This window comes from Eulemur rufifrons, chromosome 15, assembly GCF_041146395.1.
Source record: "Eulemur rufifrons isolate Redbay chromosome 15, OSU_ERuf_1, whole genome shotgun sequence".
Taxonomy (NCBI): domain Eukaryota; kingdom Metazoa; phylum Chordata; class Mammalia; order Primates; family Lemuridae; genus Eulemur; species Eulemur rufifrons.
Window position 1 is genome coordinate 59,034,012 of NC_090997.1, and position 126,222 is coordinate 59,160,233.

At 34.6% G+C, this 126,222-nt stretch overlaps 1 protein-coding gene across 4 annotated transcripts; it reads right to left on the reverse strand.

Annotated features, from left to right (window-relative positions):
* Window positions 1-28,067: 28,067 nt before the first annotated feature.
* HACE1 (HECT domain and ankyrin repeat containing E3 ubiquitin protein ligase 1) lies at window positions 28,068-120,630 on the reverse strand. 4 transcript variants are annotated; one of them, XM_069489189.1, is made up of 24 exons: window positions 120,322-120,630; window positions 112,351-112,405; window positions 109,608-109,697; window positions 108,725-108,829; window positions 103,947-104,022; window positions 97,353-97,484; window positions 85,802-85,884; window positions 78,429-78,525; window positions 78,161-78,262; window positions 77,044-77,150; window positions 72,398-72,548; window positions 66,595-66,929; window positions 66,000-66,068; window positions 65,676-65,763; window positions 58,864-58,975; window positions 58,671-58,768; window positions 58,404-58,491; window positions 54,612-54,761; window positions 53,902-54,098; window positions 40,995-41,126; window positions 36,235-36,333; window positions 35,891-35,961; window positions 29,161-29,274; window positions 28,068-28,632 (listed from the first exon to the last, which is right to left on the reverse strand). In XM_069489189.1, the coding sequence occupies exons 1-24, from the start codon at window positions 120,395-120,397 to the stop codon at window positions 28,530-28,532; spliced, it is 2,730 nt and encodes a 909-aa protein (XP_069345290.1). In that variant the 5' UTR covers window positions 120,398-120,630; the 3' UTR covers window positions 28,068-28,529. The 4 variants fall into 4 exon arrangements, with proteins under 4 accessions (XP_069345290.1, XP_069345288.1, XP_069345291.1 ...); XM_069489187.1 differs by having other exon boundaries at window positions 72,302-72,548; XM_069489190.1 differs by lacking the exon at window positions 97,353-97,484.
* Between the last annotated feature and the right edge of the window lie 5,592 nt (window positions 120,631-126,222).

Below are 126,222 nucleotides of genomic sequence, written 5' to 3' on the forward strand. Positions count from 1 at the left end.
CTCTAGATTACTTCCAATACCCAAAACAATGTAAATGCTATGTAAGTAGTTGCCATACTTTATTATCATTTGTATTATTTTTATTATTGAATTGTTTTTTTTTTAAATTTATTTTCCAAATATTTTCAATCTGCAGTTGGTTGCATCCAAGGATGCGGAACCCACAGATGCGGAGGGCTGACTGCATAAGGAAAGGATAAGCCACATGGAGCAAGAATTTAAGTAAAATAGAGATTGATCAGCAGAATATAGAAAAGTAGAAGAAAGGAGGAGTCACAAGAAACTGGGTCTTTGATCCAGCAAATTCTTTGATACTCCTGTCATCAAAAGGTGAGTTCTACATCCCCTCCCCTGAATCTGGGTTGAGCTTAGTGACCGGTGGACCAATAGAGTATGGTGACAGTCACACTATGTGACTTTCATAGGCATGGGACCTATGAAGTCATAGAGGGCCCCATGCTCGGAAGAGCCCCATACTTGGTTTAATGGTCTGCTGGTGCAGTCTTGAAATTCTTGATAATTTTTGAACAAGAGACCCACATTTTCACTTGGCATGGGGCCCACAATGTACGTAGTCAATCCTACTTCTGAGGCTGGGTCATAAAAGTCAATGCAGCTTCTTCCTGGTTCTCTGGCATACCCATGCCAGAGCTCTAAGCTACCACGTTGAACACTCTGAATTACCCAGAGGCCACCATGCTGTGAGGAAATTAAACTATCCACCGAAAGAGAGCACATGGAGAAGTGCTGACACTACATGAAGAGATGTCCAGCCAGCCCCCAGCTGCCCTGGCCCCTGCTGTTCCAGTTCCAGCCATTGTCTGACTGCAGGAGAGAAACCCAGAGGCAGCCCCGCCCAGCTGGGCCCTTCCCAAATTCCTGATCAAAAAGATAATAAAATGGTTGTTGATGTTCTAAGCCTTTTAAGTTTTAGGCTAATTGTTTTACAAAACAATAGTTAATTGGAACACTGGATTATGCCAGACCAGATTTTATTCCTAAACCATGAGTTCTTAATCTTTTTTGTACAAGAACGGAGAGAGGAGTAGATAAGAAAGGGTAGAGATGCTTTCTTTGGACCATTTTCTCTAGCGATTACCTATTAAGCTAGGTAATAGCTTCAGAGTAGAGCAACTCGGCGTGGAACCCAGGAAGCAAGGCACATACTGACAAGTCACTTCTTGGAATGGAGCCTCAACCTGGAGCTAGATGAACCAGGAGTGCCTCAACTCCAAGAGCCTATCTGAATGACGGGAAGAGAATAAAGAGGGACCATGCTTGTTAACCTAATTCATTTCCATTCAGTTTGTGTGTCTCTGGGGATCAACCCTCAGGATGCTGAACTTACGCATTTCCAACCTCTGAGGGGGTTTGTAGGGCTGAGGGATAGTGGCCACCATTCATGAAGGGCTCAGCCTGAGCCTGGCCTCTGCCTATACAGCTCCATTTCCACAGACAGCTCCATCAAGAGGGTTTATGATGCCCATTTCAGGAGTTAGGAAGGGAAGCTTAGAGAAATGAAGTAAACTTTCTAAAGTTAACATCTGTCGAGTGCTGACTGTGCAGGCTCTGCTGCATGTTCCTCCTGCATTGTCTCACTGAGTGCTCCCAGCATGCTCCGAAGGAGGGACTAGCACCACGCCTGTTTAGCAACAGATGATACCTACTTTCAGGGAAGTTGGGTAACTTGCCCAAGGTCACAGACTAGCAGAGCAGAGACATTGGTCCAAAACCCTGCACAGAGCCTCTCTACTAGGCCAACTCTAAAGCCCGGGCTCAGCCCATAGGATACCCTGCTGCCTCCTTGAAAAGCTCCCTCTGCAGAAGAGGGAAAGGTAAGCAGCACCCCCAAAATCAAGAGTACGGTCTTTGAAGGGGTTAGAGGGACATCTCCCTCAACTCCCATCACCCTGTCATTACCCTATTATTGAAATACATGGACTTTACAAGCTGGGGCACACATGAAGTCTATTTTATAACAGATGTCATCACAAAAGTTCAGTGAGTTTATTTCGTGCCCCCAAAAGGGCTCCCATCAAGGAAGTGCTCCATTCAGATTAACGGTAGAAAATAGCATAAGATGTGGCAATGATCTGGCAAAAGCTCTCTGTAAATATACAGGCTCACCTTGTCCCTACTTGCATAAAATATTTTTATGTGTCTGTAGACCCGGCCATTGCTTGGTCCTACTTCAAGCAGACAAGCAAGGCAGAACCTCGTGAAACAAATGCAGTTAGCTGTGCAGTCCGGGCTGGGCCCCGTCTCCATTATGAGGGTGATATGGATCAAAACACAGCCTAAGCTTTTCCTGTTTCTTTGGCTTATATTCACAAGTTTGTTTGGGTTTTTTTGTTTTTTTTTTAACAACTTTCAGAGCTGATTTTGCTGGCAGTTCCTAAGGTTAGGAACATCACCCCCATCAGACACTTCTTTCTCATCTCCCAGATAGGATCTTACACCATCTATTGCCAATCATGTTTTCTTGCTTATTGTGTAAATTGCATTCATCACTCTAAAAGGACTTGAAACACCTTGACTGCTTTCTCTTATGTGGAACTTGAAATGCATTGATTTCTGTTGCTACAGCCCTAGCTGTATGTTTATTATCTGTCAGTTCTAGTTTACTTAGAGGTTGCCTATACAGAACCCAGCAGCCTAAAACGAGCTCACAGAAAAAGGGAATCAAAAGCCATAGTTCATCCACATCTTGACACTCCCCATCCACCCTTGTAGTTCTACTCAATGTTTTCCTACCGTAAGGCCCCCGGCATCTGGGGGCTCTCTCTCCTTCAGTGGCCAGCAGAAAAGCCCTCAATGCTTTTCTGCTAGGAGAGAACAAAGTTGTCACTTCTTGTGATCAAATTCAGAACATCCTGTTATTGCGGCCACCATCATGAATGTATGTCACAAAGCCAAGTTATGTGAGCCTGAATTCTCAGGAATCCCATCAAGTCAGGAACATGTCTATCCCTAAGTTAGGTCCTAGGGAACCAGCTCAGAGAAATACAGGCTAGTCTAGAGGGCAAAGAGTAGACTTTAGAGCCAGATGGATGTGGTGTTGCAAAACTCATTTCACTTCTCTTAGGGGTACTTTGTTTCTCTATAAATGTTGATGATAATAACTCACTTGCAGGATCATAAAAAATGGAGAAATAATGTCTGAAAAAAGCTCATCTTCATACTTAACAGGTAGAAGGTCCTCAGTAGACAGCAACTATTATTGTTACAAACATTTGTACCCCTGTAATATACTAAAATAAAAATAAATAAATAAAAATTAAAAAATAAAAAATAAGGAAACTGGTATAATAGCGTTCTTTAAAACACTTTATTTTTTAACGAAGTTACTTACACATGCATATATTTTAAACGGTCAAATGAAGCTATTAGTCTTGTTATGAAAATACTGTCCCCCTTATTTTATGGCTACTTTCCACCCTACAGGCAATGAAAAACTATTTTCCAAATTGATTGGATCTATTTACACTCTCATGGGTCCGTGGGCCCTTGGATTCTGAAAACTCTTGACCTTAAAATCTGGGATATTTTAAAAATAATTTTTCGGCTGATTTCATCAACTTTGTCTTCCTTTGTTGAAACTAAATCTGAATATTGTTCTCAGCTAACATTAAATTTAGATTCTTCCCCAAACCAGCAATAGATTCATGAATTAATGGTGTACTTGAAAGAAGGAGGTGGAAGAGGAGGAAGAGCAGCAGCAGCACGACCACCATATGTGAATGTTGCAAATAAGTATCCTAAGGAATGACATCAGAATGACTGGGTCAGGTCCATGGCTTCCCCAGCTTAGAATTGCTTCTGATGGTGACATCACCAGAACTATGTTTTGGAAGGCAGCAGTTATGCCCCTTGACCTCTGTTTTTCAAGGTTAGAGATTAACGCACCTCAACATCCTATTTTCCCATAGCCTATTACAGAACAGCAATTAGTGGGCTTATCTAACATGTTTTTGAGTAATTCTCTTTTTTCAGCAGGTGTGAACTCTTGGAAAACATAAGCTCCAAGTTTCCAGTTGAATTACGTCTTGTTTATTTTTCCACAACTTCATGTCTTCAATTTTCAGGAAATGGTCCTAGTGGTATTACTTAGATTTAATTCAACAAACATTTATCATTCACTTCCTAGACACATAATACTGTGTTATTGTGCTGGGAGGAGTATAAAAAAATCCATATATTTATGGTCTAAAATATAATAAAATACAAATAACTCTAAAATATTTTTTCAGTGATTCAGAGGGCACCTTAGGATCTTGCAACATCCCAGAGCAATCGTTGTGAACATCAGTTACTTTCTATATGGGTGTGCTGGTTACAGAAAGGCTGGATAAAGTCTCTAAGACATGAAATATTGGCAAAAGAGTTGCTCTCTTTCTCTGTGCTCCACAGCACTCTGTTCCTTCTGGAACTTGCAGATTTGTGATGTAGTGACCCACGTGCAGACAGATCACCCTCTGGATTCTGAAGCACTCTGGGGCCGATCTGCTTCCTGTCTACTTTCGCACCCTCAGTATCTAAAATCAGGAGAGGCATGCAATGTACACTCAAATGTGGAGAGTTGAATAGTTGGATGAATGGCTAGATGGATGGATATCTGTTTCAGCCTTTTCCCTTCCATGTATTGCCCTTGAAAACATACGGGGGTAAATACTGATATTAAAGACACTCTACTCGCACATCAAAACTGAGCATTAGATTGCACATGGCGATGCCACCATTTCTATCGCAGTATGTGCGAGTGTGAATAAAGGGTTAACATCAGGCCTTGGCTGAGGCAGGCCTGCTTGAGAATGACCTCAGTGCCCCGTGGCCCTGTTTCCTTGGAAACAGTAGAGAGTCGAGATAAATGGGGAACAGCTGTCTCTCCCTCCTTATTGTGTGAAACAAAAACCTGGGTTGGGGGGATCTGGGAGCTGGCATGCAGACCTCCGGCTTGATGAAAACCATAAACGAGATTGGTGGGGGAAAGGGACTGGCCTCTCTGTGACAAGGTTACCCACACACCTGGGCTCTCACACCTCGGCCATGTGTGGGTGAGAGGGGCAAAAAAATCTGTCACCAGGGTAGCTGCTGGGCCTCCCCATGACTTGAGGATCCTGTATCTTTATGCTGTGTTTCCTGCCTTATTTCCTTGCAGAAAGCTAAGCAAAAGCAGTATTACCTTAAAGCCTGCTGTGTCTCCTGAGTCTGATTTGCCAACTTGAACTCATAACTGCTGCTGAGTTGTCGCAGTTGGTAACATTCATACCTGGTTCTCTTGCTCCCAGATGTCACTCTCAGCACAGAAAAGGAGGAGTTAAAAAAGAAAAACAAAAGAGAAGTAAAATCTTCAACACAGCATTGCCAAGGATGGCAAATGAAACATTTGTGAGTACTTGGGGATGCTGTGAACCTCTGGCAAAACCCAGAATTGCTCCCAAGAGAGCAGTGCACTTGATAGTCATGTCCCAGCAAAGTCAGAAAGGGGGGATTAAAACTAATCCAAGTGGCAATGTCTGAAGTAGGCACTGCACAATTTAAACTGCATCACCAAAGAAAGGCCATTTGGGAAAGGAAGTGCAAAAGAGAAAAAGCAGGATGAGGGTAATTGCATGACTAGGAAAAGGTCAAAGGGGCATATTCGCTGAGGGTCCCTCTGGATTAGTAAAACACGAGGGAAGCAAAGCATATGCATGTTCATTGAAATTAAAAACCCTTTTAGGTTGTCCTCTGCTAAATTCTATGGCTTGAAATGATTTTAAACTCCTGAAAGTAACTCCTTCCCTTCTAAGTGTATGTGTAGCCACTTTAATACGTACCTGGGAGTTTAGTATGTGCCTTCAAGCCAGGAAAACAGTTTTATCACGGCCTAATATTCCCTGCAGGCTTATGTGTCTTATCAAGCACCAAATAAATAAACAGAGTGGACAAGCTAATGAAGCCTAAAGAGGCCACATGGCTGGTATCAGACAGAGCACTACCCAAAGCACCTGGCTCGGAGTCCTTAGAACCCATGTCAGCTAGGCTGGTCATCTTCACTATCATTTGGTCATTACCATTCTTTTCTTTCTTGTATTGGGAACCCACAACAAGCAAATCAAACTGTCCCTACATATCTCTTATTTCAATTATTCCATGTGTTTAGTTCCAAAGAGAAATGCCCTACACCATATATTTTTAAAAATGTAAACAAACTTTGGTGGACCAATTCCAAGAAATACTGATGGTCTCAGTACATCAACATAAAATTAAGGTAGATGTCTGTGAAATTATGCATCTTTCTCCCAAGAAAATCCTAAATGCAGTATACTTAAAGGAATCTATACATGCTCATATTATTTTAAGTAAAATTGCTTATATTTCCGCAGCCCTTTACACGTCTAAACATTTTGCAACATCATCTCACTTGATGTTCTCAAAACCCTGTGAAATGATAAAACAGATATTATTATTATTATTATTACTATTCAGCTCTCTTGGAAACAGAAAGTGGTTTAAAAGTGACCCAAAGAACACAGAAAGTTGTCAAGTGACCTTGAATGACAACCCAAATATTTTCACTTCTGGCAAAATACTGTTATAAAACGTAATAAAATTAATGCAAAATATTTTTTTCAGCTCATTTCTACAAAATTTCAAAGTCAGTAAAAACAAGTAAAGTTGTTATACATATCTCTTTTCCTCAGTAATAAGGTAACTAAGTAATTTGTCTCTAAGCTACTGCTTTAAAATTTCAAGGTTCTGAAAAACACATAGCCATTATTGTGAAGCCCCTGGGTGAGGAACACGTTCTATTTCTTTTTTATTTTCCAGGATGAATTTCTTAGACAAAACTAAAGTTTAAAAATTCACATAGTTCAAGAGCAAGTTCAAAAATGTAATTCTAGCAATATGAATAATTTCCTGGGAATCAGAATCAAAATTTGGACCCACTTTCTTTAGCATTTATTTCTAACAGTTCACTAAGCTCCGTATCTTGTTTCAGAACATATATAGTGGGCATTTCAACCTACAGAGGTAATCTTCAGATTTTCTTTAAGTTCTTCTGGAAGATTCACACTTTTATAGTTGAGAAAGGAAATTAATGACTTCTGTAAAGGATAGAAAAAAAACTTATAATGGGATTTAGGGGCAGGAGCTTCGCAATTAAAAATACCATTTGAACATTTTACCTAAATCCAACGAAACTAGAGTGTCAGCGCAATTCCATTCGTTAATTTTGCCATGATTTACTGAATATAATCCCCTTAAGTCAGAAGCTGACCTCCACAGCATTCAAGCTTCCTGTGGGATCAAAAAGAATAATAAGAAACATGTTACTACTGTAAAATAAGCAAGACTGCTGTTGTGTGCCGGTTTGTTCCAATGTTGTCAAATAGACAAGTGTGCAGCAAATACTCAGCAATAACAAAATAAATGTCCAGAGACCTTTTTCCAACCGACAAGCAGACAACTCAGCAACTTCAAACAGATTTTTTCCTTTTGGAGCCAATTCACTTGCACTGTAGGCTGATAAAGCAGCATTAATCTCCTGCTTTAAATCAAGTTTCTGTCACTGGGCTCCATTAATCTCCCCCCTGTTATCAAGTGTCTCCATGGCAGGAAATTATATTTCTAAATTGAATTTTGTTCTGTTTCGATGTAGTAGGAAATATTTTCCAGACTACTAATAGGATGCATAAAGATTGTGACTCTGACAATACAGTTAGATAAATAAAAGCTATAAATTAAAAGCACCTTCATTCACTGGCTAGCATAACAGCAAAATAGAAAACATTGATTACCTGGAAAGAGTAATCAAATAAAAGATTTTAAATGAAAAGTGAGGTAGCAGATGGTTAACTTTTTAATTTACCTTTTTATAGCAATTGCCCATAAATGTAAAAAGAAAAAAAAAATCAATCCAATGAGTCTCTTGGTGCTAATAAAACACATATTGATTCTTAGTGCATATGCTTACTCTACAAAATGCTCAAACTTGGTTCTACCACAGGTAATGGAAGCAGATACTGTTTACGAGCACTTCAGTGGAGACAAATTTACAGTATAGAAATGTCTTTGGGCTAGATTTATTATGAAAGGACAAAATCTTATAACCACAGGCAACAAAGAGATTTCATTTCATGGGCAGAGATCCACTCACAGTGAGGCCAGGACAATTCGGCCAAGTGGCTGTTCAGTCTCTAAAGAAGCTTTCAAAACAATAGTCTACCTTTTCATTGGTGAATAATACTGTGATTTCAATAAAGTTTAGATTGTTTTTCATTGATATAAATTGCTTTGTCCTCCCTTCTTTAACATAAGGTTCTCTTTAACAGCAGCAATTTGGGGAAAGTTTCTTCAAAATGTTATTGAAAGTGTGGTCCCAAGTGTCCATTTAAAAAGTTCCCATATTTAAAGAAACATTGAATGAAAGAAGCTTTTCATTGTGCATCAATGTAAGGAGGTTGTAGAACATATGATTAATGCTACCAATGTACCAAGATGCTTGAAGGATAAGTAGGATTTGACAAATGTACAAAGGAATAGGGTGGAAGTTTTCCAGACAGAAGAGGCGTGAATAAACACCTGTACCCCTTTCCCACTCTAACATATAGATTTGGGCCTGAAGAGTAAGATATATGGATGAAATCATGACATTTTATTTAACTTCACATTCAGAACATCTTAAACTTAGAATTACCATGGTAGACAAAAACTACTGTTACCCATACTGTTTTCATCAATTTAAGTATTTGAAAACCCCAGTAAACACTTAAAAGATATTAATAATGGATAAATGAATACTAATAATTTAAAGTCACAGATCTTAAAGTTTATAAAAATAAAACTAAGGATCTGATGGGTAATTATAAAAAAGACCTTCAAAATAATATAATAAATAAATATTAACCAGAACTGCAAAGCAAAATGAAATGGAATAAGATTTTCATTGTCACCATTAAATGGCCTCTTTTCAAGTGTATCTCTTCACTTGTCAAAACATATTTACACACCCAGTTGTGCTGGTTGAAAGGCTTCTAGTTCTAAATGTCTACAGGAAAAAAAGAAGTTTTAGGAGCTGACTTCACCTCACCTTTTCCTGAGATCTGAAAAAGGCTGCTCAACCACACCCAAGAACATCAGGATGTGGTCAGAGGCTTCATTGCTCCCCTGTAAGACAAAGTTTCCTCAGGAAGGAAATCTTAAGTAAGAAAAGTATCAGGAAACTAAGGCCTATGCTAGTCATCTGTAAAGAGCTCAAATACTTCAGAGAGCAAAATGTTCAACCAAGTTCTTTATTTGAATAGAGAAATCAAATCCTGAGATTAGCCAAGGAGAAAGAGAGAAAGATCACAAGGGATACTCTATCTTATCTCCAAAACAAATAGCACTCATTCCCAATTTTTAAAATGTGAGTATCTTTAGTCACTTCCATGTATGGCTTTAAATATGTTGAGAGCTTGGCTTTGAATAATGGTGCTGGATTCAGCATGGGTATGTTTCCCAGGCCATTCTCCCTGAATGTCAAATGCCCAGGATGCTTCTTTATGAGAACCGCACTTCCAGAAGACACCAATCTTTAAAACTTGAGCTGAATAGAGAAGAGATGCTTGATTTTAAAGTATCTCCTCAATTTCTAGCTACTCGAGTAGAAGAGACAACTCCCAGGGCTAAAATAGTGTCTTTGAAGATCCAACTTTATAAATCAGGTGTAAAAGCTTAAGGAAGTTAGAAAGTTCACCAACATGGCTTCTTAATACCCACCTGGTTCCAAATAGTCAGTATTTATATTTAAAAAGCTGAAGCTAATAACTTTTTTCTTATCTATGTCAGCCTTAAGCCCTAGCAAGACCTACAATCTCCCAGAATTCCTTCAATGAAGCTCTTCGGCACCATCGATCCCCAATCCACAGCAGGCTGAGGACAAGTCAGGATATAAATAAACTAAAAGAACAGAGTCCTTGACCTTTACAGAGTTTTAAAAGTTTTGAATTCATTGCTGTCATTTAAAAATTTGGAGCTTTCCCACAAATACACAGATTCGTGTTTGTTTGTTTCTAGTTGGAAGATCCAGCCACACTGGGTCCCATCTGGCAACAGCTGATTGGCACTGAGTGGCTGCTGCTTAATCCTGGGTCAGATAATCGCCAAAATCCTTCCAGGAACGAAATTCTGAGTGTTAAAATATGACTGTAGGAAGTTTGCTGTTAAACTCCGAATTCAAACAGAATTAACAAGATAGACTTCCTAAGCGTGAAGCTCAGAACACTTCTTTGAAGTAAAGTGAATTTTCTGAATTGTGATTATTTAAGATGATAAAACTGGAGCCGGTAGTGCTACAATTGATGGGGCAAAGATACCAAAGGAACACACACAGACTCTGAGAAGTGTTTCTTCTCTGGACCCCTGGATTAGATTTTAGAATGAGAGATAGAAATCGTTCCTGAAGGACAAAAAAGAGGATGGGCGTAAGTGAAGGATAAAAGGAAGGAGGGAACAATTCTTATAAGCATGGTTAGAGAAAGAAAGGAGAAATTACATCCTGGAAGGCCAAGAAATAAGAAGAAAGCACTTTCAGGAATCTTTGTTTAATTTCTATATTTAAGCAAGCTCTACACATAGAATTCCTGTAGATAAAATACTATTGTATTAATAACCTATATGTAGACTGGCCAATAAAAAAATAAGAAAGACTCAAATTACAAAAATCAGGAATAAAAAGAGAACATCACCACCAATCTTACAGAAATAAAAAGGATCATAAAGGAATACTATGAATGACTGTATGCCAATACATTAGATAACAGATGAAATGGACAAATTCCTGGAAAAACACAAACTATCAAAACTGATTCAAAAAGAAAAGAATATTTGAAAAGGTCTATAATAGGTAAAGATCTTAAATTACTAATTAAAAACTTCCTACAAAGAAATCCCAGGACCAGACAGCTGCTCTGGGTGACTTGTAACAATCATTTAAACAATGAATACCAACTCTTTATACTATTCTAAAAATAGAATAAGAGAGAACACTTCCCAACTCATTCTATGAGGCCAGTATTATCATGATCCCAAAACCAAGCAAAAGCATCACAAAAAAGAAAACTATAAACCAATATTCCATACAGATTTGAAAATCTTCATCAAAATACTAGCAAACCAAATCCAGCAACAAATAAAAAGGATTGTATGCCATGACCAATTGTGATTTATCCTAGGAATGCAAGGTTAGTTTTGCATACAAAAATTAGCGTATTTAATTCACAATTGCAAAGATGTGGAAACAACCAAAGTGCCCTTCTATACATGAGTGGATTAACAAAATGTGGTATCTATATACCATGGAGTTCTCAGCCACAGAAAACAATGATTATCTAGCACCTCTTATATTATCCTGGATAGAGCTGGAAACTATTCCACTAAGTGAAGTATCCCAAGAATTGAAAAACAAGCACCACATGTACTCACCATCAAATTGGTATTAACTGATCAACACTTAAATGCACATACAGTAGTAACTTTCATCGGTGTCAGGCAGGTGGGAGGGGGAAGGAAAGGACGGGTGTATACAAACCTAATGAGTGTAGTGCCCACCATCTGGGGGATGGACATGCTTGAAGCTCTGACTCAGGTGGGGCAAAGGCAATATACATAACCTAAACATTTGTACGCTCGTAATATGCTGAAATTAAAAAAGAATTTTTAAATTAGTGTATTATAAAAAACCATATAAATAAAGAATAAAGACCTCATGATCATTTCAATAGACACAGAAAAAGCATTTAACAAAGTCTAATACTTCTTCATGATAAAACCACTTAGCAAACTAGGTTCAATTTACTTTTTTTTTGAGACAGAGTCTCACTCTGTTGTCCTGAGTAGAATACAGTGACGTCATCGTAACTCACTGCAACCTCAAAGTCCTGGGCTCAAGCGATCCTCCTGCCTCAGCCTCCCAAGTAACAGGGACTACAGGTGCGTGTCACGAGGCCCAGATAATATTTCTATTTTTAGTAGAGACGGGAGTCTCATTCTTGCTCAGGCTGGTCTCGAACTCCTGAGCTCAAGCAATCCTCCCACATCGGCTTCCCAGAGGGCTAGGATTACAGGCGTGAGCCACTGCCCCGGTCCCACTTAACAAACTAGGAATAAAAGATGTCTCTGTTCATTTGTGATGCTATAACAAAATATCACAGACTGGGCAATTTATAAACAATAGAAATTTATTTCTCACAGTTCTGGAGGCTGGGAACGCCAATGAAGGCCTTCTTGCTGCATCCTGGCACAGCAAAAGGGATGAATGCTTTATCCTCACATGGCAGAAGGTTAGGCTAAAAAGGCCAAAGGTAGCTGCCCCCAGTCCTTTTATAAGGCACTAATCCATTCATAAAGGCAGAGCCCTCATGACTTAATCACCTTCCTAAAGGCTTCACCTCTTGATACCATTATAATGGGGATTAAGTTTCAACATGAATTTTGGAGGGCACACATTCAACCCATAGCAGAAAGTAACTTCCTCAACTTGAAAAAGAGCATCAGTGAAAAACCTACAGTTAATATCATACTTAATGATGAAAGACTGAATGCTTCCCCACTAAGGACAAGAACAAGATGAGGATGTCCACTCTCACCATTTCTATTAAATATTATAATGCAGATTCCAGCCAGGGCAATTAGGCAAGAAAAATAAATAACACATTCACATTGGAAAGAAAAAAGCAAAACTCTCTCTTCACAGATAATATGATTGTATATATCTAAAATCCTAAGGAATTCACAAGAAGCTATTAGAAATAACAAACAAATTCAACAAGTTTGCAGGATTCAGGATCAATATACAAAAACCAGTTGTATTTCTATATACTAGCAATGAACATTTTGAAAATAAAATTAAGGAAAATTTCCATTTAAAATAGCACCAAAAAGAATAAAATACTTATAAGAATAAATTTAACAATGTATAAGTATAAAACTTATACACTGAGAACTACAAAACATTGTTAAAATAAAGAAACTCTAAATAAAATGGAAAGACATCCCATGTTTGTGGATCCCTAGAAGATTGTTATTGTTAAGACAGCAATACTCCTCAAACTGACCTACAAATTCAATGCAATCTCCATCAAAATCCCAACTGGATTTTTGGCAAAAATTGACAAGATGATTTTCAAATTCATATGGAAATGCAAGAGACTTAGTATAGCCAAAACAAAGTTCACAAAGAAAAGCAAGTTTGGTGGACTCACGCTTCCTGATTTCAAAATTTTTCACAAAACCACAGTAATAGAGCATAGGATAAGCATATAGATCAATGGAATAGAATTAAGAGTCCAGAAATAAACACATATATCTATAGCCAAATGATTTTCAACAGGGTGGCAAGATGATTCTATGGGGAAAGAATAGTCTTTTCAATAAATGGTGTCAGGACAAGTGGATATCCACATGAGAAAGGAAAGAAGTTGTACTCCTTCCTTATACCATACCCAAAAATTAACTTAAAATGAATTATAGGCCTAAATATAAGAGCCAAAACTATAAAACTCAGAGGAACACATAGATATAAATCTCTGTGATTTTGAATTTGACAATGGTTTCTTAGATATAACACCAAAATCAATAAAAGAAAATATCACTGAATTGGACTACACCAAATTTTAAAACTTTTATCCTGAAACTGACATATCATGATAGTGAAAAGACAACTAGAGAATGATAGAAATTATTTTCAAATCATGTATCTCATAAAAGGACTGGTATTTAAGATATAGAAAGAACTCTTTCAACTCAATAATAAAAAAGACAAACAACCCGGTTTTTAAATGAGCAAAAGGTTTGAATAGAAATTTCTCCACAGAAGATATAAAATGGCCACTAAGTACATGAAAAGATGCTTAACCAAAGTCATCAGCCACTAGGGAAATGCAAATCAAAACCACAATGAGATAACATTTCACACCCACTAGGATGGCTATAATCAAAAAGAGAGATAATAATAAGTGCTAGCAAAAATGTGAAGAAATTGGAATACTCATACATTTCTGTTAGGAATGTAAAATGGTCAGCCCTTTGGAAAAGTCTGGCAGTTGCTCAAGAAGTTAAACATAGAATGACCATATGACCAGCAATTACATTCTTTGGTATATACCCAAGAGAAATAAAAACTTGTATATGAACATTCATTGCACCATTATTCATAATAGCCAAAGAGTGAAAACAACATATATCTCCATCAGCTGATGAATAAAGAAAATGTGCTATATCCATACAGTGAATATATAATTATTCAGCAACAAAAAGGAATAAAGTACTGCTACATACTACAACATGAATGAATCATGAACACATTAGGTCAAGTAAAAAAAAGATATCAAAAGATCACGTATGATTCCATTCATATGAAATCTATGGAATAAGCAAATCTATAGAGGCAGAAAGTAGATTGGTGGTTGCCTGGGACCGGGGGAAGGGAGATGGGAGCGGCTGCTAATGGGTAGCTGGGTTTCTTTTGAGTGATGAAAATTTTCTAAACTTAGATCATCATGATGGCTGCATAACTCCATGAACACACCAAGAGATGGGCATGGTAACAATGCTCTTTGTCATGAGGGTAATGGACACCAAATTCACTACAACTGGAATTCTGTATAACCAATGCTTTCTGCAGCCTGGGTCCATGCAAGGATTATACTCTCAGGGGATCACACTCCCAAGAGAGGAGAGGAGCCTATCAAGTCAGGTTTCTCCTCTTCTCCAAGTTTGAACATAACAGTCAGCCTCCATATTCAAAGAGATCGAGGAACCTAAATATAAAAGAAAGCTGTGACAAAAGTAAGGCTGTGTACAAAACCATCCTCATGCTCACACTAGTCTCGAAACTCTCTTTATTTGCTGATCCACCATAGATAGACTGAATGTCAGCTTAATGTCATCTCAGCTTCCATTTCATCTACGGCTCGTGCAGGCTAGCAATGTAATTTCTATGCCTTCAATGAAATTGAGGCATTAGGCTTCAATTTCACTTAAATCAGATGTTCCACTCAGTTTTTTAAGACAGGATTTAGATTTTAGCATGCTGTTGTTTCATTCCTTTTGATGTTATTGTTTCTTCTATTAAATTTCTGGGTCCATTCAGAAAGGGGTAAGAAGGAGATGCCTATATCCCAAAACACCTTTCATTTTTCAACCCAGAAGACAAATCTTTTCTATGCCAGTTCTACTGGTGGTCAATGTTTTATGAATGTAGAGCAGAGTGTTGCTTCAAACATTGTTATTGACTTAACAGTACACGGGGCACAGATAAAGTTGCTATTAAAAGCAATGTACTCCTGCCTCCCTCACATATGCCTGGGGTCACTTTTGTTTGGCATTTACGCTCCTTCACATTATTACAAAACCATACCCTGGAGTCTTGCTAACTCAGTTTTCTCTTTACTACATTCGATGTAATTTTCACATCAAGGTGTTTCTATAGACTAGACAGAGTTAAGAGTTCAGCTTCTTCTAGCCAAAGTGTTTAAATTTGACTAGACAGCAGCAATTGCTTTTTAATCTAAGCAAACTGATCTGTCAAAGACAATCAACTCAGGGAAGTTATTCCAGGAGGATCCTAATACTCCTGATGAATCACACTGCCCTACGTGAAACTTAGCCACTGAACTCCTGACACAGCGTGTCACAAGTACTTAGAGGAATAGGTACATACAGCTGACCTCTGTGTTGACACACACACTCTAGCCTCTCGTGCATAAGTTAATCATCACCGCATTTAGTCTGGTGGAGGAGCACACTGCTGTGTGTGGTGATGTCAATTCATGTTTGAGGATGTTACGGCAATGAGGATTCATGTTGCCTAACTCACTGTCCTCAAAAGCACTGATCAACGGTATGTTTGATTCCTCTAGATGTAAATGAAGGGTTTTTTTTTTTAATCACCTCTTTTCTTTTAAACAAGAGTCTCCAACATCTTAATGATACCTGTACCGATTTTGAGCTTAATAGAAACCAAGAACTTTTAAGAAATTTACCTTGCTTAATTATCACGACATTGAGAGGTCAGTAGATAGTAATGTCATTTACATCATTAAGTCACAGAACTGGGACTCAAACCTAGATCTGATGGTTTCAGGTTTTAAGGTCTTCCTGATGCTTTAAATCATGTTATTGGAGCTTTTGTTCTGTTGGTAGGGTTATTGGGTGCTATGGTTTGAATGTCCCCTCCTAAGACACGTGTTGGAAACTTAATCATCAATGCAACAGTGTTGAGAGGTGGGGCATAATGGGGCGTGTTTAAGTCATGAGAGCTCCGCCTTCATGAATGGATTAATGCCACAATAAAAAGGCTTTTAAGAGTGGGCTCGCTCTTCTGCCACGTGAGGAACAGCTTCCCGGCCCACCCCACCCCAGAGGATGCACATTCAAGACGCCACAGTAGAAGCTGAGACTAGGACCTTACCAGACACCAAAGCAACTGGCACCTTCACCTAGGACTTCCCAGCCTCCAGGGCTGTGAGAAATAAATTTCTGTTCTTTTTAAATTACCCAGTCTCAGTTATTCTGTTATAGCATCACAAAAGAGACTAAGACAATGAGGTAGGCGACAGGGGTAGGGGGACATAGGGTGGGACTGCAGTGTTGAGAGCCCTGTGGCTGAGTGGAGTCATGCTGCTGGGGTCCCTCTGCTCCCACAGGGAACACTACAAACTTTAGATAAGGAAATTAAGAAAGTGGGTGAGGAGGCAGCTGTAAGGAGCGGGGTCTTACTGGGGCAGGTGTGAAAATTCTGCCTACATGATGGGCCAGGTGTCCTTTGGGAATGACATCCTCTCATTAACAGTTGGAGGATAGTTTTAAGAGAAATAATGACACGCACTCAGTTCAATCAAAGGGCAATGAAAGAGTAGATTGGTTAGAAGGTAAGTTGGAAGGAAGAAGAAGAATAGTAATTATAATAGCTAATGTATATTGAGCATTTAATATTTTCCACTAGTCTAAGTGCTTATGTATATTAATTTATTAAATTCTCATCACAACCCTATGAAGTGAGTACTATTATTCTGATGAAAAAGCTGAGGCAATGGGAGCTTCATTAACTTACCTGTGACCCAGACAGCTAGTAAATGTTAGAATCAAGATTCTAACCTAGGCAAACTAATTCTCCAACTTGGGCTCTGATTATGATATGATGGTAATGATGCATTTGGGAGGGCTTCCTGAATTATGAGGAATTTCATTAGTTTTCTGATTTAAAAGGTATAATGAATATTTTCATTCCAGGCAGTATGACAACCTAGATTGTCTATATCAACCTAGGTTGTCTACAACCTAGTTGTCAACGTCAAGATGGAATCACTTGTGTCAAACCCAAACAAAATAGTCAGGAAGTTAAGAGGAAGGGCTGTCACGCACAAAGCTTATTATAAGAACTATTACAAAGACTCTCAGAAGGGCTCTTATGTATATATGCCTGAAACAAAAACTTTTGCCAAGGACTTTCAAAATTGCAGCTCGCTATGTGAGTCACTAGGATAGCTAGCCGCATACACAAGAACACTTGCCTGACACATTGTCTCCACTAGTGAACTGACTTCACCTCCTGAGATAAGCCCCTATAACCAATGTTCTCTTTGTTTCAAAACAAATTATGTGTACTTCTCTTTTTTGCCTTTAAAAGCTTCCCCTTGCCTTAACTGCTTTGGATATGCCTGTGGTCCCCATAGTCTGCATATGCTGAATTTGCAAATCTCCTGTCACTCTGGAATAAACTCACTATCTTTGGAGAATCTATCTGTTATTTAGGTTGATAGATGCCTGGCAGAATAGTCCTACAGATAAACTACCAAAGAATAAAAGCTCAGAGTAGAATATCACCAAACACACAAATAAACAAAGCACTATGAGTGTAGAGCTGATAGAAATTATAGTTACAAGAATCAGACCCCAAAAGACATCAGGTAATGCAATTATACAATAGAGTATGACACCCATAACCTGGTAGTGCTTTGTACTTATTTCTTGCTCTGTCCCTGGGCTCCTCTGGTATAAGGAGGCCTTCGGAAATCAAGGAGGCACTCATACACACGTAATGTGGAAGACGGGAAGCTGTCATCCTTAGGGCAAACTTTGACCAATGAGGTATGAAAGCTAATGGATAAGTGCTCCCATCTTTCACCCGTTTGGTGGACAAATTCTGAGACTTCAGCTCTCCAAGAGGTCCTGACGGAATTAAGCCCCTGGTTGCCCACAGCGGAGATCAATTTATAAGGCACCTCTTGTATTGCCTTTGTCTTCCTCCTTGTTTCACTTTCTCCCATCCCCCACTTTTGTAACCTGAGGGTTACTTTCCACTGTTACCTGCGAGGGATCTTCAGTCCTTGTATCCGGTGACAAAGAATTGAAACCAAACACTAAAGTAGCAAGGCATAAGAAAATTTTATTTAGCAAATCCACTCCCAAAAGCAAGCAGGGGATAGTACACTCCAGAGATTGGAGCAGTCACGTGTTCAAGCAGACAGTGGCCTGGGGGTCCTGTTAGCTTTCCCCTTTTCTTCTCACTTTCCTGCACTGTTGTCCCCCAGGCCAATGAGAATGTTATCTGCTCCCATGCATTAATCAGGGGGACGAGTTTTTCACTGTATCTGTTCAGACTCGGAAGTGTCATAGCTTCTAAAGCCCATTGAGGCAGGCAAGCTGCAATGCTAACCCATGGTAATGATGGTATAATAAAGTCAGGGTCACCTGAGGACACTCTCGCCCAGCATCTGTGCAGGCACCTCCTGCGGGGCTTCCCCCAAACCGGAGCAAGCAAGGTGTTTCTACAATGGTTACAATCCCAGCTTGACCACAGCTTTTGTTGTCACAACCGTAACCCTAATTTCGTTCCTCACCTGTGTTCCCCATTCTGCTCTCCTGCCTCACCACAATAAACTACTTGCCTGAGAATTTAAAATATGAAAAGGAACAAAAGCCTACAAAACATGAACAGAAAGATTTGGTAAAAAAGAACCAAACAGAACTTCTAGAAATAAAAAATAATTTTAATTTAAAATTTAAATGATGGTTAAACAAAAGAACAGATACAGTATAAGAATAACCTAGTAGATGAATCAGAATATCATACATAATCCAGAGACACAAACATACAAAAAATATGAATGAGAGCAGAATGGAAGCATCTACAAAAGTCAAATTGGAATTCCTGAAGGAGAGAACAGGGAGACTGAGGAGATAATATTCAAAGGGGTAATCACTGAATTTTCCAGATTGAATGACTCAAATATTCAGATTCATTAAGTCCTAAACTGCGAAAGAGAAAAACACAGAAAAGCTGGACAAATAAAAAATATAAATTAAGATATGGAAATAAATCTAAATATATGAATAAGTGCATAAATATAAAAGGAAAAATAAACCTATCTAAAAGTTAAGATTATCAGACTGGGTAAAAATTTTAAAATCCTCCTATTAGATGTTTTAAAAAGCAGCCCGTGACGTAAGGATAACAAATGGTTGAAATTAGAAGGATGAAAATATATACATACAATACAAATTAGCAAAATAAAGCTAATGTTACTTTACTAATACTAGACAAAACAGACTTTAAGGCAAAAGGCATTGAAACAAACTACAAAATGAAAAAAGGTTAAATTCATCAATCAGATATAAAAATTCTAAAAAAATAATATAGCTTGAAACTATATAAAATAAAATGTAAAAGAATTACAGGGAAAAATAGCATTTCTAATTTAAAAAAATGGTGCGAAACAATTGAATATCCTAGGCAAAAAAATGAGCCTTTATGCTTCGTGCTCACCATGTATAAAAATTTGCTCAAAATAGATCATACAGACTTAAACAGAAAAGCTAAAATTATAAAACTTCTAAAACAAAATGCAAGAAGAAAAATCTTTGTGACCTTGAGTTAGGCAAAGATTTCTTAGGAAACAAAAAGCATAAAACATTAAAAAAACTGATAAATTGACCTTCATGAAAAATTAAAAACATATTTCAAGAAATACTTCAAAAAAATGAATAGACAATCCACAGATTATGGGAAAATATCTGTCAAACACATATTTGATAAAGAATTTTTCCATATATATATATACACAACTCTTATCACTCAATAATAAAACAAGCAACCCAATTTTTTTTTAAGTGTGTCCATTTTCTAGACAGTGCACATTGCACTCATGCAACCCAATTTTTAAAAGGGCAAAATACTTGAACTGACACTTCAAAAAAGATATACAAACGGCCAATAAGCCCATGAAAAGATGGTAAACATCATTACTCATTAGAAAAATGAAAATTAAAACTATAATCAGATACCACCACACACCCACTCATCAGAAAAGCAAAAATTAAAAAGACAAATAATAACATTGGTGAGGATATAGAGCAACTGGAACTCTCATGCATTTCCAGTGCAAATGTAAAATGGCAAAGTCCCTTTGGAAAACAGCATAGCAGTTTATTACAAAGTTGAAACAAATATTTACCATGTGCTCCAGCGAGTTCAATTCCAGGAATCTACTTAAGAGAAATTAAAATATATGTCCACACAAATATTTGTATTCCGGAGTTCACAGCAGCTTTATTTCTAAGCCAAAACAACTCAAAAATCCATCATAGGTAATTGGATAAACAAATAGTGGTACATCCACACACAGTTGAACAACACAAGTTTGAACTGCATGGATCCACTTATACGCAGATTTTTTTCAACAAACACGGTTGGCCCTCCACATCAGTGGGTTCTGCAAACGCAAACACATGCAGCTCAAAAATACAGTAGTCCTGGACACCTGTGTTTAATAACGAGGACCCACTTTCCGTACCCACATGTTCAACAGAGCCCGCTACAAGACTTGAGTATTCATAGATTTTGGTACACTCGGGAATGCTGTAAGCGATCCCACGCGGATACTGAGGGACAACTATGATAGAATACTACGATTACAAAGATACAGGCAACAACACAACAGAATCTTAAACTACGATTACAAAGATACAGGCAACAACACAACAGAATCTTAAAAGCAAGGCACAAATGAGTACATACGACATTTTAGAAAAGGCAAAATTATTGGAACAAAAATCAGATTAGTTGTTGGCAGGGGCTCAGGGTGAGGGAGTACTTGAACTACAAAAAGAAAAAAAACCACAGGGGACTTTTTAGAGTGATTAAAAATGCTCTTGATTGTAGTATTGGTCACATGGCTATGTGCATTTGTAAAAAAACATCAAGCTAAACATTAAAAAGGTAAACTTTATTTATATAAATTATACTTGAAACAAAAAAAGAAAAACAGAAAAATCTATCAGCTCAGTTCACAGAAAAAAATTCACAGGAAAATCCTGGACGTTCTGGAAGTATACATACCTAATTATTAAATAATGGCTGATTTAAGGAATGGAATAATTGCTGTCTTGCTCTATTCAACAACTTTCTTTCAAGAATACCAAAGTTTCCATGGCATCTTTATTTTTATTGTGTTTTTAAAAAATCATTGTCTAAAACACATTTAAGATCAAAGTGTAACATTTTATTCAAAAGTGTGTGGCATGGGTCATTAATTATTAATGTAATAAAAAGTGGCTGCTCATGAAGATGAATTACCTTAAGAAGCAAATACTGCCTTTATTAATATTTGTATCTCTTATGATATATAACATAATCAGATTATTAACATATTGAAAGGTAGCCTAGCATAGTGGTTTAGTGAGGACTCTGAAGCCAGATTGTCTAGGTTCCAATTTTAGGTCTGGCTGTTTTCCCCCCACGCCCAAGATGGCAGACTAGGGTATTCATTAGCTAGCCTCATCCACTTGGAAATAGCCAAATCATGTAGAGGTTAACACTGGGAACTTTTATTTAAGATATACAGGAATTCACTGAAAAAGCAAAGGACACACCAAATCCCAAGGAAGAGAAGATGGTGGCAGTTGGCTGAGAAAAGGAGTGCAACTCCAGTACGTGAGAGGTGCAGAGTCTCCCTCCGTGATTCGTCTTTCCATGGGCGATCCTTGCAACCCAGGCCACAGAAGAGAACTGCGTTTCTCCTAAGCCCTGGGGCTAACTTGGGGAGAGGCTGGGAGACTTTGACTGAACTACACACCGGGAAAAGCTGCAGCCATTTTCCTAGACCCGCGACCAAGAGGAGGATGCCATTCTCAACTGGGTCAGTGTTTGGCGACTTGGTAGCTGCAGCTGTTGAAATCATTTGAGTGTTGGGCCAGAGAGTCAAACACCCGATCTGGAGGAGGGGAAGGCCCCCCACAACCAGAATAAAGTGGCAAGTGTGGAGTGCGTTCCAACCATAGTGCTAGAACTGGGCTCTTTCTCCTGGATTGGGAGGACATTTGCAGAAGCCACAGTTTCTCCTCGGCAGCGAGACCTGCAAACAGGGGTGGCTTTGTGACCTGGAGCTGGTTTGCCTGTGACATTGCTGGGCACTCCAGCTGGCTCCCTTGCCAGTCAGGGGAGTGAGCCCCCAGGGAGTGGTGCTCCTAAAGGAAAGCAGAGTACAGCACACCACCTGGGTAGCCCTTGGGACAAGAGCCCAGCTCAGCAAGGGGGGAGGATGGTCTATCCCAGTGGCCAGGTGACCTAAGCGCTCCAGGACGGATGTGGAGAGTGGGACTTCTTCTGCCCATTGTCGTGGACACAGCCAAGATTGCAGTGGGTTGTAACGGTGCCCTCCACACACGCACACTTGTCCACATCCTAACCCCTGGAACCTGTGAATATGTGACATTACATGGCAAAGGGGAATTAAGGTTGGAGATAGAATTAAGGCTGTAATCAACTGACCTTGAGATGAGAGGATTTTACTGAGTTACCTAAGGTGGACCCAATCTAATCACAAGGCTCCTTAAATGTGGAAGAGAGAGTCACAGGAGTCAGTGTCAAGAGTAATGTGATGTGACACTCAACTGGCCATTGTCAGCTTCGAAGACGTAAAAGGGCCATGAGCCAAGGAATGCAGAAAGTCTCTGGAAGCTACTAAAGGAATAGATTCTCCCTCTAGAAAGAACAGTCTGCTAATACTTTCACTTTAGCCCACTGACACCCGTTTGGTACTTCTAACCTCCAAAACTGTTAAATGTGTGTTGTTTCAAGTCACTAAGTTTGTGGCAATTTGTTGTATCAGCAATAGGAAACTAATATAATATATAATTATTTTACATCTCCATTATAAATTGTGGCAGAGAGGTTAAGAAATTGACCCAAGATCACAAAGCTGAAGAGTCTGACACTGAGTTTACATCAAACTCTTCTTCACCTGCAATAATACAGTTCTGTATCAGGTTTTTACTTAAACGTACGCCATACCACACAATTTTAGACCCTGTTTCAAATGTGCCTTTCATCTGCCCAACTGAGTTTTATTTCCTTTGAGAGTAGGTAGTGGGTTATAGTCCCTAAACCAGGGTTGAGTACACAGGAGGCATTTAGTGGACTTTGTTGATTTGATTTGGAAAGTTTCTCCATTAACTATATATCCAACCCCCACTTAGGACTGCTTTCCCTCCATTTCAGTCAACTAGACTCAACTGACTCACAAAGCACTGTATATAGTAATAGTCATTAGATTCTGTTTATAGCTTTAATGGTTTTGCAACATTGGAGGCACAACATATTTCGAAGCACCAAGTATGCTTGAAATTGAACATTTTTATAAAGATAATAAAAGTTAATGACTACCCATGATCTATGGTCTGACAGTACATCTGTTCTTTCTCATTTTGAGATGATAAAATATCCACCCTAGCTTGTTGTGGCACAGTGGGAGAGAGGAAATATAGTCCTATTAATCACTCTTAACTATCATCTTATTAAGTTATAGTTTCTCAACAGGCTTGTCATACATGACTATTAATAGGCTGCAGGTGTTTTTCTAAAAGTCTTTTTATAAGGCAGTTATGTCATAAAGAGACAGCATGGAGTAACAGAAAATATAGTGGACTAAGCATTAGAAAACATAGGTTTTAAATTCTAGTTTGGTTAATAAGTAGCCCTGAAACCTTGAACAAGTCACTAACTGTCTGGTCTGCAACTCTCTCACCCGTAAAATGAAGGGATTAATTATAAATTAAATAAATGTGTGCCAATTTGCACCATACTAGTAAACAGGTAGCAACTCAGAACCTAAGAATTTCACAAAAGACATTCTAACAGAAATCTTCCCACATTAAAATAGCTTAAACCAAACCACAAAATTAGTATTTGTGTTGCTATTCTTAACATTAAAAGTGAATTTTGTGGCCTAACAGCTGTAGAAATGTACAGGGACAGAGGATGTTTCACATGAAAAAATCTTGGCTAATGAAACACACTGATATACCTTAAATTGTAGTGAGAATAACCAAAATGTTAATATTAGCTAAGTACCTACTGATAAAGACAGCTGTTATTTACTCTGACAAAAGAGTTGCACTCCAAAAGCCTGTAAGTCTAATTTTTGGAAACATTATAAATGGAAACTAGGTTTCTAGTTTAGCTCACAAGAGCATGAGACCCTTGACACAACTGAACTATACAATTTAATAGCAAGTGCTCGAGTTCTGGGTCCTGAGAATTGGGCTTGTGTCATATAGAAGATGAGTTTCTTCCCCTGTTCTTGGGAAGAAGACTGAAGTTAGCAATTTTGTCACACACATCTACCTTCCTTTCTAACCCTTTTACCCCACCTGTGCTGCTACAGCAATCCCACTTGGTCCTACCTACCAAAGGGCTCTATGTTCCAACAGCCCTTTCTTGAGCCTTCAAGCAGTAATTCTATGACCATAGAAACGGCCATTTCAGTAACCCAGATAACATTACCGTTCCTAGACTATAAGCAGTTTTTAAAGAAACTATCTGTTATTTATATAATAAAAGCCAAAGTATTAGAAATCTAAATGTTAATTTTAGAAATGGTCAAGAAAATTATGATACATCCATACAACAGATATTTGTAAGCAAGTTTAAAATAAAATGCTCAGTAAATAAAGAAGATACTAAGTGCCACATTCTTTATGAACTCATGTAAAAAATGCACTGCAAAAGATTAGAGTGAAGTACAATTGTTGGGTAGTGGGATTATAATTTATTGCTTTTTATCAGTTTGTATACTAATGTATGCTCTCCAGATTTGCCCACATTAAGCACCAATTTTGTTATTAAAAAAAAGAAAAATTAGGGGAAAAAACTGTTAATTCAAATAAATCTCTAATTGGTAGAATTTTAGGGCACTAAAAATTACAGCTGTAATTATCAGGCAATGTGGAAATAGAGCTTTGTAGGCAAGAGAACATTCCTTTTTTTTGCCTGTTTACAAAAGAGTTTAATTAGGAGACTTAAACACATTAATTTAATTAAACTTGAAAAATTATAAGTTTTGTGATGAAAATATTATCACTACTGCTATGGCATTTTACAAATTCAGCAAAACCTGTTACTACTGACACCTCTTTTCTGGATTAAAGACAGCAGATGTTTTTATATATATATAAATGACGGGGCTAGAGAGAGGAAATAACACAGGTATATGATTTAGAGAAACAGGAAAAAAAAACTATACAGTAAAAAAGTCCATCCCATCATACAACTCTTTCCCAGATACAGCAATAGTCTCTTACCCACCTCCCAGAAATTTTTCTTGCACATAACCCCATGTACATTGTAGCTCACACTAATCACTCTTCTGCATACCTTATTTCACTTAACATACCTTAGAAACATTTACATATCAATATGTATTGATCCATTTCCTTCTTTGTAAATACTAATTAATATTCTATGGTTGTAACACATTATTAGTCAGCCCCCTACTGATAATACATTGAAATTATTCCCAGTTTTTCTCTATCACAAACTTCAGTGAACATTCTTCTACAAATATCTTTACGTACTTGAACAAGTGGATCTGTAAAATAGATTCTAAGAAATAGAACTGTTGGGTCAAAGGCTATGTGTATATTTTGAAAATTTGGTGCCACCAAATTGCCTTCCAAAGAATTTGTACCAATTTATACTCCAGGGGAACATTGCTGATGAACAAAGATTCTTTAAAGCAGACTCCTATGCTTTCAAAGGCCAAGGAGGTAATGTAAATTACTGAAGTAGGCTGGGATAATAAAATGGCAAAATGGAGAGCACATTCAGTCATTCAAAGAAGCAGCTTTTACTCAATTCCAACATACTAATAATGCTTTGTAGGAAAATGTAGTCAATATTGTCAAGTTGTCTTATTTCTCAAAAAGAAGCCAAAACTCCAGAACTTCTGCATGAAATCTCCAGATTTTTTAAATGTTGATAACTCATTCAAAATTCCATAATTAGCATGACAAACAAAACACACATATGAGTAAGAATCATCTCTTGGGCCCCCAACTTGTGACCTATCCTTTAAAGCTTGCGTTTCCCCCCAACCCCCAAACACCAAACAGACTGCCACAATAGTAGGAGTTGTGTTCAGCAGAATGTTTCAAAGCTGGGATTTCCTTACATTACATTTTGTTTTGGGATTAACCACAAAATGGATTTTATTAACTACATGGTCACTATTCCCTCAAACTCTTTGGATAACTTAATCTACTCTTGCCCAGATCTTTTCATTAATCAGCTTCCTACAATATGTTTCCTTGCCTTATACTTTTATTCCTTTAAAGCACCATATTTTTGTTTTCTTCTTTATATGAAACTACCACATTTTAAGAGCTGAATCATTTTCCTACTAATATAATCTTCTTTTACCCAAAGGGAAAGAAAATCTTTCGAATCACTTTTCTATACTACCTTGCATTCAACATATTCATCTACTTACAGAAGAAATTGTGGGAATGGAGTAAATTAAAAAGACTTGCTGCCTCAAGTTTAAATAGTATTTTTAATCCATGTAAAAATCTTCTTACATTAACTATATTCTTATAAAAATAAAGACTATGAAAGAATAAATTTTGAAATTGCCAGATCTATATTAAAAAACATTCAAATTCATGGCTAAAATACCATGAAATATGTAATATTATCAACTATTTTACATAAATACTTGCAGAAAAACCAAGGTGACAAAGCCAATGATTTGTATGATTATAAACAGAAATAGATATCTGTAAACATTAAAATTATAAGCAATGTAATATGAAATTAGTCAATTACCTATCTGAAAATTCAAAAGGCAATGACTTTTTCTACAATTAAGTTTCAAAAAATCAAAACTTAGAACATTATTAGCTTCAGTTATTGTAAATAAAACACTTAAATCTTCATTTTAGAGCTACAGTAATTTTTAAAGAATTCCTAAATTTCATGTAATCTGTTTATATATACTTTCTTAATATTGAGAAAAAAAAACCAACAGTAACAAGAAAGAACCAAAAACAAGGCATTAAAACAGCTTTATAACTTAAAGCTTTCAATGTATATGTCTCTCAATTAAATATCACTGACAAATATACTGGCTGCTCATGAGAAAATCTGCATATGTCATTTTACCAACAGTAATGTCACTGCATATTCTATTTTTAGTTTCCAGAGGCAAGGCCCTAATCATTACAAATTCCGTTAGCATTTCTACAAGTGTTCCCACTTCCCATTCAAATGTATGCTGAAACTACTCCAGTATATCTTTTCAAAAGAAAATTGATCAGACCACCCAAAACTTCAAAAACCCTGTATTAGGCATGTATCACTTGAACTGGACATTTTAATCACAAAAGCAAGTTTAAGAAGTAAAACATTACATATTTAAATGGTAATCTGCATATCAGATTACTTCTTCAGATGTATCCTCAGCACTCACAAGGTAATGAAAAAATATGGCAAAATATTATATTTTAATTTTACCTTAGAAAACCTTTGAGATCACAATATATACATATGGAAAACTGACCACTGAAAAGATGCAAATAATTCACACAATATAGTGTAAGCTTTAATATATACATTAGATGTCATTTTATCAGCTATTAGTCACACCAGTCTAAATTCTGTATTATATATTAAAATATTACAAAGCTAAAAAAAATCATTGCAATATAGAATACAATGTGGGAAAATACATATTTGTGGCTTTATACACAATCTAAATTAATCCATCCTATACAATAGTTTTCCAAATATAAATGGCACTTTACATGCAATAAAACAACATACCAGCAGCTGGATGTCCTTATATAATTTACTATATAGAAAAATAAAGACAAAATACCCTTTTAACAAGACAGTTACAAGTTACAAGCAGAGGTGGAACGTAGAACAAGATTTTCCTTAACACAATGTTAGATAAAATTAAGTATGAAAAAAGGAAGTGTTTCTACTACTTTCAATTAGCATTTTAAAAAAGTCTACTGTGATTTTATATTTTCTAATTGTATCACAGAGAAAACATAAAAGAGAAAAGAGAGAGAAAAAAACAGAAAACCTGATCCTTTATGAATTTTAAACATTAGCCCTGCCTATGGGTTGCATTTAGACTGCTTTTCTGTTGACAGTTTCCTAAATTACTTCTGCCACTCTGAATTGTGCATCAGTAGTCAGATGAGTTTTCTAGACTTCATTATGCCATTGTGTAACCATAGCTGCCACAATGTAGTGCCACAAGAAGTCTGTCCTTGAGTATTTCTTTACTTGGGTATTCAGGTAACTTGAGCATGTTGATGCTTTAAAAGAAAAATACACCACCATTAAACAGGAAATCTATGCAATTTCTGATTGTTTTGTCTAGCAGAGAAAACACTACTCATAATTAACATAAAACCATACTCTCAAATTTGCATTCAAATTGAAAAACCCTGAAGTAGTATTTAAAAAGAAGAAAAAAACTGCTGCACTGCAGTTTCTTTTAGCATGCAAATGTAGAAGAAAATAAGTTCCCTTCAGCTTAAAATACATGAGCAATAGGGCAATTTAGTTTAAAACAATGGTGTAACTTAGTGATACTCATAACAGTGTAACTTTAGTGATACTTGAATCATATTCAATTAAATTATAGGTATTTGGGTTTCCCCAAACATTTCCCCTACCAAAAAAGGGAAGCAAAGGACTAAGGATAAGTGATTTCAAATCCTGAGTAGAAATCACAGATGAGGTCTTCCTCTCAATGCAGCAATACAGTAATAAGATCTCTGATCATTCAAAACTAATCAAAACAATTTGTAATACAAGTAAAGAAAACCAATTTAACATACCATGTGCTTGAAGTCGGTAAAAGATTTGGAGTATATGGCACAGCAGCAATTGTAAAGTTTTGCAATCCACTTCCACCCATGATATTAGCAAACCCACCATGCGGGACCCTGGAACTAAGAGTTTCCATTTTAACATGATGTAATTAATCATGAAAGAAAAATATTTGCGACAGATATAGTTCAAGTTCTAAGTTACCGTAAAGAATATATTCAACTCTAGGACAATGACAACATGACATTTTGAATCTAAAAAAACTCCAACTCATTACTATGAATTACTTTGTGATCATTTAGCAAGCTTTCATAGAGACACCCCTCCACACTTTCCTAAGATACACTATGCTTTCAATTGGCCATAGCACATACCTCTACTATTATATTTAGCATGCTGCATTTATAATTATTTGCTTTTATGTGTCTCTCTACTAAACTGGGACTAAGTTGAGGATCCAAACATGTCATACTTACCTCTATATCACCGGTGTTAGCAAAGTGCCTGGCATTTAACAGATATTCATTAAATATTTGCTAAATAAATAACTGTTTGATTAATTCAAGCAATAAAGGCTCTAACATGTAATTCAAATGACTTCCCTATTTGTGAAAAATATCTACACCCAAAGGTGTTTTTGTTCTGTTTTGATTTTCATAGCGGGAAAACTAAAAAATTCTTTACATTACTCTTTCCAGACATATTTTTTAAAATGTCACCTAACATAATGAGACCACAAGAAGGCTAACATTTAATGCCTAACACATCACTAAAAAATTTAATCTTAGGTGTATGACTGTAGAGAATGTAATGACAACTTCTCAAGTTCTATCCATTTGAAAGAAAATTAATATTTCAAATTAGCCTGTATATGTATCATGATTAAACAAACTGATCCTGGAAAAAAATTTTGTTGCTTTTAAAATGAAAATGCTGTAGTGCTTTTTGGATAAATTAGAATGAAGACAAAGAAACATTCAGTGTGTAAGTATTAAATGCATACTCAAAGACTAAAATTAAAAACGTTTTCTAACTTACGACTCACAGTACAAAGCATAATTCAGTTCACATAAAGAAACGATGAACTTCACACAGCCAAAACAATCTTGAAAAAGAAGAAAAAAGGTGGAGGCTCAAACATCCTGATTTTGTAATTTATTACAAAGCTATGGTAATCAAAACACCATGGTACTGGAATAAAGACAGACACATCTACCAATGGAATAGAATACAGAGGCCAAAAATAACCCTTCACATATATAGCCAAATGATTTTTGACAAGAGTGCCAACATTATTCAATGGGGAAAGGATAGTCATTTCAACAAAGTATGTTGGGAAAGCTGGATATCCACTACAACAAAAATGAAGTTGAACCCTTACTTTACACCACATACAAAAATTAACTCAAATGGATAAAAGACCTAAATGTAAGAGCTAAAACTATAAAACTCTTAAAATAAAATATAGGGGAAAAGTTTCATGGCATTGAATTTGGCAATGATTTCTTAGATATGACACCAAAAGCATACACAACAAAAGAAAAAATAGATAAGTTGGACTTCATCAAAATTAAAAACTTTAGGACAGATGTAGTGGTTCACACTTATAATTGTAGCACTTTAGGAGGCCAAGGCAGGAGGATCGCTTGAAGGCAGGAGTTCAAGACCAGCCTGAGCAACACAGGGAGACCTTGCCTCTATAAAAAAATTAAAAAATTAGCTGGGCATGGTGGTGCACACCTGTAGTTCCAGCTACTCGGGAGGCTGAGACAGGAGGATTGCTTAGGAGTTTGAGGCTGCAATGAGCCATAAAGACACCACTGCACTCCAGCCTGGGTGACAGAGCAGACTCTGTCTCAAAAAAGAGAATAATAATAATTAACACTTTTATACATCAAGGGACACTATCAACAGAATGAAACGGCAACCTATGAAATGAGAGAATATATTTGCAAATCATAAATCTGATAAGGGATTGATATACAGAATATATAAAGAATTCCTACATTGAAAAAACAAACAGCCTGACTAAAAAACAGATAAAGGACTGGAAAAGACAGTTCTCCAAAAAAGATACACAGCCAGAAAGCCCATGAAAATATGCTCAACATCACTGATCACTATGGAAATGCAAATCAAAACCATGATACCACTTTAAACTCATTAAGATGACCTTTAACAAAGAAAACCCAAACAGAAAATCCTAAGTACGAGCAAGGATCTGGAGAAACTGCTGATGGGGATGTAAAATGGTACAAGCTCTGTAGAAAACAGGGGTATGGCGAGTTCCTCAAAACATTAAAAATAGAATTACAATATAGAATTGCCATGTGATCCAGCAATTCTACTTCTAGGTTGATATCCAGAGGAACTACAGGGACCCAATGAAATATCTGTACATCCCTGTTCATTGCAGCATTTATTCACAATAGCCAACAGGCAGAAGCAACTCAGGGGTCCATCAACAGATAAATGGATAAGCAAAGTGTGTGTACATATACAAGGGATATTATTCAGCCTGAAAAAGGAAGGAAATTTTGACATATGCTACAACATGGATGCACCTTGAAGACATTATGCTAAGTGAAATAAGGCAATCATAAAAGGACAAACATTGTATGATTCCACTTATATGAGGTTCCTAGAGTAGTCAAATTCATAGAGACATCAAGTAAAATGGTGGTTGCCAGGGGCTAGGGAGAAGGAAGATGGGAAGTTAGTTTTTAATAGGTACAGAGTGTCAGTTGGGGCAGATGAAAAAATCTGGGAGACAGATGGTGATGATAGTTGCATAACAATGAGAATGTACTTAATACCACAAACTACACTGAAAAATTGTTAAGATGGTAAACTTTATGATATCCATTTTTACCTCCCCACACAGTCAAAAAAATGCACCAGGATTTTCTATTTGAAATCACTGACATGCATACATTCACAGGGAAAAATCATTTAACAAGCCAACATAAAAGAATCGCTAAAAACAGCAATTTTCTCCTCTAGCTGGGAAGTAGTTCGGTTGCTATTAAATGGTTTATTCATAAAATTCCTGAGCTTATCTTAGTAATCCAAGTGAGTGTTAAAAGTATGCCTGAATCATGATAATATGCACTTGCTAATATCCACTAATGCATGAACAATTCCTACTTAGGGCAAGAGAATATCTAAAGACCTGGATATGTCTGTCTGTAAACTGAAATAAAATTCAATATTAATTAATCCATGTATTTTAACTTTTGCTTAAATAATTAAAAAGGGACAAAAGTCAGACTGTTTTGAGTTTCCTACAGAGGTAGAATTTAAAAATAAATATGACCACTTTATCAGGACAAGATGAGAAAATAAAGCTTGACATTGACTCACACAAGTTATAGCACAGTATTTCAGTTCAGGAGAATCAGTCTAATGTCCTTCACATAACTAAATTTTGAAATATAAGTTTAAAAATTGGAAGATCCTCCAATGTTAACATCTAAATTGAAATTATTCTATAACCTAATATTCACAAACCATCTCTGAAAGCTTTCTCCTCTTCTACACTATAAACAAATATGGCTGGGCTCCACACTTATGTAATCAGTTTTTCTTATGCTAAGATCATGATTCATCAGGCATAATCATGTATGAGAAAAATAAGTGAAAACAGCTATATCAGACAGTATAAAATTACGTAAATAAAAATGGAATAATTCTATTTTATTCACAAGAAATTATCAAGTCTGATTCTTAAGGGGTAATGAAACATCAAGACATTTAAGATAGTTTTATAGACCAACAAAATATTAAGAGTTGGTGGTCACCATTGGAACACATTTGGTTTTTGAGTTAGGTTGCACTAAATTATGCTATAGAGATGAAGAAAGATATCTCGGTATCTAAATAAAAACAAGTAGATAATCTGAATTTTCCTAAAATTCCTAAAGAAAAAAAATATACACTTTCAGTTTAGAATGGGAAATACTATACCTATACTAATGACTGGGAGTCTAATGTAAAAAGAAAATTAAAGTTTAAAAAAACTTAAGATTTTCTGAATTTGAACTCTTAATTAGACTAAATATTGAAAGGTGGATTCTTCAGCCTGAGGGTGAAACTTAAATTTCCGTAGTTTTCCTTCAGCTTCCTTGGCTATTCTTTACCCACATCCCTCACCTCCATTCAAGTGAATGTGGCACACTTCATGACCAGTTCAATAATAAACATTGCAGTTCTTTTCAGCATTGCTGACAAGGACTATACTATTTAAATGGGAGGGACATTGTATATTACTAATTCTAGTGTTTTTTTTACTCTATGAGAGCAGCAATTTAACAGACTTAATGAAGTACTAAAGAACCTGAGTAACTTTTCTGTATCTTAAAAGACTCATACCAACCAAATCATGGGGAAAATATAATAATTCATTAAATAGTGTTGAGGAATAAACCATTTAGAAAAATAATAAAAGTTATTATTTTAAAAATGGAAATCTATAGATTTAACTTAATAAAGTTAAAAAGCAAATGATAAACTGGGAAAAATATTTGCAGAGTTAATATCCCTAATATACAAAGAACACTTAAAGCTGAATTTTTTTTTTTTTTTTTTGAGACAGAGTCTCACTCTGTTGCCCAGGCTAGAGTGAGTGCCATGGCGTCAGCCTAGCTCACAGCAACCTCAAACTCCTGGGCTTAAGCGATCCTCCTGTCTCAGCCTCCCGAGTAGCTGGGACTACAGGCATGCGCCACCATGCCCGGCTAATTTTTTCTATATATATTTTTAGCTGTCCATATAATTTCTTTCTATTTTTGGTAGAGGTGGGGTCTCGCTCTTGCTCAGGCTGGTCTCGAACTCCTGAGCTCAAACGATCCGCCCACCTCGGCCTCCCAGAGTGCTAGGATTACAGGCGTGAGCCACCGCGCCCGGCCTAAAGCTGAATTTTTAAAAAAGACTATGGTATACCAGACAAAGAATAAAGACAGGCAATTCATACCACACAAAAAAATGACATACATGATAAAAAATTACATGAAAATAAAAATCATTATACCCTGCGTGATACAAATAAAAGGATTAAGTCCTCTCATTCCTTGCTGATGTCAATATTGATACCTTTCTGGAAAGTCAATGAGCAATATGTATCAAGGTTGTAAAAATTCACATACTCTTCTATCCAAAAATTTCCCTTCTAACAATTTATCCTATATAACCAGACTGCCCCCACAAGGATATAAGCACAAGAATTCCTTATTTATTCAGCATTATTCACAAACGGGAAAACTTTGCAATAAAGGACCAATTAAAGGAGGTCCATAAATGGAAAATAAAAAAAGAATTTTAATTACATAGATCTATAAATGGAAAAACTTTTAATAACATAGTGCTAAATTCAAAAAGTTACAAAATAATAACAGTGGTTTTAAAAAGTGAAAATTTATATATGTGAGAAAAGTTCTAGGAGAATAACCCAAATGTTATCGGTGATTATTTTTAGGAATTGAGAGCCGAGGTGACTTTTTTCCCCTTATTTGAAATGTTTAACCTTCCTACATAGAAAATATAATTATTGCTTAATTCTTTTTATTAAATTGCTCAAATCTCTGAGTATTTCTTGGCACTCAGAGGCAAGATAACAAACAAGAAAAATCTATCAACAAGGTTTTCTTTCATATCTTTAGCCTATAATTTGTTAACAGTCAAGTTTTATTCTTTAAAATTAGATTTAGAGTGTGACTCCAACTATTTTCCTAATTATATAATTAAAAAACTTTTTAAAAAAAGCAAAATGCTAATTGTGGTTATCTCTGAATAGTAGGATTATTTAATGGGATTTTCATTTCCCTTTATTTTCTCCAGTTTCCAAATTGTTATATACTACAACAAACAATGGTTATGCACTACTTTTAAAATAAAAATCTTAAACAATTATATATATGTACAGTTTACACAGATACACATTCACAATTCTGTTTTTAAATATGCAGAAAAAATAGTGAAATAAATACAACAGATTGTTTATAGTGGTAATTTCTGACAGGCTGTGGTTTTCCTTATTCTAATTTTCTGTGTTTTCCAACTTTCGTAGACGAAACGTGTACATTCATAATGAAAAAACTGAACTACATTTTCATAAATAGAAACAGATGAAATTCTAAGTTACCAAAAATGAAAATCAGACTTTTTTTTTTTTACATCTCTCAGAAATATAAGTTAAAAGAGAGTTAAATCGTTGAGTTTTCTAATATCTATTATGTTTAATTGGCTCCAAAAGTAGACTTTTCAAAGAAATGTGGTATCAAAAATTGTTTCTTAGGCCATGAATCTTGACACTTTAAAGTGTGATAAGAATTACAGAAAAAATGCTGTGTATGGGTAATAGTATATAGTGTGTGTATGTGTTATCCAGAGCAAACTGAATAGCCTCACTATTAAACCAAACCAACAGCAAATATTAAAAATTTGGCTACTATCACCAACCTACCTGCAGAATGAAAAGACTACTACCAAATTATAAAGTACAATACAACGATAGCCCTGATTGGAACTGTTTTTTTTAATACATTATATAAACATTTATGGAGCATTACTACAAATGTTTTTTGAATACCTAAAGGAATCTTTGTTTAATGCCTAAAACAGTGGAAAGGGAAATAAGATACCAACCACTCAGAGTAATAATTCTTCATTTTGGTTATCTCTAAGCCATTAAAAAAGGAATACATTAAATTCTTTCCATATTGTCGTAAAAACACTTCTTACCTGCCAGTAACAAACTGCAAGAGAAGAACTCTCTCCTCTTGAGTAATATCTTCCACAACTTCCCAGAACCACTAACAACAAGAAGAACAAAAAACTTAGCTCAAGCAACTGCAGATTTAATATCAGAAAAATACGCAATATTCACAAAGCATATTTTATTCCATGAAATTCATTTATCAAAAATGATTTCATACAGAGCTTTCATATGCAATATTCCCACAAGAATAATTTAGGGAAATACTTTGCTTTGTTAATTAATGTAGGTTTTCATCCAACAGTGCTGAAAAGCTTACAAAATTAAATGGCAAACCTTAACTTCATTCTAAGCTCTAGAGAAATTTTACCTGAATAACTGGATCTTCTCTTTCATAGCCACTTGTGTATTCTGTATTTTTTATCCAATCACTCACATCAATTTCTGGCATGCCAGAAAGCAGTAGCTCCTTTGGGGAAGAAGGAAAATGTTTCAATAATCTTCTTTGGGAAAAAAAGTTATTACATTTAAATGGTAAATTTGCCTTAATTGGAAACTAATCCCATGTAAAACTGATATATTTTTGTGACAGTTCCTGCATGTCATCAATAACAAGCACTACTTGAGAGAGAATCCTTGACACTGATAATCTCAAATATTGTGAGATGTGGAGACATTTACATATTGATACAATTTAGTTAAAACATAAGAAGAGATCATAGTCTACATGTTTAAATATAAATATATGCAACAACAGTTTATATGTACAACAATTTTATGAACATTATCTTTGGTTTACTTTACGTTTATTTTTATTTTATGATTTTTTGCAAATGTGTTAAATTCTATATGGAGACAGTATTCTCAACATGAAAGTGACAAAGACCTAAATAAATACTGGATTAAACAAAAGGAAAGATAATCAAGAAATTCTTATCAATAAGAAAAAGGAGGTAATATAAAATGTTACTATTTTAAAAAAAGGATTTAGGCGTTTTAGAAATTCTATTCTGGAATAATTTGGATCCTTTAAAGTCAACTTTCCCCAAAGTCAGAAAAAAATGCAAGTTTCCTAATGACTCTTGATAGGTTTCTTTGTTCCAGGAAGATTATCAAATGCATAAAATCTCCATCATATAACTAAAAACAAAATTAAGAATGGCAAAGTATTTACCATTGTGCTTTCCAAGGGAACAAGAGAACACAAAAAGAGCTTGTCCACAGCTCTGAATTAGTTTGTATTTCACAGCTGGATATGCTTACATAGTTGGGTGAGACAATGATTGGCCTACCCTTACTTACACTGACAAGCTAGAGCAGCACGGTTATTACAGGGATGTACATACACATGATTGAAAATCGTGTCTCCTATAGTAACTACTCATAACATTTACCTGACCCTGTGCCTCGAACAAGACTTATATAAAAGCCAATGTCTGAAAACTATTGGGGAGTTCTGAGATCTATTCAGTGGGTCTTTGAGGTTCTCCCTTTTCCAACTTATCCACGTGAGGTTGGATTTTCTTCGCATACTCCAATCAAACAATGCATCACAACAGATTATATGCAGAGGCAGTTATGAGTACCCACTTGTCTTCTATTAAGCCGGATATTAAAACAACTTGCAAAAATGCAGAACAATGCCAATCATCCCACTATTTTTGTTTTGTTCTGGGAAATGCAGTTTTCATTTTTTAAATGTTATTTTTATATGAATAAAACATTTTACATTTGTGTTTTAATTTCAAGTACAGTAAATACCCATTGATGTAACCCACATAAACTCATGAGCAGCACAGTATGAAAGAACAGTCCATAATCATCTCTTGACTTAGGACTGCCTTCTATCTATGATGGATGAATATACTTCCAGTTTAGAACACTGGAGATACTAGATATCACCTCCTCACTAAAACTCTAGAATTTAACCTGAATCCTTTAACTCAGATGCACAACCAGCTATTTCCAATAATTTTTTTAAAAGTTTCCTCTATTAGTATAGTGTTGCCCTTTCCTATGAAAGAGACAAAGTCACAGGAAAGGTTCTCAAACCACATCTCACTTATTACTCATGCTATCAAGAGGAAGTTTGGCAATACGGATGAAGATATTGAGCTCTGAGGTCAGAGAACATGGGTTCACAGACTGGCTCTAACACATATTCTACGACCATGAGCACATTCCATACCTTCTTTGGCATCTATAAACTGAGGATAATAATATTTACCTCAGAGGTTTGTTGTGAAGATTTTAAAAGTTAATAAATACATATAAATTGCCTGACAAATACTAAATGCTTAATAATAATTATTATCATCATATAAATCAGAGCCACGCCTATAATATTGCTCTTCCCAAAATAATCCCACCATATGAATCAGCTCAATCTAGTAAAGCCAGAGTACAAGACAAGCTAGGAATCCTGACCAAACTTCTAATATAAGAACCACAATTAAAAACTTACCAGTAGCAGAAGTGAATTAGAAAGATAAAGGAATAAAGCTTTTAGAAGAAAACATAGGAAAATACTTTCATGATCTTGGAATAAGAAATAGTTCCTTAAGCAGGACACAAAAATCTCTATCCATTTAAAAAAGAAAAAACTGATAAACTGAACTGTGTTAAAACTAAAAACTTTCATTTACTGAAAGACACCAGAGTAGAACGTATTCACAATATATGTATCTGACAAAAGACTCATATAAACAATAAAGAATCCTACAAATCAGTAACAAAAACATAGAAAAGACAATAGAGAAGTGGACAAATTAGTAAGACACTTCAAAAACAAGAGTACACAGAATGGCCATAAACATAAAAGGTGTGCAACTTCATTAGTCATCAGGGAAACACAAATTAAAATCACAAGGAAAGACCACTACTGATCTACCAGAATGGTAAAAATGAAGAAGACAGGAAATATCAAATGCTGATGAGAACATGGAACACTCAGAACTCTAATACCTGCTGGTGGGAGTGTAAATTGACACACCATTTTGGAAAACTATTTGCTAGTATCTACTAAAATGGAATACATGCACATCCTATGTCCCAACAATCCTATCCCAAGGTACATAAACTACAGAATGCATACATATGTTCTCCTAAAGATAAACACTATATTTGTAACAGCAGTACTTGACACAGCTCAAAACTGAAAAGTACCCACTAAATGTTCATCAAGAGTAGAAAAGACAAAAGGAAACTGATACAATGAAATACTACACAGCAATTAAAATGAATAAATTACAACTGCATGCAGTAATGAGTCTCACAAACAAAAAGTTGAGCTATTAATAAAAAAGCCAGATATGTTCTATTTACATAGTTCTTTTTTTTTTTTTTTTTTTGAGACAGAGTCTCACTTTGTTGCCCAGGCTAGGGTGAGTGCCGTGGCGTCAGCCTAGCTCACAGCAATCTCAAACTCCTGGGCTCAAGCGATCCTACTGCCTCAGCCTCCCGAGTAGCTGGGACTACAGGCACACGCCACCATGCCTGGCAATTTTTTTCTATATATATATATTTTAGCTGTCCATATAATTTCTTTCTACTTTTTTTTTTAGTAGAGACGGGGTCTCGCTCTTGCTCAGGCTGGTCTCGAACTCCTGACCTTGAGCGATCCACCCGCCTCGGCCTCCGAGTGCTAGGATTACAGGCGTGAGCTACCGCGCCCGGCCTACATAGTTCTAAAATAGGCAAACCTAATGTATAATTTTAGAAGTCAGGAGAGTGGTTACCCTTGAGGAGGGATAGGGATCAGAAAGGGATGTGAGTGTGACATATAAAGTGCTCTGTTTCTTAATCTGGGTGCAGCTTTCATAGGTGTGTTCAGTTTGTTAAAACTCATCAAGCGGTACATTTATGATGTGTGTACTTTTCTGTGTGTATATTATAATTCAATAAAAAGTTTTACAAACTTACTATCAGTAAATCATAAGGCAGAGTTTTCATCAATTATTTTTGTTGTTGTTATGTGTTTTTTACATACACATAGGTCCAGAAAATAATGTAATCCTCTGTTTTTCAAAAGGCTAATTTAATCTAAGTATAGTACAGAAAAAGTCAGCTTTCAGTCATGTCTAATTATAGCTAATAAGAGTTCTTCATTTTTAAATGCTAAAAATAACTTCTATTGTTACATAAAAACTAGATGAATCTATGCTAATTGAAGCCATTACTCTTACAGATAAAAACACAACAAAAAAATCTCAAAATTTATGTTTAATGAAACTAAGTCACAATGAACTTCAAAATTAATTAGCAAACTTTGCTGCCTACTATACTAAGATATAATATGAGTGAAACATTAAAAATACTGATACATGTGTAACATTAAAGGTATATATCGGTATCCTTATTCATATATTAAAATAAAAGGCATAGGGTAAAACTAATTTTATAAGACAGATAAAAACCAAAGAATACTTTTCTACTAATCTGGAATTTACTATTCCAAATTATACTTTTTAAATATAATGAGAAAACATTTATACTTTATTTAAAAAACTGTGCTTTATTAAGGTTTTAAACAACTCAAAGAGTTTGAAAATCATTTATTATCAAAAATAAAAGAGAAAAAGAAAATGGAGAAAAACACAGACATAAATCATAAAATTAGAAATCCTGTTCGATTACAAAAGAAGCAAAACAAAACATTCATTAGGGACTAGAAGATAGTAAAACAGTGGACTATAGATAGGTTTGAAATATAGAATTATAAAATTACACATATGGCAAAGTAAGATGCTGGAGAAGATAACATATATACAATAAGAAAAACTCTCAAACTCTTTGAAAGTACAAGGAGCTAGTATCAGCACTCTTTACTTCATGTGGTCAAACAAAAATTCAGAAATAATGTGGAATACTGCTTATGGAAAGACTAGCCTTCAACATTTCCCACGTAGAAGATATAGAAATATATTCCATTTTTGTTTATTACCATCTCACCCTATTTCACATTAAGGAATTGCTAATCTGGTTATTGAGCTTAAGAGAACTACAACCACAAGCAAATCTCTAAAAGTGAACATTAAACCATAATGTCTCATTATGCATTATTCCATTCATTATAGTATTCCAAAATTATTTCTGAATTACATCAATTAAAAAACTGATGTTTTTCCTTACCAATTCATATTCATCAAAAAGCTGTATGAGGGAAGGTGGAATGAACATATGAAAGCCTTGTAAAAAAGCATTGATCTGAGGTTGAATGGCTCTTGTCATTCGAAGTTCAGTAACAAGCTGGACATACTCTGCCTATAAGAAAAACAAGTTTTTGTGATTTCTTTTTTAAATTTCATGTACTTAAGATAATGTTGATATAATCATTTCTCATTTAAGAGGTAAAGATTTAGAATAAATTTGGTAACAATATTCATAAATCTGAGCAAACCAGTAAACAAACCATCATTCACTAAGCCGTTTAGGCCAAAATCTTAACAATCTATCACTCATGACTGCTCTCAAACCCTACATCAGCTGGTGCTATCAGATCTACCTTTAAAAAATATTCTCAATCTCACCTTGTCTTAGTACCTCCACTTCTAGCACCCTTGCCCAAGCCATCATCCTCTCTCACCTACATTACCACAACGTCTGGTGTCCCTGTTTCCATTTTTGCACCTGTACTGCTTCTTTTCCATCCCACAGCTGGAGTGATTTTTTATAATAAATAAATAAGTACATTGGTATGTATGTATAAAATTCAAATCAGGTAAAATGCAAATTTGGCGCTAAAGATCTGGCCTCTGCCTTGCTCTCTGATCTCATTTCCTTTCATTCTTCCCCTAGCTCACTCACTCAATTCTAGTTTCACTGGCCTTCTGGCTATTGCCCAAACACAAGCTTGTTCAGGCTTGTGCCTTTATACTTCCAAGTCTCTCTCACTGAACTGTTTCATTAGAATATAATCTGCAGGCAGGGGCTTTGTTTTGTTCACCAGTATATATCCCCAGCTCCTAAAAAAATGGCTGCCACTTTCTAAGTGTTCAACAAATATGTGATGAATGAATGCATACGTTCATCAAATTCACTTAATACATACTTAGAACTTGATAAAATGGCTCATTTTAGGATAGCCAATTCAATTCTGAGTTAAGGTGAGCTATTTCACAATTTTATTTTAAAATACATCATCATCATAGAAAATACTGTCACTTAAAATTTAACTGGTAATTTAAAAAATGTATTTTGGCTTAGATCAGAATGAATTACTATACACACACACAGAGTGTGTATATACACACACACATATATATAGAGTGAGACAGAAACTTTATCAGATGTTATCATTTATATATTTTTAAATTACTTCTCATGAAAATTTATGAGTTAAGAGCAATATGCTGTATAGGTATATAGTTCCCACCTACTGGGAATGAATACTCTAAACACAGAGGGGAGAAAACCTGTTTTAGCTCCCTTCCTTTAATCTTTTTTTTTTGGCACTAATTTGATGCTCAGTTAAAAAAAAAAAAAGACAAAAACAAAAAAACAGGCACTAAGGCAGAAAGTTCTATATAACTGCTGGCTATGAATTCTCCATACCATTCAGAGCTACAAAAGTGTCATAGTGGATTTCTCACATCTCTCCCCAAACACCATGTGGCTCCTTGTGCAATTTGGCACAAAGAAAGCTACCATATCTGCTATTCAATCTACTCCCACTCCCAAATCCCATGTCCCACCAACCAATGGTGGAAAGGTTTTTCTCCACCATATAGGAATTAATCAGGTACTGAAAGTTACATACAGGTAGTTCCTACAGAGAGGGAGACAGAATTGTATACCAAGAAATCAAACAGAAACATATACTAAATTACCAGAGTCCAAGCCAAGAAATAACATATTATAAAACGCTTCCAAGTGATGACACCAGTATTTTCAGCATTAGTCATGTGATTATCTTTTACTTTATGTCTATTCTCATTAAAACTGTTTACTACATGTACCGAAATTTTTCTGTCCCATTCATTCATTAATTATACACCTGTATGTTTAAGGTGCTATATGAGACCCTATCTTCCCTAAACAAGAATGACTATTTCCCAAGGGGTTTTGGCTTTATAATCTTAAAGTGCTATTCAATAACCACTATTCAAGACCTTAACAAATTATGAAGCATGAAAATAAAAGATTTCTGAATTGCTCAAGTGAACTTTACCTATTTTAATTGCATTCCATATCTATCAAAATAGTATATAATCTTTTTATCAATTAATTTCTATTATTTACTCCTACATTCTATTTCTATAAATTAATTTTCAAATATAGTACTCTACCCTCACACTTTTTCTTCTATTTCTTTAATAGTAATTATGTTCCACATTTAAGTCAGTAACCCAGTCCAGTTACTGGATATCAATTTGTGAAAATCAGCTCATTCAAATCCTAGTCTTCATAATAATTAATTTAAATGTGGATGGCTGTTGAAATAAATTATTTTTCTTTAAAATAATAAAATCCTAGTCATCACAAACCCCGCTGAGTTGTTCAATAATTTAAGAGTTTTCCAGAGAGATGAAAGATAGCTATGTTCAAAAGAAAAATCTAAATCAAACTGCTTCTACAATATGTTTTCCTTTCTCCATAAACAGTACACCTTCAAACACAGTAACACAAATTAACATTTTCTTGACAATACTATTATTTCTTATGGCTGGAAAGTATTCCATTTTGTCTCTGTGTGTGTATATACATATATGTGTGTGTGTGTGTATATATATATCACATTTTCTTTATCTAATTATCCTCTGATGAACACTTAGGTTGATTCTAAATCTTTACTATTGTGAATAGCATGGCAATAAACATATGGATGTAGTTATCTTTTTGACATCATGATTTCCTTTCCTTTGGTAGTGGGATTCCTTTCCTCTCTAGTAGTGGGATTGCTGGATCGAATGGTAGTTCTATCTTTAGTTCTTTGAGAAATCTCCATACTGTTTTCCATAGAGGTTGTATAATTTACACTCCCACCAACAGTGTAAGAGTTCCATTTTCTCCACATCTTCACCAACTGCTGTTATTTTTTGTCTTTTTAGTAATAGCCTTCTAACTGGGATAAGCTGATACCTTATTGTGGTTTTAATTTGCATTTCTCTGATTAGTGATGTTGAAAATTTTTTCATGTGCCTATTGGCCATTTGTATGCCTTCATTTGAAGAATTCATGTCCTTTGCCTACTTTTGAGTGGGATTATATGGTTTTTTTTGTTGTTGTTGAGTTGTTTGAGTTCCTCATAAATTCTGGATATTAGTCTCCTGCTGGATGCACAATTTGTAAATATTTTCTCCCATTCTGCAGATTGTTCACTCTGTTGATTATTTATTTTGCTGTGCATAAGGTTTTTAGTTTAATTAAGTCCTATTTGTTTTTGTTGCCTGTGCTTTTGAAGTCTTAATCATGAATTCTTTGCGTAGAACAAAGCCTAGAAAACTTTTCTCTAGGTTTCCTTCTAGTATTTTTATACTTTTAAGTCTTACATTTGACTTTTGTATATGGTGAGAGATAGGGGTCTAGTTTCATTCTTCTGCATCTGGAAATCCAATTTTCTCAGCACCATTTATTGAAAAGGTTGTACTTTCCTCAGTTTACATTCTTGTCAACTTTGTCAACGATCAGTTGGCTGTAAATATGTGGCTTTATTTCTGTGTTCTCTATTCTGTTCTATTGATTTATGTGTCTACTTTTGTATCAGTACAATGCTGTTCTGGTTATCACAACCTTGTAGTATAATTCGAAGTCAGGTAATCTGATGTTTCCAGCTTTGCTCTTTTTGCTCAAGATTGCTTTGGCTATTCAGGCTTTTTTGATTGCATAAGAATTTTAGGACTTTTTTTTAATACTGTGAAAAATGAAGTTGGTATTTTTGATAGAAATTGCATCGAATCTACAGATTGCTTTGGGTAGTATGGTCATTTCAACAGTATCAATTCTTCTGATCCATGAGCAGGGGACGTTTTTCCATTTGTTTGTGTCATCTACGATTTCTTTCATCAGTGTTTGTAGTTTTCCTTGTGGAGATCTTTCACTTCCTTTGGTAAATATAATCATACATATTTTTTTGTAGTTATTGTACATGAGATTGCCTTCTTGATTTGGTTTCAGGTGAATCATTACTGATGTATAGAAATGCTACTGATTTTTATATGTTCATTTTGTATCCTGAAACTTTACTGAATTTATTTATCAAATCTAAGATTTGGTGAAGTCTTCAGGGTTTTCTAAATATAAGACCACATCATCAGCAAACAGGTATAAATTGACTTCCTCTTTTCTAATTTGGATGACTTTTATTTCTTTCTCTTGCCTGATTGTTCTGGCTAGGACTTCCAGCACTATGTTGAATAGTAGTGGTGAAACTGGGCATCCTTGTCTTGTTCCAGTACTTAGAGGAAATGCTTTCAACTTTTTTTCCATTCAGTATGATGTTGGCTGTGGGTTTGTTGTATTAATATGTGACCTTTATTGTTTTATTTATTTTCCCAAGGCAGGGGTCTTGCTCTGTCACCCAGGCTAGAGTGCAGTGGCTTCATCACAACTCACTGCAACCTCAAACTCCTGGGCTCAAGCGATTCTTCTGCCTCAGCCTCCTTGAGTAGCTGAGACTACAGACACATGCCACCACACCTGGCTAATTTTTCTATTTTTTGTAGAGATAGGGTCTTGCTCTTGCTCAGGCTGGTCTCAAACTCCTGGCCTCAAGCAATCCTCCCACCTGACCTTTATATTTTGAGGTTATGTTCTTTTTATACCTAGTTTGTTGAGGGTTTTTACCATGAAGGGATGCTGAATTTTACCAAATGCTTTTTCTGCATCTATTGAGATGATATGGTTTTTGTCCTTAATTTGATTTATGTGATGTATCATATTTACTGATTTGTGTATGTTGAACCATCCTTGCATCCCTGGTAGAAAGTCCACTTGATCATGGTATATTATCTTTTTGATGTGCTGTTGGATTCAGTTTGCTAGTATTTTGTTGAGGATTTTTTTTTTTTTATCTATGTTCCTCAAGGATATTGGTCTGTAGTTTCCCTTTCTTCTTGGGTCATTGTCTCGTTTTGATATTACGGTGATACTGGCCTAGTAGAATGAGTTAGGGAAGATTCTTTCCTTCTCAAATTTTTGGAACAGTTTCAGTAGGATTGGTACCAATTCTTCTCTGTATGTTTGGTAGAATTTGGCTGCAAATCTGTCTGATTCTGGGTTTTTCTTTTTGTGGAGATTGTTTTATCACTGACTCAATTTGGTATTCATTACTAGTCTGTTCAGTTTTCTATTTCTTTCTAGTTCAATCTTGGGAGGTTATATATTTCCAGAAATTTACCCATTTCCTTTAGGCTTTCTAGTTTGTTAGCATAGAGATGTTCACAGTAGTCTCTAATGATCTTTTGTATTTCTGTGGTTATCAGTTGTAATGTCTCCTTTTTCATTTCTGATTTTATTTGGATCTTCTGTCTTCTTTTCTTGGTTAGTCTAGCTAGTGGTTTATCAATTTTGTTTACCTTTTCAAAGAACCAACTTTTTGTTTCATTGATCCTATTTTTGGGGGTCTCTATTTCATTTTAGTTCTGCTCTGATCTTTGCTATTTCTTTTCTTCCACTAACTCTGGGTTTGGTTTGTGTTTGCTTTTCTAGCTCCGTGAGGTATGATGTTAGGTTGTTAGTATGGAAGTCATAACATCACTTTGTACTCCATAAATACATAGTTATAATTTGTCAATTTACAATTAAAACAAAAATTTAAAAAATAAAAAGAACTGATGTAAGCTGGCAGTAGGAAATCTTTTATTCCCAACGAATGGCATATCCTAGGAAAGCTATATCTGCTCTCACCAGAGTTTTGTTGTCAATTCTTTGAGGGCATAAAAAATCAGATGCTATTGAATCAAATTAGGGAATTCACCATATTAAGCAATATATGAAATGCTAAGTTAATATATGTAAAGTTTTCAACCTAGAAAGCCTCAGTATAGATGAAAAAAAAAAAAAAAAAACCAGCCTGAACAACTTTTTTCCAGCTCAACCACTGAGCATGACAACTGACATAAAATAGATAAGTGAAAAGTAATTGCAAAGGGAAAAGATAAAAACACTAAGACTAAGGAGATTCAACTTTCAGACATTGTGTATCAGTTGAATTACATCTCTAGTTACAGAAATGTTTTAAGAATCTCCTAATCTTCTGAATATGTGGAATGAATAGCATCAATCCTTAATGATCTTCCTTAATATTTTAACTTCTTTCCAGGCTTTGAACCTAAATTATGTCTTCTTATTCAGGATGTTGGTGAGGCTAAAAATTGGCACATTTTTGGAAGCTATTTTCATTCTTGAAAATCTTTTTTCACTGTTTCTTGAAGAAGATCTTAATAAAACATATTTATTTGAACAATAAACAACTTTCAATAGTGAAAATAAGATACTCTTTTCTCCCCCCCCCAAGTAGACTGATAATTAGCCACATTTATAAAACTGTTTGGATTTTTTTTTTTTTTTTAGCAATTAACAATTTAAATGTCATTATTATTGGCATAACTGGATTCACTGTTTGACTATAAACCCTTTGGTAATAAAAGCTTCCTTCATGGGTTAATGTACTTGATTAGTACTCTCCGGTATGTTAAGAGTTCTTATTGAAAATTCCTCCAATGAGAACTCAAAAGAGATCACGTTTCTTTTATAGAAATAAGTAGAGAGAAAAAGAAGAGAGGTGTTCTTACGATGTACCATTTTCAATAATTTATTCTGTATCAGGAGACCTTTTTTTTTTTCCCCCCTGACACAGGGTCTCACTCCGCTGCCCAGGCTAAAGTGCAGTGTTCCAAGCATTGGCAACAGCATATATAGCATCTTTCATATAAAGGATGCTAAACTCATTTTGAAAACCTTCCACCCCACAAATCTGTTCACTGCTGCAACCATGCTGTGTAAGACAGTGTTTTTACATTTACTATTGATTGATCTGAGGATACCCAGGTCACATGGCTGAATTAAAGAAGTCACATTTAGGGGAAAGTACATGGCATAAACATAATTTCTGATGAGAATTTCAGCTGGACAATGAGCAGAACAGTTGTCAAGGAGTAACAAAATCTTGCAGTCGTCATCCAGCCCATCTTCCCTGAAGTGAGCATGAGCCACTGGTACAAATGTTTGTGAAACCAATCAGAAAAGATATACTTGGTGACACATGTCTTTTTGTTAGAATAATGGACTGGTAAGAAATTTACTCCTTGAAAAGAACCGAGGATGCACGCTTTTGCCTATCAGAGCAAGTTTACACTTATGTCTGCCTGCTGCATTAGCATATCCCAGCACAGTTATTCTGTCCTTGGCATCCTTACTTCTTATAGTGGCTATCTCATCAGCTGTAGTCAGTGTCTTTCTGGGGCAATAATGACAAAACAGTGATGTTTCATTAGTATTATAAATTTGTTCTAGCACCAGATTTTCATTAGCAGTAACCTTGGCAAATTCATCAATGAATTTCTCCCCTGCTTTGTGAGCAGCAGATGTTTTATCACCACAAATCTTTAAAAACTTAATGCCAGGTCATCTATTAAATTTCTGCCACCAGCCTGTTGAGTATTTAGTTTCCTTCAATATTCAGTCCATTGTGATAGATCTTTGCATGTTTCATGATCAGCCTACCATTAAGTGACATGTGGTTCATTGCTATGCTGACAAATCCACTCTTTGCATACACAACTGAGAGCTTAATTTTTAGTTTTATAAAGTTTCATAAAGTGCTTTTTTATTTTTCATTAACTTCTGTTCATCACTTTCTGCAGAAAACTTGAAAAATTTATCCTCCTATTTCTTTAGGTCATACAGGGTAGTCATTAAACACCATAAAATTCTATAAGACATTTCACACTTACATACCACTGTCCAGTTTCTCTAACAGCTTGATTTCTGTGCTACAGATAAACATAAATGCTTCCTCTTTTTCTTATCACTGCTATCCACAGGGGTATCTTCAGGCCTTTTTGACATTCCCATCAATTATCTTTATACCCCAGTACAGACAATAAGCTAATAGACACAGTGAGGTTGGGTGCAGTCTGACGTTGGAAGGCCAAGGTGAGAAGATCCCTTAAGGTCAGGAGTTCAAGACCACCCTGGGCAACATAGGAAGACTCAGTCTCTACAAAATTTTTTTTTGAGACAGAGTCTCTCTCTGTTGCCCAGACTAGAGTGAGTGCCGTGGCGTCAGCCTAGCTCACAGCAACCTCAAACTCCTGAGCTCAAGGGATCCTCCTGTCTCAGCCTCCCGAGTAGCTGGGACTACAGGCATGCGCCACCATGCCCGGCTAATTTTTTCTATATATAGTTTTAGCTGTCCATATAATTTCTTTCTATTTTTTTAGTAGAGATGGGGTCTCGCTCTTGCTCAGGCTGGTCTCGAACTCCTGAGCTCAAACGATCCGCCCACCTTGGCCTCCCAGAGTGCTAGGATTACAGGCGTGAGCCACCGCGCCCGGCCAGTCTCTACAAAATTTTAAAAATTAGCCAGGTGCAGTGGCGCATGCTGTATTCCTAGCTACTCAGGAGGCTGAGGCAGGAGGATCGCTTGAGCCCAGGAGTCGAAGGCTGCAAGGCTATGATCATACCACTACACTCCAGCCTGGGCAACGGAGCAAGACCCTATCTCAAAAAATAAATAAATAAATAAAATGAATAAACAAAAAAATATATATATAAAAATTTGAAAAAAAAAGACAGTGAGTAATCCACGTAGGTCTTGGCCCCTTGTGTGGCACTGTGGGAAACCTGCTGTTGACATATCAGACCTGCACATGTACCATCTTATTATCCTTCATGGGCATGCCTGTGGGGGGAAATCTGGGCTTGTGTGGGAAATGACATACTGCAGGTGAAGGGGACTGAGAAGGTATTTTTTCCCTCGGGGATGCTGAATAAACTGTGTGTTGAAAGCCTGTGTTTTGACTGCAACCCATCACATAAATTCAGGTGTGGAATTTGCCACTTGTGGCATCATGTTAGTGCTTCAAAAGTTCCAGACTTTGGAGCATTTTGGATTTTTCAATTAGGGATGCTCAACCTATAGACTTTTCTGAAAATGCAAATAAGGAATTTACTTTAAGTCAATAATCTATAGCTATAAACCTATATTTTGTGCTTATATGCTCATCAAAAATGTATTTTATTATGTGAAATAATCAACTGAAACTATCAATAAACATTTAACCATATCAAAATGAAGTGAAGAAAACATTCTTACCTTGTAAGAACCTAATAAATGTCAGATGTTTTAATAATAAGGCTGTTTCCACACTGAATAAAGAGAAATAACTATCTCAAAATGCTGATATAGTAAATGAGAAATGCACAAAGAACATGGTTCAAATACATGAAGCACACACAAAGTACTCAACAGGCGGTAGTTGTTATTATCACTAGAAAACAGAACTAATGGTAATGAGGTCAACAAAGAGGAGGGTGACAACACTACTAGTCATTAGGTGGCTCAATACACTCAGGCAGTCATCCTGAGTCCTTTTCTTTCTCATCTCCCTTGACAATTATTTACCAAGTTCTATAAATTCTACATCCTCCAAAGCTTAAAAGCTACCCCACTTTTTTCATCCTCACTACATTGCCTTACATAATTCCTCATGTGTGCTCCCCAAGACCAATGCCACAGCCTATCAGTTGCCCTGACTCCAGTATTGCCCTATTTCAACCCATTCTTCATTCTCCAAGCTGAGTTTGTTTCTTTGGTTTTTTTTAAAAACAGAAATTTGATCAAGTCACTCCTCTTTTTAACATATGCAATCACCCCTACAACCTTCAGATAATTTTCAAATTCCTAACTATAGATGCAAAGTTTTTCAGGATTTGGCTCCTGTCTACCTCCCCTATTTCATCTTTTTCTACTTGCTTACTTTGCAATCTAAGCTAAGCTCTACAGCTCTGCTCTACTTGTGGTTTCCCATACATGCCATGCTGTGTCACCTCTGTGCCTTACTGTGAGCCCAGAACAATTCCTTCTTCCCTTCCTTATTCCTATATCTCACTACTTAATACATCTCTATAATTCAAATTTCATGCCACCTCCTCCATTCCCTGATATCCTGCCCCATCCCACTCCTATTTTTTTTTTTTTCTCCCAGGCTGGATGAACTTTATGATTAGTATTTAAATGTAATGCTAACATTTAAAATCCATGTAGCTTACCATTCAATGCTAAAAGCTAGAACTAAGGATATGAGCAAAAAAGGCCACATCTAACACAAGAATTTATGATTCTACAATTTCAGCTTTTGGTCAAGAATAAATAGTGAAAGCAGAACTTTAAAAAGATGAAAAACACTTTAAATGTTAAATTTTCAGGTCTTGGTAATTCAGCCATTTTTAAAACTGAAATCATGATGTTTTTCTCCTAGGTTTTAGAACAAATCACTGACAGATATAAAATTAAATTTAAAAGAGCACTATATTTCAAATGTGGAACTAATTTATATTCTGCCTATATTACTCGTATTTATTTAACATACTGCTTTTTAAACAAAAGTTGTTTTAATCTGTTTAGCTTCACTACATATACTAAAGTCTTTTTTAATAAAACTTAGAAATAAATGACTCCCCCATGTGGAGATCAGCTTACATAGACGCTCTCTAACAAGTCATTTAAGTTTCAATATGCTTAAAATCATAAAGATGAACTCTAAACATGACAATTACAACTCTATGCCTATAAAGATAAATACGTAAAAGGCTGACTCTAAAGTAACAGAAAGTTCACGACAAAATGTGTAAGTTAAAAAAAAATTTCTAAGAAATATTTTAAATTAACATTCTACAAATTGAATACTTCAACAGTTTTAAGGCAAGTGATCAATTTAAAATGTGACACATTTCTAAAATTTTTTTAAAGTTTTATATGAATCAGGTTGCTTATTAAATATTAAATATTTAAACATCAATAATTTGATCTATAATTACCACACCTGACTCTTATTGGTAACATTAGAAGGTGAAGAGGGTCAATTTATTGTGAGAAATGTTTACATCAAAAAATGAAAGCTGAGAACTGTTAATATATTTATAAGATCCTGATATTATCAATCATAATCATTTAAAAAAGTTAGCCTGTAATCAACCAAGCAATTAGCTAAATAAAAATGTATTAAGCTTAGAAACAAAAGTTTCAAGTTCTTTAATAGCACAATATTCTTCTAGTCTCAGATGAGACTCACAACGAAGGGCATATACTCAATGTGAGCATATTCTTATTTTTTATTATTATTTTCTTTCTTTCTAGATTTCAATAAAAAACACAAATGCAAAAAAAACTAGTAAGTATTTTAAAAATCTAAGCAAAAATCATGTCATAGCAAGAGGGGGGCTGCTAGGAAATAGAAGTATAAATATAGCTATATTTTATACAAGTGTTAATGGATCCTTCCACACTGACATATAAAATATATCTCAGAGGAGTGACAAATCTATTCACCAGATATAGCATTCACACATAAGAATCATGTTATAGTTTTCTCACCAAAAGCAATCATTTGCTTAACAAAGATTCTATGACTTCATTACCCTTAACTGAGGGTAGGTCTCCAGTGTAAAATAAAATAATAACTGCACTACAAGGAGGACAATCTAACAATTAAAGGTTTAAAAATATTTCATCCACTGGCAAGTTCATATAGATTTAAAAATTAATTTATGCATTTTACTATTTTAACCTAGTCTACAACTTAACATGACTCATTAAAGATCTAGTAAGTTCTTCCTTGACATAATTAATTTTGCATGTAGTATGAAGAATATTAGACTTGAAATTAGGTAACTTGGGTTTTGGCCCCAGCTCGCCATTAAGTTTTTGACTTCAGTGTCCTCGTGTAAAATGAGAGGGTAGAATAAAAAATTTCTAAGTATAAATGTGTAAAAACTTAGTTCCTGATTTTATTCCTGATAATCAAATTTCTTGTTTTGTATACATATAGTATCTATTAAGTTTCAAAAAGTAAAATTATGTAGCTTAATATAGGTTTCCAATTCTCTTTATGTATATGAAACAAAGGGCCTATTTTTATAGAATACCATCCAATAACAACTAACTTTTGTGCTGTGTTTTTCATTTTACAAATGCTAATAACAATTAATTCTGTATAGGAGGTATTATTATCCCAATTCTACATAATAGAAAAGTGAGTTCAAAGAGTTGCTAAAACAATGACTCTTTTTAAAATAATTCATATTTTACTAAATCTGTAGTCTACAAAATGGTTCAATGGACAGTGTTTCTTACATTAATAGTTAGTTGATTCTGAAGGTGCTTTGGAATTATAATCCAACTAAAGGAAGGGAAAAAGGTTTTAGTCTTGTTTAACCAGAAGTTGCTACTCAAAAGCAAAGCTAGAATTCATACCAGATTTTCTGAATCCAAATATCCTACATATCAAAACATAAAACTGTATTATATAGTAAAGTCACACTATGACTTTCAACAGTAAAATTTAAAACATATGCCAAGATCTAAAAATAATATTTACAAACATGGCAGATATAATAGCAAATAAAAGTAATCAAGTCATAAAGATTAAAAAAAATAATGAAAAGGTCCGATAGATTTACTGGATCCTAAAAGCATGTACAAAGCTTAAACATTAGCATTTCTTCTTTTCTGTATTAGAACTCTTTAATGTCACGCTTTTAAAGCATGAAATAGCAATTTTCACTAACATTACCTTGATTTAAGCTTATATTTCTAATCAAATTTTTCAAAATGCAGATGCCAAATTTACACAATCAACTGAACTATGCTTCAGACTTTTTCAGGAACTGCCTCAGGATAGCTAGCACAATATTGAATGATCTTTTCTAATCAAAGTTGGATTTTTGATGGTCTTGTTAATTTAAATGTTTTATCTGTTATGAAACTACAATAGTAAAGGTTTTTCTAGCAAATGCCAGAAGAACTTAAGAGTAATGAGCAAACTATTAAAGCCAAGTTACAAACAATGGCTAAGGTAAAAATCTGAATACTCACTTTGTTATTTTGTGTCACAAGAATACTTCCACCTCCAGGTTTCAAAGGCACCTCTTCCATTGCTCCAAACACATCAGTCTCAACAGAAAAAGTTAGTTCTAGACCTAGATCACTAATATCATTATCTAAAATCCATTGCAAATTTTTGGCATATTCTGGATCAATGGATGCCACATCTTGGTAATTTACAGGAATACCTAAAAAATGCAAACACACAGCCAGTTATAGTTTAAATGTTTCTGCCTTTCCTTATCTGTTTAATGGTAAAATACTGCCCTCTACAGATACTCTGAAAAACTGCAAAATATAACCCAATTCACAGCATGGATTACTGAATTTGGAAGTCTGTTAAATTAGCCTGTGTTTCTTCCACATTTTTACAATGTAATTTTTCTTTAAAAAAGCTATTCAGGAAGTTATTATAAACTTCAAAAGTACCAATTATCTTAAGTATATTCATATTAAAATGCATTCTTAGCATAAACATATACATATTAAAATGAAAAAAACTTTGTTAGCGAAGACTGTTTTTAAAAAAGTCATTCTTCTCCCCCTCAAGTCCCCAAAATATCTTACACAAACAAATGGTCTTCAATCAAAATAAAAATTATCTCATCCAAAATGCAAACGCTTATCTCCTTAGTTTTCCCTAAAAACTGTAAGATAAATAATGTAAATAAATATCTATAGGAATAATAATAGAGCCATACCAAGAATGTGCTTGTAGAATGATCGTGTGAAGTAAATATTGACCAGCTGCCTATGGTTCAAAGCTAATCCCAAAATCTGCCCAGCAAACCGGAAATAGTTCAAGTGATCGGGATTTACATAGGAGTTGCTATTAGGCTGAAAAGTTGTTCCTATTGAAATAAATTATAAATAAGTAATTTATTTTTAAGAATCAATATACAGAAGAGAGATTATTTCAATGCAGATGAACTAAGTCACATACAACTTCAGCAAAGCTAAAGTTACATTATTATAAACTTCCAGAGGAATGTTTTTGTGGAATATTTAACAGGCAGTAGAATTGCCAGGTACAGAAGATAATCATTAATTCACTTACACTTATCATGGCAAGTCTACGTGCAAAGAGAAAATTTTAGAATACTGAAAGTAGTTGGGAGATCATCAGAGAGACCCTGGAAATAATATAGTAAAAGATCATACACATACACACACACGTTTTGCTAAGCAGTGTGGCAGTAACTACTAGGCAGTGAGCTAGGGCAGACTGTTCCCCTCTGTGTGTGCTCAGTGTAGTAGGTATTCCCTAGTTTTTGTTTCTTTAGGAATAGAACACTAAGAGAATAACTAAAAATCTTAAATGTACAACCGTTCTTAAGTGATAGACCTAGTTAATGAACTTGATGCATGTTAATAATGATCAGAAAATTACTTCTGAAGTCCACAAGTCAACCAATTCTTCCTAATCACAAATAATCAAATTTAAATAATTACCACTGAGGTGAAAGTAAAAACGGAAAGGATGATAGTTATTGATACTGTCAAAATTAGTGCAATGGAATATGAATGTACTTTTATGAAGTATCTAGAATAGGCAAATTTATAGAGATACAAAGCAGATTAGTAGTCACCACAGGCTGAGGAAAGGGAGAATTTAGAGATACTGCTTCATGGGTACAGAGTTTCTGCCTGGGGTGATAAAAAAGTTCTGAAAATAGACAGTGGTGATGGCTGCACAACACCATCAATGTACTTAATGTCAATGAATTGTACACTTCCAAATTATTTAAATGGTAAATTTTATGTTATGTATATTTTACCACAATAAAAAGTGTCTCAAAAAACCTAGTTCAATGGAAAAACCTAATGCCACGACCTCGACTTTAACTCTCCTTCCCTATTTTTCTGTGATGACCACTAACTCACTTATTCATTCTATAAATATATAATGAGCTCAGTCTATGTACTACTATTCTAGGCACCCGGGCTAAAATAAAGAATAACTGATAAACCTAATGAGATAGCATCAAAGAAAAATAAAGAAAAAGTAGAAAAGTATTAGAAAATAAAATGTTGGTCATTTAGTAAACATATTTTGACAATAATTCACTTCATGTTTCATTGGTCTTTGATTTATTGGTTTTGACAACAGATTAAATTGCTGTGACCAGTTTATTTAGATACAAGGTACAAATTTGGAAGCTTATGGCTGAACGATCTAAATGAGCTATATGATGCTAGTCATTCTCTGTTAAGTACCTTCTGAGAAAATTCCCTGACATGAGGCAAGACTGGATATTAAAAGCCAAAGCAAAGCTTGGAGAGATGAAGAAAGATTTCAAAGACAAACATAACCATAATTTGAAAAATATAATATTCTGATAACCACAAATATTCTTTACCTGTTAAAAAGTGAATTCTTGGGGCTAATGATGAACCAACAAAGATTTTGGATGACTACTTTCCTCGCCTAGCTCTGTGTATAATTCCTTTTCTATCTAAGTACTTTCTGAGAAATCTGGGTTCTTAAAAGGAACAGATAAGAAGAAATTAAAAGAAAAAAAGGAAATGAATGGAAAAAATCTTCAGGTAAAGAATAATAGTTTTTAACTTAACAACTAGTTAAAACAGAATATAACATTTATGTTAAATTTTAAGTTCAAAATACGCATAGCTGTGACCCTCCTAGCTATTTTCGTGACCTCAGAAAAGTCATACTGCACAAAAGATTATCATTTTTGCAGAATAATAATAACAGCATCTAATATGCATCTGGGCTAAGCATTTTCACATATCAGCTAACTGTATTCTTACAACATTATAAAACACAGATAATTATTACCATTTTCAAATGAGGAAACTGAGGTTCAGAAAATTTAAGTTTACTGGCCCAAGATCATACTAAAAGAGTGGCAGAGCCAGGATTTATACCCAGTGTAACACCAAAGGCCAAACCTCTTAATCGCCATATTACCTTACTTCTCTATAGAAAACATCTTAATTTGATTAGGAAACAAGTTTTTAAAAAATCATTATAGACATTAGTTCTACCCAAACATCTCCCACATTTAGAAATTCTTAATTTTTAAAATGTAATTCCCCTTCATGTCAACTAAACATAAGAACAAGAAAATATTTTACCTAGATTTTAATTTATTAATACTATGATTCCAAAGAGAAGACTTATATGGCTTACGAGAAGGACAAATAAAAATTTTCATAGTCTATGTGTTTTAACATTTGCTCTGCTGTAAATCTGTAGTAGTAAAGAAGTACCTCTACTAATAATTCCGCACCAAATCTTTTTTCAGATATCAAATTAAATACACTCAGAATAAGGGAGTACAAAGAAAAGAAGTCAGTCTAAAACATAATGCTAAAACTAGCTTTAAAGATTAGGCCAAAATAATTAAACTTGGTGCTTCATCGAACTGATTCACAAACACACCAAATTAATGTCAGAGTAAACAACCAAAGTTTACAGAGTTAAAGTAGGCAGTCCCATATTCCTAATTTCAAATACTCAAGGTGTGTCCAAGAAGTCCATGAAGGCCTGTAGCTCCTTGCTTCACTGCAGCCCACCCCTGCTTGCCTCCCCTACAGTCATCCCTCTTATTAAATGGGGACTTCCTGCTAGTTTGGTTGAAAGCAATCACAAGCTGCAATTAATGAGAGATTCTCTCCTTCTAAAAAAATGTAAACACTGGGGAAAGAAAAGATCTTCAGGAAAAACAAGCAACTGTACAAAGCATTTGAAAACTGAAATCCCATCTTCACTTCAAATATGCCTTTATTAAGTGAGAGAGCTCTCAAATATACCTCACACAAATGAGTGTAACCATTTCCATTTAGTCTACAATATCAAGTTACAACTCAATAGGTCACAAGCACCATTTCAACAAAGAGAGTTCATTATATTTTATGGTTAAATAAGAGCTTTTTAGTCACCAGTCTCTTAAAATGACTGAAAATAAAGTTTACATAAAGTATACATAAATAGATTATGAGTCAAGATTTTACATCATGATTTCTATCTAGACTTTGGTTTTTATGACCAATAAATTTTAAAACTTGGAAACTCAAGTAGGGTTAGCAAATTTTTATTTTTTCCAAATAAGAACTTTTTACTTTTTTAAGTCCATCTACAAGCACCATTATTTTATGAAAGGGAATTTTAGCTAAAAAAAAAAAAGTAGACTAAAGGACAATCCTTAAATTGAATAAACTTAGTTTTATTTTACAAAAGACTAATGAGAACTTCCCCAGGGCCAGCATTAGTGGTTGAGACAAGCATTTGGAAACCAACTGTTTAGAGGAAAAATTTCTAGAATGAGTTAGGTTCCACTTAAGATTTTACCACTCAATAACTGTGTGAATGCAGACATTAACTCTGAATTTCAGTTTTCTCTTCTATAAGAATGGGAATATCCCACCTAGCTTACAGGGCTACTATGGAAATCAAAGATAAAATGTACTCAAGTAGTTTGAAAAATGTGACAAGTCACAGAAAAAGTCATCTAAACCATACAACTTACCATCAGCTGACTGGGTAAACAATGCATAATCAGGATTGACTATCTCATTAGACAGAATATCAAACCACTCACGCACAACACCTTGACCCTGAGTTCAAGAAAATAAAATTAAGCATCAACAGAAACATAGTGGGAAATTTTTTTTTGAATAACAAAATTAAAATCACATTAAATATCTTCCCTTATTAACTAAGTATTAAACTTTATTCAAGTACAATTCAATCTATTATATACAGTGATTTCTACATCACTTATTTTTATACCCACCATGCCTTCTTCTCCATGGAATCGTACAGCAATCCCTTGCTTTAGCTTTGCACAATTTGCTTTTGATACAACTTCACAGCTACTCCTAAAAATAGAATCTAAATATGTAGCATTGGTTAATTTTACATATTAAAATTTACAATAACAAGTACTTTGTGCCTCACACACATGTATGTTTGTTTGTTAAACATACCTCTATGAACAAGCAGGATATCATTTTCATTCACTGGCCTATGTACCATGTCTGAATCTGGTTGTCCTGAATGCAAATGTTCATAGAACCATTCACAGCGATCTTTAAATGGCTAGCCCAAAAATAACAGTAAAATATGTTAGCAGTATTTCAGTTACCTAATTACCAGCTTTATTAGCATGCTAAATGTCCTTTCTACAAATAATCATTCTTAGACCTTTATTTATAAGTAGTTATTAGATGTTTTAACATTTTAATAACTAGTCACAAAAAGGCATATCTTAGTTGAAATACTTTGACTATCTAGAGAATGTATTTTTTAAAACTCCTACATTTTTAACAGAAAAGCCTTGATCAGTTAGGGTACATCTCAGAACTTAGATACGTAATTGAATATATTTACTCTCAATTTCTTTCAAATCCAAGGCTTATAAAAATGAACTGTCAAACACCCCAAAAAATTATGTTGCATGTTCCATTTAATTTTTCATGAAAATAATCTTTTACACCTAACTTAATTCTTACTTCTATCCTTTGGAATATATGTAGCAAATATCACGGAATTTGTTACCCTTTTCCCTTCTTGAAGAGTAAGATCTCTTCAACAGTAAAAAAGTCTCTACCTTTTGTTCATCTGCCAGGTAAGCAAACTGCAAGTGATCTCAATTTTTATGATTACTCAGAAAGTATTATTGATTAATAATCAGAAAGTGCCTAGTATGTACCAACACTTCAAGTAATGTCAAAGCAGTAAAAATGTCTCAATTTCCTTGCTAAAACCTATTTATTACAGTTAAAGAGATAAGACTAACATAGAATACAATATATATAAAATACCAAATTCTAAACAGTAAAGTATGAACTATAGATTTACTAAGAAATTAGAACTATGCAGATAAGTGTAGTACAAAGGCTTCATGGGGAAACGATTTGAGCTAGGACTTTAAAGCTCAGTAGGACTTGCTCAAGCAGGGAGGAAAGAGGGCATATCAGGTTAAAGGAGACAAGGATAATGGCACAGAAGGAGGAACTGTGTCTCCTGGAAGATCTAGTGAAGGCATACTGGCATAACCGGAGCTGTACCTTCATGTGTTAAAAAAATATGTTTATATAAGTAATCTGAGCACACAATTATGGATCCTGAGAAACAAGTAATAGATACAGAGGCCATTGTGGTTATTTGGTCAGAGGAGTAACATGATAAATATAGGAATTAAAATGAGTTTGGCTCCAGTATAAAGGGAGACCGTCCAAGCAGCCATTGCAATAATAGGTATTAGATGATAAGGTCCTGGTCTTGGTAGGAAAGAGGAACGATGAAGTAAATCTAAGAGATGTTACTCCTTTGAATAAACATTAAAAGAGAAGCTCTCTAGAAATGGAATTTATTAACAGAAATAACTCAGAGGAAAAAAAACCTCCCCACAACTTAATCCTCACTCTCTTAGGAGATTATTAGTAGAATGATAATGAATAAGGTTTTATATATCCTGAACTTAAAGTTATTGTGGTGTGTAACTCTTAGGGACTTGGAAATAAATACTGGACTATGTTGCAGCTGAGACACTGGAAATAGAGCCATGAACAAAGTTGAAGTTAGAGACAGGATAAGGTCCCTTATTCATGAAATTAAAGATATAGAGAACAAACACCAAGAATTAAGAAATTTATGATCACAGGTCACGAGTAAGAAATTGCTTGGCAAATGATACATACAGCCAGAAAGTAAAAGGAGAACCAGGGTAGTGCAATGCCACAAAAGTAAGTTTCAAGAGATAAATATGACCAATACTATCCAACGTCACAAAAAAGTTATCTTTCAGGTAGTTTTTAGGACATCAATAAATTTCTTCACCTAAGTTAAACTGAATATAAATTTTGCTTTAAAAGACTTAAATATCACTTTTCATTAATTCTTAATAAAAATATTAATTAAGATAACTGGTAAGAGATGAACACATTCTGCCTTTTAATATCTGCTCTTTCAGTAAGAATAAATATTCCCCTTTTAAAAGTTAAGTGTAATTTTTTCCATACTTCTAACAGTCTTCCACACTTTGAATAAAGCACTACTGTTATTATATATTATTATATATGCACTACAGTGCATATAAATTAAATACTTCATTTTTAGTAAACAGGCAGGAATATAAAGTATTTGAAATTTTAACACTGATTATTTCTAAAACTTTGGTAAAAGAGGAGAGAAAAAAATATTACACAGAAGCAATATATTTAAGTGAAGTCAGATAAACATGGTTTGAAATCCTGGCTCTATCACTTACTAGGGTTTATCTTAGGGAAATTACTAACCATCATAGAACTTTAGTTTTCTCACTTGTTAAAAAGAGAAAATAATACCTGCTTCAAGGGCTAATTGTGAGGATTAAATGATATAATGCAAATATAGAACATAATAATCATAATTATAATCATAAGGTAACACTTATTAAGCACCTATAAGACAGGTACTATTTTAAGCACTATATATGCATTACTACATGCAACCCTCAAAACATTACAAGAAAAAAGAACTTTTATCCCCATTTTACAGAAGAGAAAAATGCAGCACTATGAGGTTATGCAAATACTCAACACCCAGAATGCTCAATAAATAGGTGTTCTTATTACCCTTCACAATAATGTTAAAATTATAACTATTTTAAAACTATTTTGACAGAAAACTTACTTCCCATTATAAGATATTAAATAACGCCCTTTATGAACTGTGAACCAAGAAATAAAAACAAATGATAATTTTTTAAGTAATTCAAATGGAACATGAAAAGGTACAAACTGCTACCTCCAAAAGCTAGTAAGATCAAAACAAACACACATATACAAACACCTACACAGCCAAAGGGCACATTTTTGTATGTAAACTTTCTGAGTACTTGTGTTTCCATAAATAATTCACACAACACGAGTGACTGCAGAGGCTCCTTTTAATAGCATTTGTACAGAAATACAAAACATCTCTTCCTTTAACTACTAGCCACTTGAAAACCACCAACAGAAGTCAATCCCTTAGCAGAGGTAATTCTTTTTTAACTTTTGGGAGAGGAACAGTCTGCAAGTTACAGAAAATTTCCAAGAACGTTAGAGTAAAAAGTACTATTCTCCCCTCTGATATGACAGTAACTTGCCAACATGATGCCCAGTCACCCATAAATATTTTAGTGTGTACTTCCTACAAGCAAGGGAATTCTCCATAACCAGATAACAACCACTGAAATCAGGAAATTTCACAGATAGCATTACTACCCCTAATCCTTAAACACCATTTCAAGTTTTGCCAATTTCCAAAAAATGTCCTTTATAGCTGCGGTCCCCAAACCCTGGGTTGTGGACCAGTATCAGTCCATGGCCTGATAGGAACTGGGCTGCACAGCAGGTGAGTGGCAGGCAAGCGAGGGAAGCTTCATCTGTATTTGCAGCTGCTCCCCATCACTCTCATCACCACATAAGCTCTGCATCCTGTCAGATCAGTGGCGGTATTAGGAGCACAAACTACTGTAACCTAACCCTACTTTAAACTGTGCATGTGAGGGATCTAGGTTGCACACTGCTTATGAGAATCTAATGCCTGATGATCTGACGCGGAGCTGAGGCAGTGATGCTAGCGCTGGGGAGCAGCTGCAAACACAGATTATCATTAGCAGAGGTTTGACTGCAAAGTTAATGTAATGCACTTGAATCAGCCCAATCTATCCTCATCCGTGGAAAAATTGTCTTCCATGAAACCGCTCCCTGGTCCAAAAAGGTTGGGGACTGCTGCTTTATAGCAAAATGATTCATGAACTGCCTTTAATTGTCCTGTCTCTCTCAGTCTCCTTCACTCTGGTACAATTCTTCAATGTTTCTTAATTTTCATGACCTCAATACTTTTAAAGATTGCAGGTCAGGTAATTTTGTAGAATGTCCCTCAACTGAAGTTAGTCTGATGATTCTTTGTGATTAGATTCAAGATGTACACATTTGACAGAAATACCACAGAAGAGATGTCTTGTTCATCTCAGTGCATCCTATCAGCTGGCACACCAGTATGTCTGCTTTGATCACTGAAGCTCCTCCACTTTTTTCCCTTTGTATACTAAGTATTATGTGGAGGGATACTTTGAGATTATATAAATATCCCATCATTAAACTTAGTCATTAATTTTTCAGTACAAACCATGGGTTCCTATTTTATTTATAACATGTTGCCATCATTATTTACTTTGATGTCCAAATTATTCCAAATTTGGTAGCAGGAGTTCATTCAAGCTGGCTTCTGAGTCATTTTGACATAACCCCATCATTCTTTGAATACTTCCTTACTTTCTTGCACAACAAAATGTTCCAAGCTCACCTTGTACTTTCTCTGACCCAGCCCTAGAATTAGTCAACTCTCCAATGAGCCCTGGTTCATTAAGCATGGTAGGGACCAAGAACTCGGTGCCAGGTTTGCTACATCTATCTATGTAGGCTGAAAACTAAGTTCACACTGATAACTCCAATTCAAATTCAACAGTACACAGTTTGTTCTATTTTCCTCCATTCTGTAACTTCTTTCTCCAACAATGAGAAATCAGGCTCTCACACTTACTTACTTGATCAATCTTCACTCCTCCCACATCCCACCCTGTCAGTAAGTAACCAATCTCCTGTCACTGACATGACCCTTTTAGTGCATGGATACTCTCTACCACCCCATTGGGGCTCCATCAGACAACTCTGATCACTGCCACCATCCCCCATATGGACCTACCCCTTATGCCCACTCAACTCACATAAGGCAAGCTGGGCCCCTCTGCTACACAGATACCCTCTTTACCACACCCAAACTCCAAAACCCCACACAAGGCTACCACTACACACATGCACACCCTCCTTACCTTGGTCAGGCAAAAAAAAAAAAAAAAAAAAAAACCCTCTCTGGGTCAAAAAGGTAGATACCTTAAATGCAGGTGCTATTTGACTGAATTGTTCAGGAAGAAAAAAAAGAATAGGAAGTAAAAAGCAGAGATAGTATTAAAAATAGCTAACTAATTCTCTTTCAAAACTATTTAATAAAATCTTCTTTCACCTATTATCTTATTTGCCCCAGAACAAAGTCACATAGTGTAGATTAAGCAAATGAACTTGAGAATCAGACTTCTAAATTCTGTTTCTCCCACTTAGCAGCTAAATGACTTAAACAAGTTACTTAACCCCTTCAGCTTGGATAAAAGACTACCCATCTTATATTACTGCTAAGAAAATTAAATAATTCAAGTAAAGCAAATACATAGTAAAGTTAGCATTCAATAAATGTAAGTTATTATTACTGCCTTCTCTTTTACACTGTCATTATTAAACAAGTGTCAAAAGATCCACATGTATATGTACATAATATTTTAAAAATTAGTTCTTAGGTCTTTAACTTCTGGAAGAGTCAGTGTCCCTAAAGGCATTAAAAACCACCTATGGGGGAAGGGGAGGAGAGGAGGGATAAAAACCTACCTAACAGATAAAATGAACATTATTTGGGTGATGGGTACATTAATAGCCCTGACTTAGGCAATATAAAAGCTATCCATGTAACAAAAACATTTGTACCTCCTTAACACTTTGAAAATAAAAAACAAAAACCCTATGGTATAATATATTTATTATATTATGACTACTAAATAAACCATAGCCTCCAGTCTGTCCTACATGTATGATAAATTATTTTCTAAAACTTTGCTAGGATTATGTCACTCTCCTAAGGCAAATTTATCAGTGGCACTTAACAGCCTAGCAAACAAAGATGATTCTTCAATATGGCTCAACAATCAAAGCTCAACACAAATCTACCTTTCTAGAACTGTAACTCACACTTCACCTACACAAAATTTCTGCTGCAATCACTATAGTTTTAAATACTTTCCCACATGCATGCCTTGGCCCATATCTCAGCTAGAATGTTTACCTTCCCCATTTATTCCCATCAAAATTTTGCATGTTTTCAAGCATTTTCAAAGTAGTTTAAAATCTACCCCCTTTGAAAATTCCCTTTATTACAGCAGACAAAGGCAAGCTCTTCCTCCCTTAACCCCCTGAAGAACTAGGTAATACTATAATTTCTACATTATAGGTATGTTTATTATCTCCCCTGCTAGACTGAATTAAGACCCTCTTAGAGAAAGGAAATATGCTATCACTAAAACAACTATCACTTATTGAGCATACATGCCAGTCATTTTTTAAAGTTTATTTTTCACAATAGTTCTGGGAGGTTGGTGTCATGATCACTATTTTATAAATGAAGAAATCAAGGCTCATGAATATTAAGAAATGTACCTGAAGTCACATAGCTGATAAGCAGCAAAACAAGCTTACTTTCCCTATCATGTTTCACAAAACATGAGATATGTGGAATGAACAGTTACGACCCTGGTAGGGGAAAGGTTGTCAACTAAGTTTGGAGGATCAACAAAGTTAAATCACTGTTTTTACTAAAGGGCTTCTCAAAGCTGATGTGCTTTATAAATTTCCAAAGGGTATATATTTCCCAAACATATTTGGAGATAAAATCCTTTTATCAAGGACCATCAGCCTCATAGGATTAGTGCTACATGAAACTCACTTCAGGAAATGTGGCAATTTGTTCTGTTATTTTTGCACAGGCCTTTGTACATAGTATGCACTCAAAACACATTTCTTGAAAAAAATTTACTCCTCATGTTAAAGTAATGTATAATTTCATTCATCTTATAGTAGGAGGTCTTAAATATAATAATCCACAAAACAATATTAAAATTTTTAATTAATTTTATTAGACTAAAAAGATGAAGAAAAATTTCTACCTGTGCTTTTATGATATGCATGAATCTTGACATCAATTCAGGACATTCAAGGAGAAAGTGAAAGTGGTCAAATATAATTTTGGGATTTCTAAAAGAAAAATATATTTTGTTTAAATGGACAGGAAGGATGACTAGCATTAACTGAAATGCAAATTCAGATATATAGATACTGAAACAGAAGAAAAACACAATAATCTATACCTGCTTTCACTTGTTATTGGCATATTTTGAATAGTAACAGAAATAACATTTTTTCTGTTGAGATGAAACTTTAAGTAAAGAGAGGAAAGGCTACCAGGGCAGTCAAATCTTAGAAAGCCTTACCTGTTAACAAAGCATTTTAAAACTTCATCGTGTTTGCAGACAAATTCAATGAAACGGGGTGAAGTCATTCTGTAGGGGGTAAAAAAAAAACCAAGCAGAATATATAGACAAGTTTGTGATATAGCAAATTTGATATGTATTGAATGGATTGGCTTCTAAACCAAAAAGAATTTGAGTTTGGAAATTCTTAATAAATTTAGAAACCTGAGGCACGCCTAGTAAACTTATAAAATGAGATAATACATATATTGTAACTTCTCATCAACAGATGGTATCAAGTAACTTTTTAAAAACTCTTGAAATTTTGCACATTTCTGCTATATACATTTCAAATACATAATTAAGAGATCTTTTACAAGGTGACATTCACCACTCTACCTAGTAATAACATATATATATATATATATATATATATCATTTGCTTAAAATTTAAATATTTTGTACTAGATCTAGATTAGCACAAGGAGTATCCTAAAATAAAGATGAACAGAATCTAAAATCAACAAATTATTATTTGTTGTTACTGAAATTACAAAAATATCATTGCTTTTCTTCACCTATCAGTGAAAAAAATAATAAGCCAAAACTTTCTTACCCTGGAGGCATCTGACAAGAACAGCACATGTAAAAAGCTTGAATGACAGCACTTAGCCGGTTAGCTGTCATAGAAATAACATCCTGACAATCTGCACTGGCTTCCTGTTTCCCTGCAAGAGCATCTGGTTTAGATTCCCCTGTGCCAGTGGACAGATTTTCATAGCTCCCAGGTCCTGGAGGTTCAAATGGAGGAATGGAAGTAGCATCTTGATCTTGGCCTTTTTGTTTCAGTAAAATAGAAGAGATATCTGTTGAGTTCTTTTTGTTTTTCATCAATTCTGTAGCTATTAAAACTAGCCATTCATCTAATGAGTGCCAAAGCAATTCCAGAGGCTATGGGAAAAAAGAAAAGTATTTCTAACATCATTCCTAGAAAATTACAACAGGATAAAAAAAGTTCACACAACCAAATATTATTAATATAAAAGAGAAAATTTCTACCTTCCCAAGTTAATGTGACAGTAATGTCTAAAGGTAAGTACCAAAAATACATAAATGTCATATAAATGGTAATTTCTTCACTTAACAGCAAAAATTTAATTTGTATTTACGTATTCCTTGGAATGAAAAGGTAAAACTAAAATCTAACAAAAAACTCATATAAGCAATCTTTCTTCTTTAATTTTCAAATATTTAGTTTTAAAAGCACACATTACTTCTGTATTTATAATCACTCTAACATTTATTGTATTAATATGATAAATGTCAACAATTTTCAATAAAAGACTTTTTCAATTAAAAAATGAGAATTCCTAAAAACCTAATAAACAGTTTAGTTTACTGTTTTCCTTTCTTTACACATAATTCTTAGAATTTTGATAATTTATGACAAGAAATTATAAAATGTGGCATATTTATGTATATACCTACATACATATATACAAGAACAGATATATAATCCATCTCTAATAATTAGTAATTTTTAAAACAAGGAATATAATTATCAAACCTCTATCAAAATACTGACTAGCAAATTCTTAATTCCAAGTAATGATTAACAGGATAAAAAAAAAAAAAAAGTAGAGGCAGGAGAGTAAACTGTTTCTTACCCCTACACAATTTAAAATATTCCTATTTGATTTATTTGAGAATAATGAAATGTCTTCTGTAAATTAATAGCAAATGACATTTTGTTTTTTAAATGTTATCACAAAGGCTACAACAGGACCAAATACTAAAGAAGATGAAATATAAACATGATCTCAAATAATTAATCATTTTTAAAACAAGCAGAAATACAAATGTGCAACTACTACTAAAAGACCTGGAAGAATATTCAAGTAAAGATTAACAGTTCAAAAGGAGGGTAAAGGTTAAATGGTCCTTCATCCTATACTTTTAATATTTTAAATACTTCTTTTGAGAATGAATGTAAAAGTTAATTTTACTTTTTGAATCTTACATGATCACAGAATGCTACAAACTAGACCATGTACATCAGAAAGATCTACCTTTAAAATATTTCAGTGAAAGAAATAATCTTACTTTTAAAAAGCATTATGGAAAGAGGATACAATACCATAAATCTGGCACCTTAAAAAATGCTTAAACAACTTGTTATGCCAGGAAATTCTTTCCAATTATCTAACAAATGCCTCCACTTCATCTTCAGCCTTTCTTTAGATTTCTACAACATTCTCTTTTTGAGAATATTTTACTTATGTAATTTGCAAATAATTAAATCACCACAGGTCTTCATTTACACATTAAACCAAAAAGCAAAAAAAACAAAACACCACCACCACCATTAGGATCAACAAAAACCTAGTTCACTCACTCAACAAAGAATTAGTGGGTATGCTCTAGGTAGGCAGGTTAAGCACAGCGTTTCCCTTTTTAAGAGAAACTAATTATACTCTCTTTGAGGGTGAAATGAGCACCCCTCTCACCACAAAGAGGGCTTTTCCATAGTTAGGCACAACAGTTAGAAGATTAGAGGTCCCTGATCTGCTTAAAAAAGGACAAGAAGCACCAGCTGCCATAAACCCTGAGAGGATACCTTCACAGAAAATGTCTTAAAATTACAATCATGATACAACTTTGAAGCTAGTTTCTCTTCATGAGCAAAACATTGAACCCGATATAGAAGAGGAAAAAGAACTTTGTATGTCAGAAAAATTATTTAGCTTTATATCAGAAAATGAACTTCCCAAATGGAAGGAACAGGTGGTGATGTAAAGTACTTGAAACAAACAAAAAAGGAATCGTACTCCAAATGAGAAAGGATAAAAGCTAGAAAATCCAACACACTGGATGGAGATGAAGCCTAGCGCAAGATAGGACACATGCTGAACATGCAGATGAGCACTGAGTTTAAATCTGCAGCAATCCTATTTTCAAATACTGACAATGTATAAAAATTAAAGGCGAATTTTGAATAATGCAAAAATAATATCAAAGAAAAGAATGAATCTGTGTAAAAATGACAGTGATAAAGATCGAAAAGCTAGAGTTTTCAATAAAGGAACACAGCAAAACATTAGAAGAGAATGAGGGGAAAAAAACAGCAGCAAACTATGTTGGGCCTTTCTTTACTTTTCTCTTTTTTCTCACCTTTTCTGTCTTCAATCACACACATACTAAAACTAAACTAAATCCTAGTTTCAGTGACTTTACCTAGGGAGCTGTCTCTGAAGATCTATTCAGAAAATTCATTCCTCAATCACAAAAAACGAATACTGTGAAAATAACTTTAATTTCTAACAGTAGCAGCAGCCACAAACAATAAAATTAAAATTAATTTTAAAAATTAAAAATAAACCATTGCATATCATATCTAGGATGCTTTATACATTCATAAATAAAGATACATTTATATATCAATGGTTACTGAACAATGAGTCAACTACTTTGGAAAACATTAGCAGGTTTCTTGGCACTGTGAAAATACTGTTTTATTTCATATTATCAATAATATGAACCTTACCACAGAATTATATTCCACATATAGTAACAATGATATGACAATCATGTATGATTTATAAATATTTTAAGTTACATTTCAAAACTATAACATACAATATCAAACTTGGACAATTTTTATAAATTTCAAGATGTGTCAAACTAAGGAAGAAATCTGGCAGGAAAGCATTACTAACTTAACTTCATTAATAGTACTTTGAAATCCTGTTAGTCTGACTATTCTCAATTTGATAATGTCAAATACCACAACCCAAAAGATAAGATCCTAAAGTTAAAAGTTTCATAATCTTTCTTTACTTCTAAGTTTTCCAAATGACACGTCTATGAAACCATAAATAGCCACAGTTGACGATTCACACAAAAAAAGGGCACATCAAGATTCAGGAAGCCTAAATTGTCTTCCCATGTTCACTCTGCTTCAATAATAAAAATGATCTCCTTCAAATACTCCAAAGTTCCCAAGGCACTAGATAAAAATCTCTTAACACTGAAAGAATGGCTAAGTGTTAAGACTAACTTAAAGAACTTCTAAAATAAATCAGAAAACTAATAACAGGATGTTAAACAATTTCACCTACTAAAAACACATGGCCTATAAACCCACTCATTCTTAATGGAAAACCCATTAGTTAATTCTAACAATAAAGTGACATGTTAGAGTACCTAGTTAATGAAATGGAAAGTAGGGATCAATCAACATTTTGCTACTTTAGACAAAATGTGGTAAGAATTAAAATGGTATTTCCAGTCTAACATTGCAGCAACTCAGCAAATAGTAAAGATTTTTACAACTTGAATCACCCAACAATGAACAGGAGACCTTATACTGATGAATAACAATGTATAGTTTCTATTTTTATCCTTATGAGTAGGAGAGCAGATCACTTTGCCATTTCCCAACAATTCTAAATTTAATTCATGAAACTGGATGGAAAGAGACTAATTAAGAGTTAACACTTGTTAATGTTTTTAAAAATTAGCCAAGTTTTGGAATAAGAATGTTTCACCAAAATGAAAGTTCAAAATTTAAGAGAAAGTGGCTTGAGGCAAAAGTAGTTGTCATTGATGCAGAAAATGATACCTGAAAAAATGCAATAAAGATACTAACAAATTAAAACAAACAAGAAAAAAGGAACTTTATGTATCATTTATATATGACAAAACACAAAGTCTAGATTCTATTTTTTTAAAAAGCTAAAAAGAAAAAACAGTGATGTCCTTTTCTAACCTGTTAGGTCTGTACTGACTGCCTAGACAAAAAAGTAAAATTTAAATCAAGCATTAAATGACTAGAGAGAGTCTACTTAGCACATACTTATTTTCTGATATCATTAGCAAGTAGGCAGAAGATTAAAATGTTCACAAAAATATAAGACAATAGTAAATATAATCTAACTCAATTTGCATAAAAGTGACCATATCTATGCCTGATTTGATTTGCTATTCATCATTATAGAGGAGTAGTAAGGGTGAGTAGAAAGTCAAATCAGGTATAGATTCAGTCACTAACAGAGTGAGCCACGCCAGAACACATTAAGAACAACATGTGCTGTGAACGTTTGAGCAGTAAAACTCACTTAAAACAACACTGACAACAAAGTAGGTCAATAACGTAGATTTTATAAAGACAGCTACATTGTCACTCCTAACTAGTGTTCAAGGAAGTGGTATGTGAAAAGACAAAATTTGAATTACAAAAAGATGCATAACTTTGTTCTTCCAGAAGATGGCACAATAAGGAAAAAAAAAGAAGAGGGAAAAAATACACACATATACAGCTGAAAATTTTCCTACACTGATTTAAAAAAAGAGTAAAACAAACAGATGGCCAAAAAGACTATCATACCAATTCTAGGTATTAAAGAATCTACTAGTGTCAAAATTCTTGCCAATCATTTATTTTTAAGTATCTACCCAAAGTCTTTTATGTAAGAAAAGAATCATTTAGCATAGATCATTAACTTAGCTTTGAATTTTACAGACAGTAAAGCTGTCAACCCCTAACTAGTTTTCAAGAAAGTGGCATATAACTTTTATACTTTTTGGATAGATAACCTACATTTATACTCAAAAGACTTTAAAGAAATATAAGTCTTCATGAACCCTAAAGCAAATTTTATACTGTGAAAATCTCTTTTAAAAATTACCTTTAAAAGATAATTATAAAGTTATTAAATTACACATTTTCCCAAAATGAGTTATTTAAAAACATGTCACCAAGAAAACATTAACAATAGCAATTATAGCCTTATTCATTTTGTTTACTTCATAAAATTATAATTTAACATGAATAGCAACACTGCCATGGGTTTTATGTGGAATCATTCCTCCAAGTATTCCATCCATATGTGCAGCTAAAGCAATATTTTAAGAAAATAATCTCAGTGATTCTTCCTTCAAGTGATCTCAGGAATTAACTGTTAATAAACCTAATAAATGAAAGTAACTTTACTTTAAAAACATATACACAGACACACACCTAACATACACACACGATAATAAAATCTAAATAAAAACTGGATGTTTTCTTTCCTTCCTAATAAGAAATATATATTTTTTAAAGTACGATGGCTGCATATTACATTTAAAACTATAATTCAATAAAATTAAATTTAAACACTAAATATCTCTACCCTTAGAATAAAACATTAATGGAATAAAAATCTTATTGTAAGAAAAAATATAGAAAGCTCACCAATTAAGACTTGCTGTTGATTAGACAGAGTTGAAAGGAGAAAAGTGTGCCTAGCTTAAAAAGTGATATGGGTATAAACCAAACTTACGTCCTGTTCATCAGGTTTCTGATTAATGAATGCATGCTTTGTCAAATTCATCTCTTTTACGTCTATCTTCCTAACAACGTCATATACTTTTCTGACCTTGAACACCTGGCTTCTTGGAGTTTTATTCCCATTGTAGCCCATGTCGATTCCATTACTAGGAGAGGATGGACCAATTCGAAAGACGTGACAAAATATTCTCACAATCCTTAAAAGGCTCTTCATTTGAGCATCATAATTGCTAGATAGGCTGAAAAAAAAGTTAAAGTATGAACAGATTAGATGGAGTAAAACAAATTACATTTTAAAACACTTATTTTAAAACATTTTCATCCCACTGGCCATCTGTTTTATAACATAACTAGAATAAAATTCCTATCATGATATGAGATAGACTGGTTTAACAGAAAGTTACCAAATATACATTATTTGAATTAATATGAATGAATTAGTAATTTTTAAGCAACCAGAGTATAACATGATCAAAGCATAAAATATAAAGAAAATCACCCCTACAGAATAGCTGCTTTCTTGAGACACCAACGTCAAGGCAATCCCCAACTGTCACTTCCAAAAGTATAACTGTTAATTAAACTGAGTCTTTAAAACTCAATATATTTCACAGAGAAGCAATGGTATAAATGATTATGTTCTTAAGCCAATCCACAACTCAACTATTTTAACTAAGAGGCTGAACTAAACACTCTGCTATTATAACCATAACCCCACATCACCTTCTTACCCTAGAATAAGTAACCAATTGTCCACCTAGAGAACATTCACAAATTGAATGATTTTAAAGTTACTATCTGCATCAGGGTTATTCGCTATATAATGGCTTGACTTATGACTCTACATAAATATAGGAAATATACCCCACCATGAAAAAAAAGACTAAAATTCAATTAACACTAAGTTATACTAAATACAACATAAACTAACTTTAACAAATCAGAAAGCCTTTCAGAATCCTACAGTACCTTGGCATTGGTCATCGTCATGAATATAACCATTACTCTTCCACAGAGAAACTATACAAGCTAGGCTAAATTTGTACTGAATCTAATAACACATCTTTAAACAAATTTTTTGTAGTTGTTCAGGGGGTGGTTTTATTTTGAAAAATCTCTAACATCTATTATCTTATATTAAAATGTTACACAAAAGCAGAGTAAAGAGTTGCATAAACTTTTGGGCAAAATGGCACGATTGTCTTTGTATGAACTTAATTATCAAAAGTTTACTCTCTCTTCCCCTATGTATATTTTACCCAGTTCACTGAAATTTTCCTCTGTAACACTTTTAGATATCCTTTAAAATTAAAAAAATAAGGATTACTTTATACAGCTATTCTGTACCCATAATAATTAAAAATAAAAATTTTTTAAATAAAAAATTAAAAACAAGGATTAGTAAGGTGGAAATAGCAAGTACCTATTTCCATGAATTTCAGTTTGATAAGTGCCAAATTAAAAGGCATTTTCAATCCTGGTGACAAGTGAACCAAAATTTCTTGACATTTTCACTTCAATATTCATTGTTTTCTCATTCTAAGAATTATTAAATTGTTTTAAAAAATAGTCCTTAAAAATTAGCTCTCAGCTACCAGTGTTACTAAAATATAATGGCCAGTGCCATTCATACTATATTTGACTGGGACAGCTAAAAAACCTTTTTTTGCTTCAGGAACTTTGAATCAAATGTGCATAGAATCATTAATTTAGCTTGCACTGATTTTTACATATTTGTCTTTAGGAAATGTTCCTAATTTTGTATTATAAGACTGTTGACATTGACAAAATAGAAATCCGGTTTAGTTGTAACTATTTCCTTCTTTTACTGTGTCGCAGCTTTTGGAATAGTTAGCTACAATGACTCTCAAATTTCATGAGAAAAGAGTGAATTTGATTTCTCTGTGCAAAATTACCACATATAAAAATATTTGTTTTAAATATCTGATCTAGGGAATATTTCATGAGTTATCTTGCTTTAAGGTACAAAGTATTTTCTTAAACAATGGAATCTAAATGTCATCATCGAATAATAAGTGTCTAATAATTTTATATTACTTTATCCAGTTGAATCTTCTTCCAAGCTGAATCAACTAGTCTAAAAAATGTCATTTTCTCACTTTCCAATCAGTGAAATGTCTCTTTTGTATTATACAAAAGATCATAAAACTTAAACTTCATCATACCCTTCTCCGGGTGATCATGAAATGATCATTTCCTCCAAAGCTCCCATGTCTCAATATAAAAGTTTAAAAATTGAGTTTCCTAACTCAAAGCCCTATCAATGTACTTATCTTTGGTTGATATGCAAAAGGACCCTCAGTAAATGTTTATTGTCTTTAGAATCAGTTAGAGAACAGGCTGCCCATTTTTCCAAAAGTATGCTGGATAACATCTCAGTCATTACTAGTTAATATATATTTGAATCAATTATTTTCTTAGTGAAAATTTTCATTAAAATAGGTGGCCAAAATTATCCCACACTGTGGGTTAAGAAATATAAAATAATTCACAAGTAAACAAAAGGGAGATAATCTGCAAAAATACCATTATTTTTATGTTCATAAATCGACTGGGGGAAATAATTTGTATTGGAGATCCCCTTAAGAATTTACCTTGGTAATAGTAAAATAAATTCTAACACAATACTAATAACCAATACTCACCACCCAAAAAAGATATATTTACAGGCCAAAAACGGTACTAACAACAGATTCTATAAAGCATTTAAAAGGTAGCATCATAAGTGGTGAAATAGTACAGTTTAGCAGAGTAGTTTTAAAACTTATTTTGGCCATGGATCCCTTTCTCCTACCCTGTTTCTCTTGTTCCACTAATTTCCTTGTCATATTTGGAAGTTAGATTGGAACCCAGAATCTGCTCTTTATTAGTGAGGACATGAATCCTGATTTATTTACTAACTTGGCAAATCATTTAACTTCAAATTTTTTTAATGTAAAATAGGGATAATATCTAAATCACAAAGTTATTGTGAGTTTTAAATGAAATAATGTATTTGAATGTTCCATAGCTTAGTACCTGCTTAATAAGTGATAAAGGTAAACTTAAAAAAAATAGATATATAAAGACATAAAAGCTTTCTGATTACTATGGAAGTGAAGACAATAGGACAAAGATTTAAGAAGAAAAAACAAGTATTCTAATATAGGAAAATAGGTTAATTGGTATTATAAGGTTATTTAAAATAATCATCTCCACCATTTTCCACTTACATAATCATCGTCTCCTACCAAGTGCCAGACACTTTGCTTGGCATTTTAAGGCATCTTATTTTATTCTCACAACTCATTAAGATATTTAATACTATTTTCAAACAAAATGGAATAAAAATCCAATAAAATCCTGACTAGACTGTAAATTCAACATAGGGAAAGATCTTGTCTGTTTTATTCTTGGCTTAGTGGACAGCAGGCACAGATGGCTTAGTGGACAGCAGGCACCCAAAAATACGTATTAGATGAATGGGTGGATGATGAAGGGAAACTCCAAAAAGTTAGTTCCTACGATCACACAGTAAATGGTGATGTGTGGATTTAAGCCTAAGTCTGGCTGACTCCAGAGTCCATGCTTTTAATTAGCATGTCTGAATCTTAGAAAGGCTTCATCAAATAAAAGGATTACTGGGAGTGACTAAATAAAAGCAAAGCATTATAGAAAGCTGGAATTGAATGAGTCTTAGAAGACAGAATCTAAAAGTAGTCTCAAGGGCAGAAATAGAATTTTTAAAATGAGCAAATGGGATATTGAATATAATTGCTGAAAAAAGACTAAATGTTTAAAAGAACACAAGAAGGTGATCTTGGTACCATGAAGTATAAGGAACCTAGCAAAGGGTCTTTTAAGTAAATAGAACAGAATGTGATTCTGATGTATACAAAAAGTCCCAAAGAAGACTTAAACATAGGCTAACATAATGAATTTGATAATGCAACTGATTTACATAAGTGGCATGGTGTTGGAAGGAAAAAGTTCAGTCACAACCACAAAAGTGGGGGAAGATCATGACCTGTCAATGTATTAAGAGTAGAAGTAATTAGTAAAAAGAATAATACAAAGGGGAAATCATCCAAATTAGAGGGGGTCAAATTTGTAAGCTAAACAATAACAATACAGTAACTGTTTCTCAAAAGCTGCTTACTTCTACTTGGAGTGGCTAACTACATAGAAAGAAGTATAGCTGCAGGAAAATGCTATATATATATAAATTCAAGTATTAATAATATAAAAACATGAACTCCATGGATTTAGTGATGAGCCATTAAAACCAGAGAATCTTTTGGAAAGAAAAAAGAACCGAATTGAGGGGGACAGTTCAGGGAGAAAATTTAATGAGTCATGAGGGTACACTGAAAGGTTAAACAGTAGCTTGTACTTAGTTTTATAAATAAGTGATCGAGATTCCTGAACTTTCTTGATTCTCCTTCATGTACATTTCCTTAACATGATTGTCCAAGTAATTACATTAGCTTTTCATAAAATTTCACAAAATTCTAGGCACATATGCTGAAATTCATTTGAAGTATGCTCTATTTTTAGTATCTTTAATAAGAGTTTATTACCCTGGTCCTTTTAAACAAAACAAACCATGATAAGTCAGCAAATTTTTATAACATCTTACCACTGACAAAAGGCATCCCACAGAATAAACTATTCAGGAGATGAAGCTGACAGATACTGCTACCTATTGATTTGCTTTCATTTTGAAACACTTACCTAAGCAGTTTATGACCATTTGTTGTAGCAACTTCAGCCAGGCTTGTTAGAATCTTCAGGTACTGGCTTTCACTTTGCTGAGACAAATGTTCCAGAACTTGCCGTAACTAAATTTTTTACAAATAAAAAAAATGCAATTACATAGTAATCCATTAAATTTTATCCAAAAATTAACTACCTATTAGTTTCATAAGTATCTTGAAGCCAATTAGCTGAAATGAAGTCCTTTATAGTTATTTTGTCTTGCATAAATTTAAAAGCTAATATAGAGAAAAGATGAATTAAAATCTTTGCTCAAAATCACCCAGTAAAAAATAAAAAATATAGATAGGATAAAAAAAAATCACCCAGTATATTTACGGAAATTTAATTATAAACTTCTAAAATTCAAAAGAATTTTAAACTCTGCAATTTTTCTAACAGTAGAGCTATTATAAATACAAAGCTCAGTAAACTAGTGATTACCAATCATAACATGATATTGATCCTCAGATTCTTTTCTTCTTCCCATGGGGAATACTCTAGTTATATTAAGGAGAGATCAGGGCCGGGTGCAGTGGCTCATGCCTGTAATCCTAGCACTCTGGGAGGCCGAGGCGGGAGGATAGTTTGAACTCAGGAGTTCAAGATCAGCCTGAGCAAGAGCAAGACCCCATCTCTACTAAAAATAGAAAGAAATTAGCTGGACAACTAAAAGTATATAGAAAAAATTAGCCAGGCATGGAGGCGCATGCCTGTAGTCCCAGCTACTTGGGGTGGGGGGGTGGGGGCCTGAGGCAGGAGGATTGCCCAGAGTTTGAGGTTGCTGTGAGCTAAGCTGACACCACAGCACTCTAGCTCAGGCAACAGAGTGAGACTCTGCCTCAGGAAAAAGAAAAAAAAAAAAAAAAAAAAAAAAGGAGTGATCAAAGACCCAGAGCACAGAAGATTCACGGGGCCAAATATTAGCACAAAGTTTGTTATTATATAACTCTTACCCTATAATGCAGATAAGCAAATTTAAAATTATTAAAATATGTGTAATAAATGGACTTAGTAAGCACATTCGTAAAATGTCATATATGCTAAGCATGAATAAAGCTTGTTCATTTATAAGCCACTTGCAAAATTACATTACCATGTTTTCTCGGAGGTCTTCATTCTGTGTCATTTGAATAATAGTCTGGAAAAGCCTGGGGTGATACTGAATTAATACTTCACAAGTCTCTCCATATCCACCCTAAAAACAAGACTTACAATTATCCAGGTTTAAAAATAAAGTCCCTTTAAAGGTCATATTATTCACAGAATAAAAATCTTTGCACCCACCCTTTCATTGAAAAAAACTGATTTTACTATTCTCAGTTTCTATAATAAAGGGCTCAGAATACGTATTTAAAAAATACCTGTACACATAAATCCAGAGGGGTTACTCCATTTTTATCTGGCAAGTATTTGGCTCCTCGTAATAGAAGAATCTGTGCTGTATCTCTCTGACCATGACTGTATAGAAACAGAAACAAATTAAAAATATAATCTCTCTAATTTAAAGTCTTTCTCTGTGAATTACAGATGGTTAATATGAATCAGCAGAAGATGAACAATTTAAAAAATTAAGAAAGGAAGATCTGAACTACATCCTCAGCAATCAGGAAAACTTTTCTCAATGTCCAGTCATACTTTCAGTATGTGGATAAGAAAGTGACCTATTAAATCTTGGAACTGAACTTGGGTATTACCTATAATAAGTCACAATATTTTGGGATAAGTAACAACTACTCCGGCTTCTGCTTTATTTTTTCCTTTCACTCACTTCCTAATCCCTTTCTCAACTCTAGCCTGACCTTCCTACCATACATATCCAAGTCTCTAGACTTCGAAATGCAAAAGAACCTCAATACTCAAAACAAGAGTACATTTTATGGCACTGTAATACTTTCTTAAAAAAAAAAAAAAAAGAAGGAAGGAGAAAAGAAAACTGCCAAAGTAAGAGAATTGTTGGGAGGAAAATGAGACAAGGTTATTGACAAAAAATACTATCTGGCTTTCAGCCTTCATTTTATCAACCCACTCAGTTTGGCTTCTGCTAACAGCTATTCAATCTGGCCTAGAATGAACAACTCTCCTGTCCATGTGCCTCATTCTCTACAGAAGTAATATTAGTGACTATTCTTTCATATAAGACCAAGCTACTTTGGGGGTAGTAACCACTACAATCTAGGTCTCATTAAATTTACAATCCAGGGAGGGACATTAAAGTTTAAGGCTCATTTCAAGAAATGCCCAAGGAGGTATACAATCTGGAAGAACATCTAACCAAAAACTTTACTTTGTAGATGAGAAAAGCAAGTAATCAAAGCACTGGTGAAAACAGAACTCAGACCTCTGGGCTTCTAGACCAATGCTCTTCCCACAATAACAGTAACAAGAAGGAATGTCATTTCACAAAGAGAAAGACTACACAGATTTCTTAAGAACTTATAAAAACAAACAAAATACTATTCACTCTCTTTCACAAAATGGCACTGTATGAAGAATATTTTATAGCCAATTGGAATTAAACAGTTAAAAAATAAAATGGAGTCTTAATATTAATCTAGTGTCAGAATATCCTACATCAGTTATTACAGGCATATCGCTCTCCTGATACTTTACACTTGATCTTAGCTAAAAGGCTGAGAAGCAATCCTGATACTTTATTATAATGATTACCTTCCTTAAGGTAATCATTAGCAATAGGCTAATGCAAAATAGCAATAGGCCAGAACTAACTTAAGAACAATATCTAATTTACACCAGGAAAACAAAAGTAGGAAATCAAAAAACCAAGTAAATCAGCAATCCCTCTGAAAGCAACAGTTATTAGCTTTATTAGTGTGGAGCAAGACATCTTCATTAAGTATTATTTGTGATTAAGCTGGGAGTGTTGGTCAAGATATTGAACATTATAGCTAATGGTGATTACTTTATAATTTACACTGTTCTATTCTTTATCATGACTAAAAGTAAAGGCCAAGTGAAAAGTGTCTAACTTGAGCTTAATTTATTTAGGGAGAGAGTGATAGCTCTGCTAGTAGCCAAGGTTCTAAGAAATCCATTTAATAAAGCTATTCTGTTTAATTTTAATGATATCTCTTTTACAGTTATTTAATATCCATGTGCCCAATCTTTCCAATTAAATTATAAACTTCTTGACAAATTTGTTCCATAGCACCAAGCATGGTAGTTGGCTCATGACATGTACTTAATACAATCAATAAACTACATTATAGGCTTTAACTTCAGATAACATTCATTTGACAAATAAAAACACTGCATTACAGAAAACAAAAGGAGACCGGAAGCACAATTTGTGTAGGATCTACCACATGACAAGCATTATGCTCAGTCCTTTGTCCAACATCTGACTTAATCCTGAAAGTTATAAAATGAGTATTCTTAAATTAAGTAAGCAGGGTCATTAGCCTGAGGATATCTCTGTACTTTTGAGTTCCTCTGTAACAACCTGCAACCTAACTTAACAAGTAAACAAATGGAAACCTAATTAGGAGTATATTTTTTTGCAACAAATACCCAGTTTCAGCCAATCAGAGGCAGCCAACTCATCACATCATGACCAAATAAGGCAAATGCCCCATCACATCATTTCCAAATAAAGCAAACACATACATAGCTGTATAGCCAGTCAGGTGATTTCTCTACTTTGCTTCCATATTTGGCCTATAAAAGCTCGCTGCTCACACACTGCTGGGCAGAGTTCTCTGAACCTTTTCTGGTTCTGAGTGCTGTATAATTCATGAATCATTCTTTGTATAAATAAACTGTTAAATTTAATTTGTCTAAAGTTTTTTCTTTTAACAGTATTCACCCAATTTTTTAGTTGAGAAAACCATAGCTCAAGAGTGTAATGGAGCAGCTCAAGACTAACAGTTACATGGCAGAGCAGAATTTGTATCCAGATCAGTCTGACTCCAGAAATTCTTCATCTTTATCATGCTGCCCCACCAGGATACATAAACATAGAGTTTGCCCTCTGTGCTTTATGTCCTCTAAAACTAAATAATTCAGGCCAGGCACGGTGCCTCATGCCTGTAATCCTAGCACTCTGGGAGGCCAAGGCGGGTGGATCGCTCGAGGTCAGGAGTTCGAGACCAGCCTGAGCAAGAGCGAGACCCCCGTCTCTACTAAAAATAGAAAGAAATGATCTGGCCAACTAAAAATATATATAGAAAAAATTAGCCAGGCATGGTGGCGCATGCCTGTAGTCCCAGCTACTCAGGAGGATGAGGCAGGAGGATCGCTTAAGCCCAGGAGTTTGAGGTTGCTGTGAGCTAGGCTGACGCCACGGCACTCACTCTAGCCCGGGCAACCGAGCGAGACTCTGTTTCAAAAAAAAAAAAGAGTAAATAATTTAGTACTCAAAAGAGTACACAGTAGCATATATGCTATGAGAACAATACAATGGGGATCACACAGATGAGCAGACAAGATCACCATGTACAAGTGGGACATTGTTCCATATATGGGATTTAAAAAAGCCTCAAAATAATTTTGTACCATATATAGCAAAAAAAGGATAATTAGCATGAATAAAAATAATATCAATACAACATTTTTAGAAAGCTGGAGTAATTTCTAAAACTACATGGAAATCTCACTTATGATCAGATGACATTTCATTTCAAAAATAGATGAAAAGCAAGAAATGATAGCTAGTTAACATACAAAATATGCATAATGCAATTAAGGCCTTAAGTACCTCATCTATAACACTGCAAGGAATTAAAACTATCCTATTTCAGACTTTGAGTGTTGCATAAAAGATTTTTCAGTTCAAATAACTGTAAAAATTTACTCAATAATCGTTCTTTATAATTGAAGCCATTTTTATATTGATTTTGATAATACTCTCTTCAAAAAAAATGCCAGTGTATTATTTTATGGAAACTAAGACATCAGCAAAGATTTAACTAATAAGAAACTTGTAGTGGCTTCTAAAGCACTTAGAAATTATTTCTCAAACACTTTCAGCCTCTTAACTTTGGGCTCTTTCTTATGAATTTGAGAACTTGGGCAAAGTATTATATATGTGGTACATATAATTGTAATATTTTTTGGAATTGCTTATGAAACAGACCATATTTTCTAAAAGTCTTTTCCTACTCTAAAAGTTGACAATTTTGAGTTTTAAGGGCTGTTTTACACAGCACTTTAATGTGGAGTTCTCTAACTGAAAGGAATTGTTTGGCAGTAGCTACAAATTCCTGTTCTGAATCTTAGCCCTTTCTGACTCTATTAGAAATCTCTAAAAACTCCATAAAGATCTCACTAGTTTACTATATCTGCACAACCCCAACTAAACTCTTGGTTTTCCTAATAGAATAAAAGTTATCTACAGAAACTACACAAAATACCTGAAAATCATTATACGTCCAAACCTTTATTTGAAGAACCCAGTTTAGAAAACGGGGAGCATTATGACTGAATATAAAACCAATCTAATAATTTAAGGATTTGAAGTATTTGTAGCAGCCATATAAAAGACCTGAAAACAAAGGTGCGTAAAGATGGCAAGGGAAAAAAAATCAATGTGTGCCTTTTTTTACATGACAAAAAGCATGAGTTCATGAGTTACATGAATTATAATGTCACGTCCAAAGTATTAACAGAAGAAAAGTGGCTGGAAAATACTTTCTGTCATAATTTTAGGTCAAAATCAGTTTGAAAATGACTTGCTCACAAAAGCACTACATTATTAAACAGTGCTCAGAATTAGAAAAGAAGCAATACAAAGAAAAAAATCTGCATAATATGAGAATCATATTTCTTAAAAAGGAAACCCTGTAGAATAAAGAAATTAAATGAGGACAATACAACTAATTTATGCTGACTGGGGAGAAGACAAATATGCTAGAGCTTAGTGAGCAGTTACCAACTACTAAGTGCCATATACTCTGCAGGCTGCTTTACATAAGCCATCTCATTTAATTCTCACTATAGTCCCACAAGGGAGATATCAGCATTTCCATTTCACAAAGAAAGAAAGAAAGCTTCAGAGGTCAAGAAACTTGACTAAATTTCCATAGCTTTGGTGTTGGGACTTGAACCCTGCCTCTAAAACCTAGGCTCTTTCCCCTATATCTCAATACCATCTACATTTAATTGCAAAATTCAAATAAAGTATGACAATATATCTAATAATAGTTCTCAATCAGTAAAAACATATTCAGTTTAACCTTTTATCTTAGAACCCTATAATTTATCTATAGGGGTTAACTTGTTCTATTTCCCATATTCCTTTCCCTTTTGGGGAAATAAGAGACAATATATTTGGAATAACTTATATTTTTAATTTATACCTATATCTAGATATCACAAGTACAATTAAAAATCTGCCTGCAGATGAACCACATTCCATATCTATCATCTTTCTGCAATGATGAATTTACTTTCTGGCTTCACATCTCATCACAGACTTGCTTAACTACCTTTGTTCGGAGATGTAATGTTTGCCAGATTAAAACTAAACAATAGTAATATAGTACTAGCATAAAGTACTTCTAAAATATCCTTTTACCATATCCCTATGCTCAGACTAACTATAGGAATATTCCAGTTCTGTACAATACTAGCATACCTACATTTTTTAAATTAGCATAAATGGCATTGTTTTCTATAAGATATTTTTCATAGTAACTCATTCATTCAAGAACATTTACTAGGCATCTAAGTGCAAAACACTGTACTACACACTGGACAATAAGAAAATAAACAACTTTTGCTTTCACTGAGCTTTTAGTCATTAGCGGGGAAACAGACTATAACCAAGTAAATAAACAATTACAAAATATAAAGGGCTATGAAGGAAATGACTGTGATGCTCTGACAGAAAATTTGGGGACAAGTCTACTTTGACTGGTCAGGCACTGCCTTCCTAAAAAGCAGTAACATGAACAACAAAAAGGAGTCAGCTATATAAAAAACCTAAGGAAGAGTATTTCAGGCAAAACAAACATCATGTAGAAAAGCCTGCTGGAAATAGCTGGTTACATTTAGGGAACTCAAAGAGAATCAATGTGGCTAAAGCACAGTAACCACCCAGGTCTCACAGGCCAGGGCAGAATTTGGACTGAATCTGAAATGCAACAAAGAGGCACTGAAAAGTTTTAAATACAGGGCTTAAACACGAAATGACAAAAGCTGATTCATTTTTTTTTTTAAAAGATTACTTTGACTGCTAAGGAAAGAACAGATTGTAGGGAAGCAACAGGCTAGGAATCAAGGAGACCAGTTGAGGGATCACTGCAATACTCTAGGCAAAAGGTAACAACTTCAAGGTAGTTTCAGGGAGTTGGAGAGAAATAAAGATTCGGAACATATTCTGAGGGTGGAATTTATATACCTTACTAATAAATTCCAAGTTGAGAGAGAGAGAGAGAGAGAAGTAAAAAATAATGATCTGGTTTCTAGTTTAAACAACTCAAAGGATAAGGGTTCCACTGATTTAAATGAGAAAGACTAGAGAAAAGGTTTGATGAAGAAAATCTGAAGCTATATTTTAGACATGTTAATATCTGAGGACTCTATGATACTTCCAAGTGATGATGTAAATCAGGCAGATAGATATACAATTCTGGAGCTTCAAAGAAAGGTCTGATTTAAAGGAAACCCCTGAAGACAGGATATGATTTCAGAGAATCAAACAATGATAGTATTCATAAATTCAGGACACTATGGAAGGAATTGGTTTTCTAGTCAAGCAACCAAATCCTAAGGATAATGTCAGAAAATGGCTGGATTCGGATAAGATCTAGAAGTCTAAAGATCCAAAACTACTTGTATTCTAATACAAGGTTGGTTCAATAGATTATATGAATTGGTGTGACCAAAGTAACATCAGAGACCCCAACAAGAAGCTAAAAAAGAAGAAAAGCAGGTATAAAACAAACTTTCAAAAAAATGATATAAACCAGGAAAAAAGGAGCTTTCTAGAGAGCTCTATATCTGTATGTAAGAGCCTAAACAAATATAATTCATATAATTTAGATCAAAACAGAAGAATCACTATAGTGTTTTATGAACTGCAAACTACATTTACATAACATATAATACGTGTGTGTGTATATGTATGTATGGGTGTGAGTGTGACTGCATGTGTATAACTATTACATTGTGAGCTCCTTAGGGACTGGGGTTTATTACTATATCACTAATGCCTGTAACAACGCATGGCACACAGTGAGTGCTAACTTAATGTTTGCAAATTATATAAGTGAACGAAATGTACACTTCAAGAAAATGAACCAAGATAGAAGTACAAAAATAACTTCATGCATAGTTTAATATCTAAAAAGACTGATTCAAGAATTTGTTTTAAGTTACAGACACAGAGCAAAGACATGGCTCTGGACCAAGACATACTTCAACGGCTTATCCCACTGGAACTACTGTAGCTACTTAGTAAAGTGAACTATGGGAACTAATGGATTACTGATTTGTCTTTTGTTAATAAGTAATTATTCTAAAATTGATAACCAAGTAAATCAAAAGTTCTCACTTACAGCATAAATACATTGACAATTAAATGTAATAGAAGATACTTTTCTTCATGCCGTTAATTAACAGAACCATAATGCTAATATTTCATCTTAAAAGAGAGCACAGTATTTGTGGGAAAACAAGAGAACTTTAGAAAATATACAGAAATGTTTGTGTCTGGAAATATAGTGTATATACAACATTCTTTAATAGGAGCATCTGGAAATATATAATATCATACCTGCAAGCAAAGTACAATGGAGTGGCTCCTGATACATTTGGCCTGTTAATATCAGCACCACTGTCTAGCAAGCATTGCACTGTCTGGGGGGAAAGAAACAATTAAAAGTAAAGTCAGAGAAGTCAAACAAAAGACATAGTTATCACAATTTTAATCCATATGAGGAAAGTTCTTCCCACAACTTGAAGCTTTAAATAGGAACTGAGTCAGCACATGACAACTATGGTGGCTGAACATAGTCAACTTTTTGGTAAGCTTGCTAAGCCTCTCAGGCACTACACAATACATATGAAATTATCAATGTAATATAAACTATGTTAACCTGGGAAGGCTTTAGAGCAGCACTATATCGGTAGTCAGTGTTCACATGTGGCTACTGAGCACTTGAAATGTGGTTAGTGCAACTGAGGAACTGAATTTGTAATTTTATTTAATTATAATTAATTTTAATCTAAATAGACATATATGTGGTTTCTGAATTGGATAGTTGAATTTAAAAACTAGAATATTTTTACCTCTAAAACAAAAAATAAGTACCAGAGCTATAACTTTCTCAAAGAGCATTATAAGTATAAAATGTTAAAAAACTAAGAAACTCTTTTGCTATTAACAGTAGCAAATATTGGCTCACCTACTCTGATAGTCATTCATACATATTTTGTGCCCTCTAGTGCTGCAATTTGACTCATACTAAGATAAAGTAAGCTAATAGAAAATCTTAAAAATATATATCTGATGATTAAGGACAGAACAGGGCCCAACTGAAAACCTTAAAAAATCTTTTCTGTTTTTATTCTTATGATCCTCATTTGAGTTTCTCCTGCAAAAATGAAGAAAACATAAAAACATAAATTAGTTTTTGGAATTAGATTGTTTAATATTACTTCTGGGTTGCTCATACCTGTTTATCTTCATTGCTGCTCTAAAACATAGTGCAATGTCAGTAAAATATAAGATTACACACCCACAGGAAGAACAATAAGAAAGAAAATAACACCATACTAGATAAAGTCAGAAAGTTTTGGAAAGATGGCAAACAAATGGAAGAACAGTAATTAACTTAGCAAATCAAAGAAAACTAAAGTCTAAGTGCCTACAAATGGGGATTCCAACAACAAGCAACCAAATTCTTGCTATAGAATACACCCACACACCCAACCCCCCATAGGAACTCAAAGTACTAGGTACCTTGGAATATAGGCATGGTTATGCAGAACTAAAAACAGGAGGAATAGTTGAAAGCCTATAAAAGAAACAGACCCTCTTCTAGGATCCTTTCTTTCATCCCACTATCCTTCTCTACACTGTCTCGGAATATAGGAGGTTTAATCTCCAGACAAAGTGAACACAAACACAGGCAAGAGCAAGGATGAGGAGCCATCAACTAATTAAGTGAAAACCACCAGCCACCATATTCTGCTAGGCTCCCAGAAACCCAGCAGCCAGGCTTAATATCTCAAGTAGGAGGAATTAAAAGTCTCCACTCTAGAGGCTGCCACCAGAGAAGACTCCTATAGATATTAGCATTACAGAGCCCCCAGTGAAATAGCCCAGTTCAAGACAATGGGTCTACAGCAGTAGTTCTCAACCAAGAGTAAGCTTCCCCTCAGGAGACATTTGGCAATGCCAAGAGATTTGATTTTCATGACTGGGGAAGGGAAATTGCTAATGGTAGCTAGTGGGTAGAGACCAGGGATGCAGCTAAATATCCTATGATGCACAAAATAGCCCCACAACAAAGAATTATCAGGTCCAAAATATCAGCAGTGCCAAGATTGGGAAACCTTGGTGTACAGTGAAGTCAAGCAGTCAAGTAACTCAGTCCACGTACACAATGCTTCCAGTCAGTGTTTTAGTGAGTTAGTGCCTCGCCATTATACATGAATGGACAATATTTAAGATACAGCTGAAGCAGGCCTCTACCATGAAAAACAAAACACTGAAGAGAAACTCAGAAAAATAGATAATAAAAGGACCAAAGAAAACAACAAAAATTAGAAAACTAACTAATACCTCAGAGAGAAAACAAATATCATGGAACAAGAATAGGATGCTGGGGGTAAATATTCAGAGAATAAGAAATTAAAAATTACAGAAGAAATAAAAATTCAACATAAGTTTAGAAAGAAAATATTGAGGAACTCTACAAAAAAGAGTGAAAAGACAAAAAATTAGAAAATAGGAAAGATGAGAAAATTAGTGGATCAATCCAGGGAGACATCTTGCAGAAACTGAGATAAAGAAAATGATGGTGAGAGACCAAAGGAGGAATAACCGAGAAAAATACCAAAAAAATTCCCAGAACTAAAAGCCGTGAGTTGCAAGATGTAAAAGGCTCACCACGTGTCTAGTCTAATAAATTAAAAGACCTTCAGCAAGGCACAAAGTGAAATTTCATAATACCAAGGATATAAGATTCAGAGATAAATAGAATAACATTAAACTTCTCAACAGCAACACTGACATCCAAAAAGTGAAAGCCTTCAAAATTGTAAGACAAGACTTTGAATATAGAATTCTATAGCCAACCACATTACTATTCATCATTATGGTATAAATTAAAAATATACTTAACTACGTAAGATTTCAGGAAAAAAATTACCTCCAATCCACCTTTTTTCAAGAAGCTACTATAGCATATCTCCTCCAAAACAAGAGAATAAACCAAAATAGACGTGGAATCCAGACAGAATACCGGAAATTGAACACAGGAAAGACACTAAGAAATTCCCAGGTTTAGAGGGGGGAAAAAATGGACCTGACAGATTATCTCACAAATGTGTCTTTGTAGAAAATACTACTGAGAGATTTTTTTTCTTTTCTTCTTTTTAGAGATGGGATCTCACTATATTGCCCAAGCTGATATTGAACTCCTGTGCTCAAGCAATTCTCCCACCTCAGCCTCCCAGGTAGACTACAGGTACACGCCACCACACTTAGCTATACTAAGAGATATTTTATAGGCACATAGAGGAAAAATTGCTAATTCATATAAAGAAAACTGAGCAAAGCCAATTATTAACTTCAAGAAAAACAGTCATCCTAAAAAGAAAATATTAGCATAGTGCACTACTTGACTGAGCAGGAAACAATGGTTGACCTACCCATATATACAACTAATATTGTCTAACCAAAGCTTATAAATCCTCACTTACCATAACAAGAAATAATTAAGTTATATCTAAAAGTCATAAATTGAGAAAGAGCCATAGAAGCTTATTATTTCGAAATACATACCAGAGTAAAAGCTAAAAAAGTTGAAAATTGTTGCCTCTAGTGATTATGAATTGACAAAGAACAAGTGTGGTTTAAGGCACTACCATTTTTTATTAAAAAGAGTTTGATAAAAATAAAGTATTTGTAGTACAGTATTCATATATTGCTACTTGAATTTACTTCTATCCCAATATGAATTCTAAAATCCATGCAGTAGAAACTTTGTTATAGAAAACTATATTATCAGCTATATAATTCTTTTAAACTAAAGACAAGTAGTCAAGCATAGCTTTCAAATATCAGAACAATAGCATTTAGGTCACTATTTTATAAGAAAAGGCCTATTTGAGCGTTTTGACTATGGCTTTCCTCTTTCTGATTTTTGAGCTAGAAGCTGTGTCCCAAAGCAGAAGTCAGATGGATAGTAGCAATAGTATTCATTACTGTTACAGAAATTATAGAAAGTAAGTGTTCTTCCCTCAAAAGGATCAGGAAAGATGAAGGCAAATACATTGAAAATATATATTAACATGTAATTAAAACTGAGTAATCCAGAGAGAAACTGTTATAAAGTAATTTTTAGCAAAACATATTATGCATTCACATAAATTATATAGTTAAGACTATATGATATAATATGAATAACATTAATATGTACTCAGACACTGTGCATTTATCATTTCATTTAATGTATCCTGTGAGGAAGGTGATATTCTTTCCACTTCTATAAGCAGGAAACTGAGTCTCAAAGAGGTCAAGTAATTTGCTCCCCAACACACAAATAAACAGTGAAACAGGGATTAAAACCTAAGCCCATATTCATAATCACTATTCTATTTATCAAAAAGTAGGCATTCTAATTTTCCTGAATTCAGATTACTAAATAGTATTATAGCTAATCTGACATACTTTCATAAACTACATTAATCATAGATAATCTGTTAATTCCCTACTAAATAACTATTAAAGAGTTAAGCTCAAATGCCTCGACAGCTATTTGGGTTGAGTTTTAAAATAATGCCATTTTTAAAACATATACTTTTTACAGTACCTCTATTTTTATTTATACTATAGAGCTTACAGTATAAAAACAATTGAGCCATTAGACTAACATACTCCTCTACTGTCCTCAATGAAGTGGTGAGATGAATGTTGAGCAAATCACAGCAAAAAAGCATGATTTTACAATACAAACTGTCGTATCCTTGCATATCCTACAAAGACATTAAAAATCATTCCTTAAGAGAGAAAACACTTAAGGAATTGGAAATCGCTTGTTCCAGCATTTTATTTTCCATGCAGAAATCTTTCTGTTTTCTGTTTTAATAAAATCATCCCAATTAAGAGCCACAAAATATGGAACTATTAAAAGAGCATAGTTTTAAAAAGCTTCCAATTGCTTCACTTACAGATAAAATGTTGCCTGAAGAAAACAGAAAAACCTACTTCCCTCAGAGTAAGGATAAAATGTATAAAGCAATTTGAATGTGAAGAATAAAAAACTGTCTTGCAGCAAGCCTAAAATAAGTACAAAATCATCAATATTTGTGGTTTAAAAAAATGTGCTTGCTAGTTTCTTTTTGTAAAAGCTCTGAAACAGGAAGGGAAAAGATAATGTAGGATTCAGTCAATTATTGATTAAATGGCATAATAGGAGAAGCAGCTAGAAAGTCACAAATACCTTTAATCACAGTGTAAAGAAAAACTTTCAGTCATTTCTCTGAGGGGGGGCAAGTAAAGATAATTCAAGTACAGAAGGGACCTTAGATGTGCTCACCTCAACAATCAGCAGACTGCATGGTGGTGAGTAGTAAGGGAAATAAATCAGGTCTATTTGGTGTTGGACCAGGGGCACAACGGCTGTAACAGTTATCCAACTCACCCTATGACTATTCTGGCAGTTCCTACTGAGCCCTGTGGAGGAGGCGAGCCCTCCTGGGTTCCTTGCTACGCTCTCAATTGGACATAGGCCTGTGTGCAAAATGGATTCTCATTCCCAGATAATCCAGAGTAATAATATATCAATGGTAAAGCAAAAGTCTAACTTCAATGACAAATTATTTTCTTGCTGACAATATACATGTTATCAACATGAAATATCATGAAGGATTAACAGCTATTCAGAACTGTAATGAGGTTATTTATTGCCTGGCCTTAACAACTGGAATTTTATTAATAACAACAGAGTTTCAAGACTTGGATATGCACTCTTCAAAAGTACTACAGAATAACGAGTGTTTTCAACTACATAAAAACTATGTATGGTATACAAAGGGTAAACTCAGGTGGAGAAAAAACATTCTCTGAGCATTTATTAAGTTAAAATAAATACATAAAAGCTCTTGAAGAAACAATACTACTTAAGGATTTTTAATTATATCAAAACATAAAGCACAACATAATTGAAGAGAAAAAAATTCTGGATTCAACTTTTAGAACCCCTAAAAATTCTCAAAAGTAGAGATTTTCAGCCATCGATATAAATAGATACAACTTTTTGTAACAATCAGCACTATCAATATACACTGCAATTAAAGATACAAAGGAAAAAAGTGGCAAACATTCAGAAATACAAAGAAAACTGCAGAAAATACTGGTCAAAATGATAATGAATTTGAGTGGTACATTCCAACCTGTAACAAAAATTTCATGTCTATATTATGTGCTATGCACTACTTTAGATGCTCGAGTTACAATGAGCAAAATGGACAAAAATCCCTACCTTCATAGTTTGCATTAAAATGGAAACAGAAGACCACAAGGCAAAATATAAATAAGCAAAATATGTAATGTACTTAGATGGTGATCAGTGCTATCCAGAAAAATAAACAAGGATTCTCTTATGATTTGGATTCAATTTATTTTAGCAAATTTCTTGCCACTAAAATCCTACACACAAATATTTCTGTGAACCCTGTGCACTGGACAATAAACCACAAAGTCCAAATAACATTATAAATATGATTTACATTGATGATCATAATTTCTTCTGTTTTCAAAATTTTATGGTTTCTCATTTACTTGCAAAACTTAAGCTCAGTTGCTTATAATTTATTAAATGTAAACATGGAAACGTATACAAACAAATATCTATGACTGGTAGCTGATTACCTATATATTTTTCAAATTAATACAACACACATAATTTTAAGAGTTACAATGAACTGAAATCATTTTGTGCCTAAAATCAGCAAAATAACATGTTTTAAAAATTCAGAAGTTTGAATTCCCTGTCCAACTCCCCACCCCCACCATTGCCATTAAAACTGTTCTCCTAGTCCTTGATTATCTAGAATGGGGTTCCCTCCTCCTTAAAGAATAAGAAATTGCTGAGGAGGGATCTAGAAAGAAAAGCCTAGGGGATTTTCATATGTCCTTTAGGAGACCCTTAAGAAGAAACAACACATTCAAGACTTCATAACCTTTCAAGTAATAAAACAATATCCTGAGTGGAAAACTAATGTACTAAGCTAATGTGTAGGTCAATCTCAAAAGTCATTTAATTGAAGGCAGTGACTAACCAAGACCACCTGTGCCCAATACACTGATAAATTACAAAGCAAGAAATCCAAGGCTCTACTTTATCAATGTCAACTCTCAAAACAACACTGATCAAAGTCAAAAAGAATAGATATTCAATAATAAAACTATAAGTAAAAATCAAAGTTGTGGTATTATCATTTGCTAAAAAGAGACCAAACAAAAAAAGCATCCTTACTTATTTCATTTTTTATTAAAACTAATTCTGATGACATGATTTATGGCAATGCACAAATAATTTATACACTAAGGAAAACTGCCAACTCACTAATCCAGTGACCGGTTTATACAGGTCTTCTCTAGAATCCTGTCCACCTTAACCTATTGAGACTTTGAACCCTTATATATTTAATAATATCTAGCAAAAAATCATTATTATCCAGTGTGTTAGAAAAGTAATAGTGATAAGAGAACTTTCTATTATTTGCTCCAATTTCCAAGAAGTAATTAAAGCAGAATTCTAGCATTAAAATAAATAAAATTACTCTGAACCTAAAAATACATTCTGAAATGTCAGTCTACCTACCTTGGTGCCTCAAGTTGAATCCGATTAATGTTTTGCAAACACTTTCAATTAAGTTTGCATGGCTGTCCGGTAACTCTCTGGATGAAAAGCTTGGAAGCTGGCTAAAGATCAAGAGAGCTGACTGAATGTAGGTGATCAGTGTTTCTTAACAAGTCTACAATTTCAGTAAAAAATGCAGTCAGCTCTATCAAAGATAGCCTATTATACCAATGTCATACAACTGCTTTTAAGTTTCAGGAGCTTAAATCTATTCTAACAAGGATTCAACTATCATTTTATATTGCTTGTAAAGCTTCATATTTAATTATATAAATTTAGGGAAAAAAAGTTTATTTTGATAAAAATAAAACTTCATTTTAAATGAATTACAGATTAGTCCCTAAACTAATCCTGCTACATAATCTAACTTCTATAAATTTAGATTGAACCATTTGACATTTCTCTAGGGTTTCTAAATCCAAGTTTACCCAAAGAAGATAGTAAACAATCATCTGTGGCAATTCAACACATTTACATCTTAAAGATCTAATAGCAAAGAAAAAAGTAAGTTCAATTTACAGTCAAAAAAATTTGAGTCAATTATACCAACACAGAATAATGTTATGTTTTACTACATTTTCTAAAATTGAAATTAAAAATCAAACACCACACTGGACCTAGCTTCTTACACAAGAGTAAATGAATAAAGCGTCCAGATATTGATCTCTGTACTTTTACAGAACCACATCATGCATATTAATAACAATAGTAATAGTAGCAATAGATGTTATTGTTTTTAAAGGTCTTCCAAAGTATTCACAACACTTTCCCTAATTACATCATCACTAAATAGAATATAGTTTATGAGACAGATAAGGGCAGGGGAAGAAAAAGTTGCCAAAGACTATATAGTAAGCTAGCTGAATAACCAAACTCTGAAATGATTTTTTTTAATCAATATTCAAAGACAAATCATAATTCTGGTATTGTATAGCTAATAATGCAGTATAATAGCTGATCTAAGGAAACATATAAAAATAAAATTAATAAGAAGTTATGATCATTTCCTTCACCTGATCATTATTAAACAGGAATAGAAGTAGTTTAAAATCATAGTGCTATGATGCTGCAAGGACAAAAAAAAAGCAGTTAGAATGTATACTTCAACTGCCCAAACCACTTCCTTCCAACTAGAGGATGAAGATGCCTTTACCATGGTTTATCTCTAATGAAACAGCTACATGAAATTAGGATAAAGACTGCTCAATTTTGTAGTTATAACTTCCAAATCTTTTGTTTTTAAAAAAAGTAATGTAAATTTGAAAAAGCATTTCTTGTCATCAAAGCAAGAATACAGTATCCAATTTTAAATTCTATAAAGCTTTAGGACTCTAAGCTACTTGCTCAAAATCTTTTCATGCAATCCTGAGATTTACTCTAAAATGGCAAATTTCAGGATTTCTTTATCATCCCTACCTCTCTGAAAAGACCTATGTTTTTAAAAATATTTTTTAACAGAATTTCTTTCCCCCTCTAAAGTTTTATACTTTATCCTATAAAATATATAATCAATCTGCAAGTTTTTAAGCTTAAAAATAAAATCTTGAAACCTACATGCTCTGGTATATGTCTACACAGACACAAGTTCTGAAGACTTTTTAATGAATTTATGCAAGAACTGGCTACTGTGAGACAACAAAAAGGCTCTTTTGATTTGCCACGAAAATAAGTCACTAGGATATTTGACAAAGCACTTTAGACTCAGTGTTCAAATTATGAAAAGATATACAAAAGGTTAAAAAAAATCAGTAATCCCTACCCTGTATCATATTTCATAGCCCAGTAAATCATATCCAACTCAAGATAAAAAGGATAGCCTCATCCACTGAGATTTGAATTTGTCCCAGAAATACAAGAGGTAATTCTAAAACACAGGCAATATTAATACAAGTATCCATATAGATTTTTACAAGTATAATGGAAGCAAAGAGATGGACTAAATTGTTCAGGATTCCTTCTTGCCCTGATTGAAAAAGGCTCAAAGATACATACAATGACTGAGAAAAGAGTGCTAAGCATTCCCTTCATCTGTGTATTATCACTGTAGATAACTATAATTGACCAACTATGACAGAATCTCGCTGGCCAAAACAATCAACCACAAGTCAAAATAACTTTTTGTACCCTTCCTCCTCTACCCTTTCTGCAAAATCTCACCCTGTGAAACTCATCACTGCAGTGAAGTCAGGCTCCCTATAAATCTTCTAAGAATACAATTGTTCAAAGGCATCTTACAATGAGGAATTCTCCATTACTTTACCACACCTGCTTTAGGTTGTAAACCATATGGAGTATATTACAGCTATACCACCTAATCTTCAATAACTTCAGAAGGAAATTCTAAATTTTTAATGCAGCTTGTACTGCACATGTTTTAAACCAAGGTTTTCTTAGTAATTCTTGCTTCTACTCTGGTTCAAGGCAGCTAAAATTACCTTTTATAGAACATTTCTAATCTGAATCCCAGCATTTTTCCTATACAAGTTCCTGGCAAACAGGTATAATTTGCAACTTCTAGTAAATGACACTCTGCTCATCTGTTACAACAGAGAATGTTAATACTAAAGTAGGCTCCTTTCTGTCCTCTGAGAGCTATCAGCAGGATTCTTATTCTGACATGTAACAGTGCCTGAAAAACCTGGCTCATTCAAGATTAGGACATTTCAAATCATTTGTTTCACACAGAATACTTTTCAAATTTAATAATGCTGACTCTAAGAAAGTAAGAACTATTGAGGAGGAATACTTAGAAAACACTGGGTTAGTTTTCAGATGATAAAAAACAAAACACAAATGAACATTGGTGTTCACAAAAAAATTCCAGGAGAAAGTAAAAGGATCCTATATCGCTTCTTTTTTTCCAATCCCTATTAAACATAAGACAAAGTCAACCTTTGCTTCACTATCCTGAAGAAGTCCAATAGTCTGGGAATTGTGATCATACATAAAACATGTAAACATCCAAGATCATACATCCTGAACCCAAGTTAGGGGAAAAGTGGACAAAGAGATAAAAATCCAAATTCCACTAGGAATTCTCCCAACATAAGAGATAAACATTCACAGAGTTTGTACCAAAAAATACAATTAAATAAACAAAGTATGCATCTTTGTAGTTGTTGGTAGTGATTTTTTGTTTTCAGTTGGTTTTATTGTTGTTATTGTTAGGGTTAGCAAGAAAACAAAGTACATTCTTTTTTTTTTTTTTAAAGAGACAGAGTCTTGCTATGTTGCCTAGGCTGGAGTACAGTGGCTATTTATAGGCCCAATCCCACTATCAATCAGAACAGGATTTTTTACCTGCTCCATTTCCAACCTGCCAAGTCACCCCTCTTTAGGCAACTTGGTGGTCCCTCGCTCCCAGAAGGTCATCATATTGATGCCGAAATTAGCTCGGACACCAATCGGCACAACACACTACAGCACAGAACTCCTGCACTCAAGCACTCCTCCCACTGCAACCTTTCAAGAGCTGGGACTACAGGTGCTCGCCACAGTGCCTGGCTAAATTACATTTTATTATCAATGATGTTTACTGTGAAAAAAATCTAAATGTAAACAGGATAGGAAATTTTAGCAAAACAGAAATTCAATCTAGAATCTTAAATTCTCAATCTTTATATTAGACAGCAAAGTCTCCTAATGAGGGAAAACTATTAGCAATTTCAAAAGCCAAGTGTTTAGACAAAGGAATAACACGAAGCATTGCCATAAAATGTGTGATTTTACAAATCTACAGAAAGAAAGAAAGAAACTGTCACTCTAGTACTTGAATCACATATCAAAGTAGAAAAATATGATAATCTGACTTGAACTATTTAAGCGGTATCAGTGCATGTTTTCCTATCTAATCTGAACAATTTAGGCCTAATGGTAATAAATAAATAAATTATGGAAAAGTTATTTACCAAAACTGAGAATAAACATTATAACTGTTAAAATTATATGCAAATATACTACACTTAAAAATTTACTATATTCAGCTATTAAAATCTATGAATTAAAAATAAAATCAGAATCAAAATTATAAATATTTTGAATAAATTTAGAAGCACCATTTTCTATTCCCTCTGCCCACAAAGAATATATTAATCAGTCCACATGATGCAGAAAATAAGATTTTGCTATAATGTATCATGTTCCCAAATATGCACAATGAAAACCCTTCCAAGAATTCAAAGTTTTCAAGCACAAACACATGCAACTTAAAGTCCTCATGGCTGAATTTACCGTCTTATGACCATTCTGGCAGGCCACATGCAGCGCTGTCTGCCCCATAGCATCCTCAACATCCACATCACTGACATGCTGCACAAGGTCATGGAGTAGTTCTGTCCGCCCATTCACAGCCAACCAGTGGATCTGTAAAGCCATTTAGTTACTTAACATTTGCACAAGAGTGTTTCATATAAAAACAGCAGATAAATAATGTTATTATTTCTCAACTGAGCACAATTTGTGAACTAAAGATATTTTAAGTCCATAAAATTTTTCCTACTCTAAAAAATTTTTTTTAATTTTTTTTTTTTTTTTTGAGACAAGATCTCATTATGTTGTCTAGGGTGGACTCAAACTTATGGGCTCAAGGGATCCTACAACTTAAGCCTAGCCTCCCAAGCAGCTGGGACTACAGGGGCATGCCACTGCACCTCACTAAGTTACAGTCTATTATCAATAATGTTAAATGTGGGAAAAAAAAAAACTTAACGTGAACAGAATAGGAAATTATAGTAAAGCACTAATTCCACCTGATCTCAATCTTAAATCAAATGCCCAAGTAGATCACCCTACACTGAAGCCCCTGGTAAGGAACCTCACTCATGCCAACAGCTTTCAAATAGCTTTTTCATGTTCCACCACACATTTGACAAATGCATCTAATTTGAAGGACAATATATACAACAAACAAAAAAGAAAAAAGTAGGGAGGAAAAAGAACTATGAATATCCCAAGAAAAAACTGTATTTAATCTCTGAGAGAGAGAACATACCGAATGCATCCTGGAAACAAGAATAGGGCACTATTTTTTTGAAAAGGACAATGCAAAAGAAAAAAAAGAACTCTTGGCAATTAATACTGTGATAAAGACATGCAAACTCAAAAGATTTACAATATAATGTTAAGGAAGTCTCCAGAAAGTACAGAAAAATGAAGAAACGAGAAAAACTGAGAAAATTAGAGGGCTAGTCTAAGAGGTCTATGTTCAAATAATAGGAGTTAGCAAAAAAGAGAACAGAAAAAACAGAGGAGTGGAAATCATCAAAGTAATAACTTATAGAAACTTCTCATGAGTTTCCAGGTTTATAGGGCCTCAGTATCATCCAGCCAAATGTTTAAAATAAATCCAAACCAAAATATATAATTATGAAATTTTAGAACACTAAAGACAAAGTAGATTCTATAAGTTTCCAGAGAGAAAAAAAATAAGTTTTCACATTCAGAATCAAGAATCAAAATAGCACCAAACTTCAAAACTGAAAGATAAAAGACAACATAGCAATGCTTTCAAAACCCTAAGGAAAAATTATGTCCAGCCTAGAATTCTATTGTCATTTAAAGTGTCAACTATATAATCAGACAGACTCAAAGATTCAAGTCATATTCAGACATACAGGTTGGCAACAAACTTACCTTCCATGCACCCATTCTCAGGAAACTGCCAGAATATGTTCCCCAAAGTAACAGAATAGTTATCAGCAAAGACAGACATGGGGCCCATATATCACAGAACACGAAGCAAGAGAAAGGCAAAAGGAATCTCTAGGATAATGATGAAGAGACAATCCAAACAACTATGCAGTAGACCTAGATATCAGCCAATCCATCCTAGACAGAAGTCTCCACTAAGAGACTCCTTCAAGACTTAATCAAGGCCGGGCGCGGTGGCTCACGCCTGTAATCCTAGCACTCTGGGAGGCCGAGGCGGGTGGATCGCTCGAGGTCAGGAGTTCAAGACCAGCCTGAGCAAGAGTGAGACCCCGTCTCTACTAAAAATAGAAAGAAATTATATGGACAACTAAAATATATATACACAAAAAATTAGCCGGGCATGGTGGTGCATGCCTGTAGTCCCAGCTACTCGGGAGGCTGAGGCAGGAGGATCGCTTGAGCCCAGGAGTTTGAGGTTGCTGTGAGCTAGGCTGAAGCCACGGCACTCACTCTAGCCCGGGCAACAGAGTGAGACTCTGTCTCAAAAAAAAAAAGACTTAATCAAGAACATGAAAGGTAATGAATATATATTAAGAGGGTATTTACAAATCTGAGGGAGAGTTTTGTAATGAATTAGTAATAAGTACTTAGAAAACTTAAAAAATAATTTTAAATAGCTGCAATAGGCAAGATACAGATATAAAAAAAATACAGATTGGAAAAGAAGAAATAAAATTATCTATTTGCAGATGACATGATTGTCTATGTAAAAAGTCCCAAGGAATTTACAAAAAACTCCTAGAACTAAAAAGTGAGTTCACCAAGACCACAGGATCCAAGATCAACACACAAAAAACAATTGCATTTCAATCTACTAGTACCAAATACAAAGAAACTCAAATTTAAAACATACCGTTTACAATTCCTCCAAAGAAAATCAAATAGGTATATGCTAACTAACATATGTACAAAATCCCTATACTGAACAGCTCAAAATGCTGATAAAAGAAATCAAAGACGTAAATAAGTGGAGAGACATACTGTTTGTGGATTGGAAGACTTAACACAGTAAAGATGTCAATTCTCTCCAAATTGATCTATCCTAATGTAATTCCAATCAAAATCCCAGAAAGGGTTTTTTGCAAACATACAAGTTTACTCTAAAATGACAAAGGAACCAGAATAGCTAACACAATCTTGACAAAGAAAAATAGGCCAGGCGCGGTGGCTCACGCCTGTCATCCTAGCACTCTGGGAGGCTGGGAGGCCGAGGCGGGTGGATCACTCGAGGTCAGGAGTTCGAGATCAGCCTGAGCAAGAGCGAGACCCCCATCTCTACTAAAAATAGAAAGAAATGATCTGGCCAACTAAAAATATATATAGAAAAAATTAGCCAGGCATGGTGGCACATGCCTGTAGTCCCAGCTACTCAGGAGGCTGAGCCAAGAGGATGGCTTAAGCCCAGGAATTTGAAGTTGCTGTGAGCTAGGCTGACGCCATGGCACTCACTCTAGCCCAGGCAACAGAGTGAGACGCTGTCTCAAAGAAAAAGAAAGTGGAGGAATTACTCTCCCTGATATTAAGACTTACAGCTATAATAATCAGGACAGTGTGGTATTGGCAGAGGGACAGACACATAGGTCAGTGAAACAAACAGAAAGCCCAGAAGTAAGCCCACACAAGTATGTCCAAGTGATTTTTGAGAAAGATATAAAACCAAATTCATGCAGAAAGAATAGCCTTTTCAACAAACAGTGCTAGAATAACTGGACATTCATAGGCAATGAAATACACTTTGACCTAAACCTCATATCTTATACAAATATTAACTCAAAAGAGATCATAGACTTTTTAATAGATGTAAAACATAAAACTTTCTGAAAATCTTCAGGATCTAGGCAAAGAATTCTTAAATTTGATACCAAAAGCATGACCCATAAAAGCAAAAACTGATATATTTGACTTCATTAAAATTTTAAAATTTTGCTCTTCCAAAGACCCTGTTACGAGTTCAAAAACGGGCCAGGCGCGGTGGCTCACGCCTGTAATCCTAGCACTCTGGGAGGCTGAGGTGGGAGGATTGCTTGAGGTCCAGAGTTCAAGAACAGCCTGAGCAAGAGCAAGACCCTGTCTCTACTAAAAATAGAAAGAAATGATTTGGACAGCTAAAATATATATAGAGATAAAAAATTAGCCGGGCATGGTGGCGCATGCCTGTAGTCCCAGCTACTCGAGAGGCTGAGGCAGTAGGATTGCTTGAGCCCAGGAGTTTGAGGTCCTGTGAGCTAGGCTGACGCCACGGCACTCTAGCCCAGGCAACAGAGTGAGACTCTGTCTCAAAAAAAAAAAAAAAAAAAAAGAGTACAAAAAGGCACACTAAACACTGGGAGAAAATATTTGCAAATCACATACCTGACAAAGCACTATTATCTTAAATACATAAAAATCCTCACAACAGCTTAAAAAATCCAATTAGAAAATGGACAAAGACACGAATTGACATTTCACTTCACATAGGAGGACACAGAAATGGCAAATAAGCCCATGAAAAGATGTTCAACATCACTGGAAATTAGGCAAATGCTAACTAAAGCCATAATGAGACATCACTACATACTCATCATGATAGCTAAAATAAAAAACAGTGATAACACCAAAAGCTGACAAGGAAACTGAAAAACCAGATCACTCATATATGACTGGTGGAAATATAAAATGATAAAACTACTCTAGACAACAGGTAGTGTATTTTAAAACTAAACATGGAACTATCATATAACCCTGCAACTCCATTCCTGGACATGTATCCCGGATAAATGAAAATTTATGTTCACACAAAAACTTGTACACTAATGCTTATGTTTACAGCACCTTTACTTGCAACAGCCCCAAAACAGAAATGATCTAGATGTCCCTCAGCAGGTGAAGGGTTAAACAAATGGTGGTACATCCACTCCTTGGAATACTACTCACTCAACATTATAAAGGAACAAACTATTGACAAATGCAACAATCTAGATAAACCTCCAGGGAATATCCAATCCCCAAAGGTTCCATATAGTACAACTCCACCTATATAACATTTTTGACAACAAAATTTTAGAAATGGAAAATAGATTAGTGGTTGCCAAGGGTTAGGCATAGGGTATGAAGGAGAAAGAGAAAGGTGTGGTTATAAAAAGGCAACATCAATAGATCTTTGTGGTATTGGAAATGTTCACAATATTGACTACGGTGGTGCATACGTGAGCCTACACAGGTAATAAAACTATATAGAACTTAATATACATACACATATACACACAAATAAATTGGCAAATCTCAGTAAGATGAATTGTACCAATATCAACATCCTGATTGTGATATTATATTATAGGCAAATGTTACCACTGGGGGACACTGAGTAAAATGTTCAGGAGATCTCTCTGTATTATTTGTTATAACTGCATGTGAATCTACAATTACCTCAATTTTTTTTTTTTTTTTAAAAAGGCAATCATTAACTACAGGAAAAACAAAATGTTATGTAAGAAAAAAAGTAACTATAGCAAACTATTTGGCTTACTTATGAATAATCTTCATATACGCAAAAAATAAAAACACTGAAAAATTATCTAACTAATATTATAATGACTACATTAGAAGGATACGAAGGAAATATGCATATACATGATAGGGCGGGGGAGGGGCTGAAAAAAAGAATAACTTCATCTTCCAGAAAGTCAACAGATGATGCTTAAAACCAAAATATCAAAAAGTAGCATTTAGCATGTTATTTAGATATATAAAGAGATAAAATTTTAAAATCCATTAAAATAGCTGAGAGAAGTTGCCTAGGAAGTGGGAAATTTGGAGGTTGGGGAGGAAGGCCAAGACACTGTTTTCTCAAGCCTTGCAGAATCATTTGATTCTTTAAATATATACATGACTAATTTTATTAAATAATTTTATTATTAAAAATTTTCTACTCTACCTCCCTTAAAGTTCAGGGGTGAAGGGGAGAAATTAACAGACAAAAACTTATGTGATAAAACAGATTACATCAACACTGAACATCTTATATTGCCCAAACTGATTAAGTGTCCTAAGGAAATACCTATGTCATTTCTAGGGTTATATAACCCTGTGGCATCTACCACATAACTAAGAATCCTATAGATATTTTGAATACGTCTTTCCTTACAGAGTATATGGTATGATATTACTAATGTACAACAAAATCTGAATTTTTACAGAAATTACAGAATCCATATAGTAATCATGATTGAGCTTATTCTATAACAAGCCATTCAAAATCTTGGGGAAGTTGTTTTTCTATGCTCTTATCCCAAAACTTTTAACCATAAAGGCCTTAAAAACTGGCATGGTAAGTAAATATTCAACATTTGTCTTTATTCACAAATTAAAAGCTTCAAAATCTACAAGTACTATCAAAGAAAGGTACAATTTAATATGTAAAACTTAACATCTTCTGCCATGACTTCAGAACAATTGTTCAACAGTCACATAATTATATTTTACCTCTACTTCTAAAATGAATAATGCTCCATTAACTAATAACAATTTGGTTAAAATTTGGGGATTTCAACAATTTCTTCAGCAATATCCCATACCACTTCCCTATAATATGTAAGTGAATCAAAAATGTTAACTTATTTTTGCAACAAAAGTAATACGGCAAAATGGATAAAAACATTAGTGTATATAAAATATAGTAAGTCTAAAAGAATATAGGCCAAAATGTTAACAGTAATAATCTGAGTGCAGGGAATACAGGGAGTGTTCATTCCTTGTTACTTTTCTTCCTTTCTGCCTAGCCATCCAATTTTCCTACACTGAATATATTAAAAGTACATAATGAAAAACAGCTCTCCTAATAGTGAACTCAAAAACACCTCAGCAGAGATGCTCCTAAGAAGTCCTTTGAAAGTCAATGACAAAAGTGAGGGGAGTAAGACTTCAAAATAAATGAAAGTCATAAATTTAAAAGGCAGCAGTGAGAAACATAGTAAACTGTAACTTCTCTTAATAAATATAGCTGAAAACTCTATTTCAAATCATTCTGCACCTTTTTAATTCCAGTAATACTTGTACCACACTTTGCATTACCATAATATTCAATATTATTTTCTAAAATGTATTTTTAAAATCTCAGATAAAATTGATAGCACTTACTGCTGTAAGGCCTTCATTATTACAAATATTGACATCAGCACTGTATTCTAATAATTTGCTCATGCATTTCTTCTGCCTGAAAAGAAAAAGAGACCATCACAGATAACTGGTACTAGAAAAATACACAAATGACAATTTACTGAAATATAACTACAATCAACATTAGCTGATGATGTCATAATACAATATCTACATCTGCAATATCAATCTATATCTGCAATATTTAAATAAACACTATGAAATAAAATACAAAATTGTTTCTACACCTCAAAGATAAGAGGATAAAGAAATGGCACAATTAATCAGGTTTTCATGTCAGTGGGACAAACTCATCATTCAAACTACAGAGAAATTTCTGACAAAATATATGGAATAGTAATCTTTACTACAAATATAAGAAAATATAAGTCTAATGCTATATCCATAACAAAATGATGTCTCAATGTTGTATCTTATGTTCTTGATTATACAATATTTAAAAGGTAATACTGAGTTATAAAAACATAATTGGAAAATCAGTAAAATATATATCCATGCATCCCCCATCCACTTCACTTTCAGTTATTTTTATTGTGCTAAAACACATAAAATTTGACATCTTAACCATTTTTTAAGTGTATATTTCAGTGGTATTTTACTTAGCATAAATGTCTTCAAGGATCATCCATGTAGTATATGTCAGAGTCTCTTTCCTTTTTAAGGCTCAATAATATTATATATACCACATTTTGCTTATCCATTCATTTACTGATGGACATTTGGGTTGCCTCCATATTTTAGTTACTGTGAATATAACTAAACTCATGTTCACTCTCTGAACATGAGTGTACAAACATTTCTTTGAGACTTTGCTTTCAATTCTTTTGGATACATACCCAGTAGTGGAACTGTTTGATAGTTTGGCAATTCTATTTTTAATTGTTTCAGGAACCATCATATTGTTTTCCACAGCGGCTTTACCATATTACATTCCACCAACAGTACAGAAGGGCTCCAAATTTCTCCATATCCTCAAGAATACTTGTTATTTTCTGGGGGGTTTTTTGCTAGTAGATATTCTAATGGATGCCAGGTAGTAGTATTTCATTATAGTTTTGATTTTCACTGATTTTCCCAATTAGTAATGTTGAGCATCTCTTCATGTGCATATTAGCCATCTGTATATTGTCTTTGGAGAAATGTATTCAAGTATCCTTTGCCCATTTTTGAATTGTTTACCTACTTGCTTTTGCTGACAAAGTTTCCTCTTAGCCTGATCCATTCCTAGTTAATATTCAATATTCATCTTAAATTCCCCTTCATTAATGAAGATGTATAGATTCCTGTGAGCTTCATGGAAACCATATATTCCTCTGAAGATTCATCTTCTATTGGTATCACTCCTTTGCCAATCAGGTGTGATAAAAACATATGCTTGACTACGCTCAGAACTAAACTAATAAAGGAAATGTAATATAATCCATAACATGAAGGTGTTTATGCTCTAGTGGAGCATACTATATTATATATATAATATTGTGCATGTATACTATGTACAGTGAACATATTACATAATATATACAGTATATCTGTATATACTGTCTACTAAATCATAAACATCTTCATCCCATGGCTTATATCATATGTCCCTTATCAACTCAACACCAAGCATAGCCAGGCACATAGTAACTCCCAATAAAACTTTATTAATTATTAATTAAAGGTTCAACCTTAAAAGTCAATAGCTAAAATTTTTATTGATTGAATAAACCTTTTAAAAGAAAAAAGAACTGACAAATTACTTTTTTGATTTTTGTAACTGAAATTAAGTTAAATGTCATTTAAAAATAAGTCTTATAATCAAAGAAATGAAAGAAAATAAAGCTCTGAGTAAACTTTTAAGATCAAACATTTAGAAAGTTCCTTCATCTAACACATTATGAAAACCTTAAGAAATACTCAATAATCATGGAACAAGAGACCAGATAATCCTATAAAATAAATACATTGTTTAAAATATGTGTGTGCTTGTGTGTCTATACCCACATGGCTGGATTTCAAAAACTTAGAAACCTGATATGGACCATTGGCCTAGTGCCAATGGTTAAGTGGGAATGGGCCATAGAAATAGACCAAAAAAGGGTTTGGGGCAGGGACTGCTGAAGAAAAGCAGTCATCCATAATGCTTCCTCTCCAAAAATGAATTTTAAAAGGTACAGGACAATATAGAAAAAAAAATATGCTATTTTCCTTATTTAAAAACCATTATTACTACTTTCCAGAATCTGAATACATCAAAACAACCCAATAAGTGAACAACTCTTTTGCTAAAAATTGGAGCTAAAATATTAACCAATATATGTTTCAAATCTGACCAATACGCAACCTAAGGAGACACAATAATTTCAAAGTCTTCCCTTTTAACATTCTCATATAATTGTAAGCAATGCTGGATCCCCCTGTACAAGGAAGCAACTATTTTCCTGCTCAGATATTACAACAATTTTGATAACCCAAATGACACAGGGACCAGTCACCCAAGTGCTCTGTGGAAGCTTAAGGGGGCTTCTGCTGGAAAAGAGGGCAATCCAATACAGCACTAATGGTGAAGAGAGAAATGTTAAAGCCGATCAAGAGAAATATACTACCCATCTGACAATGGCTGAGAGAGCAAAACAAAAAGCCAACCTCAAAATACAGATGGACCAGCAAAATGGGCAGAATTCTCCTATGACTTCTACTTCAGTCGGGACAAATTTGAACTCATAAAGAAATTACAGTAAAAAACTATTTGTGAAAACATCAGCAGCTACAGGAAGTAACAAGTACTCAAGTCATTTAGCAAACATTGAATGAGCACCTCTAAGTTGTACAAGGTCCCCACTCAGTAAATAATAAAAACCAAAATATTTAGGTACTGAATGTCAAAAGTAATTTTTACAGCAACAGAAAGGCAACCAAATTAGAGAAAGGGCTACGAACTCTTCTTATTCCTTTTCTTCTTGCTGACTTGCTATGTGAATCATGTAATATCTGCCACATTTCTTCATCTTTAAAATGTAATGGTCTTCTTCAACTACTGTTGACAGAAACAGTGATCAAAACTACTACTTTTCTATGTGCTACTTAAAAGGCCTTTATTTGTGAAAAACAGTACATGAAAACCTTTTCAGCAGACCAAAAACATCCCTTGTCTTTCAAGCCTAGGACCTATTTCTTGGTCCTCACGCTGAAGTCTTATGACTAAGTCTCCTACTACAATGGTAGTAGACTTTTTACCCCTGCCCTGCACCAATCTCTTCTTTCATTTACAGTTGTTGAGACAGAGTACTAAGATATTTTTCTACATGTAACCTTTCCAAAGACCTTTGTCACAACCTACCAACACTTGGGATAATGTATCTGGATCTAATATCAACGGAGCAAGGGAATGAATTATTTACTCTATGTCCTTGGGTGTGATGTACTATTAAATACAACACACCTAATGTGGCTAATTATTATAAAAACAACTGCTTAATCCGTACAGTGTTACCATCACAATAGTGGACAAATTAGTTCACATGCTAATTCAGGAAATGGGGCAGACCACACAGGGTCAAAGAACTATGTCTTTCTCCTGCCGAACCTAGACATCACTATGGTTCTTGTCTTTTTGGTTCTACTTTAATCCTTATATGCAAAAATCTGGCCTCAGATTTGCAATGGACAATTTTAGCTTTACATTCATCTCACTTAGGCAGCCATCTAAAATAGCTAGAATCCCAATTCAGAATAACAAACAAAAACATCTTCAAGAGTAACCAAAGAAATACAGTAAGAATATACTTCCATAGAGAAGTTTTACAGTATTTAAACAAGGTTTATAAAACGTAAGTTCCTCAAGCCCTGAATCAAAAACTACTTATTTTCATTTTAAACATAATTCTAATCATTTTGGTCTGATTTCTCAGACCAACAGAATTTTAAGAAGTGCAAAACAATGGAGGAGGCAGACTCTGAGATGTGTCACCTGAAATTCCTGGTAGAAAAGGAAAGGAAAAAAACATAGAAAGTATACTAGGGCTTAAAATAGCATACAATAACATAATGATAGTCATAATGATGACCAGAGTTAGGAGAACCTAAAAATATTTTTAATATGCCATTTTTAAGTTTTTTGCTTTTTAGAAATATGACTTTTTAAAAAAATTTTTAAGCACATTATTTATTTACAAAACTTTTGTCATAGTTAAAATGAAAAATAGTGTTAACCTGAAAAGAGTAAGCTACCCCTAGCATCTAGAAAACTTATTTTAGTATAGTTCATTCTCAAATAATTATAAATAAACTGGGTACTTTATATTCACTGTCTTTAATTCCATTAATAAAATTAACTAAACAAGCAATTTGAAAAATAAGCCATGGAGTTAGGAGTGGCAAAGATTAGCAGGAAAAAGCACACCAAAAAACAAGTAAAAATTATGCTTTTCAGAAAATGTCATTAAAATACAAGTAAAAATGAGCTTCCACAAATATATTTTCAAGAAGAAAAATATTAGTGAACAATTTAATAAATTATTAAATAAGATAGTTATGACCCAAGACCCACTTTAAAGAGGAAGGAACAGACTTACCAATAACATCCTTGAGAGACAAGAAAATTATAGAAAACAAAACATAGACATCATTTCTGTAGTTTTTCCTAAGGCAAATACTCGGGGGGGGGGGGAATCATCAAATCAAAGTAGAGTATTCTGAATACTGTTAGTCATAAATGATAATAAAACTTAAATTACTCAAGGAAACTAAATATTTACCCATTTCTAGCTGCCAAATGAAGGGGTGTACAGCCTGAAATATCTTGATAGTTAGGATTTGCTCCTTTCTTTAACAGTAGAACCAAGCACTCCACTGATCCACAACTAAAACAATATTAAAATACAGTTCAGATACATTCAACGAACAGCCATACTTAACATAGCTTAATTAAAAAGCAAAAAATTCTATTAGACACATTATTTTTAAGGTTCATATTTCACCTACAATTTAACTTCAGTCACAAATAGTAAATATTCTCTACTTTCAAGATGGTACACTGTACTATGAAAACTATAAAGTACTTGAGAAATTCAAATAAAGTAAAATAAAGTGTTAGTTTATGAGAGAAACTATACAGTACTCTCAACTTTTTCACCTTCTAGAAGCCAAATTAATCATGAACAATTAATTTCAACACACCTACTTAAATTCCGAAAAGAAGATAAATATCAATTAGTTAACTGGCTGATTACATACTAGAAGACACACTAGAAGACTAAGGATAAAAATCATCCTCCCACCTAGGTAAAAAATATAAAACCAATCACTTCACATGCAGTTAGCATGTGAAAATCCATATTGGTGGGATAAAAGGAAAATTTTGGTGAACATACCCTTTGAGTACATCCAGGAAAGACAGTCCCCATGCCTAACCTACTCTGATCCAATCTAGAACAACGGGGACACGAATGAGACTTGAGTCCAATCTCCAAGTTAATTTTTCAAGAGACAGAATGCATAACACACTATACTCTAAACAGGACAAAGAATTACTAATCCGTCTGTTCTCATGTCTCCCCGTAAATACTGTGAGAAAATGGTGACTCAAAGCTTATTGATCCTTGCTCTAGAGTTGAACCCACAATATCTTCAGAGTCTTACTTTGCTGCAATGTGAAGTAAGCTTCTTTTCACACGTCCAAATGCATAATTGACATCAAATTTTGAATTTGATAGCAGTTCAGAAACAGACCTATGCCCAAAAAATATGAAAAGAGGAATCAATATGTTAAAAAAGTTTTGAAAAACAAAATAAATCAATTTAACAGCTCTTTACTCTAATTCTTCAAACAGTTCTATCCCATACCAATCAAAAAACACGGCTAACTTTCTAGCCTATTTACTATTCTCTTAGTATGGCAGCCAGCACAGTATCATTCAAAAACCAAACTCCTTGACCAATAAACTGGCGCTGAAGGTTTCTTCATCTCCCACTTGGCCAGTGCTACATAACCTGCTCTGAAGACACCTAACAGAGAAAGTTGGTTTCAGCTCTCCCTAGATGCTTGAGAAACAAAGGGCATAAGGCCTGGCTGCTCCCATTGCCAAAGGTTGAGCTACCTATATTAATGCTTGGCCAAATAAAGAAAATCAGACAAAAACATTTTTTAATTATACCAGACAGGAAAATTTACAGCAAAAAATAATTTATATTTTAAACTTGTTTCAAAGTAGTTTCTCTTCACATTCTTCTCATTATACCAAAATACCCAATGGCTAACTACAGCAGAGCCAACTGCTACAAGTATAAATACCCACCACCCCCCACAAAGCCAAACAGCTGTATCTCATTCATGCCCCTGTAAAAAGAGGGATAACACGACATCAATAAAAAGAACATCAACATGGTATCACATAAGGGAAATAAGGTATCCCTCAGCCCTAATCTTTTGCTATAAAGATCAGTAATGTGACATCTAAAAGAAATCATCCCAATATTTTTTTCTATGTCAGTGACCAAAAAAAAAAAAAAATTAAGTCATTAAATATGAAATGTCTGATTTCAAAAGTGTTGTTTATTGTATCTCAAACAAGAAGCAGTACAATTAATTAAAGTATGTGCCTAAACTATCAACACAGTTGTGCCCTCTTAACAGTAGCTTGTTTATGCAAGCAGCAAGGAAGGCTGGAGAGCGGCAATGAAATGCAAAAGGTGTTTTCCACAGCTTGTTGAGAATTGAATATTTTTCCTTGCAAGAAGTGGTCCAAAGCCTGGAAGAAGTGGTAATCAGTTGGTGCAAGGTCTGGTGAATATGGTGGATGACAGAGAGTTTCCAAGTCTACCCTCTGTAGTTGGAGCAGTGTTGTTTGTGTGACATGCGATCAAGCATTGCCTTGCAAGAGGATTGTCCTGTCTCTATTGACCAATCTCAGCTGCTTAATCACAAGCGTCATCATCATTTCATCCAACTGGTTGCAATAGACATCTGCTGTAATCAACTGACCAGATTTCATGAAGCTATATAGTGGAGAATACTAGCACTGGACCACCAAACAGACATCATTAGCTTTTGTTGATAAACATTCGGTTTTGAACTGTATCAGCACTTCATCTTTATCCAACCATTGTGCCAAACGCTTGCAATTGTCAACAAGAATCCATTTTTCATCACATGTAACAATACAGTATAGAAATGGTTCACCTTTATGTTGTGACTACAAAGAAAGGCAAGTTTTGAGATGATTTCTCTTCTGATGCTTGTTTAATTCATGTGGTACCCATCAATTCAGCTTCTTTACCTTGCTTATTTGTTTCAAATGGTCCAATATTATTGGAATAGTAACGTCAAACCTTGCGGCTAATTCACATGTAGGTTGCGATGGATTGGCTTCCACTACAGCTTTCAGCTCATCATTATCCACCTCGGTCTCAGGTCACCCACCTGGCTCACTTTCAAGATTAAAATCACCAGAATGAAACTTCTCAAACCATCAACATACTGTGCATTCATTAGCCACATCCTTCCCAAACACTTCGTTAATGTCAAGCTGTCTGGACTGAACTGGTTCCACAACGGAACTCGTATTCGAAAATAAAACCAATTTTTGACTTATCCATGGCTTCACAAAAATTGCTCTAAAAAAAAGTGAAGGATAATCAAAGGCCAAACTGTGCATTTGAAAGAAAGAGGATGTACCTTCACAGCAAAGTAAAACAAGAAGTGTCAAAGTGAAATCTCAGAGATATCAACTATAAAACTTAGGATTTAAGGAAATTGGACATTTCATACTTAATAACCATATACCTGACTTAATACCTGATTATTCATTCAGAAAATCTCTTACTATAAAATTTTACAGCTAACATGGATCTTAGAAAAACACATTCTTTATTTCACAGCAAAGAATTGTAACTGATAGATCAAACAACTTGCCTCAGGCAACATCTATGCCCAAACTGTGTCTGTCTGTATTTGCCTGCATGTGTACACATTTAGAACTTATACTTCTTTTTTTTTTTTTTTTTTTTTTTTTTTTGAGACAGAGTCTTACTCTGTTGCCCAGGCTAGAGTGAGTGCCGTGGCGTCAGCCTAGCTCACAGCAACCTCAAACTCCTGGGCTCAAGCAATTCTACTGCCTCAGCCTCCCGTGTAGCTGGGACTACAGACATGCGCCACCATGCCCGGCTAATTTTTTCTATATATATATTTAGCTGTCTATATAATTTCTTTCTATTTTTAGTAGAGATGGGGTCTCGCTCTTGCTCAGGCTGGTCTCGAACTCCTGAGCTCGAACGATCCGCCCACCTCGGCCTCCCAGAGTGCTAGGATTACAGGCGTGAGCCACCACGCCCGGCCTAGAACTTATACTTCTTAAAAAGCATAATTTATAAAACAAGCACCCACCTGTGTTGATCAGCCATAACCATTGGCATTAATGTATAAACAGCAGTTTCATTATCTGAGGGGAAAAAAAACAGAAAAATAATTATCTCCTACTTTTTCTAAGGGGTGATTCTTAACAATTACTTTAGAGTTTTCTTTTTACATAAAACATGAGGAGGAGAGGTAGAAGAGGAAATAGTGCAGAAAACCAAATGTACTGCAAAATTTGAAATAGTGAAGGATCTCTCATCCCTTCTACTGCTTACCCCTTCCATATCATCACAAAAGAGCTCAGCTTCTGGATGTAAAAGGAAAACAGAAGACCTAATATTTTCTGTAGATTTAACGACTAAAATTTCTTTTACTTTCAAAGGGTGTTTATAGACATCATGTTTTATCTTACTTATATGTAGTGTGGGGGAATTTTAAGTATATATGGATATTAAAGATATATATGCTAAAATAATTTTAAAACCTTAAATATGCATAGTACTTGCTTCTTGCCAATATTATTATAAAAGAAATTATTTTAGAAGCTTTCATGAAACAGCATCGAAGTCTTAATTTTACTTATCACTTTATACTACTTGTAACATTTTTATTCATATTTGCTATGGTTTGAATGTGTCCCCCAAAAGTTCATGTGTTGGAAACTTGATTGCCATTGTGGTGATGTTAAAAGGCAAGGCCTCCAGGAGGCAAATGGCCCATGAGGGCTCTACCCTCATGAATGAATTAATGTCAGTCAGGCATCCTGAGTTTGGCACCCTTTTCCTCTCATCCTTCCTTTCTTGTCCTCTCTTGCCCCTCCACTTTCCACTATGGGATAGATGATCCTCACCAGATACTAGCACCATGCTCTTGGACTTCCCATCCTCCAGAACTGTAAGAAATAAATTTCTTTTCTTTATAAATTATCCAGTCCATGGTATTCTGTTATAGCAGCAGAAAATGGACTAAGACAGTATCTTTAATAAATTCACAAAAACATAATCTAAAAGAAAACATTAAAAATCAACATCTATGATGCCATATTATACTTACATACAGTCTAGCTAGTTTTGATTTTTATATATTACTAATGGTCATTTCTCAATTCAATGCATTTTGGAGAGTTATGTTTTTTAATTTTTAATTTTTTTTAATTTTTTGTTTTTAGAGACGAGGTCTTACTCTTGTCACCCAGGCTGGATTGCAGTGGCTATAGGTCACTGTAACCTCGAAGTCCTGGGCTCAACCAATCCTCCTATTTCAGCCTCCTGACTAGCTGGGACTACAGCTGTGCACCAACACACCTACCTGATTTTTTTATTTTTTACAGAGGCAAGGTCTTGCTGTGTTGCCCAGGCTGGTTTCAAACTCCTGGCTTCAAGCAATCCTCCTACCTCAACCTCCCAAAGTGCTAGGATTACAGGCATGGGCCACTGCATCCAGCCCAGTTTATGTTTTTTAATAAATTATTTACAGAGAAGTAACCCTGACAACCCCCACTAAGCTCTTTAATAGTTAATACTGAGACTGTCTCAAAATAAACAAATAAAAGTTAATACTTAAGTTAATAGGTTAAAGTTTGAGAAACAATATTTGCATGGTATCAAAGTATCTACAAAAAAGACTAACTAATTACGAAGGAAAAATAGTAAATTTAAAGAACCCAACAGCCACCATTTTAATCAACTTACAAAGGGTAACATCACTAGAAATACATATAAATATTATGCAGCTACTGATATGATCCAATGAGAATAACACATCACTTTTGTAGTGCAGTGTTCCCTCTTAGTATAGCAGTATAGTAGTTCTTACCAAAAATGCATAACTTCAATCTAATCATGAGAAAACATTAGACAAATCCAAGCTAAAGGGAATGAAACAAAAATGTGCAGGGGATACATTCCAAGACCCCGGGTGGATGCCTGAAACCACAGATAGTACAAAACCCTATATATACTATTTTTTTCCTATACATACATACATACCTATGATAAAGTTTAATTTATAAATTAGGCACAGTAAAAGATCAACAATAACTAGTAGTAGAACAATTATAGTAATATACTGTAACAAAACTTATGCAAACATGGTTTCTCTCTCTCTCTCTCTCTCATCTTATTGTACCATTCCATGAGTAACTGAAACCATGGAATGAGAAGCCACAGATGAGGGCAGACTACTGTTTTTGCCAAAAATGCATAACTTCAATCTAATTGTGAGAAAACATCAGACAAATGCAAACTAAGAGGAATTAAACAAAATACCTGACCATTCCTCTTTAAAAGTCTCAAGGCCATTGAATACAAGGAAAGACTGAAGAACTACCACAGCTTAGGGGAGACTAAAGAAATATAACTAAATGCAAGGTGCTATCCTGGATTGGAACCTAAAATAGAAAAAAGACATTAGTGGGAAAATTTGTGAAATTCTATTAAAAGTCTGCAGTATAGTTAACAGTATTACACAAATGTTAATTTCTTAGTTTTGATAACTGCAATATGTTAACCTTAGGGAAAGCTGGGTGAAGGGTATACGGGAACTCTACTATTTACACAACTTTTCTACAAGTCTAAAGTTACTTAAAAAAATTTTTTTTTTAATAAAAGCAGGAGGAGGCTGGGCGCGGTGGCTCACACCTATAATCCTAGCACTCTGGGAGGCCGAAGCAGGAGGATAGCTCAAGGACAGAAGTTCGAGACCAGCCTGAGCAAGAGCGAGACCCTGTCTCTACAAAAAATAGAAAGAAATTATCTGGCCAACTAAAAATATATATAGAAAATATTAGTTGGGCATGGTGGCGCATGCCCGTAGTCCCAGCTACTTGGGAGGCTGAGGCAGGAGGATCACTTGAGCCCAGGAGTTTGAGGTTGCTGTGAGCTAGGCTGACGCCATGGCACTCACTCTAGCCTGGGCAACAAAGCGAGACTCTGCCTCAAAAAAAATAAAAAATAAAAGCAGGAGGAACTGTTATAGATTAAAAGAGTCTTAAGAGACAAATCAACCAAATATAATGTGTGGCCCATGTATGAATACTAATTCAAAAAAACCAACTCTGAAAGGACTTTTTTTTAAAATATATTAGTTTTTATTGCATTATAGGGAATGTGGATTATTGGAAATTATTCAGGACACAGAAAATATTTAAAACACAAAACCTTGCTAAACAAAAGTGTCACAGTCTATTTTGGTATGACTATTTTCTATAGACCCCAAATATCTCTTTCTCTTTCGAAGGTTACAGTTGTAAATCTACACTCTTGGTTCAATTTATCATTATCCAAATAAGATGGAGAAGCTGTTCAAACTGACCCACAGAACGCAGTATGACTGGAAGAGGCAAAAACAAGTATTTTCAAGACATAACAGGCCACTGTATCTTAATATGCTGCCCTAAAATTCAAATATATCGTAGACAATAACAAATACAGGTGAAAATATTTTGTGTAAAGTTCAAACCTTTAGCATCTAACAAATGCACTCTAGTTCCAGCATCTATGAAAAGATTACATCCTCCATTAACAAATGCAAAATGAGTAAGTGCTCCGCCCCCTCCCTCCTCCATAAAGCTCTCTGGACTTGTGATTACATATTGCAGATCACAGGAAAAGTGGCTTCCTCAGTCTCAGTCCAACCAGCTCCAGCTCACCCTCACTGCAAATTGTCATGATGCACATTACCAACACAGTGTTTAGGAAAAATGATTAAACACACCTTTTATTTACACTTTACCAAAAAAACCCCATAAAAAGTTATGTACTGGTTCTACATCAATACCAGCTTTCCATTATATTGATTATAAAACTGGATGTGTTTGGTGTCAGCACAACTTAAACAAAAAGCAAAATATAAAAAAAAATCACAACAAAATCTTAAAAAAAAAAAAAGAAAAGAAAGAAAAGAAACCTCAAAGGAAAAACCAAGTCCAAGACAAAGATTCAAGAATAAAAGCTTTTGAGAATTTTCTGAACGGGAGGGGAAAAAAAAAGAATCACTTACTTAAACAGTATGTAATTTTATTTTTTCTTAAAAACAGAATAAGCACATTTAAGTGCTGAACATTTTTTCATAAAATTTTAAGTCATTATCCAAAATGACTCATGCTCTGTATAAAAATTGCTAATAACTATTTTTTTCTTAATGCTCATATAGTGTCAAAAGGACATTTTTGAGACAATTTTTGAGTGAGGAAAAAACTAAACATGGACTGGGTATTTGAGAATAATAAAAAATTATGTAAAGTATATTGGCTTTAATAATGGTATTGATTGTATTTGAAAAACATAATTTATATATTTAGAAATACAGAATGAGTTATTTATAGGGGAAATGGAAAAAAGTTACCATTTTTCATATTTTTGTTCATTATTTTGCTATCTGTGATTATATACATGAAAAGCAATTTAGTACCAGTCAACATTCACAAGTTCAGAATGGAGATACAACTTTCTCACTATAAAAATAAAATACTAATAAATCCTAATGCTACTAATAATAACCAACATTTAGAAACCATTATCTTAAATATATACCATGTTGATTTTATCCTCACAACCACCTCATGGAGTAGGTACTATAATATTATCCCCTCATTTACAAATGAGAAAACTGAAGCACTAAGTAACAAGCTGTGTAATGGTGTCATTAAATGGCTGAGTCCAGAGCCCCTGAAATACTACTCCTTACAGTGCACTCAGTATACATTATATATAATAGACCTTTTGGTTATTATACAATACTATTCTTAATATGTGCAATACATTCTAATTTGTTTTATCCTCTTCCATTTTTTTAAATGCTGATTGCAACCCCCTAAATTGTTCTCAATAACTATCAATGAGTCACCACCAGGAACTGAAAACACTGCACTAAGCTTCTCTCGGCATGACAACATTCTTTATGTATCCTATAATACACACCTCAGTAAACATCTAAATTTCTAAACCATGACAATTTCAATTAAGTCACCCCATAATAAACAAAGTCATAAAAAGAAATACCCTTAATTGTGAATTTAAACATACAAATCAAGATACTACATAATTTTAAATGAGCATTAGTGAGCATCATAAGGTTTGTACTGGTTTTATTTATAAGATTTTTATTTAGATAAAATTTAGATGTAGATCTTATTTTTAAAGACACATATAGCCTTATAAAAATACAGGTCACATAGATTAAAAGATAAGTATAAAAATATATATAACCACAACTATGGTGCTAGTAGACTATCCAAGAAATACTATACTAAGAAAGGTCAGAATAAAATTTGTTGTGAGATGCTTCCTTTCCCACCCTCATGAAGACACCCTGAGGATTAGGTATATAATTAAAGTTTCCAGAGCAATAAAAAAAAAAGTTTAATCTCTCACATTATCAGCTATGTTGGCCATTTTTATTAATACAGTTTTGGAACTCAACTGGTAAAAGGAAAATCTTAAAGCACAACGAGTTCAGATTCAATATACTGTATACAAATTCTCCTCAAACTATCAGGAGTAATTTTTTAAAAACTGGCAATTATCCTAACCATCATGTTAAAATGGGCTCAAATTCTATTACTTTATTAAACAAACTACATGCACTATAAATGCAGTTTAAACTTTTCTCCATGTATGCAAGCAATATACACTAACCTTTTAAAGTCCACTAGACTCCATAACCCTAAAGTAATTTCTTTCCCTTCACTTCTTTTTCTCTCACAAGAATATTCCTGTTAGTCCTACTTAGGATGACTCAACAACCTGTACTACATTACTTAGTGGTTATACTCAGGTTTCCACCATCCCAAGGAAACATAAATGTGTCCCCCTTGTATCCAATTCATTAAATCAAACATCTGCAGTTTCATCCTATTGAGGGTAACAAGTTAATTTTAGAGTAAAAGCTGACTAAAAACTTTACAACTTTAATAATTTGTGATTAGATGCTTATTGATTGCTTAATTCTATCATGGCCCAAAAATTCTAAGTATTTTCTAAATTGAGAGAGACCTCAGAGCTTCTGTAAAACGTAAGCTCAACAATGTGGATTTTTATAATTAGAATGTATTATATATGACAAAATTGAAAGAGTCAACCTCAGAGAACTCAAAAACAGTCATTAGAATTTACTCAAGGAACAAAATGAACAAATTCATTATAATCAAAGAAAAACAAATGTAAACAAATTGCCTAGGAACAAGGGAAAAAAGTTTTGATTTCCAGGCACCATCTGACTGCTGGTGAAACTTTCCAAGGAGTAAATTGAGAAACTGATACCTAGAGCCTTAAAAATGTTGACATAATTAGATCCTATTCTTCTTTTAAGAATTTACCCTAAGGAAACATTCAGAGAGGCAACCTAAATTTTAAGTAGAAAGCTGTTCCTCATAAAATCAGTTATAAAAAAAATTAGATTCAACAGTTGTTACATGCATCCTATAAAATTCTGCCCAAGTCATTTAGCATATTTAAGGATATAAAAAAATTGGGTATGCTTTCTAAACACAAAATAAAAGACTATATCCAGTATGATCTTAATTTGTTAGAGAAGGAAAATGAAATAACAATGAAAGAAAAATAAAATGCTAACACTGTTTGTTACTGCATGATGGAATGCCAGATTTCTTTTCCTATTTTTCTTTATTTTCAAAAGTTTCTACAACGAAAACATATTACTTTTAAAACGAGGTAACATCATCAAAGTCTTCTAAATCACATTTATGGTGAAAAAGTATCCAGATTCAAACAAAGCAATATAAATTGCAATGTCAATAAAACTATTAATATATTTGCAGTCTTCTTCATCAACCTAAACCAAAAAATTGACTATAGAAAATAAGTAAGCGCAGAACTTAAGAAATGGATTCAAAGGTAGAAGTTGGAAACAAAATAAAGAAAAAATTGAAAATGGAATCTAGTTACTAAAATCAGGGTTATTCTAAGTCAATTACTTAGCTAATGCAAAGTAACAAATACAAAATTATTTTCTAGAAACAGTCACCACAAATCTTCCCTATTCTGAATCCCAGAGACTAGAGAAAATTTTTTCAAGAAAATTATCCCCAAAGTACCCAATCCCACATTTCTTTCATGATTCTCCCCCAGGGCCTATTTCCCTGACCTACAAACCTCCCCAGCAGCAATTCAAAGTAAGTTTTGAAAAAATGAAATAAGATAAACTACTACAATTAAGAAAAAGTAATTCACAAGCCATGACCCCCTCCTAACCCTTCTCTCACCCGGACATAAGCCTCTTAAAGACAGCACTGCCGTCTCCCACCACCACTAAAACGTCTGTCTGAACTCGTGAGGCTGCAAACAAAACCATTTTCTTGCCTCCTACTAGTTTTACCTGTCCTGAAGGAATCCTAGCACACAGAACGAAAAGTCCCGAACTGCAGGGACCATGCCTTATTCGTCTTTGTAGGTGTGTCCTAGTTCCCATCTAGCCCACTCACAAGCCTGATGAATAAATGAAGAAGGCAGGCAGTCATGCATATTAAAGAAAAATGTATGTATGTTGACACCCACAGTACTTCAAGAGTACCTGTTTGACGTATGACAACCTTTTGTCTATTTTCAAAGCAGCGCCCTACTTCTAAAAAACAAAAAGGAAAGGAAAAGCAAGCTTAACCCTCCCTCTGCAGCTTAAAGTAAATACTGTCTTCGGAGCATCTATCTCCATCAAGCAACGACTGTAAAATGGCCCGCAAGTGTAATGTTTTCTGAATCCGGGTCTCCGCCATTCGGCTGATACTTCTGCCCCTTCCCAAAACCCCCCAATGGACAGTCGAAGAGAGACCTGGGACAGCAGGACTCGCAAGGACCCAGCCCCTCTGGCAAACTCCCACCCGCCAGGGTGGGTGGGAGCGGCGGGCCAGGGAAGGCCGGGGTCCGGGTCCGCCCCTCCCAGCTGAGGAAAGTAAAAGTGGGCGTATTCTCAGCTTTGGGTTAGTTTTTCCGCCAGACCTTGACGTGGCCGAACCCCAGCCGCCCGGCCGCCCCCGGCCCCGCTTACCCTCGGGCAACTCCACGGTGCGCGCGCGGCGCAGAGAGCGCGTCAGGCGGTTGAGCTGCTCCATCGCTCTCTCCATCCTCGGCGCGCCCTCCGCGCTACCCTCGCCGCGGCGGCGGCCTCGGCACCCAGAGCCCTACATCTCGCCCCGGGCCCGTCCAGCGGGCGGAGGGGTGTGCTGACCCCGGCCAGAGCCCGGGGCTGTGGAAGCTGCGAGGGCTGCGAGGGCTGCGAGGGCTGCTCGGGGCCGCGTCCTCCGTTCGGGGTCCGGGCGGCTGCCTGATAGACCACCGAGGGGACACCCGCCTCCGCCTCCGCTCGCGCCTTTCCTGCCGCCGCCGCCGCCGCTTCCCTCCCGAGCTCGCACGGTCTTCTGGGAACTGTAGTTTGCAGCTGGAGGACCCGCGCGCCCGGGGCGGAGCCAACTCTGGGTGCGCCGGAGCCCTGCGCCCTGGACGCCGTCGCGGGCCAAGGGCTGAGTGTGCGGGATGGCACGCCGCTGTTGGGTGACGGTGCAGTCTCCGGAGAGACTTGTTGGGTGCTCTCAAGCTACACTCCTCCTAGCCTCCGAAGTCGTACAGGAGCAGCTTCCTCAAACTCTTGTCACTCTCCTCCTATAAAGCAGATTGGGATTTGCACAATTGTTCTTAAATCCTTGATCACCTTCCTAGTACTGTGTTGGTACATTTGTTTCCAGATACATAAACTGTTTAAAAGTCGTATTTTCATTTGTCAAATTTGAAGAGTAATAAAGTCAAACAAGTGGGAAAGCAAAATGTGATTTTGCCTTCATTGTAAGTAACTTCACATTAGCTTAATTACTTTCTCCTGGGGGACTTCATGAGGGCAGGAACACCACTCATCTTGCGCCTTGTACCTCTGTACTTTCCAGGACACGTGGCACAAAGTTGAAACTCTGAGGAAGACATGAATGATGACAGCCTGAAAGAAAATTTTCATTTACTTGCTACAATGCTAAAGTGTCAATGTAATGACAGATCACCGTGGGAACGCCAAAGAATTTGACTTTTGTGAGTTACAAAAAATCTTGGATACCTACAAAGTGTAGAAGAAATTAGTGGAAATAAAATTAGTGGGGAAAAATCATATTTGTCAGCTCTGCACAGAAGTTCAGCACAGGCCGGGTTAAAAAAGAAACTTGAGAGGCTGAAACTTGAAAGAAGTAATCCATTGTGGGTAAGTATGAGCCTGACTAACACCACTATGAAAAGTTAAGGAAGAAATTTTTCTTCTTGGATCTATTACGAGTGCTAAAATGCTGCTGAAGTAGGAAAGAAGCAAAGGCTTGTCTTTTTCAGCTTTTCCTCCCTCAGAGGCAAAGCTGCCTGTGCAATGAAGAGGCACATGTATATTGATAATGTATGTTGGTGAACCAAGAAGAATGAGAGTCTCACTGCCCATCCAGAATATGAAGGGGCAGATGATGGCTGGCATGGGTGTTTCCTGCCAGTGCCATCCTAAATCAATTCCAACCTATGTCTAGGGACCGCTGGTGCCAGTGGTGCCACAGGCTCAGGGCAGACCTCCATAATCTTCACCTACCCAGTTGGTTCAGCTGAGACCTAAACCAGTCTGGCAACAATGTGGGAGAGGTCAGAGCTTCAAAAGAATGTCAAGTATTATAGGCTAATCAAGCCATGCCCAATCCTTGGCAACCTGGCTTCAATTGGAAATGCTACAGCCTTGCTTGGCCTCCCTATATCATTCAAAAAGTTAGAATTCCCACTGCTGTGCAGAATTTAGTCCCTCAGCCCCTGTTATCACCATTTCTCCCTAGGCTGTTGCTCCATATAAATCAATGTCCTGTGGGCACCAAGCCTGGAGTATGTGTGTAAGGGCAGGAGCTCCTAATAGCCTCCATGGTGGGCTTTGTTCCTCATGCTGGTCACTGTTAACCACTGGAGCAGAAGATACTGGAAGAACGTTACAGAATGCTGCTGTAGATTGTCAGTTCTAGATTCTGCAGCATGATCCAATCTCCCAAATAGCTCTGTTCCAAGGTATATGAAACTGCAGTACTACTATAAGCTTATCACCTCCTGTCCAATAGAACTTTCTGCAATGATAGACATGTTCTATAATCTGCACAGTCCAAAATAATAACCACTAAGCAAATGGAGATACTGGGTGCTTGAGATATGGCTGGTGCAACTGAATTTCATATTTGTATTTAAGTGTGATGAATTTAGTTAATTAATTTAAGTTAAATAGCCACATGTGCCTGGCACCTACCATACTAGACAGGGAAGTTTGTCTCACCAAGAAGGAAGCTGCCCAGGAGGACACTGAAAAAGTCAAAAAGCTTCTTATAGATTATGTGCTAAAGAACGTATGTAACCTGCAATTCTGTATCCCCCATAACAATAAGATGAGATAAAAAAAAATTTAATATTCCAAATATAAGTAAATAAAGTAGCATTAAAGAGGTCTTCATGGAGAAAAAAAAAAATCATGTGCTAAAGAGTTGAAGACATCCTCACTTGTCCTGTGGACACCAACACCAAGAATATCAAATGGAAGCTTTAAAAAGTCACTTTGTATCATAAGTTCCATTTCAAAAGCATAGAGTTTTTCACTCGTAATAACCTAGGTTCTTCTGTGGTCCAGAGAGTTTTAACTTTCTTTTTTCTATATCTGGTTTTTTTATTTCTGAAAATTGGTTTTATTGGAGGTACCCAAGCTTAAGTTTCTCCATTTGAAAGAAGAAGAAAACAATTCAATGAAAAGCAGGAAGAGAGAATGAAAAAACACCAAGAAAAATCATAAAAACAAAACACAAAATAAGTTGGTAGAAATAAGTCTAAATCCATCTATAGTCACAGAAAATATAAACATAATAAACTCATCAGTTAAAACACAAAGGTCTAGATTGTATATGTTAAAGGAAAATAAAAATGGAGGCCACAGTTTAGGTATGCCCAAATCCAACTGTTCATAACCATGAACCAAAACTTAAGCCATCTTCATTTCCCCAAAACATTATCTCTAATCATAAACACAAAATGTAAGCTTTATGTCCTTGTTAGCATGATTTAGTTAACTTAAACCAATCAGCTATAGACAAATACAGACAAATCAGCCTAAATAATTGATTGCCCTAAAAAAAGTTAATGTATAACAGCCAATCATGAAAAAGTTCAAAGTACTTTCTCTCTTATGCTTTATAAACTGTGCTGTAACTGCAATAAGGTGAGCTGCTTACTACTGGTTCAAAGTCTCCTAGATTGTGCAATTAAATTTTTCCTGATAATAAACTTTTAAATTTTTCTTAACTTGATCTGATTTTTTAATTTAATTTAATTTAATTTTTAGAAGTGAGGTCTCACTATGTTGCCCAGGGTGGATTTGAACTCCTGGGCTCAAGCAATCCTCCTGCCTCAGCCTCCCAATAGCTGGGACTACATGGAGGTGCCACTGTACCAGGCTTTTGATTTTATTTTTGACATACGAAAAAGCAAAACAAACAGCTATCAGCTATTTACTGTTTCTAAGAGACCACCATTTTCAAGAGGAAATGGAAAAAAGATACACCTTAGTAAATATTAACCAAAAAATATGGTGTAATAATGTATTTGTCAGAGTTCTCTAAAGAAACAGAACTAATAGAATGTGTACATATAGAAAGAGATTTATTATAAGGAATTGGCTCACATGACTGTGGAAGCTGGCAATTCCAGAATTTGCAGTGTGGGCCAGCAGGCTCGAGACCCAGGAGACTCAGTGGTATAGTTCCAGTTGAAGGCTGAAGACCAAGGATAGCCAATGACAGAGATCAAGTCCAGAATCAGTCTGCTAAAAAATTCCCTCTTCCTCTAGGAGGCCAGTCTTTTTGCCCTATTCAGGCCTTCAAGTAATTGAACAAGTACCTCTCACAATCTGCTTTACCCAAAGTTCACCCATTTAAATATTAATTTCATCCAAAAATACCTCAGAGTTGACATGTAAAATTAGCCATCAAAAATAATATTAATATCAGCAAAATAATTTTAAAGCAAAAAACATTATAAGAGTCAAAGAGAGTCACCAGAAAGTTTATAATAGTCCTGAACCTATACCTAACAATATAAACCAACAATAAAGCTACATTTGACAGAATTCCAAGAGTAATCACACCACAGTGCTAGATTTTTAACACCTTTCTCTCTGAAACTGATAGAGCTAGCAGAAAACGATAGGTAAGGACATATAAGATTCAAAAACTTCAATTACAAGCCTCATCCAAGGGCTTGTGTGAACATTCACTTCACTTGACAAAGAAGGAATACACATTCTTTTAAAGCACATATGTTACAGTTACAAAAACATTAAGAGTGATAGTACTCTGCTTCAGAACAGTATCAGTGAGCAGGCAACTAGGAAAATCATGACCAAAGCCAAGCTAGGTAGTATGAGAACCCCAAAGAATGCAGTAGACAGAGGCAGCTATGAAAGAAAAACAAAGAGGGCTGTGGGTCTGGAAGTTAGCTGAAAGGAAGACAGCAGACACATAAGCCAGTACAAAGAACCTGGAGTTGAGCAAGGAGATGCAGCCATGGGTCTCATTAAACCACACTCTCATTCATTACCCATGCTACAGAATTTCTAAATCAAAGTGCGGGATTCTACATCTGTCCTGCTGGATTTCATCTTAAATTATTGAGTTCAATATTACAACCCAAAAAGATCTTTCTGGATCTTGCATCTCTTAATCAGGTATTTGATATCTTTCTGTGCTGTATATCCTTTGCAGATTTGACAAGTTCCCTCTCTATATAGAAATTTAAGTCACAGATAAAAGTGTTGAAACAGAGAGGGCCAAAAAAAAAAAAAAAAATCAATGAAATTGCCACCTAAAACTTACCCTAGATTATCTTCAATTCTTTAATGGGTTGTTTGTGGAGACTCTTTCATCATATATTAATATATTTGTCTATGTATTGAAAGCCATTAGAATGGTTGTGCACCTTTTGATCTATTCACCTCTGGCATATAGCCCAAAGAAATAATCTGAAATAAAGACAAAGATTTATAAATAAATATATTCATTTATTCATACAAAAGTATATATAAAATTCCTTCCATGGTCCAGGCACTATGTTAGTAAACAAAAACACAAGCAAACTACCTATTGTGGCAGGGGGAAAAGAGATATTTCTTAAATAAAATTTTTCAAATAATTATGTTCATGGATACATAATTACAATAGAGATAAGTGCTCTGAAAGAATGTAAAATCAGTCTGTGATAAACTGAGGACATCTAGAAAGGATTTCCCAAAAAACAGACACCTAACGTAAGAATCAAAAGATAATAGGAGGTATCTAGGCAGAGGAGATAGGGTGACAAAAAATGTTCTCCATGGAAAGAATGGAATTTGCAAAGATCCTCTGGTGCGTAAAATGCTCAAGAACTAAAGAAAGTTGTCTTTTGGTTATGTCACTTAAAGTCAAGGAGTAAAGGGGGGTATTCTGTGAAATGATGAGAGAAGAAACAGTCCATGCAGGGCTTTGATGGCCATGATAGGACGTTTAGCATAAGAGCAGTAGAAGGTATTAAAGGGTCTTATGTAAATGGGAGTAATATGATCGGATTTGTGTTTGGAGGAGAAATTCACTTCAAGTACAAAGAATGTATTGGACTGGCAGTTGAATAGGTAAGGAGAGACTTGTTTGTGGACTGCTAGTTAGTCCAGGTAAGAGATGACTGCTTTATGGACAGCCTAGTGGCTCTGTAAGTAGAGAGAACTGGAGGAATTGAGAAATGTATTTGTGAAAAAAATCAGTAACACCTGATGGTGGATTAGACACGGAAAATTAAAAAGAGAAAATGGCTTATGAAATTAATTGCATGTATGATGGTATCATTCCTTGAAACAGAAAACATTGAGTAGAACCAGGTTTGGAAG

Excerpts from the sequence above, each read along its gene's own strand:
- HACE1 (XM_069489187.1), bottom strand. The coding sequence starts at position 120,397 with ATGGAGAGAGCGATGGAGCAGCTCAACCGCCTGACGCGCTCTCTGCGC. Across the intron at positions 78,263-78,428 it reads CTCTGGATTTATGTGTACAG|GGTGGATATGGAGAGACTTG; the intron begins GTATTTTTTAAA and ends TCTTGTTTTTAG. Across the intron at positions 54,762-58,403 it reads GTTTACCCAGTCAGCTGATG|GAACAACTTTTCAGCCTAAT; the intron begins GTAAGTTGTATG and ends TTATTTCAATAG.